This window comes from Macaca mulatta, chromosome 4, assembly GCF_049350105.2.
Source record: "Macaca mulatta isolate MMU2019108-1 chromosome 4, T2T-MMU8v2.0, whole genome shotgun sequence".
Classification (NCBI taxonomy): domain Eukaryota; kingdom Metazoa; phylum Chordata; class Mammalia; order Primates; family Cercopithecidae; genus Macaca; species Macaca mulatta.
The window spans coordinates 101,587,542-101,731,720 of NC_133409.1; the positions used below are offsets into that span (position 1 = coordinate 101,587,542).

Here is a 144,179-nt window from a genome sequence, read left to right on the forward strand (position 1 = left end):
CTCACTTTCTCCTGTGGATATGCAGTGCTACAAATGTCCCTCTAAACACTACTTTAGCTGTGTCCCAGAGATTCTGGTATATTGTGTCTTTGTTCTCATTGGTTTCAAAGAACTTCTTTATTTCTGCCTTCAAGTCGTTATTTACCCACTGGTCATTCAGGAGCAGGTTGTTCAGTTTCCATGAAGTTGTGGAGTTTTGAGTGAATTTCTTAATACTGAGTTCTAATTTGATTGCACTGTGGTTTTAAAACACTAATGGTCAAGCACTCAGCCACTACCAGGACCAAGTAACACACTAAAAACTTTTCAAATTGGCAAGTAGTTTCCAAGAGCAGAAAAAACGATCTTCTTCACTATCTACTGATCTGTCTTCTGACTATACAACTGAGGTTTGGGGAATGTTTAACACACCCTTATTTACCACGGGTATTGCTAGCTACTATCAGATTATCTGGGTCATGTGGACCAAGCTTCTAGCACACTTACACTACTATCTGGACCTGTTACAGACCATTCTATTGCTCTAGGTAACAACAAAGTCCAATAAATGGGTTAGTATAATACTCTCAAATGCAGTATATGCTGCTTTTAAAATCTACAAGAGCCCATGAAGCGCTATGCCTTTTTCTGGGTGGGAGGTTCCAATGTGTAGCAATTTGTTTTTCATCTTTATCTTTTATAATCATCTAAAACTTCGAAAATATGGCAGTAGTCTAAAATTTTGTAGGGTTCATATCCCACCCTCTGGTGTTCATGTGCCTAATTAGGGCATCTAGAATAATTGCCACTTCCTCCTTATCTAGTGCAATTATCATGATGCCATCAATATAGCAGACCATCATAATGTTATGAGATGACAAGCCAATTAAGTTTCCTACAGGCTACATTGTGATACAGAACAGCAGAGTTAATACAGCCATGGGGGAAATTGGGAATGTAAACTATTATCCTACGCAAGTGCATACCAACTGCTTTTGATGTTTTTTTCCAAAGGTGATTTAAAAGACAATATTTTCCAAATACACAGAGGTGCTAGTCTCTGCCATCCCCCCCATGAAGAGGTCTTGATTCTGATTTACTCACTTGGATGGTGGTGGCATGTTTTCAGAGACTCCCACTTAGTACGTCCTACCACAATGGCTCCACAGATCCTGGAACCAACGTAAGACTCCTTTCAGTTACATACTTGGAAATTTTATAAATTATTTATTTGTGGACTGGGGAAACAATCAAAGAGTGAGCCACAGACCCACTGAAACCTGTGTGAGACATATTTGGGCTGGGACTCTTCTACCTTTCCTCCATATGCCGTCATGCTAACTGGTAGGCCATGATAGCATTTCAAGTTCCCTGGCATCAGTATTAGCTCATACCTTTTATCCAACAATCCTTGAAAAGTCTAACTATTCTTATTTCCAGTTTTCATCTGGCTTCCAAACACTCCCACTCTAACTAGAGAACCATGGAAGCTTTTCTGGCTCTCTAAAACAGTTAGTATTAGGGTGAGTTCATACTCCTTATTCAACAGTCTTCAAAAAATCTAACTATAATTCTTTCCTCAGTGCAGTGTTACCCTAGTAAATGGTCATAGGTCCCTTTGTGGAAAGATAGGGAGAACGTTTATAATTATTCATGTGACAATGCAGGGTCCTTCCTTAAGGGCACTCACCCTGCCTTTTAACCAGTGAGATCTTGGTCTAAAAATTACATAAATCTAGAAGCTGGATGAAGGACATGAATTTTCCATTGTGATAGCTGATGCTCATATTCTTCTTATATTCTAATGGAGCAGATCATATGAAGATCTTTTGGTTGTTGTTGCACACACACACACACAAATTGCCCAGTCAGCTGTCCATGTACCTCATCTCTCAAACCATAATTTGTTAGCCATTGCCACAGATTCTTGCAGGTCAAGACAGTTGGACTGCTACTATAGATTTCTGCCCATTTCAGTAATTGCAACTATCTTGCCTCTGAGAGTTTAGTATTACCACATATACTTTTCATTGAGAAATCCCATAACTTTACTGATACTACGGAGACTAGTTTCAAGCAGCATCTCCTATTACTAACCCTGACCTAGGGAGAATAGACATCACCAAGATTTTCCGATTCTGATGTTCCCCTCACCAGCAAATTGTTTTCTGCCTTATTGAAGGGTATGTCCTCTGGGTCCTCTCAGCGAACAAAGTCGGGTGATAGATTCTAGATATGACCTAATGAATCCATGCTAACATTCCTATCTTCATGAGACTTATCAACTCTTCCTTAATACCAGCCAAAGCAATTTCAGCATTTCTGTATCGTTTTCCTATTTGCCATCATCACATGCAGACTTCAAGGAAACTTCTCAGAAGAATATTAAGACCAGCTCCAGATGTCCTTACTAGGACATTGAGCCCCAGTTCAGGAGTGAGTGCTCTCATGTCAATAAAATCTTCCCTATTCAGGCTTATTTTATTTCCCCCACCAGTAAACACCCTCAAAATTTACCCCTACATGTGTTTCCCTGGTTTCTTTTAGTACATATAATCTAGGACCTGCAATTCCTATAAACCACTTCTTCCTGGAGAAAGAATTATATTTCCCAGCTCAGGTGTTTTGAGACCTGACCCAAGCTACTGGCATGGGGACAATGAATGGTGACCGGACAGATCTTGAGGAGGACAAGCATCATCTTGTGAGTTTCCTTCTTCATATAAGGGTTTTTAGGCCTTTTCAAGATCTCCAGGCAAGAAGAGGATGTTCTGCTCTAGTAAGAAGAATGGGAGTGCTTCTACCGTTACTGAGGGTTCAGGGAAATCTGAGAGTTCGAGACTCCCAGACTTATCTACCCAAATGTCCATATTCCAAGTTCAGTGTTCCACTTTTTGCTAGCAGAGCCTTGACTCAGAAGACCCAGAATGATGGTTTTCAGTTGCATCCATGTCCCTACAAAGGACACAAACTCATCCTTTTTTATGGCTGCATAGTATTCCACAGTGTATACGTGCCACATTTTCTTAATCCAGTCTGTCACTAATGGACATTTGGGTTGATTCCAAGTCTTTGCTATTGTGAATAGTGCTGCAATGAATATACGTGTGCACGTGTCTTTATAGCAGCATGATTTATAATCCTTTGGGTATATACCCAGTAATGGGATGGCTGAGTCATATGATACTTCTAGTTCTAGATCCTTGAAGAATTACCATACTGTTTTCCATAATGGTTGAACTAGTTTACAATCCCACCAACAGTGTAAAAGTGTTCCTATTTCTCCACATCCTCTCCAGCACCTGTTGTTTCCTGACTTTTTAATGATTGCCATTCTAACTGGTGTAAGATGGTATCTCATTGTGGTTTTGATTTGCATTTCTCTGATGGCCAGTGATGATGAGCATTTTTTCATGTGTCTGTTGGCTGTACGCATGTCTTCTTTTGAGAAATGTCTGTTCATATCCCTTGCCCACTTTTTGATGCAGTTGTTTTTTTCTTGTAAATTTGTTTGAGTTCTTTGTAGGTTCTGGATATTAGCCCTTTGTCAGATGAGTAGATTGCAAAAATTTTCTCCCATTCTGTAGGTTACCTGTTCACTCTGATGGTAGTTTCTTTTGCTGTGCAGAAGCTCTTTAGTTTAATGAGATCCCATTTGTCAATTTTGGCCTTAGTTGCCATTGCTTTTGGTATTTTAGACATGAAGTCCTATCGCAAGAACAGAAAACCAAACACTGCATGTTCTCACTCATAGGTAGGAACTGAACAAAGAGATCACTTGGACTCGGGAAGGGGAACATCACACACTGAGGCCTATTATGGGGAGGGGGAAGGAGGGAGGGATGGCATTGGGAGTTATACCTGATGTAAATGACGAGTTGATGGGTGCTGACGAGTTGATGGGTGCAGCACACCAACATGGCACAAGTATACATATGTAACGAACCTGCATGTTATGCACATGCACCCTAGAACTTAAAGTATAGTAATAATAATAATAATAATGATAAAAGAAGACCCAGAAAGGTTGTGGCTTCAATTCCCTTTGCAGCTATGCCACTCTTATGATTTGATCTTGGGCATGACTTTCACCACATACTCTACAGCAGCTTCAGGAAAGGATGATTCCCTCAAATGCTGATATAGGCCCTTGACTTTTATAATGCACATTGATTTTGGCTGACATGAGCCGTTAATTGTCTTTATTTCAAGGCATTCAAAGCATTTAGTAAAATCCAGTCATTCTACAATATTAATAATTACCATTGCCATCATACTATATGAGTAACCCCTCACATTCCACCTGTACTTCTGCCTAACCAACCTCATGTGAGAATCTTAGCAATTGCATTCCACTGGTTATCACCACTCCATTTCTTTCAGCAGTGGGGTCTTCATTGCCATCTTACTGGCGAGTTCTTCAGTTCCCAAATCCTATGCTAATGGTCTGCTTTCTAGGGATAACTCTAACACTATCTGTCTTTCCCAGGGTTCCCCTGAAATGATAACATGAAACATAGACTTGAATGAAAGTAATTTATTTGGAAATGAGTTGTCAAGTAGTAGAAGTGATGAATAAGGACAGTGACAGAGAGAGAGAGAGAGAGAGAGAGAGAGAGAGAGAGAAAAAGCTAATATGAGAATGTATCATCAAACCATTGCTGTGAACAACTGGTTCCAAATCACAGCAGACGTTCTGAAAAGTCTTATGAAATGTGTATCAATACTGTCTACCCTAGGGTGAAAAGTAGAAGGCATTTATTCATCAGTGCCTCCCCGCATTGGTCAAGGGTGAGCCCACGGAGATTAAGTCCCTTACACTTCCAATGTGCAAGCTTTGAGTGCTGAATGGGTTCCCTCAAGCATCAGAGAAAACCCAGGGAGCAGAAAGCAAGAGGTTCACATGCAGGCTTAAGGCAGGCACACTTTTGACTTACATCTGTGAAGCTAGTCAAAGCCTGAGTGAAACTGGTCCCAGCAGCAGTGGCAAGAGTGAAAGATGAGGCCATGAACACGTGAATGTGACATATAAGACAGTCCAATGGAGCACACAGAAAAATAGAGTGTCGACCATCAAAATTGGAACTAATAAAGGACCATGGGTTAGAAAATGACTCTATATGGCCTATTTATGCTTAAGACTACAGATTGTGACTAGAAAAATACTTCTAGCTCAAAGACATTATGATCATTTTTCTTTATTAGAGTTTCTTAATGCAACAAAATAGTGATATTTGTAATCCAAAACAGGTAGCTCAGGAAATAATAAACACAACTTCAAACTTCTACCTTATTGACATATTTTAATAAACTAATTCTGTGTTGTAAGAGTTCCATTCAATAAATCAGTAATGTTCCACATAGCCCTGTCAGTAAAACTATTTGGAGGCAAACACACTCACTTTATGAATATTTATTTATAAATTAATACATGTATTACAATTAGTCCACAATATTAGTCAAACTTTAATTTATTAAGTTTAAGATAAAAATACATTGAAAATAAATTCTAATATTTTCTTCTTGTATCCAATCATCTCACCATCATCTAAGATATGTGAATACAAAAAATTTAATTTTAGACTAACATTATCACATAGACACAGCCTAATAATTTGTTAATAATCAGATGAGCTTAATCCATATTTTAGATATGCTAAAAATCACAATTTTGTATATATACTAAAACACATATTTATACTTAATTATTTCTCTAACTTGCTGGTGAATTCATATATGTATTACATTGATTATATATTAATAGACATGTAGAAATTATGTGATTATCTGGGTTACAGAATTATAGTCTAAAATAAGCAGTTCTAGACAGCACTCTGGAGCTTGGGGGAGGTCCCTTCAAGGCCAATAAAAAAGCATAGAAAGAGAGCTCAAAACCATCCTTCACCTGCCTCCCAACCATGGCAACTCTGCTTTTATTTGTTTTATACCCCCATTGTGCTTCTCACAAGATTTTCCTAGAAGAAGGGATTGTGAAACATATATATATATATATATATATATATATATATATATATATATATATATAAAACCTATAATCTTATTCTATCTAGTAACAGATTGACAGAAAGTTGGGGAAAATGGAATAGAGGTCATTTTGATTTTACCAATTTTATATGCACTCACTTGTATATGTGTGGCATGTGTGTGCATTCGTATGCAATCTTATCAATATGTAGCTTGCTATAACTGCTACTGTATCAGGACACAGAACGATCAAGATTTCTTGTGCTACCTCTTCATACCTGCCCTCACCCAGTGATAGTTCATTGTGGTTCTAATTTGCATTTTCCTAATGATGTGGAATATCTTTGTGATGTTGAGCATCTTTTCATGTGTTTATTCACCATTTTCATATACTTTTCTCATGTCCCCTTTGGTGAAATGTCCACTCGTGTCTTTTGTCCATTTTCTAATTGTGTATTTTGCTGATTTTACTATTTTACTAGTGTTTTTCATATGTTCTAGATAGCAGCCCTTTGTCAGATATGCAGTTTGCAAATATTTTATCCTAATCTTTAGTTTGTCTTTTCCTCCTCTTACAGGGTCTTTCATAGGCTGAGTTTTTCCTTGATTCATCAATTTTTGTGTTTTTGCATTTTGATAATAATTATAAAACCATGTTGTTAATTGTATTATTTAGAAGCATAGCCAAATTACTGACATCCTCAGTGGCCATTTACTGAATTATTAAAGAATTATTTTAAAAACGATTTCATTACCTAAATCACCATCCATGAGCTCATGATATAATTGTAAATGGGCAGCTCTGCATACTCTAGGGAAAGAGCATCTGCTTCTATTTTAGAAACACTTGAACACTTGTAAATATGACTGTAAAATTTCTCAATATTCTACTATGAATAATTATTATTCTTTTACTTGGGGAAAACTTATAACAACAGCTTAAACTTTGACTACTACATTTCATATATAAAACAATTAAGAAAAATATTAAGTAGTCAAAAGCAATCAGATGTGGACAAACGAGCAGAAGTCAACAATGACTTTGACAAACAAAGTAACAATGGCAATAACAAAAAAAAAATCATTAATTTTCTTATGACTAGAATGACATGATTCCTTCGGTGTCTTCCTCATTATCCACATACGTGAAGAGAATGCCCCCTTCTGAAAATTAGAGGTAAAGAAGCAAGCAACTGGAACTATTGTGTAACTGTATCTGATTCAGTTCCTCTCCTTAATCCACTCCCACAATGTGCTAAGTTTACATCCCATTACCATTGCAGGTCTTGGCTACAACCATACTGTCAATGTTGACTGAGTTCTCACACTGTACTGTTTGCTATGAGAAAAAGCAATATAAGGCTTGAGGTACAGTCTCCCCCTCTAGAACCTCAATAGAGAGCTGGATAAACACCAAATATAAATCAAATTTCATATCATTCTAGGAAACACAAAAAGAAACACATAACAATTGAGAAACCTGTAACAATTATGGAGAATATAAAAGTAGGAAACTGATGCTACCCAGAGTGATTTAACTACTAAAGCAACTATTTCACTGACATTTTAGATACATATTTATGATGAGAGCTGGTATTAAATGGTGTTTTAAATTATGGGTCATGAGGTCAATTCATTTTATAAAAATGAATACAATAGTTATATGGCACAGTGTAAACTCTCAATAAATATTAATCATTCTTTTAATGACTATTATTTCGAAAAATGTATAACAATGCAATTGAGTACCAAAAATTTAGTGACATTCCTACCACAATTCAGTATAACAAACTCTTGGATCCTATAAGCATAAGTGTTGTAGGTTTATGCATAGAGACAAAATGATTATTCACTCTTTAGACACAGTAACATACATCCTCCACTCCTTATACCAAAGCTTCAATTCTAACCTCAATAGGATTGAACTCTGTACCAGAGCTGCAAATAATTCTGCATGCCTTGGTGAGTGGGGGTGAGAGGAGGCTGTAGAAGAGAGTAGTGCCAACCATATCATACAAGTCCTTGTAGATATTTGGATTTTAGTCCAAGTACGGTGAGAAATCATTATAGGATTTTAAGCAATGGAGTAACCTGATTTACATTTTCAAATTATCACATTTTCTATTGTGTAGACAATGGGTTAGAAGAGGATAGGAGTTGAAATAGAGAAACTTGTTAGAAGGCTAGTGAGGCAGTTCAGACAAGAGGAAAAGATGCCTCTGTCATTAGTAATTAAGATGTAAAATGAACAGAATAGAGACACATTTTGGAGGTAGCACTGACAAGTCTTGATGAATAAAATATGGTAGAGAGGGAACTCCTAGATTTCTGTCTTGAATGAGTAGGTGTATGGAAGTACCATAAAGTGTGACAGAATAAGAGTCCAGAAATAACCCCTAAGAAATTCTAACATTAGCCAGGCACAGTGGCTCACGCCTGTAATCCCAACACTTTGGGAGGCCAGGGTGGGCAGATCAGGAGTTCAAGGCCAGCCTGACTAACATGGTGAAACCTCGTCTCTACTAAAAACACAAAATTAGCCAGGTGTGGTGGTGGGCACCTGTAATCTCAGTTACTCGGGAGGCTGAGGCAGGAGAATCACTTGAACTCAGGAGGTGGAGGTTGCAGTGAGCCGAGATCACACCATTGCACTCCAGTCTGGGTGACAGAGCAAGACTCCGTCTCAAAAAAAGAAAGAAAGAAAAGAAAGAATAAGAAAAAAAGAAAAAGAAGAAAAGCAAAGAAATTCTAACATTTAGAGGTCAGCTACGATAGATGGAGGCAGTGAAAATCCTTGACAGGAGGCTATAAATGTGAAAGAAAAACCAAGAAAGAGAGAAGGGACAAGTGTATCAAATAGTAACGGGAGATCAAATAAAATGCTGTCATATATGTACACTTACACATATAGAGACAGGATTCAAAGGTCTGACGAAAGGGAGCTAAAGTGGAAATAATTCCTCAGAAAAGATTGGCAAGTAAGGTAAGGACAGAGATCGTTTCAACCACTGGGAAATAATAGAACGAAGAGAGTGTGTCAAAAGTGATGTTTTAGGTGAGGATCTCAAGGCATGTTCAAATGCTGTTAGGAAAAATCCCACAGCCAGCCAGAGTCGAAGGATTATGCGGAAATGACCAGTGGAACAAGATCAGTGAGAAGAAGAATGTGTAAAGGCTCTAGATCATATGTGGGAAGATAAGTCTTTGATAGAAAGTGGCAGGAAGTCAACTTCTCAATAAATGCTAGCTTAAGATATTTTTATTATTCATATTTGCATCATAGTCCACAGCTCCTGGTTCGTACATATTTGGATTGCAAAAAAGAGTTGAAGAATAAACAGTTCTAGCTAAAGATGAGGTCCCGAACTAAGTCTACCATCAGCAAAATCTGCAGCTGTTGTAGATTTTACTTACACTATGCTAAATGCTGTCCTCTGAAACTCCAGCTAATGTTGTATGCTTTGAAAAAAGAAAATAAATAGAAAACAAAATCCAAGTCAGTATTTGTGAAATGCCAGTAAAGAATGGAGTTTTGAAAAGTAGGGGTAGCGGGAAGCCACAGAGAAGCTCTGAGGCCAGCTCTGAGCAATAACTTAGTAAGAATCTTGCTGGTTGGGTATTTTCGATTTCTTGTCCACTAGGTGGTGGAACAGAGTCCCCATCTAAATGACAGTTTTTTTCCTCACAGGTTTGTGTTTCTCTCACAACGCCTACACAGGTCTTTGCACGCCAAATAAATCCAAGAAATTCAATCTCTTCAAAATTGCCCCTTGGAAAAACAGAGCGCTCGAATGACAAGTATGGGGAAGGCTGGGAGGCGAAGATGCGGAGTGCGGAAACACAAGCACCAGTGGAGCCAAACTACGTTTCCCAGAAAGCCACGGGCTGGCCTACAACCACCGCGGCCCCCAATCCCGCTGGAAGCCTCCGTCTCGCTTCTACAGTAACCGGTTTGCCGCCGTCCTCTTTTCTAAGGAACGTAGAGAAAGCCAGTGAAGGAAAGGCATTTTACTGCAGCAGCGAAGGTTTAGCCACTAGAGTGTCTTTCTGAGCCTTGGTTATTCCAACCTTCGCTTGTAAAGGCATTGGGAAACCCACGGCCCACGTGACCAGCCCGGGTCATGTGACTCCAGAACCCGGCAGCTGAAGTTTGTTACCCTGACAACCGGCTGACCCGTACAGACCTTCCGGGAAAGCGCGGAATTGGGAGGCAGAGGTAGGTGGTAAGGTGTGAACGCTGGTTTCCCACCCAAATCGTCCTGGCCGAGGCCGTACTTCATACTCGACCGAAGGGCTTTAGTTTTCCGGGTCATTTCCCTTCTCCGCCTGGAGCCCACGGCCAATGCGTCTTTGTCTTCCCTCTAATTCCCGAACCCGCGCTTCCGGGGACGGGGTCGTAGCCAGGCTCGAGAAGCTTTTGGTGGAGTCTACCTCTAACCAAGCTATTCAGGCCAAGACCTTAACCGCACTTACCCTGAACTGATCGAAAGTGCTAATGAGGGGAAGAGGTGTTATTCTGCACAATGGGGAAGGTATTGTCTGGGTCTGCGAGCCCTCTTCCCCTCCCCCATCTCTACAAAAGAAAACTGGAATTTGAGCTGCTCTAGGGAGTTCAGGAGCTGGGGGTCGACCCACGGTTGGGTTCATTAGGTGTCTAGGGGAACGCTTTCCGTTGCAAATCACTGGATTCTGCTTGTGTTCCGCGCATAGTTTTTGTCGGTCTTCCCTAGCTTCAAAAGAAACATAGTACTGATTTGTGTACTCATTAACTCTAAGTATTCTGTAAGTATTTTGACTAAATTACTAATTCTTACTAAATTCTATTTGTGTATATTTTGAAACACCCCCGTATCTGGATACAGTCTGCTTTACGAAACTGTGCAGTCTGCTTTACGATATTACTACTATGGATTGGTAAAATAACCAGCCGAGTGATAAGGCAGCACAAACAGTTGTGTGCTTTGCAAGAAACAGTCCTTTGGATTTGCTAACTTACAGTTTTTAAGATTCCCTGTGAGGACCTGGTTTGTGTTTGAGAGGTACTAATTAACACATGTACACAAACATAGGTTTGGGAAATATAGTAGAGACCACTCTTTAACAATTGGATGTTAACAGATGAAAACATAATTCTGAACGTTGAGTACAAGACATCCTGTCAAAGCTGATTTTCCAAATCAGTTTGCTTAATGAATTAGGAATCTCTTGACCAGCTTACTGGGTTTAAGAAAAAAAAAAAAAAAAAAAAGTGCACATATACTGAATCATAACAAATGTCTGAAGTTTAAGTCTTACCGTGTTCATGATGTGATGGATTTCCTCAAAAGATGTTTATGTCTCTTGTCATTTAGTGTTTCCAATGTTTGAGATACTTTAGCATGTTTACTTTGGGAGGTCAAAATTGTTGACTATGGCTAACTATTCCCAAGAAGAGCTAGATGAAGAGTTTGAACAGTTTATGAAAGAGGTAAGTTTATATTTTTAAAAACTGTATTGTCAAATTTGTCTCAAAAGACTCATCCTTCAATTCTGTCACCTCGAAGATACAGTTAGTCCATCACCAAACTGTCAACTCCCATCATCCCTCTAGCTCTGTCCCTTTTCTGCCACTGCTAGTTCAGTGCCATCATCTCAACGGGGCTGTTGCAGCAGTTCCCAACTCATAGCCCAGCATTCCTTTCACCACACTGCAGCCAGACTGTGTTCCTCCCCAGTAAAAGACTCTTGTTGGTCTCCCATCACATGTAGAAAGAAAAACCAAACTCCTTACCATGGTTTTAAAGCCTTTCATGATTTCGCTCTTACCTGTCTCACTGCCTTCATATTCCTCTTTCATCCACTTTATTTTTCCACTGTGGCCTTTTTTCTCTCCCAGGCATTTCAAGCTCATTTCACCTTAGGAGCTTTGCACTTACTGTTCCCTCTGCCAATAATGCTCCTCCCTTACTCTTTACCTGGCTGGTGAAAATCTTAACTTAAATATCACCACTTCAGAGAGGCTTCCTCTGTTTATCCAGTAAAAGGTAACCAGAAAGTCACTTCTTAGTCTAGTATGTATTTAATTCTTTTTATAGCACTTAGCACATTAATTATTTTTCTTGTATGGGTCTGTTTTCTGCTTCCCATTATAAGAATGTATGGTCTGTAATGTGATGACTCTATGTTCATTGCTGTTACATATCAACATGTTCATTACTATATGTATAGTACCTAATAAATAATAACTATTTGAATGAGTACATTAAATTTTCATACCACGTTCTCTGTACAGTCATGCACCTCATAAAGATGTTTTGGTCAGCAACAGACCACATATACAACAATGGTTCCATAAGATTATAATGGAGCTGCCCTATAAAGGTGTACCTTAATTTTTTGTACCATATATTTACTGTAGCTTTTCTTTGTTTAGATACACAAATGCTTGCCATTGTGTTACAGTTGTCTGCAGCATTCGGTACAGTACATGCCGAACAGCTTTGTAGCCTAGGAGCAATAAGCTATGTACCATATAGCCTAGGTGTGGAGTAGGCTATACCATGGAGCCATCTAGGTTTGTGTAAATACACTCTATGATGCTCCTATGATGAAATCCCATTTCTCTGAACATATCCTCATAATTAAGCGATGCATAACTCTATTTATATAAATGGATGGGCCTTGTAGCACATTCAAGAGAGTCACATTTTAAGCTATTATACGTCATACATTCTTGTTAAAAAAAAAAAAGAGGGGGAGTTTAATGTGGTACAAAAAAACTTCACTTTCATTGTCTGTCTCATGGAAAAATAATGCCTTCTTTGTAGGATTGTTTTAAGGATTAAAAAAAGCATCTACCTATTGCCAAGATGTAATTAGGCACTTGGAATAAGTTTCATTTACCATTTGAAAAGTTGATTTTAATTTCAAATACAGACACATTTTGAAAATTAAATTTATAAGAATGATTTCTACTGTAAAAGATAGCAGAACAGGCCATTTAGAAGATATTTTTATTCTTCACTCATTTACCACCCTTCTAGCACACACATTCTCCAATACTCTCCTTCCCCCACCCTTCTGTCTCTGTCTCTCTCCCTCTTATATCCATCCTCAGTTGCATTATATCTTTTTTTTTTTTAACAATGAAAGTCATGATTTTAGAGTCATGCTAACTTTTCTCACTTTGATAAATTATTGTTCAGTTTATTCAAAGACAGTTTATATATCTCTATTTTTAGGAGAGTAGTGGTAACCAGCTTTTTAAAAACAGCTTTATTGAGACATAATTCACATACCATTTAATTTACCCATTTTAAATGTGCAGTTCTGTGGTTTCAGAGTTATGTAACCATCACCACAATCAATTGTAGGAATTTTTATCACCCCAGAAAGAAATCCCATAGCTGTTAGTAGTTACTCCATCTCCTCCTTCCCCCTTCCCTAGCCTTAGGCAACTACTAATCTGATTTCTGTCTCTAAATATTTACCTGTTACAGACATGTCGTAGAAATGGAATTATGTATTATAGGGCCCTTTGGGTCTGGCTTCTTGTACTTAGCATGATGTTTTCAAGGTTCATCCATGTCGTAGTATGTGTTAACACTTCATTTCTTTTTATAGCTAAGTAATATTTCATGGTGTAGATGTACCACATTTTGTTTTTCCACCTATCAGTTGAAGGACATCTGGGTTCTTTCCACTTTTTGGCAGTTACGAACAATGCTGCTATGAATGATCACGTACAAGTTTTTGTGTGGATGTGTTTTTGTTCCTCTTGTGTATATGCCAAAGAGTGAAATTGCAGTATCATATGATAGCTGTGTGTTTGCCCGACTATTTTCGAAAATGGCTGTGCTATTTTACATTTCCACTAGTAGTGTATTAGTTTATCAGAGTTCCAATTTCTTTTATTTTTGGAGTGGGGGACTGAGTCTTGCTCTCTTGCCCAGGCTGTAGTGCTGTGGTGCAATCTTGGCTGACTGCAACTTCTGCCTTTGGGCTCAAGCAATTTCCATGCCTCAGCCTCCTGAATTGCTGAGATTACAGGTGCCTGCCACCATGCCCAGCTAACTTTTGTGCTTTTAGTAGAGTTGGGGTTTCACCATGTGGGCCAGTCTGGTCCCGAACACCTGGCCTCAAGTGATCTGCCCACCTCGGCCTCTCAAAGTGCTGGGATTACAGGTGTGAGCCACTGCACCCAGCCCAGAGTTCCAGTTTCTCCATATCATTGCCAACAACTGTTATATCTGAGAATCAGCTTTTTTTTATTGTGTTTTATTTATTTAATTTTAATTTTAATTTATTTATTTATTATTTATTTTTTGAGACAGAGCCTTGCTCTGTCACCCAGGCTGGAGTGCAGTGGCACAGTCTTGGCTCACTGCAACCTCTGCCTCCCAGGTTCAAGTGATTATCCTGCCTCAACCTCCTGAGTAGCTGGGATTACAGGCACATGCCACCACGCCCAGCTAATTTTTCTATTTTTAGCAGAGATGTGGTTTCACCGTGTTGGTCAGGCTAGTCTCAAACTCCTGACCTTGTGATCTGCCCACCTCAGCCTCCCAAAGTGCTGGGATTATAGGTGTGAGCCACCGCACCCGGCCTGTTTTGTTTCATTTTTAATTAATCATATTGATAAAAAATAATTAATGAAAGTGCTGGGAAGCACTGTGGAGGGTTGTTCAAAGTAAGAACACTTATCATGTATTAGAAATCTTCATTTTTTTTTCTCTTCTTTGTCATGGCCCTACAAGGTCAGTGGTACCATGCCTGTGTTACAGATAAATAAACTGAAAAAATGGGAGGAGAGAGAAATGGAACACCTCAAGGTGATACTGAAGTTTAGAGAGAAAGTGAAAAGTGATACAGCTAATTTCAGAAATTCAGATGGGATAAGGAATATTTTTTCTTCCCTCTTCCTGTCTTCCTACCTGGTTGTTAGTGAAGACAGTAAGTTCTTCTTGAACGTTTTAAAATTGACATTCTTCAAGTCACTAAGGTAGAGTTTTTTGTTTGGCAAGTGGAAGTGTGTGTGTGTGGGGGGGGGGTGCACACACATGGGTGTGCCTGCTGTCATTTTAGAAGTTTAAAAGGTCTCTCAGATAACAATATTCTAGTTGGGGAACTACATAGTATAGTGGAAAGTGGACAGGAGTTAGTCAGACATAGGTTTAAATGTCACTTCGTAACACTAACAGTAGCAATTTGGGCAAGTTGCTTAACCTCTTAGAGCTTCAGTTTCACCATAAGTAAATTTCTGCAGGGTTGTTTAAAGATTAAGTGAGTTAACCTGAGTGTAGATCCTGACATAGAGCAGGCATGTAGTAAATGTTGATTTCTTTTCCAGAAAAAGTAATGTAGAATGAGATTGAAAAAGGATCAAGAGCAGAGTCCTGGAGAAGTCTCCTGTTAAATAAATAGGCAAAAAGGCAAAAGCTATTAAAATCAATGGGTGGGAGTAGCCACAGATCTGAAGAGTAACCCGGAGGAAGTGATGCTACTAAAGTCAAGGTAGAGAGTTTCAAGAAGTAAGAGTAAGAGTTGATCACCAGTAGCAAATTCCATGATGTGATCAGGGAGGATAACTGACAGTGCTACTTTATTCGTGGCATTTCGGAGTCCTTTGGTGCCTGGAGGAGAGCTGTTTTGGATGGGAACCAGATTATGAGTGGTTAAGTGAACTCAAGGAGTTAGTATGTCAAGGAAATGTGATAGGTAGAGTAAAATGGATATAGGGATAAGGAATTTTTTTGTTTTGTTTTATTTTTTTTTTCAAAGTTGAGTAAATATTCATTTTTCATTCCACAATTGTGCCTGGTACTGTGCTAGGCAATGGAGATGCAGTGCTGAGCAGGTGTATAATCAGAGGGAAGGGAGGGGAGTAGAGAGAGAAGGGAGTGAACATACAGAAATCAAATGGGATAACCAAGGAAGGAAGAACCTAGAGAAGTTCTGCTTAGAGTGGAGGAAAGGATTGTGTTGTCTGAGAGACGAAAGAAGTGCCTTCACAAGTCAGTTTAGTAGTGGAGTGAGGTGGGTGGTGTTTGAAGGTTTTTATCTCTCAGAGAAAAGGGTGACCAAGTTACTGGCTAGGTGGTGGTGGGTGGTATTGAGGTTAGAGCATAAGATTTAGGAGTGTAGTAAAATTTGGATTGGAAGAGTAGAAAAAAGCAAATAAGCGTTTATTAATCGCTGAAAAAATATGCTGATTTTTCTGGTCAATTTCATTCTCCTCTTTACACCCTGAAACTCAGTTCTTCCTTTTCTTGAAATTCTGTTTCTAGAGTGGTGCTATGCAGTTTTGTTCAGCCAGGTTTATTCTTAAACCCTAGAGAATATCCAGAAGACAGGATTGTATCCTCCTATTTTTTCTTTCCGGAAAAAAATTCTTGATCAAGTTTTATGTCTTTGTTGTTATTCTCCTGGTTTACTTGTTTAATTATGAAATTGATGCTCAGAGATGTATGTCTGATTTTTAAGTTATTTTGGCCAAATATGTTTGTGGCTATGAGCTTATACATTATTGGTGAGAATGTTGTTTATCTATGTGATAGCTGAACTGTGAGCGAACTAATAGAAACATGCTTAATGATGAATCTGAAATTCTTGAATTTACACTGTATTTTCAAATTCACTGTCTTATATCCAATTCAGCTTTCAGATGATTCTTTTGAAAATTCAGACAAAACAGCTAGACAATCTAAAAAAGAAATGAAGAAGAAAGATACAGTGCCTTGGTGGATAACTGAAGATGATTTTAAAGATGATGGTAAATGTTGCTGATTTTTAGTTTCAAATTATTTGACCACAAGGGGTCAGTCAAGACCTGTATTTTGTTACTTCACTATAAATAAAGAAAATAATACTAATAGTGTGGATTTTTGAAGTTTGAATTGATTTTCATATAACTAGTATTTTATTATTTATTATGTAATTGAGAATCTGTGTTATAACATTATCAGCTTATTTTACATGGAGATAATTTATATTTACTCAAATTAAGGTGACAATTCAGGTATATTATCATGTTTAATGATAAATTGATTTAATGTGATTTAATAAGATATTCTGGCAGTATATTAATGTCATTGCATTGGGAAGAGTTTAACAAACCTATAGACTTTGGTATCACAGTTTGTTAATGACAGTAGTAAAAAAAAATTACTGCTATATATATGTCTTATATATATGTCTCATATACATATATGTATGTCTCATATACATATGTATATGATATACCCAGGCTGAAGGGCAGTAACACAATCATAGCTCATTGTAACTTCAAATTCCTGGACTCAAGCAATCTTCCCACCTCAGCTTTCTGAGTAGCTAGAACTACAGGTACATGCCAACATGCCTGTCTAATTTTTTTGTATTTATTGTAGAGATAGGGTCTCTCACTCTGTTGCCCAGGCTGATCTCAAACTTGCCTCAAGCAGTCCTCCCACCTTGGCCTCCCAAAACGCTGGGATTACAAGCATGAGCCACCACACCTGGCCTGATAGGTTTACTATATATGATATTGCCATATCTGTCAACAACCCTGACTGCTTCTATTTCAGTACCTACATTCATACCATTTGTGGATCAGTGTTAAGCACAATTTTGTAAAATGATAGAATTTCTGGATCTCTAGGGAAAAAATTTACATATGGACTTTTTTTTCCCCCCATAAAAATTGAGCCTGAATTCATGTCATAATTAAGGCTCTGCATGATCTGTCTGGAACCCTGCCTTCTCGTGTGTTCTAGCCATACTAAATCATTCCTCATCTCCTGGAAAACACCATAGGCCTCCCTGCCTCTGTGCATTATCTCATGCTTCCTTGCCATTAGAATGCCTTTCCTCTCATCCTTCTTACCCAGTAAAGCCTAGCATCACCACTTTTTGCAGTCCTTCACCCTATCTTCTAGTTCTCTTGTCACAATTAGTTTCTCCTTCATTTTGATGTCAGAACACCATAGTAACACTTACACACTGGGTTGATAGTTGTAACCTATAGGACAAGTCCTGAGGTTGGGAGCTTTGTGAGGGTAGGAAGCACCTCTTTGTCCTTATATCCCCTGACCCTCAACATTAAGTGATAAATTTGTTTAATAAATGCATATTAAAGTAGATTTGACAGTCACTTCTCTGTTCTTTTTAATACTGTAGTTTAAAGAAATTCCTTATTGAAAAATTCAGTGTATTTTTTATAAATTCTTATGCAACATGCTGAACTTTGTAGTGAAGAATTATGTTTTAGAATCTCTCCCTGCTTTTAATGCTTGAAAAGGATATTATAAGATGAAGTACTGTTGGAATTGTTGACAGAGATTTGGGACATAAAGCCTTTTGTCTAGAAGATAATGAATCGGAGCAGATATATACAGCTTAATCCTACAGGAAAAGAATAGCTCCTAGACCAAAAATATTCACATGTAACCTGATTGATGGTATTAAAATTTTTTTAAATGTATCAAAAATAGATTTGATTAGTGAAAGAAGGAAAGAAGGATAGTCAAGAAGCAAACTTTGGCAATGTCAACTTAAACAGAGGGAGGTTTCCCTGCCCACGGGAATAACCTGGTCCCTGATTCAAGCAAATGTTTACTGAGTTCATATTGTGTTCTAAATACTAGGCATTAGTATAAAAAGCCAAGACATAATTCCTGTATCAAGAGTGTAGAACCTTCTGAGGGAGAATTCAACACCCCTCTTGAGAAGAGGAATGCATTACTAATCTTAAGACAGGTACCATTAAACATTAACAGTGAGCAACTTTTACATTATAATTTTGCCTGTTTCCCGGTTGCCATAGGAATAAAATGATCAACTTAGAAGGTGAAACTATCTCATCCTCTTGCTGATTGTATTCTTTATTGTAAATAACTAAACTGGATCTTTGTTTCTGTTACATTAATCTCTTGTGAGCTTGGTTAGTGTGAGCTATAACACCGAGTCCTGCTTTAGAGCCAGGGTGACACCCTGGACATGTTGCCACCACAGCACACCAACTTAGCATATACTTTTGCATTTGAAGCATCTGTGAATCTATCTCTTGATTTTTTACAACTTATGGAGGTTATTATTTGATCCAGTAAAACCATTATTTACAGAAAGGCATAAAATAAATTGATTCTTAGCCTTTTCCAAGAGGACACTAATTAGGAAATTGAAGTCAGAATTTGTGACTTCTTAATAAGGCTTCCTTCTAACCAAAAGTGATGTTTTTTTCTAATCTTAATATTTATAGCACACATTTTCAGTCATCTGGTTTTTGAAGAAAACAAAGAACAAAAGAATACTAAAAAGCAAAAAACAAAAACAAAACATTACTCATTATAATTATTTACCTTTTCCATATATCAGTTTTTTACAACAAATATATACTGTTAAAATAAGGAAATTTTGATACTATATAACTTTACCAGTTTTTTCTAGTGCTCTTGTAATACAGAGCAAGGCCGTGTGCCTGGCCTATGAGGACGAGCATGGTCCAACCATTGACTTCTTGCTCTGGGTTTATTTCCCCTTAGGCTTACCCTCAAATCTGAATCCGGCCTCACTGGCCTTCTGGCATCTGCAAATGTGACCTGCCCCTCCCATTGTCATGCTTCTGTACCTACTGTGTCCCCTGCCTGTACTGGTCTCCCTGGCCTAGTTCACCTAGTTATTTCCTGCTCTTTCTTCACATCTTAACAGAAATGTTACTTCCTCATGGAAATATTCTTGGATTTTCCTGTCTTGGTATACCCCCCCCAATTAATCTTACATAATTCCTTCAAAGCAGAGTTATAATTCACATTTAACTTTGCTCTATGAACAGTGCTGCTTCTCTGGTAACCTCCAATGGTTATTGTTTTCTTTACCACGTCTTTTGTTCCATTAGACTTGGAAAAGGAGTAGGTTATTGTTCATTGCTGTTTCTAGACTGTTCTCCTTCCAATCTCCTTATGAACCTTGCCATCAGGCCACCTACCTACTATGTTTCTTTGTTGCAGTTATCTACTGAACTCCGGGTTATTCCTCCTCATTCCTCAAAGATTTAAGCTGCTGTTTCACTGTGAGTCTCCAATTCTCTTGTCTAATTATTGGTGACTACATTAACAACATAGCTCTTGCCTCTAATAACCTGACTTCTGAGTTCCTTAAACTTCTTTACACCAAAAAATCTTGCCTACCACATCATAGCCACCTCCTCCCTCTAATAGCTTCTCATTTCACTTGTTATAAAAGCTGATGACCTTCATTCAAGCTACCACGCACGTCAGTTCTACACCCTGACTTTTTTGACCTCCCAACTTAGACTACCTTTCCCTTGCTTATGCCAATATCACTACATTGGGCCTCCTTTCTCTTCACACATGCCTAGGCATTTTCCTGCCTTAGAGACTTCACACTTCTTTCCTCCTCCTTAAACACTCTTCCCCCATGTATTCATATAGATTGGTCCCTCACCCCCACCAAGCCATAGCTCATGTGTTAACTTCTCAGTGAAGGCCTTCCTGACCATCCTTTTTAAAGTTGTAGTGCCCTCCATTCCTGCATTCTCTGTTCCTCTTTCTTGTTTTATTTTTCTTCTTGGCACTTAACTGTTTTCTAATGTACTATTTAATTGCAATGTACTTATTTTACTTGTTGCCTCCCTCAAATCACATGAATGAGCAGGGATTTTTGTCTTTTTTATTCACTGATAAAGCCCCAGCATTTAGAACAATGCCTGGTGTGTAGTAGGCACCCATGAATATTTGCTGTCGATTGTCTCCTCCTGTTAGATTTTAACCTTCATGATGGTAAAGGACTTCATTGTATAGCTGGCACTAACAATGTTCTAGGCACATAGTTTGTCAAAAAATTTGAATAAAGTAAATAATACTCAAACCTTTGCTACATAAACATAAGTTTTACTTTTTTACCCAGGATTCATAGAACATTTTTGAAACTTCTTATTATAAAAAAATTCAAACATATACGTAAGTGCCACATACTCCTGTGTACCCATTGCCTAGCTGCAACAGTTATTAACTCATGGCCAATCATTTTTCATCGATATTCTCTCTTATTTTCCACCTTCCAACACTCAGGATTATACTGAAACAAATCTCCAACAGCTTATCAGTTCTCTCCACATATATTTCAAAGTATCTCTGAAAATAAGTACTCTCTTTTTAAAATATAACCAAAAAATATTGTCTAAGAAATATCTATAATAATTTCTTAGTATCATCAAACATCTAATCAGTCATAAAACACTTTTAATATGCTTAATATATATTAGCCTTAGAGAAAATTTCAAATTCCTGAATGCTGTGAGAGACTATAATACCCTCCTGTCCCCAACAATATGCACATATCCTGGCGTGAGAACCTCTCCTGCAGTGAGCCACTGATGCCATTGTTTTAGAAATAATGACTTTGAAAGAGCTTTAACTATTTCCATCTATTTTTTGAAATGATATTTACACTAACGAAGGCTTCTGCCTAGCCTAGTAGGTTTTTAATTGTACCTACTTTGCCCTCTTGTATTTTGTTATACTGATTCATGCCGCCCACAGTCTATTTCCAATAGCGTTAAGAGTTCCGCAACAAAAACCCTCTGAGAAATGTAAAGAACAGAAGGAATGAGGCAGAAGATATTCCTTAAAGTGGGATGGTATACTGTATTAAGTACTTGGGCTTCAAAGTGATTAAAAAAAATTTTTGTCTTATGGTGCAACCCTTTGAAGTATTCTATTTGATATCATACAGTGCCACCAAATAGAATTATAATCTTTCTTTTGTGAGTGTTAGGTCTGATGGATTTTTATTTAATAGAGCAGATTTATTTTGTAGGTTCTGTGCATAAAATTAGCATAACATTATTATTGTGTTGTCATAGTGGTCAGAACAATTCTTTGAACATAAATGTTCATCTGTATTAAATTGTGTTCCTAGGACAGCTTGGAACAAATGTGAGCTATTTGAAAACAAAGAAGAATTCTCAACCTGTTATGGAAATAGAAGAGGAGTCTGCTGAAAAGATTCAATTTCTTAAGAGCAGTGGAACCTCTCTCTTAAGTACTGATAGCTTAGAAACAAATGGTAAGAAATGCAAGGGATATGAGTTGGTCAATTATTAATTGTTATGCTTATATTCAGAATTACAAAAGTTAACTATCTTGAAGCCTCCTTTACTGAAGCATATAGACAGATTTAATATCTTCCTAGAGGTTTAGAATTACCATTCTAGAGAAGCTTTAAACCTTACATATTATTAATATGAATTCGTATTTGATGAGTAAGAGAGTAAATATTTGTAAAATTTTTTAAATTTACTACATAATGTCAGTAAATGCATCATTCAAATCAATGTTTTCAAAATTCTGTATATTACTAAAATATATTTATGCTTTCCATTTAGAACTAGTAGTTTCTGAGCTCAACCATAGTATTCTCGGAGTGGGATTGGACACATTAGAAGAACAAGAGGAGAAAGAACAATTTTTTGCCAGGCTTGAGAAAGGCTTGACATCTTCCATTGATTATTCGAGATTAAATAAGGAATTGGATTCTAATGACTCTATACATTTTAAAGCTTTACATAGGTAAAGTACAGTGTAAACTGTTAATGATTTTTATGTTTTCTGTGTTTTCTGGAAGGCTGATATATGCATGATTTTAAATAGGTAAACATTATAACAGGCAAAATTAAATCTTATTTTTTAAATCTGTTATCTGTTCATTTTACAGTTAGGATTTTTCTTATGTGTGAATAGAATATGTTTCTTTGTATTTGGGAGCCCATGCTGCCTCCAAAGTCTGAAATTTCATGCTATGGAGACTAATAGTACATTGCCAAGAAGTCCTTACTAGGAAAGCAATTTATTAAGTCATTTTCCACAGATAAATAAGAGAGTCCAGGTTACTATTATAAACTCAGGAAAAAATACAACAGAAAGGCAGGTGGGAACCAAGGAGCAAAGACAAGTTTGATCTGTGTCTTAATCTTTGTATGGTTGACCCTGATGGTTATCAGGAAACCTCATTTATTCTAGGAATCCCACTAGTTCACTGAGTTGATCCTCTCTTTATTACACTAGACCATTGCCATTCTCAAGACCTTTGAAACCTGAGGTCTTCAATGCCCTTATTTAGTTATCCATGTAATTCTTAAAATTATGAATGGAAAGCAGATTACGATTTTATTTAGGATTTTGAGATCACAAAGGTATAATTGAGTTCAGGGTCGGGAGAATCATAATCTCTGATTATTGGAGTGCCTAGGCTCTGCAGGATGATTAGTTTTTTATAGACAGTGGATAAAGAAATGCATTTATCGTCATGAACTTTTCAGGGTCTGAGATTTTTACCCTACTTGGCAAGCTAACAAGCTAGTCTTCCAGTTTTATGATGTTGACAATAGACAGAAGATTCCTGGATCAGAATTAAAGAACAAAGGCAGTACCTGAGTGTCGCATTTGTTTGCATTGGTTCCCCATGCCCTATGAGTATGCTGAGGGCAAGGCAAAGGATCCATAACTGATGTATGCACACACAGTGGGCTATGTTACAGAAGAGGAACACTGAGCTTGGAAAAATGTATTACTTTTATAAAGTGGAGACAAGCCTGCTCTTTATTTGGTCGGAAATGTTACCGAAATGGCATGGTGAAAAATGATCAGCGTCTTGCACTCTTGGCATATTCAGCAAGAATGTACAGAGACATTCAGGGCCTATGGTCATTGCCTTTCCCAACGGTGTCAATACAGGTTAAGCATGCCGGGTTTGTGGGCCACAACTTTTTGCCACTTGCCTACATTTTTAAACTTTTTTCTTATTTCTTAACAGTATTCTTAACTATTGATATTTCTGCTCCAGAACAGGCCGGTCAAAGTACAGAATAGCATTGAACATGCAATATTAGGTGTTTGTAGCTCTCATCATTATTACATAGTCTTATAGTTTCTCTTACAATCTCACTAAAGAGGGTTGATAGACTGAAAAGGTAGAACTGATTCCTGGCTTCAGAGAAAGCAGTAAATGAACTAATACATCCAATATAATTAAATCATACTCAAGCTCCTTTGTTCCCTTGCTTAGGTTTTGTTTTAAGGCTCCGATTCAGCTTCCATTTCAGGATTAAATGGCTTATTAGCATGTAAGTGCTGACCTTAGCAATTTTTTTCTGGTTTTTGTATGGACTTCACTGGTTCTCATAGCTTGTGGTCAATTTCTAATCTTTAGTGTGGATCATAAGATAATATTTGGACATGTAAAATGCACATAGTAGTAAAATTGTGTATATTTAGGAAATAGGGCATCTTTTTCCTTTGTATTACTTTCAAGCTACAATTAATCATATGCTTCGAAGATGCTTTATTTTCAAAACATTTTCCTTAAAGCTCTCAAATTTTTAGCTTTTGATAGAACAAGAGGACTTGAGAGAGAACATGTATAATTTTAGGGATTTTTTTAAAAGGTATACAGAAAGAGTTGCATGAGAATATATTTTTAACATATAATGCTAAATTGAATAAATATTTTTTCCAGTAATCAAGCTAATGTAGAACTAACTGATGACGAACATGAGAATGAATCGAAACATGAAGAACTGGCAGGTAATTTCATTGGTTCTTAAATTTATAATATTTGAAAAGATAATAGCTTTTAATGAAGACATTGATAGGAAAAATAATTAAAAGGAAAATCATATTGTCTTAGAGCTTTGAATAGATAGAGTGGGTTTGCCTGTGTTATAAACTGAGCTGCTAAGAAATTGTTAAAAGTGAACTGCCTTGTTTGTTGAGAGTGGGCAGTGGACCACTTGGGAAGAAAGAAAAAAGGATTTTTGTGCCAGGATTGTGGGCATCTCTGAAGACATGGTAAGACCTGCAAAGCATGTTGATGGAGAGGTGTACCTTTTCCTGCTTTTTGACTTTTAATGCATGTGTGCTTTTATATTAAAATGTTTTTTTCGTAGACTGCATATAGCTGGTTTTAGCATTTTTGTTCAATCTGACAGTCTCTGCCTTTTAACTGATGTGTTTTTACCCTTTACAGGAATGTATTTATTGATATAGTTGTTTACTGTTTTACCATGTGTTTTCTTTTCATCTTTTTGTTTTTGTTGCTTTTGTCCTCCCTTCTATTGTATTATTTATAGTATTCCATTTTATTCTGCTTTTGGCTTTTTAGCTATAGTTCTTTGTTGTATTTTTTTTTCTTAGTTGCCCTATGAGTCAAAATATATGTCTTTACCTTATTACAGTCTACTTTCAAATAACATTATATCACTATATTTATATGAACTCTAACAACAATAAACTCTCCTCAACCATTTTGCTATTTTTGTCAACGTTTTTCTGCATGTCTTAAAAACACCGCATTATTATTTTAAAAAGCGCATTATTATTGTTGTTAAAGCAATCAATTATCATTTAAAAGTACTTTTAAGGAATATAAGAAATGGATATTTATGTTAAAATGTGTATTTATCCATATATTTACCATTCCCAGTGCTTTGTATTCCATTTTGCGTAGATTTGAATTTCTATCTCAAATTATTTTTCTTCATCACGAAGAGCCTCCTTTCACATTTCTTGTAGTGCAGGTTACTGCTAGGAACAAGTTCTCTCAGCTTTTGTTTATCTGAAAATATACTCTGCCTTTGTTTTTGAGGAATGCTTTTACTTGATATAGAATTTTATGTAGTGTTTTTTTTTTCCTTTGGGCGGTTTAATGATTTTATTCTATTGTCTTTTGACCTTATTTCTCATGAGAAGTTTCTGGTAATTCCTGTTATTGTTATTTTGTGTATATCATGTCTTTTTTCCCTCTATTTTCAAGGTTTTATCCTTGTTTTTTGGCAGTTTGACTATGGTGTGTCATGGTATGCTTTTCTTATATTTATTCTGTTCAGAGTTCGTTGAGCATCATTGATCTATGGATTTATAGTTTCCATCAAAATAAAAAATATTTTGGCCATGAATTCTTAAAATATTAATAATAATGCTGCTTTCCGCTTCCTGCCCTCTGACCCTTATTATGTTAGAGTGCTAAGCTTTGTTTTATGGGTCACTAAGACTGTTCCATTTTTTAAAACCTTTTTTTCTTTCTGTGCTTCACTGTTCACGATAGAACAGTTCCTTTGCTTCAAGTTACTGATCTTTTTCCTTTCTTTAATCTGCTATTAATCCCATCTTTTTTTTTTTTTTTTTTTTTTTTGAGACAAAATCTTGCTCTGTCACCCAGGCTGGAGAGCAGTGGTGCGATCTCGGTTCACTGTAAGCTCCGCCTCCCGGGTTCACACCATTCTCCTGCTTCAGCCTCCCGAGTAGCTGGGATACAGGTGCCCGCCACCACACGCAGCTAAATTTTTGTATTTTTAGTAGAGATGGGGTTTCACTGTGTTAACCGGGATGGTCTTGATCTTCTGACCTCGTGATCTGCCCGCCTTGGCCTCCCAAAGTGCTGGGATTACAGGCGTGAGCCACTACGCCTGGCCTAATCCCATCCTTTTTTTTTTCTTCACTCTAACAGTTCATTTTGGGTCTTTGTTTTAAAATTCTTTAGTATTTTTCTTCATTATGTTCATTTTTTTCAAGTCCTTAATATTAAGCATATTTTACAGATTTTAGTATTTGTTTGTTTCTGGGTCTCTTTTCTGTTGGCTATTTTTTCTTCTAGTTTCCTGACACTTTTTCCTGCCTCTTAGAAGTCTAGTAATTTTTTATTGGATATTGGGTATTGTGAATTTTATGTTATTCAGTGTTTGGATTTGATTTTCCTCTTTTAAAGAGTATTATTGAGCTTTGTCTGGTAAGTAGTTGATCCTACCACTTGATTTCTTTTCAAGGCTTTTCTTATGCTTTGTTAGCGGAAGTCTAGAGTAACTCTAGTAACCTCTAACCCTACTGCTAAAGCACATCCCTTTTGAGGCTTCTATTGGATGCCCCTAGTGATCAATGAGGACTCTCCACTTAAGCAGATTAGAGTTCAAAAGTCTCCCTGTCTTGTATGAACTCTGAGAATTGTCTAACTTACAGCATCCCACTTTTTCTTGGCTCATTTTATGCATTAACAGCTTAGTATTCAACAAAGATTCAAGGGCACCCTATGCAGATTTCTGGGGCTTTGTTTTTACTTAGGCACCTCCTCTCTTGATTACTGTCTTATATTTTCTAAATTGCCTCAGCCTTTCTGAACTTATCTGTCTCTCCTCTACTCAGTGAGACTGTCCTGATCTCCCGCCCCTGCTCAGTACTTCAGAATGTATGTGCCTTCAGGTAATTGTAGGGCTAGCTCCCTTCTTTTCTTAGAAATCACATTTTTTTTGCTGCCACTTTTCTAATATTTGAAAATAGTTGTTTTATATATTGTATTGTTTACAAAGAAAGTACAATCCCTTTAACTCCAACATGGCAGAGGAGAAAGTCCTCTAGATTGGCAAAAAAGTTAAAAATTTGCAGCTAAGTTTGCCAATAAAAGATGAAAAATGTCTTCCGAAAGGATCTTTTACATTGCATATGGTTTATCTGAACTTTAAGAACATTTTTATTTCTGAAAATAACATTTTTGAAGTTATAAGGATAGAGAATCATAGAAACCTAGTAACTTGAATATGTAACATCTTCCTGCGAAAAAGGTCAGAATGGTACAAGTGAATATTCTGATTGTTTTCTGAACAATGTGGAAGAGCCTAGATATTATCTCTGATGTTTCTCATATAAGAATCACCCTCTCAAATTAGTTTACTCTTTCATTTTTATGTAAACTTAATTTGCCATGATGTTTGTTCCTGAAATCTCTGACATGTGCTGTTTTTCTTTTCTTTGTTTCTTATCTCTCATTTCTGTGTCTACCAATGACACTTCCTTCTTACTTCAAATGTACTTTATTTCCGTTTCTGGGGAGGAAGTCAGTCATTTATGTGCTGGATGCTAGTATTTGCCTGTAGGCTGTTTAGTTACTACTTGAAAATAATAAAATACAGTTTTGAAGAATGCTTATTAGATTGGCACTTTTCCCAATCAGAAATAATACTTGGCTGTATAAACTTTTGATTTGGATTAAGTACAAAAGTAGCTATAGTAGGCTGGGTGTGGTGGCTCATGCCTGTGATCCCAGCACTTTGTGAGGCCAAGGCAGGTGGATCACCTGACTTCAGGAGTTTGAGACCAGCCTGGCCAACATGGTGAAACCCTGTCTCTACTAAAAACACAAAAAATTAGCTGGGCGTGATGGCAGGCACCTATAATCCCAGCTACTCAGGAGGCTGAGGCAGCAGAATCGCTTGGACCCGGGAGGCAGAGGTTGCAGTGAGCAGAGATCATGCCATCGCACTCCAGTCTGGGCAACAAGAGCAAAACTCCGTCTCAAAAAAAAAAAAAAGTAACTATAATAATGTTAACAGCAATAATTACCATAAACATTATAGCTAATCATCTCAGCAATCTTTTGAGAAAAGTCCTATTATCCCCAATTTACAGATGGAAAAAGTAAAGCAAACGGAGTTTGTGGCCTGCCAGTGGTTCTGCAGCTGAAAGTAGTGGAACCAGGAATTGAATCTAGGCCTTCTGGCTCCAGGTGATGCTCTTAAGCACTATGCCATACTGCCTGAACTGTTTCTAACACTTTCTTTACGCAGTCACACACACACACCACAGCACCTCCCATTGGTTCCCGAATCCTAAGCAGTTGTCCAAGTTCAATGTCATATTCTCCCATATCTCCTCTTTCCTCGTTCATCATCTTTTCTTAAGCAAGTCTAATCTCGCAGGTTACTTAAAATTCGGTGGTTCCCACCTAGACGACTAAAGTCTGGATCATCTTGTATTGGTCTCAGCACTTAGAAGTGTGCCTAATACAAAGTAATTACTTTTAACTGTCTTATGATTTTAACTATATGTCTACTGATACTTAAAAATCCCAAGCAGCATTCTTTCTCATGTGGAAGAGAAACAAAGGTGAACTTCTCAGCCTCAGAATACAGATACTGACATAGTTAACCAACTAACCTAGTTTATCTACCTAAGTTACAATATACATGCTGTTCCAAGCTCATATTTCTTACGAATTAAAATGTAGATGTTTCTGTAGCCATATCTCACTGGAAGCATCCCTGTTTCACTCCCAAACCCTCTCAAATTCATTTCTTAACTTCCAGTATTAATTACAAGTTGCCGTCTTCATCTTCATTCTAAGAAAAGAGTAAAAAACAGGCATTCCAGAGGTAGACTCTAGTACCTTATGTAGTCTTTTTCCCATCAGGCCATCCTGTTTCTCAATGTGATGTAGTTTTTTGAAATACAAATTAGATCATGTTTGTTTCTAAAATGACCAGTTCCACTCTGAAAAGGTGTTCCCTTTCATAGCCACAAATCTGAATTAATACTGTGAACAAGTTAAAAATTGAAGAAGAGATCCTGGTCAAATAATTCCTGTCCAACCTTGCCCGTAAGTAGACTGAATGCCTGAGTTAACATGGAGACACCTTTTCCTTCTCCACAAACTCATTGAGATATAATTTGGAGGCTTTAGATAAGAAGCACTCAGGATTGGGAAAACAGCAAAGGTCATATAAGGCCAGTAGTTACCTAAGGAAAGGGTCAGAGATCTTTCATAAGTACTAGTTAAGACTTACAGTAGAGATACCTGTAGAGACAAAAAAAAAAAAAATCAGTCAACCTAAGAAGCAAAATCCAACCTTTTAAAAAGTGGCAAGATTTCACAAAAGTCCTTCCTTTTATAAGTAAGTAGTCGGTCATGTTTGTCTTTTAAAAATAAATATTAAAGTCTTATTTTAAAGGTAATACAAGATCCTTTGGACAGCTCTAAAAGTTTTTATTTGGTTAATTATATAAAAGACTAAAAATATAAAACTCTAAGAACTATTTGAAAGTACCATAATGACATAAACCAAAGATAGTCTTATAAATTGAACGCTCATTAAATCTTTGCAAAAGAGAAAGTTCTTTTTTTTTTTTAATTGTACTTTAAGTTCTAGGGTACATGTGTGCAACGTGCAGGTTTGTTACATATGTGTACATGTGCCATGTTGGTGTGCTGTACCCATTAACTCGTCATTTACAATAGGTATTTCTCTTAATGCCATCCCTCCCACCTCTCCCACCATATGACAGGCCCCACTGTGTGATGTTCCCCACCCTGTGTCCAAGTGTTCTTTCTCGTTGTTCACTTCCCACCTGTGAGTGAGAACATGCAGTGTTTGGTTTTCTGTCCTTGCGATAGTTTGCTCAGAATGATGGTTTCCAGCTGCATCCATGTCCCTACAAAGGACACGAACTCATCCTTTTTTATGGCTGCATAGTGTTCCATGGTATATGTGTGCCACATTTTCTTAATCCAGTCTATCATTGATGGACATTTGGGTTGATTCCAAGTCTTTGCTATTATGAATGGTGCCAAAATAAACATACATGTGCATGTGTCTTTATGGTAGCATGATTTATAATCCTTTGAGTATATACCCAGTAATGGGATGGCTGGGTCAAATGGTATTTCTAGTTCTAGATCCTTGAGGAATTGCCACACTGTCTTCCACAATGGCTGAACTAGTTTATACTCCTACCAACAGTGTAAAAGTGTTCCTGTTTCTCCATATCCTCTCCAGCACCTGTTGTTTCCTAACTTTTTAATGATTGCCATTCTAACTAGTGTGAGATAGTATCTCATTGTGGTTTTGACTTGCATTTCTCTGATGACCATTGATGAGCATTTTTTCATGTGTCTGTTGGCTGCATAAATGTCTTCTTTTGAGAAGTGTCTGTTCATATCCTTTGCCCACTTTTTGGTGGGGTTGTTTGATTTTTTCTTATAAATTTGTTTAAGTTCTTTGTAGATTCTGGATATTAGCCCTTTGTCAGATGGGTAGATTGCAAACATTTTCTCCCATTCTGTAGGTTGCCTGTTCACTCTGATGGTAGTTTCTTTTGCTGTGCAGAAGCTCTTTAGTTTAATTAGATCCCATTTGTCAATTTTGACTTTTGTTGCCGTTGCTTTTGGTGTTTCAGACATGAAGTCCTTGCCCATGCCTATGTCCTGAATGGTATTACCTAGGTTTTCTTCTAGGGTTTTTATGGTATTAGGTCTAACATTTAAGTCTCTAATCCATCTTGAATTAATTTTCGTATAAGGAGTAAGGAAAGGATCCAGTTTCAGCTTTCTACTTATGGCTAGCCAATTTTCCCAGCACCATTTATTAAATAGGGAATCCTTTCCCCATTTCTTGTTTCTCTCAGGTTTGTCAAAGATCAGATGGCTGTAGATGTGTGGTATTATTTCTGAGGACTCAGTTCTGTTCCATTTGTCTATATCTCTGTTTTGGTACCAGTATCATGCTGTTTTGGTTACTGTAGCCTTGTAGTATAGTTTGAAGTCAGGTAGTGTGATGCCTCCAGCTTTGTTCTTTTGGCTTAGGATTGTCTTGGCAGTGCGGGCTCTTTTTTGGTTCTATATGAACTTTAAAACGGTTTTTTCCAATTCTGTGAAGAAAGTCATTGGTAGCTTGATGGGGATGGCATTGAATCTATAAATTACCTTGGGCAGTATGGCCATTTTCACAATATTGATTCTTCCTATCCATGAGCATGGTATGTTCTTCCATTTGTTTGTGTCCTGTTTTATTTACTGAGCAGTGGTTTGTAGTTCTCCTTGAAGAGGTCCTTTACATCCCTTGTAAGTTGGATTCCTAGGTATTTTATTCTCTTTGAAGCAATTGTGAATGGAAGTTCATTCCTGATTTGGCTCTCTGTTTGTCTGTTACTGGTGTATAAGAATGCTTGTGATTTTTGCACATTAATTTTGTATCCTGAGACTTGGCTGAAGTTTCTTATCAGCTGAAGGAGATTTGGGGCTGAGATGATGGAGTTTTCTAAATATACAATCATGTCATCTGCAAACAGGGACAATTTGACTTCTTCTTTTCCTATCTGAATACCCTTTATTTCTTTCTCTTGCCTGATTGCCCTAGCCAGAACTTCCAACACTATGTTGAATAGGAGTGGTGAAAGAGGGCATCTGTGTCTTGTGCCAGTTTTCAAAGGGAATGCTTCCAGTTTTGGCCCGTTCAGTATGATATTGGCTGTGGGTTTGTCATAAATAGCTCTTATTATTTTGAGATATGTTCCATCAATACTGAATTTATTGAGAGTTTTTAGCATGAAGGGCTGTTGAATTTTGTCAAAAGCCATTTCTACATCTATTGAGATAATCATGTGGTTTTTGTCTTTGGTTCTGTTTATATGCTGCATTACGTATATTGATTTGCGTATGTTGAACCAGCCTTGCATCCCAGGGATGAAGCCCACTTGATCATGGTGGATAAGCTTTTTGAAGTGCTGCTGGATTCAGTTTGCCAGTATTTTATTAAGGATTTTTGCATTGATGTTCATCAGGGATATTGGTCTAAAATTCTCTTTTTTTGTTGTTGTGTCTCTGCCAGGCTTTGGTATCAGGAAGATGCTGACCTCATAAAATGAGTCAGGGAGGATTCCCTCATTTTCTATTGATTGGAATAGTTTCAGAAGGAATGGTACCAGCTCGTCTTTTTACCTCTGGTAGGGTTCGGCTGTGAATCCGTCTGGTCCTGGACTTTTCTTGGTTGGTAGGCTACTAATTATTGCCTCAATTTCAGAGCCTGCTATTGGTCTATTCAGGGATTCACCTTCTTCCTGGTTTAGTCTTGGGAGGGTGTATGTGTCAAGGAGTTTATCCATTTCTTCTAGATTTTCTAGTTTATTTGCATAGAGGTGTTTATAGTATTCTCTGATGCTAGTTTGTATTTCTGTGCGATCGGTGGTGATATCCCCTTTATCATTTTTTTATTGCATCTATTTGATTCTTCTCTCCTCTTTATTATTCTTGCTAGCGGTCTATCAATTTTGTTGATCTTTTCAAAAAACCAGCTCTTGGATCCATTGATTTTTTTTTAAGGGTTTTTTGCGTCTCTTATCTCCTTTGGTTCTGCTCTGATCTTAGTTACTTCTTGCCTTCTGCTAGCTTTTGAACATGTTTGCTCTTGCTTCTCTAGTTCTTTTAATTGTGATGTTAGGGTGTCGATTTTGGATCTTTCCTACTTTCTCTTGTGGGCATTTAGTGCTATAAATTTCCATCTACACACTGCTTTAAATGTGTTCCAAAGATTCTGGTATGTTGTGTCTTTGTTCTCATTGGTTTCAGAGAACATCTTTATTTCTGCCTTCATTTCGTTTTTACCCAGTAGTCTTTCAGGAGCAGGTTGTTCAGTTTCCATGTAGTTGTGTGGTTTTGAGTGAGTTGCTTAATCCTGAGTTGTAATTTGATTGTACTATGGTCTGAGAGACAGTTTGTTATGATTTCTGTTCTTTTACATTTGCTGAGGAGTGCTTTATTTCCAACTATGTGATCAGTTTTGGAATAAGTGTGATGTGGTGCTGAGAAGAATGTATATTCTGTTTATTTGTGGTGGAGAGTTCTATAGATTCTCCAAAGGCATCTTTTTGTTAATATTTCAATAAACTGTTCTTATACAGACTTCTTCCTTTGGAAATCAACAGCCTTTTCCTGGAATTAGACTTTTTTGACAGTGTGGTCTTTGTACTTTTAATAATTATTTTCTTCAGAAAATTACAGTGATGATTTTGAAGATGAGTATGTTGGTGCACCGTTGACTACTAAAGATGAAGAGACGCCTTCCAAAGAGAATTCCAAATCAGAAAAAATAAGTGTACCCAAACAGGTATATATCAATTATATATTTAACAGTTTTGCAACTTTTTTCATCAACCTGGCTGCCTATTGCTATATGAAGAGCTCAAAAAATGGAGTTCTTCATAATCTTGCTCATTGTTGTAAACTCACAGGTCTCTTAACAGTTAAACATTTTCTTAATTCAAGATATCAAATTAATGTAAATCTTAATGAAAAAAATTATGACAATTGATGATTTTATGAGAGGTTTTTGGCCAGGCACAGTGGTTCATGCCTGTAATTTCAACACTTTGGGAGGCTGAGGCAGGAGGACTGTTTGAGCCCAGGAGCTCAAGGACAACCTGGACAGCATAGTGAGATCTCATCTCTCCAAAAACTAAATCCTTAAAAAATTAGCAAAGTATGGTGGCAAGTGCCTATAGTCCCAGCTACTTAGGAGACTGAGGTAGGAGGATCACTTGAGCCAGGGAGGTCAAGGCTGCAGTGACCTGTGATCATGTCACTGCACTCCAGCCTGGTTGATAAGTGAGACCCTATCTCAGACAAACAAAGACTTCTTTTGGCAAATAAGTTAAGCTTAAGTTAAGCTTTAGAAATTGAAAGCTTAATTAAAATTTCAAAACTAATTTTTAAACAAGTATATTAACATACTTTTTCTTTGGTATGACTTGCCTTTATGAAGTATAGTAAATGTTCCTCCCTGATATTTATGCTAGTTACGTCTGAAACTTACTTGGCTAAGATAAGGAACGACATGATTCCATTCATATTCAGTGGTGCTTCATTCTCTGATTCTCTCATTTCCCAGTTCTTACCAAGAATTGTTCAGGGCTGCTTCTTCATATTGCCTACCTTATAGAACTTATCTTTGAAGCTATCTAATAGTAGCTAGAACAATTAATATTGTTGTTTTGTTATTTGTTATTACTATTTATTTGGTCTGTGTCTGGGCACAGTCTCTTTGGTTCTGTGTGTTAGGACTAGATGTTTTAACGTGAATGAAATTGTAAACTCAAGATAAACACTTTTCAGGTATATATAAATCCTCTTATTTTTAAATTTACTTAGTATTTGGTCCTTGGGTGTCTACGTGTCACTCAGTTTTGAGGGAAAAATGAGATGACCTTAGAAATAATATCGAAATTAATGTGACTGATGAATATCCTTAGAAATTTAATAAGATTTATACTTGGAATATGACCATTACAATATTTTATTGAAAAATGAATAGGTCACCAGCCTGGCCAACATGGTGAAACCCCTTTTCTACTAAAAATATAAAAAATTAGCCGGGCATGGTTGGCATGCGCCTGAGGTCCCAGCTACTCGGGAGGCTGAGGCAGGAGAATTGCTTGAACCGTGGAGGCAGAGGTTGCATTGAGCCAAGATCGAGCCACTGCACTCCAGCCTGGGTGACAGAGCACGACCCTGTCTCCAAAAAAAAAAAAAAAAGAAAAAAGAAAAGATGAATAGGTACGTAGAAGGCATAATACCGTGGTATATTTAGAAGGTGTACCATATATATAAAAATGTATCAGCCTAACTGTGGAAGCTTCAGAGCACTGTCTGGGTAAGAATCAAAATAGGAAGGATTAAAGCTCTGTTATTGGAAGATCCCACAAACTGCCTACCCAAGTAGGAGGTAGAGGTGATATTAATAGGAAAACTTATTCTAAGGGAACCTCTAATATTGAAGAACTTCATCTGTCTTGCTGTTTGGTGGCCTGTCTTTCTGAAAGTTGTGTCTTTTGAAACATAGATGAAATAATGAGTACAAGGTATTTGGCCATTAATTTTGAACAATAAGTGAAAATAAACTGGTAATGTTATAATTGCAGAACTCTTGTGTGAAATAGCTCTGTTGTCTTGACATTCAAAAAAACTAGAGAATTCTTGAGCAAGGTAGATGAGCAAATGGAACTTAAATACTTTAAGCAAGAATTTGTAAGGTCTAAATTAGTTTTGGTAATTGCCAAGGTTCAGAAGAGAATTTTAGATGTTCCGTCAGAGCTAGTCTTGAAGAATTATTGATAAATGAGAGTGGTTGGTGAAAGAAGCCTAGAAAACACAGTTCCTGATCTTTTCAATGTGGAATACAAAGCCCTGGATTTCAGATTTTGCTGTTATTTGCATTGTGGTCATTTTACCTAATTTTGATTTCAAAACATGTCATCATTTTCCTTTTTTAATTTAGGAAGAAGAAAAAACTGGCATGCTAGCTAATGGTAAATATTATTTATATTCATCTTTTAGTTGGCAAAAAATTAGTCTGTTCAGAATTTCATCTAAGTAATTCTGAATGAGTCACTATCTGTGTTTGTTTTTAAATATTTCTAAGGAATTAAAGTTCCTAGCTTTTCTCAATAATGTGTTTCTTATGTCTATTTTGAATCCATTCTGTTATATTTAAGATTTTTTTTACTTTTCTTAATGCCCTTTGCCTTCCGTGTGTACATGTACACTAGGCTGTACATAAGCATAGATATGTATGTTGATGTTAGTCTACTATCTTCTACATCGGAAGAAAATCATATTTGTTATATACATACACACACATATAGATAAAACATGCTTGTTACATATATATATAAAAGATTATATGTTCTTTGTATATAAGCATTTATCTTTCTTTTTATATGCATTGCATATGTTTTTTTGTGTTTGAGAGACGGAGTCTCGCTCTGTCACCCAGGCTGGAGTGCAGTGGCGCAATCTCGGCTCACTGCAAACTCTGCCTCCCAGGGTCACGCCATTCTCCTGCCTCAGCCTCCCGAGTAGCTGGGACTACAGGTGCCCGCCACCACGCCCGGCTAATTTTTTGTATTTTTAGTAGAGACGGGGTTTCACCGTGTTAGCCAGGATGGTCTCAATCTCCTGACCTTGTGATCCGCCAGCCTTGGCCTCCCAAAGTGCTGGGATTATAGGCGTGAGCCACCGCACCCGGCCTGCATTGCATATGTTTAAAATAATTTTATTCGATCAGCAGAACCACTGAGTTTATCTACATTCCTTACATTTTTCTTTTATATTCTTTCAGTTGTGCTGCTTGATTCACTAGACTCTGTTGCAGAGGTCAATCTTGATGAACAAGATCAAATAACACCTAAGCCAAGGGGCCTACCAGAAATGACTGAGAATGAAATGACAGGAACAGGTAAAAATGTTTGGAAACCTGACTGTTCTCTAAATATGTAATGCTTCATGAATAATTGACTACATTTCTAAAGAAATGTATATGTAATAACCATATTGATAATGAAAACTTTAAATCTGACATTTTTCTACCATATGTAATAATTTAATTGAAATTTGCACAATGCAAGTAGGCCAAGTAAAGTGAGGTTTTAAATAAATATTTATTAATAAATGAATAAATGATGTTGATAAAAGTGTAGCACTGTAGGTGAACGTTAACTAATTTTCTATGCCTCTCCAGAGTATTCCGTTAAATCTGCCATGTGTGGGAGAAATGGGACTTTGGTCTTATTGTGCTTTTCCGTAGTTCTTTAGGAAAAATCTACACCCCATCCCCAAATTCTGAAATACCTGAGACCAACTAGACTTTCCTAAAGCTTATAAAGGTCTTCAAGATAATGCCTTTTCAAAATTTTTTAAAGCAGTGAAGTGCACATCTTCAATTGAAATCTTATGTAGAACTGTCTCATAAGTAAAAATGATATTTTATCAGGATAAATATTTAAACTTATATTTGTTACATTTGTTCATAAAATAGGTGAGGATAGTAATGGTCTTTTGGAATTTTTGAAATTAGAGACTATTGAGATTGTTACGGTCTCATATCACCATCAGCCTTCCAGTGTGTTTGTGTTTTTTGTTTTTGTTGATTGAATAGTATAAAAATACACTTGTTTTATCACATAAATAGCTGCAAGTGGGAACTTTTTAATCAGCTTGCTTTGCAGTCTATGGATACTGGTTAACTAAACCAGTTCAGACACTTGATAAAAAAGAGTAATGGAAATCACTAACCAACTCAGAAATCACTAACCATCATCAGCTTGCATTTCATTTTTTTTTTTTTTTTGCTTTTTACTTTTTAATTGATATATAATATACCTATAGAAAAGTTTGTGGTATCACAATAGTGCAACTCAATGAGTTTTGAAATACCGAGCACACCCATGTAATTGGCAACCAGATAAAAAACAAGAGGACTTTAACCACAATGTCCATCACATCTCTTATTTCTAGTCACTGTCTTTCCAAGAGTCACCACTATTTTGACTTGTTACATCTACTTTCATTTTAAAATATAAAGGTCAAAAAATTACAACTATAAGACATAATTTCCCCATCAAGACACATTACTCACTTGTTGCCCAACTGAGTATTCCACCATGATGTAAGCATGTGCTGAGTGCGTGTCCCCCAGTTTTACTGCTGTTGATTTAAGGAACCATGTCACATACGTGCTTTGATAGTCTGTCCCCTTGCACAGTTTTCAGTAGGCAGACATGAATTTTTTAAAAGGCCATCGTACAGCTACAGCTTTTCTGATTAACAGTATTTTATAGGAAATTCATGTACTCAGGATGACCAGAGAAACTTTATTCTGAGATGTGCATTGAAACAAGTAAAGAAGAAAGCAAAATTATTAAAAATATTATAATTACATAATGTCTTCAGATTACTACAGTTACATAAATGGTACATTTGAGTGTGCAGATTAGCTTCTATTATAATGTTTAAGTTTTAAAGCATGATTTAAAATGGAATTTCAATAATACATCTGTGAAACCCATGATTTTCTCTGAAAAACTGATAACAAAATCAGTTGCATACACAGTATGAAAACCAGTACTGTAGGTTTTAAGAAAAACTCAGAAATAAAATATGTATTTCTAAAAGTAAAAATTTTATTAAGATGATCTAAGCAGTTATATAAAGCTGTAGTTTTTTGGTCTTAATTCTTAAATATTCTTGACTCCAGGATAATTTGATTAGTCCGTTACTTGAACGTAGTAGAGCATGAACTTACTATCATGTAGATTTGGATTCATATTTTCAACCTTGCCAGTTACCAGCTATGTGACATTGGATAATGAGTACCTACCTCTAAGCATGTTTTCTCTTCTTTAAAATGAACCCTTATGATGGTCAACTGAGATGAAATATTGTCCATAGTACATTTTTAGGAGTCACTAAACAGTTACAACTTTGTTGTTGTTATTATCGTCATTATTTATGTCAACCCTGTGTTACTAATACATGCTGCAGTAGAGAACCTAGAGTTATACAGTATAAACACTTGTTGGCTGCGGGGTATTGAATTTCTGGTGTTTAAAATACATACTTTAAAGTCTTCAGCTAGGTGCATTGTTTCCTGCCTGTAATTCCAGCACTTTAGGAGGCTGAGGCAGGTGGATCACCTGAGGTCAGAAGATCGAGACCAGCCTGACCAACATGATGAAACCCGGTCTCTACTGAAAAATACAAAAAATTAGCCAGGTGTGGTGGCACGTGCCTGTAATCCCAGCTACTCGGAAGGCTGAGGCAGGAGAATCGCTTGAACCTGGGAGGTGGAGGTTGTAGTGAGCCAAGTTCATGCCATTGCACTCCAGGCTGGGCGATGGAGTGAGACTCCATCTCAAAAAATAAATAAATAAATAAAATAAAAGATATACTTGAAAGTCTTCATATGAGTATGTGAACTAGGTTTAACAACTGCAAAGTTCAGTGGGTTTTTTTTTGTTCTACCATATCACTTCATGTGTTAAGCAGCTAACTTTAACAACCATTGGTTAATTTTCAAACACTTCCTAACTTTAAACATTGTCAAAGATTCTCTTTTGTTAAAAATATTATTTCTGAAATTCTTTGTGCTTTGCTGTATCAAAGAGGTTAGTAAATATAGAACTTAAGGTTTCCTAACACCAGACTAGATCTAACCTTTCATTTACTTTCATTTGTCTCACAGGCAAGTACCATTTTGTGCTATGCCTCCATTACTGGAGTCATCACAGGATGACAGTGTTGCTCCATGAAATTAGACCCTTTCCTCTGCAAAATAGTATCTGGCACTTCTCAACTTTCTCTCTTATTTTTTTATTTTTTATTTGTTTATTTTTTTTGAAATAGAATCTTGCTCTGTTACCCAGGCTGGAGTGCAGTGGCGTGGTCTCTGCTCACTGTAATCTCCGCCTCCTGGGTGCAAGCGATTCTCCTGTCTCAGCCTCCCGAGTAGCTGGGATTACAGGTGCACCTCGCCACGCCTGGCTAATTTTTGTATTTTTTTAGTAGAGATGGGGTTTCACCATGTTGGCCAGGCTGGTCTTGAACTTTTGATCTCAAGTGATCCGCCTGCTTCAGCCTCCCAAAGTGCTGGGATTACAGGCGTGAGCCACCATGCCTAGCCTCAATTTTCTAAAGTTGAAATATATGAGAGCTTTTGACTTGTAATAATAATACATAAAATAACTACAGAGTCTTCTGTTTTCAATGTAAAAGGCAGATAAGGAACCCCTTTTCATGATATACTTGGAAAAAAGTTAACTTACATAACCATGAAATTATTTTTAAAATGACTTAGGTTAATAACTCAACTTAGAAAAGTACCATTTTCCTGCCATTTTTTGAGCAGCCTCTTCTACCTCTTTTTTTTTTTTTTTTTTTTTCATTTCTAACTTTTAGGTCATTTGTTTTTCTGCATGTTTGCTCTGTTGTTGCTTAAAAGCCTAGAACCTATTCTTTCTGACACCTCATACCTACTAAATTAGGTATGAGCATTTGACACTATTATGGTCTTTACCATTGAAGTAATTCCTTTTATGTATGCTCAGCAGATACTTGCTCAACCTGATATTTTTGTAGAGGAAAAAATGGCACCATGTGCTTTTCCTTTTTTCTTAAAATTAAGGATCTCTTTCATTCATGCTACAAGCAAGACCTTTTTCCTCACGTCCTCTTGAAAATCTCTGCCCTTCAACTGTTGGCTGTATCCCCTTCCGTTTTTAGTTTATTTAAGCAAACTTGTTATTTGGGTATACTTCATGTAGCCATGGGGACCTGAAGCACTAGCTAGAAAGACATCTCATTGTAAGGCATTCTTACACAATCTTGTATGTAGCACTTGGCTGTCTCTTTTGTTTAGAAGTTGTGTATATACACAACTTACATTATATATATAGGAAGATGAGACTATATATACTATTTTATTTTTAATAACTGGTTAATTAACCATGGGTATGAAGAGAAGAGATTAGTCACCTGTTTTTCTTTTTTCCTGTCTTCTGTGATTCATTATTTTCCTCTAATTTTGAAAATTCCACTCGTCAGTAATAAAAATTACAAAATGAGTAAGTACTCAAAACTGTGCAATCATTATTAACATTAAATTTTTTGAATTCTTTTTTCTAGAATTTGTCAGTTGGTGGAAAGAGAGGGTATATTAGTCCATTTTCATGCTGTTGATAAAGACATACCCAAGACTGGGTAATTTATACAGGAAAAAGGGTTTATTGTATTTACAGTTCCACATGGCTGGGGAAGCCTCGCAATCATGGCAGAAGGCAAGGAGGAGCAAGTCACATCTTACATGGATGGTGGCAGGCAAAGAGAGCTTGTGCAGGGAAGCTCCTGTTTTTAAAACCATCAGATCTCATGAGACTCATTCACTATCATGAGAACAGCACAGAAAAGACCCACCCCCATAATTCAATCACCTCCTACCAGGTCCCTCCCACGACACATGGGAATTGTGGGAGTTACAATTCAAGATGAGATTTGGGTGGGAACACAGCCAAACTATATCAGAAGGCTAATAGGGAAGGAAGAGTGAATGATGACATCAAGGTTTCTATTGTGACTGACTAAATAGTGATGTGATTAGGAAATACTGGTAGTAGAACAAGTTTTAGTAGGGAATATAATGAATTCAGTTGGGGAATATGTAGATGTGATATAGGACAATCTAGATGCCTGTTAAGTTGATATTCAGAAAAGAGTTATAAGGACGCAAGACATAGATTTTGGAGTCATAAGCATATGGGTAATAGTTGAAGCTAAAAGTCTTCATGAAATTAGCCAGGCCAAAAAACTAGTAAGTGAGGTGTTCAAAAGAAGAGGACTGAAGATGGAGCCCTGAAATGAACTATAGACCATAAGAGATGGAAAACTGCCGTCAAAATGGTGGTAATAACAAAAAGAAGAAGGCATGCAGAAGAAACAGTTACCAGGAAAAAAAACAATGTATGACTTCTCTGCCTTTTGGCTAAGATAAAGTGAAAAAGACAATGTCAGATGTCTCACATAGTTGAAGAGAACTAAAGACAAATGGAGTTGGTCATTAGGAAACTGCTTTTGATCATAACAGCTTTAGCAGGATGTTGGAATACATTGGATTTCAAAGTTAGAGGACTGAATTCATTGTGGTTGAAAAAGTGTAGATGACAGGATGCTTGGTGGTACAGAGAAGCAGAGAGAATGGTAATGGTAAAGGAGAGGTAGAATCCTTCAAAGGAATTTTTTAGTTTGGGAAACTTAAGAATAGTTTTATCCAATGCAGAGGGAGTTGATTAAGAATAGTAGTAGAAAGAGCAATGACTAGTGAAGGCAGATTTTATACTTACCACATCAGGACACGCCTCAACTTGCTCAAAGAGTTGTTGAGCCTGCTGTGAATCCATGCTGGTAGGCCATAGCTGCAAATTACCTAGTTGGTACTTAACCCTACTTTTGTATTCCTAACAGGTTAAGAAATGATATTAGTGTTTTATAGTTCTCATGTATTTGTGGTGTAATTATTTCTGGTGATTACGTTTATTTCAGCAGGTGTTTCCTATGGGCAAAGCAGTAGTGATGTTGAAGCCCTACATCAAGCTTATTGTCATATAGCCCATTCATTGGGAGATGAAGACAAACAAAAAATTGATAGTAATACAATGGAAGATACCAAGAGCTCAGTGAAAGGTCATTCTCAAGAAAATGAAGAGAATTCAAAAAACTTCTCTACTATGGAATCCGGTAAAAACTGATAGATGAATTTTTCAATTATTTGATATCCTTTCTAAAGAGTTTTTAGTGTAATATAATTAAAATACAATTTGCTGTAGTGATTGTTTCTCAGTCTCTGAGCTTAATTAAAGAGTTTTTTTCAGCCGGACGAGGTGGCTGACACCTGTAATCCCAACACTTTGGGAGGCCGAGGTGGGTGGATCATGAGGTCAAGAGATTGAGACCATCCTGGGCAACATGATAAAACCCCATCTCTACTAAAAATACAAAAATTAGCTGGACATGGTGGCGCACGCCTGTAGTCCCAGCTACTTGGGAGGCTGAGGCAGGAGAATAGCTTGAACCCAGGAGGCGAACGTTGTAGTGAGCCAAGATCGCACCAGTGTTCCTCCAGCCCTGGCAAGAGAGTGAGACTCTGCCTCAAAAAAAAAAAAAAAAGATTTTTTTCAAATGAAATACAGGAATCATTGGCTTAACTATAAAATTAGAGCCAAACACAAAACAAAAATTCAGTTTCTTTTTTTTTTTTTTTTTTTTTTTTGAGACGGAGTCTCGCTCTGTCGCCCAGGCTAGAGTGCAGTGGCACTGTCTTGGCTCACTGCAGCCTCCGCCACCTGGTTCAAGCAGTTCTCTTGCCTCAGCCTCCTGTGTAACTGGGATTACAGATACCTGCTGCTACGCCCAGCTAATTTTTGTATTTTTAGTAGAGATGGGGTTTCACCATGTTGATCAGGCTGGTCTCGAACTCCTGACCTCAGGTGATCCACCCGTCTTGGCCTCCCAAAGTGCTGGGATTACAGGTTTGAGCCACTGCGCCTGGCCTAGTTTCTTTTCCAATATGCCTTGATCAAATTAAGAAGTCACTTAAAGGGACATTTTTACTCTTTTGCCTATACATATACTAAAGTTGTATTTTGTTAGAGAACAGCATTTCAGGATCAACCAAATATGTACTGAGAGTGTGTTTGTGTATAAATATTTTTTGATAAATATATTTAATATTGATATTTGAGATATTTATTTGATATTTCATAAGAAAGGAAGTTTTCCTGGTATAAGGAAACTTAAGATGGAAAACCAGGCTTATTGCATGTACTGTTTTGTTAACTGTGTCAGAAAATATAATTTTGGTGCTATTACACATGTAAATTAAGCAACCTACATTACATTTTTTGTTTCTGCTCTTTTTTCCGCCTCTTAGATCTGCCCACAGTAGAGGAGCTGATGAAACCTATCAGAATAGATTCCTTTGGGGTCAGTGGTTTTGATTTACAACCTGTGAGGTATGAATTTTTTAATTTATTGTTTTGTCATTGGAAACTTTCATAGTCATTTGTTCTATGTAATCATTCCTAGTGAATGACTAATGACTAATATTAGCTTGAGTCTACCTGTGAGTCATTACTCTCTTCTTTTTATATTTTTCCTTACTCAAGTCATCAAAAATCTTGGGCTAAATGAAAAAATAAATAGACGCTATAAAAAAGTTGCTGCCACCAAATAGTCCTAAAGGTTTTCACTGAAAAATACAGACTCCTCAGCTTTAAATAGTGCTGGAACAGTTCATTCACGATGAGGGAGAAAGTGAATGTTATTCTGTTTATGAGTCATAGATTTGCTTCTTTATAAACCAGTTAGTTTTGACTTAGTCACAGACTGGCTGTCATCTCACAGGGTGAGTTTTGTAGCCACAAGAGAAATGATCCTCATTAAAATGCTTCAGGTCCAATACAGTTTAGTGGAAGTATGTGTAACCCACTGTCATTCTTCAACACGGAGTAACACGTCACAGTAACCTTATCATAGACAGCGTTACTTTTATGTAGCACTGAAATGTCATTTCCAATCTCCCACGCGATCCTCGTAACAAGTAGAGAAGGCGTCTTTATGCCCGTAATTCAAGAAATGAAACTGAGATGAACTCAATTTACTGGTAGGTGATAACAGCTAACATTTGTCACATTTACTTTGGGCAAATACTTTACATGTATTATTTCATTTAACCTTACCGCAACTCCATGGGTTATAGTCCATTATTATCCCTGTTTCATAGACAAGAAGACTGAAGCCTAAGAGGTTAAAATAAATAAAGCCATTGCCTAAGGCCATAGAGCTGTGGACCAGGAACACAGGGCATTCATGTGCCTAACCACTTATATTGTCAGGTCTTTGATCTCCATAAAATACTTCTGTGAAGTAGCCTGTCATTCATTCATGTTGTCATTTGTTCATTTGTGTCTTCAACAGACATGTTTTGAGCCCCCTGCCTATACTATATTCTCATGATGTAAATCCACATGTGGTGATTTCTTGGCCTTGTTTCTACATTTGTGCTAGTTGAGAAAAAAATGATGCAGTGAACCTTACACTAAAATTCATTCACTTCAGTGCTAAGTCTAGTAGTCTTCCATTGATCTATAGTGCTAATTAGTATTTTTAAAGGAGAGATTGTGCCCACTCATCATTGCTCTTTGGGGGTATGTTAGTGATAACTAAAGAGATTTTCTTACATGTCTTGTGTCTTTGTTGTTATAGGTAAAACAATTTCAATAATAGGAATTCTAAAATAGATTTTTACATTTGTGTTTAAAAGCTTAAAACATATACTTATATTAAAGGTATAACAGTAATCATATGTAATAGAAATGTCAGTAATATGATCTCTAGTACACATACTTAAAAATTTTTTAGTAAACTCTGGAGTAAATGACCCTAGCTACCATAACATAATCCTTGAAATCTTAGTAGGTTATCATCAAAAATGTATTTCTTGCTCATATCACTGTCCCTTGTGGGTCAGTGGGGCTGAATTGGGGCTCTGCTCCACACAGTCATTTAGGAACCCAGGCTACTTCTGTCATCAGCACATAGTTTTAAGATTTGTTATGACATCATCCAACCAGTCAGTAAGGAAAGAAAGAGAATGGTTTTACATCCTCTCTTTTAACTGTCTTAACACAGAAGTTTCATATGTTTCATATCACTTCAGCTCACATTCCATTGGTAGGAACCAGCACATCTAGCTAACTAGGTCCAAGGAGGCTGTGAAATGTGGTTTGTTTCTGTGCCAAGAAAGAAAAATGAATTTGGTCAGCATCTAGTCATTCTCTGCCAGGATATATCTTTCTAATAACAAAATATCAATTTCACTCTTCTTCATATCCAGACTCACTTATCCCCTTCCCCAAGCAGGCATCCCCAAGCCCCAATCAGGACTGTATGCATCTGAAAGACCAGGATTTCCAGGTGAAGCACAGTCCTCTCTGTCAGGTTTGAGTACAACTCCTCATTGTCTACCAATGGATGAATTAAAAAGACAGGGTTATATACTTCCTCGCCCCCATCCCAATATATAATGGTGGAACTGCAGTAGATATGCCCTTTCAGCAAGGAAAAGTATGAGGAAAATACAGTAATCAATGTTGCAACTTTGAGAACCACTGGAAAGAACTTGTAAAGGCCTCCTACCTTGGAAATAGGGATTTTCCTTGATTAGGTTATTATTCTATTAAGAAGGGGCTACCTTAAATCTATTATTCTATATAGCCCCTCATTCCATTCCTTGGAGGATTTGTCTTGTATTTTATCACCATTGGCTACAACTGAAGTGGATTTTAGGTTGAGGGGTATGCCCGTGTTGGGGGATACACTCCCTTTTCAATCCACTTCCTGCCTACAGGTAGCTTTACGTTTCCCAGTCACTGGCTTTTGGGTTTCTTGTTTTTTTTTTCTTTTGAACAGGGTTATGGTTTCTTTGACATTATATTCTTTCAGAAAGTTTAGTAACCTAGCAATCTCTTTGGTCCCAGTGAATTCCACGTGCCAGCGATGAAATTTAGAGTTCTTTGCTACCCAGAATCTATAAGGAACTTAAGCAAATTTATAAGCAAAAAGCAACCTCATTAAAAAGTAGGCTGGGCACGGTGGCTCACGCCTGTAATCTCAGCACTTTGGGAGGCTGAGGCAGGCGGATCATGAGGTCAAGAGATCGAGACCATCCTGGCCAACATGGTGAAACCTGATCTCTACTAAAAATACAAAAATTAGCTGGGCATGTGGCACGCACCTGTAGTCCCAGCTACTCAGGAGGCTGAGGCAGGAGAGTCGCTTGAACCCAGGAGGCAGAGGTTGCAGTGAGCCGAGATCACGCCACTGCACTCCAGCCTGGTGACAGAGCAAGACTCCATCTCAAAAAAAAAAAAAAAAATGTGGGCAAGAACATGAACAGACATTTTTCAAAAGGAGGCGTGCAGTCAACAAGCATTCGAAAAAATGTTCAACATCACTAATTATTAGAGAAATACAAATTAAAACCACAATGAGATGCCATCTCACGCCAGTCAGAATAGCTCTTATTAAAAAGTAAAAAACAAACAAAAGAAAAACCATGCTGGTTGCAGGGAAAAGGGAACATTTATACACTGCTGGTGGGAATGTAAATTAGTTCAGCCATTGTGGAAAGCAGTTTGGCGACTTCTCAAAGAACTTAAAGCAGAATTACTGTTCAACCAGCAATCTCATCATTGGATATGTACCAAGAGGAATGTAAATTGTCTACCATAAAGACATATGCATGCATATGTTCATTGCAGCACTGTTCACGACAGCAAAGACATGGAATCAACCTAAATGCCCATCAGTGATAGACTGGATAAAGAAAGTGTGATACATACACACCATAGAATACCATGCAGCCGTAAAAACGAATGAGATCACATCCTTTGCACCAACATGAATGGAGCTAGAGGCCGTTATCCTAAGCAAACTAATGCAGGAACAGAAAACAAAATACTTATGTTCTTACTTATCAATGGGAGCTAAACATTGAGTACATATGGACAGAGAGATGAGAGCAACAGACACTGGGGCCAACTTGAGAGGTTGGAAGGAGGGTGAAGATCGAAAAGCTACCTATTGGGTACTATGCTTATTACCTGGGTATGAAATAGTCTGAATACCAAATCCCCGTGGTCAATACCCGTATCCCTGAACCTGGAATAAAAGTTAAAAAAAAAAGTTCTTTGCTAGACAAAGGTTTTAAATCTGCTTTATTCTTTGATTCCTTGTCCCTCAAATTTTTTTCTCTGCCGTTTATTTGCAGTTCTCTGGATATTTGGGGAAACAATACCTTAAATGTGAAGATGACACTCTTTTTTTTTTTTTTGAGACGGAGTCTCACTCTGGATGACACTTAATATGATCTTTGCTAAGGGACTGGGTCACTCCTCACTCTTCAACCAAGAAGTCTCATGAAATCTTGCTTTTTCATAGTATTCTTCAAGGCTGAATCTTACAGCTTGAGTCTACAAAGAGAGAGAACCCATTTCTAGAGTTTCTAGATTCTTTCTATTCTCTCTAAATTCTGCTTATAAACCAGCTCATTCTGTGTTGAGCTCATCAGTTTTTTGGTAATATCTTGTCAAAAGAAGCTAATAGTAGCCAGCACTTAACTCCTTGTTCTTTCCCATCATTTCTCTTAGTTCTCCATGGTCGGCTGGCATGTGGTCTGCCTTACAAACTTTTGTAGATGACAATTTAGCAATGTTTTGCCACTGTAAAACATAGGCTGCCATCTCTCCAGACTCTAATTACCAGTTTCCTGCCACCCTAAACCTGACAACTAAGCCAGTAACAAATAAGTTGGGTTCTTGGCATCATAGCACTCACATTCTAAAGGGAAGAACTAGTAAATGGTCCCATCTAGATGGAAGTTGGCAAGGAAATATAGTTTAGTTGGTACCCAGCAAGAATGAGAAACAATTTTGATTAACATCTAGCCAGGTTCTGCTGCTATGAAGAAGGAAAGAACTATTATATTTTTGATGATTCCAGCTACTTTAGAAGCTTCTAAATGGTTACCGAGAAGTCAATCTACATTATATGAAAATGGTAGCCTCTTAAACTTTCTTTAATCTTATTTTATAAATTATAAAATTAAATGGCCTAATTGACACATGATTAAATATTTTAAGACTAACAGTTCCCATATTTTTGGAGTCCCTGTAGTTTGCCAATATTTAACTGTATTTAAAACATTTCCTTACGTTATATCTTCTAGATTTTTAACATCTAATTGAATTGTTACATTTAAGTGTTTTAAACCATAGTTGCCATATTTTTGGAGACCCTGTAGTTTGCCAATATTTAACCGCATTTAAAACATTTCCTTACGTTGTATCTTCTAGATTTTTAATATCTAATTGAATTGTTACATTTAAGTGTTTCAAACCACAGAAGTGATTTTCGTTTCAAAGCCTAGTGATTTTTCTGTTTTACATTAAAATTTGTCCTATACTGTGATTAAATATATGCTTTTTTAGTATTTATACTCTAAGCCTCCTTAACATAAATTATGATTATTTCTTTAGTTTCTTCTAGAAATGTTTAAAATGTTTTTCTTATTTCAAATGCCTGTCAACTTTATAAGAAATTGTAGATAAAAGATATATTACAGAAAGTTCACTTAGAAATTTATATTTTACTTTTCTTCTACAAAAGCAGTCTCAGTCTTGTTTGGTTTGGTCTCTCTCTAAAATAGATGTCAGCATCACCTTTATAATCCTTTGCATTATACTGCATTATAATTATTATCTGAAATTAAAAGCCATTACACTACGTGAGTGTACTATTAACCAAAATTATAAATAATGTATTTAACATCAGTAACTTAATATGAATAGTTAACAACTCATATATATAGTGTGTCTGCGTGTACACACACACGTGGTTATTACTGATATTTGAAGAGCTGTTACATAGGGTTCATTATCTGTGTCCTGTTTTGTTGTATAGCTCTGAGAAAGTGGCCGAAAGTAAAGAAACTGAATTTGTTAACTTTTTACCCCTGAAGACGAACCCAAATATTATGTCTCAAGACTCACAACATGTGAACCATTTTTTTGACAAAAACGATGAGAATGTGATTTTACAAAAGACCACAAATGAGAGTATGGAAAACAGCTGTCCACAAGTAACTGCCACAGAAGAACATGTTGATAAAATGTACCTTAATATTTTGAGGAAAAAAATATCTGTTAATTCTTCATCATTATCTCAGGATGACAAAATTAATAAAGTAAGTATTTGTAGTCTAAATTGATTTGAGATATTGAGAACCGAAGTTATGTAAAGTATGTAAGTACTATTGGTAGGTGTGTGCTTTTTAAACTAGTGGGATTGATTGTATACTAACCTCCATAGTAGATCTTGGATATTTGTGAGTAATATTTATTACAATGCTAGCCAATCCCCAAATTCAAAAATACCATCGTAACATTAGCTTGCTTTTAGAAGCCATTCTTTATACATTTTTTCCTTTTTTTGAATAAAATATAGTCCAGAATTTAAACAGTATAAGAAAAAGTTTATTCATCATTGTAGTGTGCACTGTTCAGTCTTTCCAGTCATTTGTATTTTTTAAGTTGTCATTTTATAGGAAAGCAATTAACACCTGTGAAGAAATTTGCATTTTGCTGATTCTTTTTCCTGTATTCTTGATCTCTTCTGCTTTATAGTTCCCATGATTCAGACATTCTACTTGTATTTTATAATTTTGAATTATGTTTTTAAGTCTTCTCCAGTTCTTTGTGGAATAAGGCAAGGTATTAATAACATTTTTAAAGCATCTTGAGAAATTCAGATAACAAATTAAATAAGATTTTATGTCATTTCAAAATATGTTCTTTCTGCTGTGTTCATTCAAGTAATTACACATCTTGGTTTCTGGCAAGCTAATTTTGCTTTATTATTTTGCTTTACTTTGTTTCAATGCTAACTTTGAAGGTCTGCTTCAAAATACTAAAATTCGGATGCATTAGACTTCAAGAACTTAACTATGGTAGTTTGCCTTTTACAAACTACATTATTTGATCATCACTATTGTTTTGCTATCCTTTAAATATTCATTTACAACGATAGTTAAAGTTTATTTAGGTACTGAAGAGCTTTTGCTTGTTGTGTACAGACTTACAGATCTCAACTTAGCTCTGAAGAAGAAGGGGCTGTAATGGGTAAACAGGTACCATACAAGAAGGCCAGAAGTGCACCTCCTTTACTTAAAAGGAAACCCCATCGTGGATTATATGCATCAGTTAGGAGCTCAGGCTATGGCAAACCCAGTTCACCACTCAAGATGTTTTCTACTCTTGAAAATAAAACTTCAGGGGACATTATAAAAAGCAAAAACTTGAGATCGATTTCCACCTCTAATCAACCTAGGAGAAAAGGTAATCATGTACTCTTTATTTAGTATATTGTTTTACTTTCTTTGCTTCCATGGAGGAGAATTAATCTTAAGGTACCACGTTCTATTTGTAAGATGCAATTTACAGGAGGCAGCAGGGCTTGACTCAGTGTGGTGGCAGTAGAGGTGATGAAAAGTGGTTAGATAAGGATATATTTAGGAGGTAGAACCAAAAATCTGAAAAATTGGTTTTGGATTGCTAAGATTTTTGGCTTCAGCAACTGGGAGAATGGAGTTACACTCAACTGGAATGGGGAAGGCTGTGACTGAGTAGATTTGAGAGTTGGGGAAAAACTGGGAGTTTAATTTTTGAGATGATAGTTTTGAGATGTCTATTCAACATGCAAGCAGAAGTGACAAGAAGGCAGACAGATATAAAAGTCGAGTTCAGGAGGGAAATATGGATTATAGATACCATTTGGGAGTTGTTGAAATCTGATTGACAATACCAAAAGAGTGAGCATAGATAGAGGGAAAGGAGCAAGCCAAGGCCTGAGGCCCCTGGTCTTGCTAACCTGAAGAAATCAGGCAGAAGAGGAGGAACCTGCAAAGGAAACAGAGTTAGGTTAGAAGAATCCTGAGAGCATGTGGAATCCTGAAAACAAGCAAGTGAAGAAAGTGTGTTGAGAAGGACTGCTCTGTCATTTACTGCTGAGCGATTAAGACAGGTGAGAACTGAGAACTGCTCTTTGGGTTTAGCAAGGAGGAGGTGATCAATAAAGTGTACAAGCAGTTTCCGTGGAGAGGTGGCTGTAAAAGGCAAATTAAATGGAGTAAGCGGAAATAGGAGTGGAATGGTGCTTCAAGTTGTAGACCACACTGCAGATAGTTGCTGTAAAAGGCAGCAAAATAATGGGCCAGTAGCCGAGATGGAAGATGAAACCAAGAACATTTTTGCTTTGCTTTGTTTTTATGAAATAAATGATTGGTTTTTTTGTATGATGTTAAGAAAGATTTGATAGAAAAATAATTGACAAAGTACAAGAGTGAGGGAAGAATTGCTGGAGCAATGTTTTTTAGTAGAGTAGCTGTAATGGGATCTGGTGCACAGTGGAAGAAGGGTTGGCATTAGACAGTAACATGGCTATTTCCTGCATTCTAGGAACTGTGGAGGCAGATAGGAAGGGAGAGTGTATGCTGGCAGGTGGTTAGATGTGCTGAGGAGAGAATGCTTTTTGTGATAGCTCCAGTTTTCTCTGAGAAATAGAAAGTATCATTAGATGAGCATGAGGCTTAGGCAAAGGTGTTTGAGAGGTTACAAGAGAAAAGAGAAGATATGAAGTAGCCATCTAGGAGAGTTAGACTGTCAGGAATCAAGACAGTCTAATTAAAGTTAGTGATCATGAATTTAAATTGAAATAACAATTAAGTTGTTATTTAACACGTTAAATAACCAACTTGTTTAACCAACTGTTAAATGAACTGTACTTGGTAAAACAGTTGGGTTTACCAAAAAATACATTTTTGGCAAGTGAAGCTGATGATGTATGTAAAAGTGATTAGAATGGTTGACCATGGAATTTAAATTGAGCAATGAAGGAAGAAAGGGCATCAAGGGAGTGTGACACAATGTGCAACAGGTACGATCCATCAACTGTGAGTCGTAGTAGGGTCAAAGGATTGTGGGAATCTGGGTACCAGAGAGTGTGAGGAGGGAAGACAGAGATGATAGTCATAGTAGGTGATTAGATGAGGGACTGAGATTGGGGAGTGGTTACATTATTGATAATTGTCTAGGAAAGACCTAAACTATGCCAATGGGAATGAGTAGCTGAGATGGAAAGAAGTTCAAGGAACCAAAAGCCAGGGAGTTGAAAGGATCACCTGTGAATATGTTGAAATTACCAAGAATGAAGACAGAGGTAATGTCACAGTGAGTGAAAAAGAAATGAGAGGAATCATGAGGAGGTTGCTAGATGAAGACTAATATTTTTATGAGTAAAGTGAAATAATATTCTTAAACTCATTTTTCATATTTTAAAATTTCATAGCATTTGTGACATCCAAAATAAAAATAAAACACATTATTAAAATTTATAGTAAATTTATAGTAAAGTATAATGATGGACCATAAATATTTTTATACTGAACTACTTTTTCTCACTAGACTGTCTATTAAGTATGTTGTTTTTAATCTCTGTTTTTTATTGAAGAATTTCCCAGAGCAGTTTTAGTTATATTCAGAGGAACTGTAATTCCTTTGGGATAGTGGTTACTTGTTAAAGGTTGAGTTCTCCAGGAAGCAGAGTTTGAGATGAGATTAGTGTTCAGAAAATATACAGAATGCAGTTAAAATTAAAGTCAACATTGGTTAGGATGAAGAAAAAGCCCAGCTACTAGAACTTAACCAAATTAAAGGTATCTTTTTTATGTAACAAAGAGTCCAGAGATAGGTAGTTCATGGCTGGTAAGTTGTGCGGGGAACCAGATCCCTTTTTCTTTCCTGATGCAAAATCCCTAGTATGTGACTTTTGTCTTAACTGTCACAATGGCCACTCCGCCTCTGGACCCTGTCCATGAGACAGGGTGAAAGGTAAAAGGTAGATGCCAGTCAAATCATCAACTTCCTAATCAGGAAAGTTTTTGCATCCATCTTAATGACCTTTGATCTTCTGGCCCTCAGTTGCATGGAGTTCAGGGGGTCGAGTATGTTTAACTATGTACATTGCTGCTCAGGACAGAATTAGATCTTTATTAATAGGAAGGAAGAGAAGGTTGGCAGTTAGCAGTACCAGCCATGTAGTTGTTTTCCGTGTTTAGTTTTGATTAATTTTCTTTGGCTGTAACTTGTGTTTTTATTTTTAGATTAATTTTTTTTTTTCGTGAAAGGACAAAAATTCTTATTGTCTTTTCTTACTAAGAATTAAAAATTCCTAGTATATGCTTATTGTTTAAAATTCAAAATTACAGAAAAGTAAAAGAAGAAAGCAATGATATAGCCAGAAACAACTGTTGTTATGGTGGGTTAGCAGATTCCATGCATCTCACTATGTATATACTTACATAATAGAAGGAAATGTGAATGAATGGATGGAAAGAGAGAGGCAGATGTGGATAAATGGACAAAATATTTTGTAAGAATGGGATTACACTTTACATGTTCTTTTAAAATAGGATATTAGATCTAGGTTTACTTATATCTATAAGAAGAAAAATAAATTTCATCCCAAGAAATTGTATATCGAAAATACAAGGAAAAGATTATGAAAAATCTTTAAGGAAAGAGATTATGAAAAACACTCAAAGGTTGTCATAACTGTAGTGTTGTTTCTTAACTTTTTCAATTTTAGACATTACCAATCGATTCCTTCCCTTCTGTGAAATATAAAGCATATTGTATCCCCAACTTACATACCTCCTATTCATTTTTATTTTTACTTAAGATATATTTAGTATATTCTCTACTACAACCTTAATTTCCCTCAGCTTTTGAATTTAATTCTTGGTTCTGATTATTAAAGAAACTGAATGCTTTTCTCTTGTCTCTTAGCCATAGTTTCTCTATTCTGGAATTATTTTGATTGGTTTCTTTTTTGACTGAATTTTCTTATGCATTGCTATTCCAAGAAGGTTTCTTGGGTTCCAAATTCCTCAGTGTTTTCATGTTTAAATTTCATATTCAAGCAAATTTTTTTCATGTGTAAAAGGAGCAAGTACTGCTCACGTGCAATTATTTAAAATAATTATTTGATACTTTAGTCCACTGAAAGAGAAGTCAAAATTAAGAATTCAAGAAGGGAGAATTCTGGCATAAAAGGACTGGCAGACTACAGCTATGAACAAGAACATGTGATAGGTTGAGTATTACGTATCCAAAATGCCTGGGACCAGAAGTGTTTCAAATTTCAGATTTCATTTGATTTTGGAATATTTGCATTATATTTACTAGTTAAGCATCTCCAATCTAAAAATCCAAAATCTTAAACGTTCCTGTAAGCATTTTTCTATGAGCATCATGTTGACACTCAAAAAATTTCAGATTTTAGAGCAGTTTGGATTTTGGATTTTCTGGTCTGGAACATTCCACCTGTACTAGCTGCCTTGTCCTGAGGAGAATCGTGCTAGCAGATCACACCCCGTTCATTTAATGAGCCTCCAGTGATTTGGAAGTTTTAAAAGCCTCCTCTTACAATGACTCAAAACAGTCTCTTCATGAACACTTTTAGAAATTTCTTCAGAAAACTTACATCAGCCTAATTAAATGTGATCATAACTCTATAAGGAAAACCTTCACATACCTGGAAAAATAATTGAAATGAAATCTTTTGGTGAGGGACTGTTGGTAATTTATTTTTTCTTTTGACTATTCTATATTTTCCAAATATTTAATAATAATGTAGAACATTTGTAATTAAAAAGTAAACTCTACATTTAAAAAGTTAGCATCTTGAATAAATTATTTTAAAAATTTAAATTTTGAAGTTCTTAATTTATCTCTAAAGCAATCAGATAGTGTTTATTAAACTCAGGGCCTGTAGTAGTTGAATATGGATCTTAGGATCCCTTCTAGGTATTGTTCTTAAACATTGTTTATTATTAACTGAATAATATATTAGCCTTAGAATGATTTCTTGTTTAAGAATTTACAGGTTACCTTAAAAGCTGAAAATTGGAACAGAATATATATTAATCACATTTTTTTCTAATTTTATATATAGAGAGAGAGAGCGAGTGAGCCAGGTTTTTATAATAGTGTTAATCTTTTAAAATCCTATTTAAATTAACAGTTATAAAATCCTCCTTGCAATTTATATTATTCCATTGATACGATATCATGATATATGTTGTTTATAAAAAATGTGCTCCGAAAGCACACTTAATCTGCACCAAAATGTTTCATAAAGTTATCAGCTGCTCCTTGGTCATTTAGAAATTTTGATTGATTATTGCTATGAACATTTAACAGAAGAATTTATTTAAAAGTAATAAACTCTGAAAGTTATTTCTATCTACATTCTCACATTTATTTAGCTCCATTTGTCAGTTGACATAGTCTTGGGTTAATTGGCCATCTGTGTCAAATTTAGTAGAACGTTGATTACGGAGTGGCAATTTTTCTGAATACAATCAGTTATAGTGAAACAGCTGTGTTATAGTGTAGTCCATCAGCCTATTTTGAGATCCTCATTTTAGTGTTTCCATTGTATTTTTAGTTATTGTACACAATTGATGAGTACACATTTAACTTTACATTTGTGGTGCATTTATACATTGCTTATAATATTTAGAAATCTTATCTGGAACAAAACTCATCAAGCCTGCAGCTTTGGATAAACCAGCTCCCAAAACTGAAAGTTGCCTGGTTACTCCTAAGAAGTCTGAAGATCCCACAGAAACTGATTCCTGTATTCAGTTTCAGACTGTAGGTATTAAATTCAAAATTAATAATCATAATGTTTTTATGTTCTAAAATTACATTAAAGCTAAATTATATTTAACAAAATATAATAAGGACTGAAATGTCTTTTCCTTCGAGTGATACTGTAATCACTCTTACTAAACAGTTAATTTTCTTATATAATAGAACATTGTTAACCATGTCCTTTTTATTCTTTTTTTAATTAACGGCCTGTGTTCAAATCCTATATATAAGTGTGCTGTAATGAAGTAATGCTTTTCTTGAAAGGATTCCTTAGGATACTGTGGTGAGAACAAGGAGGAGGAATTACTTATGTTTAAAAGAGTTCAGGAAGCAGAGGAAAAATGGAGGGGTGCACAAGCCCTAATTGAGCAAATTAAAGCCACATTCTCAGAAAAAGAGAAAGAACTAGAAAATAAGTTGGAAGAACTAAAGAAACAACAGGAAAAAGAACTCTTCAAATTGAATCAAGATAATTATATTCTTCAAGCCAAGGTACTAGACACATTGTTCTGGGTTTTTTTAATATTTATTTTTTTAAAAAAACCTATGTTCCCTGCTAAATACATTGTCATCCTTGTTTCCTAGAGATGTTTGACTTGATGTATTTGCTGTATAAAATATAGACATGGTTCGAAGAGTGATTCCGTACATGAGCGCCTAAATTTTGAACCCTTGGGGGAGAAAATTAAATTTAAATTGGCTCATTTTGATGGTTTTCTTCTATTAGCTGTCCTTTTTAAAGAGAATCAGTTCATTCTGACCTTCAAAGAAATCAAAGTTTGAGCAAAACTGCCAAAGAAGGTATAGACCCAGAGGATGACATTGTGTAGCATTTGTGAGTTATTAACGGCACCATCAGCACAAAAACAGCACTTTGCTGATTTAACTGTAGTTATGTCACATTCCAGTGTGTTCAATATTATAAAACAGTTTTCAATCTAAATAGGAGTTTTCTATTATTCTTTCTCACTTCTCACCTTATCATTTCCTTCCCCAAATAAAACAATTGCTGCAATTTCTCAAAGTTAAGCAGCTTTGAAGAAACAAACAAAAAAACAAGGTGGTTACATTTTGGAGAAGCAGCTGATCCTGTCACTGGAGAAAAATTGAAGCAAATCCAAAAGGAAATACAAGAACAAGAGACACTTCTTCAAGGATATCAACAGGTATGGCCATCCTTTAGCATATGGCAAATTTACTCTTCTTCATCTTTTAGTTATTAAAATAAGGCAGGTCATGCTCAGTGGCTTATGCCTGTAATCCCAGCACTTTGGGAGGATGAGGCGGGCAGATCACCTGAGGTCAGGAGTTTACCAGCCTGGCCAACATGGTGAAACCCCATCTCAACTAAAAATTTAAAAAAAATCAGTTAGGCATGGTGGTGCACACCTGTCATCCCAGCTACTTGGGAGGTTAAGGCAGGAGAATCACTTAAACCTAGGAGGCAGAGGTTGCAGTGAGCCGAGATCACGTCACTGTACTCCGGCCTAGGCAACAGAGTGAGACTCCATCTCAAAAAAAAAAAAAAAAAAAAAAAAGGCATATTGAAATATTTCTGTGCTTATTTAACAGATAATGGGAATTCTGGCAAATAGGAGGTAATAATTTGACTAGTCTATGTATTTCCCATGAGGAGAATTAAATGCTAAGAGCGTGGGTTCTGGATTGGAAAATACTGGTTTTGAGTCTTAGCTCTACCACCTGCTGTGTGCCTTGGGCATCACTTAATCTTTCTAATTTAGTTTCTTCATCTGTGAAGTGGAGATGATAATATATAGGATCCCCAACTTCCAGTGGTTTGACTTAACAAAGTTTTAACTTTTATGATGGGCTTATCAGGATGTAACCTCATCATAAGTTTTACTATTTTTTGACTTTACAGTGGGTTTATCAGGGTATTAAGTACATTTTCAACTTAGGACATTTTTTACTTACTTTTGGGCTTATTGGGATATAGCCATTTGTGGGGCAAGCAAGTTGAGGAGCATCTGTACACTCTTAGTGTGGCACACAGCAATCAATCAATGAAAGTTACCTGTTAGTATTTTTAATAGCCAGTTTCTTAAAAACTGCCCTATGTTTTCTTAGTTTCCTGTAATGCTCTTCAGGAGACAATATTGGCTGATTTTGCTATTATTTTCAGAAATATGAATCTGGAATTAATTGATAATGTCCTGAGGGTGAAAAATTTTGAATTTAATGTAAGAAGATCTGTGGGTCCTACAGAGGCAGATGTTTGCAATGTGTGATGACATCTTGGTGATGCTAGCCTAACAGTCAACCAGGACAGGTTTAGCATCTTTCTTCAGCATCTTTGTTCCCTGCCTCTCACTCCCTTTTTTCTTACTGCTCCCCTTTCTTGTCGCTCATTACATTCTTCTCTTTTGACAACTGTAACTTGAACCTTGAGCCTTAGTAACATGCATTATCACCCAGGGACATCATCGAAAGCATTGCCACATCAGTGATTACAATGTTTGCTGTAGCCGAATTGGAATGAATTGGCAGGACACACTGCCCTTGGTTACTGGGAACCATTCAAATTCTTCTGCCAGTTTGATCTTGCCATTAAAAAACAGAGGTTTTTAAGAAAATTTAACAGACCCATAAGTATGCCAACTAACCCATCCAACAGAGACAACACAAAATTTATGTGTCTAAATAGTAGAGGGGGATGTTCATTAATTCTGCATGTATTTAAGCACAGACTGTCTGCCCAGCACTATTCCAGACATGGTATAACAGTCTACAGTTTGCATTAGATACTCAAAAGCCCTTGGTTTGCATCTGATTTTTAATTTTAAACAGGTTAATAAGCCAGGGAGGGCATCAAAGTGCAGATTGGTACATTTTCTTCTCCCTCTGATCTCAACTGGTTAAGTCACTCTTCAGCTCTTTAGCTCAAGCCTTTTGGTGAACTGGATCTGTCCTCTGCTCTGCCTTGTCCTGACAACTTTCTGAAACACTGGTCTTTAACTCCCTGTTTATGGTCAATATCAGATACAAGCATGAACACCCATAGATACATCTGATTATCTCACCACTGGCAGCCAGACTTCCAGAATCTTCGTCCAGCAGTGATTCGATTTTTTTTTTTCTCTCTGTCTCTGGGGTCAGAAACAGAAAAGAACATAAAGGGTCTCACTGGGTCTTTCCACCTGGGTCCACATAGTCAGGATGTGGTGATTCCTTCAGCCACTCTCCCACTTAATTCCTGTGAAATGCAGTGCATTCAACTGACCTTAGGCCCTTTAGCTGTAGGAATTTTGGCAAATTAGTTTTTCAATGAGGCGTTTTAAACATTATGGAAAGAACTGTTTTTAGACAGCAAATTTCTTCTGTTATAATATAAAAAGTTTAAAAAAGATTTTACTATGCAAAAACTAAAGCAACTTAAAAGACCGTTTAAAGGATTAATCTATTATGAGCACGTATATTATGTTATATAAGTACTAATGACTTTTAACTAAAATGCAATATTCTGTTTTTAAAAAGGAAAATGAACGATTATATAATCAAGTAAAAGATCTCCAAGAACAAAACAAGAAAAATGAGGAGCGAATGTTTAAGGAAAACCAGAGTTTATTCAGTGAAGTAGCTTCCTTAAAGTAAGTCCTTTTGAACTTCTTAAAATCAAATATACTTAAACTATTTCTAAGCATTTTCTTATTATGTTAATAATACATTTATTTTTACTTAGATGGTAAATTTTTATTTTTATTTGTATTCTCGTTTCCAGTTTATATGTTTAATACTCAGTGGATTTTTCTTTTGGTGTTAGATGGCTAGCACATACTTGATAGTATTTTCAGCATATTCATATTTGAATTCATATGAATTTATGTTCATAAATGATTCAAACATCAGTTTCAGGAAATTGAATATACAGTATTCCTCTTGATCAGTCATTAAGAATGAGATAACCGTTTCCCGAGGAACCATGTGATTAATAATACTAAAAAAGAAAGGTCATCCAGTATCACTTATGATCTTCTTGGGTCAGGTTCCATAGAAGCAGAGCCTGAGATGGTGCAGGTCCTTGTGGAGATGATATACTGAAGGATAACTCTCAGGAGAAAGGAGCAAGGGAAGCGGAACGGTGAGGTGGGGGAGGGCAAATAGTGGTCTCAGCTGGAGACTGGCTTCATTCTCCTCCCACCAAGAAGCTGTGGAGAATAGATTGTACCAGAGTTGGTCCCTGCTTGAGGCAAGGGGGCAGCCTTAGTCACTGGCTGGAGTGTACCGTGGAAAGGAGTGGGGGCTGCCCTTTATGTCAGGGGGCAGGGGCTGCTGTTTAAAGGAGCACCTGCAAGTTGTTTTCAGCCAGCATTTATCATGGCAGGGTAATGGGGCACCAGCACCTACTTAGGAATCATATTTCAGACTGTAAGGTCTTTTGGACGTTACTGCTTCCAATTTTAACATATTAAGTGAAAAAGCCAAGCCCATGAACATGGACAAGCTAGGATACTCTCTTCTTTTAGAAAATGACCACTATTTGTGTGTCCTTTTATATAAACACCTAATCACTCAGAAAGGACTGTTATCAAAAGTTTCTTTGACCCATGAATATCATGAATGTTTACCAAATTTATTTATATACTTCTCCCCCTTTTTTGGTTATATAAACTAGGGCCTAAGAGGCAGGGCTGCTAATAATAGCTCATACTGATCTTTCACGCAAAATAGAAAAAGGCACACTTGGTAGCAGACAAAATATATATATTTATTGCCACTTTCTCCTGGTAAGTTGGTAAGTGTAACCCCAGGCCATGTGTGATAATCTGCACAGTGGTAATGCATGAATGCATTTACTTAAGCTTTTTTTCCCAGATGTTTCAGTAAAGTTATTTTAAAATATCTTATCTTGTACTACTTGGCTTCTAAAAGAAGATCTATCCCAGGATCCAAAACTGAAGCTCTAAATTAACTTTCAGAATGAAATAAATGGTTTCTTTAGTACATTAGGGTTAGATGATCTTATGTGGAATCCAAAACTCCTCCTATAATATCTCTGGAATAACAGGAAAATTGAATTTAAGGTCCACATATTAGGATGTGTTTTGTTTTGTTTGTTAGTTTCCATGTATGAGACTGGCGACTCTCAGAAAAGATTCTAGAACAATATGCCAAGGAGTGAGTGCATTAACAACCCCACAGAAAAATGCAGCACATCTTTGTGGACCATTAATTTTTTTCCTGTGAGAATTGGGAATTAATATTTTTATATTATAAATAAACCACTAATCTTAGGTTTCAGTTCTTTTAGAATAAATATAAGCATTTCCCTTAAAGTATATTTCTCTTTTAGTGTGGTAGTATTTTAATCTTTAGATTAAATGAAAATTTTACCTTCATTTATGCATATAGCTTCAATGTATGTTAGTTTTTAATTTTTAAGAATTGAATATTTTCTACTGAAAGGAGCACCTGGTAAGAAAGAAAAACAACTTTTTATTTTCAAAATAAATCAGAGAACAGATGCACAAAAGTCGTTTTCTGTCTCAAGTAGTTGAAGATTCAGAGCCCACAAGAAACCAGAATTTTACAGATCTGTTAGCAGAACTACGGATGGCACAGGTAAGTTGCATAAGGATTTTGACTATTAGGGATAATAAAGGTTTCTGTAAAAATCCCCATATGTATGAAAAAATCTGTAAATTTCATACCATTTAAAACTTAGGGAGAAATATCTTAAATTAGCGTATAGTATATGCGTGACCTTAGTATAGAGGAAACACTATAATACTGGTTTTAGATGTCATTGTCTTTATGATTCAGCCTCTCATCAGGCATTTGTCACATCTCATCAGGCCTGTTTATCATGGAGCCATTATCAGAGGCATGATTTTATTTAGGACATGTATACCTTATTTCAAACCAATTCCTTATTTGAAAGTGTGCAGCCTAAATAGTGTAATTTGGAGATAATTGTTTACCTTTAAAAGTTAGTAGCTTGCTGCCTGTCTTCTGAAGTAGACTGTGCACTTCTAGAGAGCAGAGACTGTATCTTACAAGTATTTATATCCCGCATACCTAACATAAAGTTGAAATGCAATGCTGTTCCATAACTTTTTTATGTTTATTAAATTGTACTATTAAAAATATGGCCTAGAGTTTTCTAAAGCAGTATTTATCAATAGGAAGAGTTTGGGAATTTAAGGCAGGGCAGAACTCTATTTTAAGCAGAAGTAATTCATGCACTGCATGATTTTTATCATCCCTGTCCCTAAGAACTATGTGCTTATAGCACCCACCAGTCATTGTAACAATTAAAACCACTCTGCCACATTTCCAAACATGGCCTGTGGAGGACAGTTACTTCTTCGCACTGCTCCCTTTGAGAATCATAGCACTAAACTAAAAAGCCCATTTCAGTGGGTCTCAAAAATAGCAAGCTAAAACAGCAATTAGTGTTACCATATTTTATGAAGGCTTAGGGGAACAAAGTAAGGTTTCAAGCATAGCGTTAGCATTAGTTCCAAAGGCTGTTGTTTTTACCTTTTAAAAGTCCTGTTTTGAACATATTTTAATGACAGAAAATTTGAAAACTCCCACTAACAACACCAAAATATACTGGAAAAAAATATAATAAATATCTTGTAAATGATTAACCATGCTCTCAAGAAAGTAAGGGAAATCATTAGAAGCCAAAAGTAAGGAGGGATAAAAAGATGGCAGTAAGTTTAGTAACCAAGAAGCCTGAGCTTTAACAGCAAATTGTAGATGGGATACCCTTAAAGGACCACATCTTTCACTAAAATAGTGGATTAGGAAAAAAGAAACTGAGATGTCAAGGAAGCTTTTCTGTCTTAATTTGGTCTCTGGGTAGGGAGAGGTAAAAAGTCTCCTCTGCACATACTTTAATGGTTGTTCAATATAAATGGTATCTCTTCTGCCCATTTGTGTTTAGTATTTGAATTGACACTACCTTGCAATGCTTAAACTAAAAAAAAACATAAACAGTAGTTCTAAGTCAGTGATAACCTCTAGTAGATTTAGAAGAAACAAATGCAAAACAATTCTTAGAGGTATACACTCTTTAACCCAGTCCACACAATATTCCCACAGATAAAATCCAACTGATGATGTGCTCACAATGCAAAATTACAAAACCTAGAGAAACAGCCCACCATCTGCAGGCATGAGATGCTTTACAGCAAGATCAGAACCCCAATAGAATGATTGAATAGAGGCAATAAAATAAATAGACTTAAAGTGCTTAAATATACAAAATAATTGAGAAAATATGACAAAAGAACAAAACAGGCCAGGCAAATTCAAAGGAACATTAAACAGAGCTGTGGGAATGAAATATGCCAGAAATTAAGAAAGTAGAATTAAATAGATGATCATAAACAACTAAGAAAAGCATTAAACTGAAAGACCAATTTAAGGGAACTTAGAGTGAAACAGAAAAATAGAGAAATGTAAAATATCAGAAATATTAAGAAATATGAGATGCCCTAATGCACATTTAAATGTTTTAATAGGTAATGGCTGAGGATTCTCTAGAAGTGGTAAAAGGTGAAGTCTCAAATTTAGGAAGCACAATAAGTCCCACTCAACATAAATGAGTAAAAATCCACATTTAGTCCCATCATGGTAAAGCTACCAAAGTCAGGGGAAGCCTAAAAGAAATCAGGAAAAAAAAAAAAAAGGTGTTAGTTTAGTTTAAAATAACAGTAAAAATTATTTGGGAATTTTTTTGTGCACATACTATAAGATAGAATGTAAACATACCTTTATTTTGATTTACGTTAGTATTCTTAAATAGTTTTAGAGTAAAAATTATTTATACTGGGATAAATCTACAAAATAATCTTGTCAAGTATATTTGTGTATAGTCTACTTTATACCTTAAAAATTAGTGCCAATTAGTATATTCTTAAAATGTCAGTTGGTTATAAAGTATAGGTGGAAATGTAATAAAAGGTAAGTTCCTGAGCCCTTTCCTTTTAGTATTCCAGGATTGGGAAGAGAATGGGGCTGACTACAACTCATTTATTCAGACAGCCTTTATTGAACGACTGCCATGCACCAGGCATTCATCCAAGCATTGAGAATATAGTAGGTAAATAAGACAGACACAGATCTTGCTCATCAGGAACATATGTTCTAGTGAAGAAGACAGACAGCAGATACACAAATAAATAATTACAGATAGAAGTGCTTTGAAGAAAATGAAAATAGAGAATAATGGGTGATGAGTTAGAGGTAAGGCGGCATTTAATAGTGTGGACAGGAAAGCTCTCTCTGAGAAAGAGATGTTTGAGTTGAGAGCTGAAGAAGAGGAACTGCCAACCAGGCAGATTCAGACTTCAAGCCAGAAGGAGGAGCAAATGCAAAAGCCCTGAGTTTGTTCCTTACCAGGAGCTAGAGGCCTTTGAAGCATAAGTGGATAAAGACAGGAGTGGCAGAGGCCTCTCTCAGTGTCTGCACGGTGAATTATGAGAGAGGAAAAGTACTTGTCAGCCAAAAGCCTCTGGCCCACAGATTTAACATGGGGCATACTCACTTTCTTGAAGGTGGGCATTTTCTCTCCCTGAAATATGCAAGCCTGGAGTGGACATCCATTGATTGAGCATGATTAAACTTCAGATGTTTATAGTTCTTTGAATTGTAAAATACTGTAATTCCATAAAGTAAACATTGATAGAGAACATTTCTAAATTGATTGAACTAATTAAGCAACAGGTTTTTGCAGAAAAAGCATTCAGCAGCTTTTAGATTAATTTTAGTTTCAGGGCTCTCCTGAAAGGACATCTACAGAAGATTAAACAAACGATGCAGTTAAATCTGCGATGCAACTAGGAACTAAGATTATACAATGCTTTACAAATGCTCTTATTTTCTTTCTAAGACTGATTTTTAAATTGTAAGAGTGTAAACCAGAGTTTGTAAGAACTTGTCATTTTGAAACTTAAATACCGAGTTGACTGCTGTTGAGTCCAGTAGTTTCGTAAGTTCAGTTTAGTCTACATTTATCTAATACGTGCCATGCACTTAGTACCATAAAGTAAACAAGTAGTACTAAATCAGCTTGGTCCCCATAGAGCCTTCAGCCTAATAAAGAGAAGAGGTTACATATAAATGAATCAGTGTCATAGGAAACAGTAATAAATGCCATGCTAGAGGTACAACTGAAGTTGTGGGAGGCAGAAGAGGGTACTATCAGGAATAGCTTAGCTTAATTTGAAGTGAGGTTTGAAAGATAAGTGTGATTTTTGTCAAGCAGAGGAATGGGGTACAACACTTTGAACTACTGAGAGTGGTATGGAATGTAGTCCATATTGAGAATTTCATTTTTATTTTTTGATGTCCCAAGCATTTTTTATGCATTTATGATACAAAGTTTGGCAAAATAAAATCCTACGTTTTATATGTCAGGTGGTGATGAGTGCTGTGAGAAAAAAATGAAACTGTGTGCCTGGGGGCCAGGATGGGGCTTGCTATTTTAGATAGGGTGGACAGGAAGGCCTTCTGAGGCTTCATGTGAGCAGAAATCCTGATGGAGTGAAGGAGGAAACTACCTGGCTATCTGGGTCCCAAACCACTACAAGCAGAAGAGACACTGCAGACCCTTTGAGGTAGGAGTGTTCAAAAAACAGCAAGGAGGTCTCTGGCTAGAATGGAATGGGCGGGGATGTATAGAAGAGGTGATCAGTCATGGGTAAAGCTGGGTTATATGACACTAAAGGTCATGGTAAAGACTTTGGGTTAACCCTGCAAGGGGCCAGCAGAGAGTTTTCTGGTTTTGTTTGTTTTTATTTTACTTTAAGTTCTGGGATACATGTGCTGAATGTGCAGGTTTGTTACATAGGAATACATGTGCCATGGTGGTTCGCTGCACCTATCAACCTATCTAGGTTTTAAGCCCTACTTGCATTAGGTATTTGTCCTAATTCTCTCCTCCCCTTGCCCCCCATTCCCCAACAGGCACCCTTGTATGATGTTCCCCTCCCTGTGTCCAGGTGTTGTCATTGTTCAACTCCCACTTATGAGTGAGAATATGCGGTGTTTGGTTTTCTCTTCCTGTCTTAGTTTGCTGAGAATTATGGTTTTCAGCTTCATCCATGTCCCTGTAAAGGACATGAACTCATTCTTTTTTATGGCTGCATAGTATTCCATGGTATATATGTGCCACATTTTCTTTATCCAGTCTATCATTATTGGGCATTTGGGTTGGTTCCAAGTCTTTGCTATTGTAAATAGTGCTGCAGTTAACATATGTGTGCATGTCTTTATAGTAGAATGATTTATAATCCTTTGGGTATATACCTAGTAATGGAATTGCTGAGTCAAATTGTATTTCTAGTTCTAGATCCTTGAGGAATCGCCACACTGTCTTCTACAATGGTCAAACTAATTTACACTCCCACTAACAGTGTAAAAGCATTCCTGTTTCTCCACATCCTTGCCAGCATCTGTTGTTTCCTGACTTTTTAATGATCATCATTCTAATGGCTTGAGATGGTATATCATTGTGGTTTTGATTTGCATTTCTCTAATGACCAGTGATGATGAGCTTTTTTTCATGTTTGTTGGCCGCATTAATGTCTTTTGAGAAGAGTCTGTCTATATCCTTCACCCACCCTTTGATGTTTTTTGGGTTTTTTTTTTTTTTTCTTGTAAATTAGTTTAAGTTCCTTGTAGATTCTGGATATTAGTCCTTTGTCAGATGGATACATTGCAAAAATTTTCTCCCATTCTGTAGGTTGCCTGTTCCCTCTGATGATAGTTTCTTTTGCTAAGCAAAAGCTCTTTAGGTTAATTAGATCCCATTTGTCATAGTGGCGGGCACCACCATGCCTGGCTAATTTTGTATTTTTAGTAGAGACGTGGTCTCACCATGTTGGCCAGACTGGTCTCGAACTCCTGACCTCAAGTGATCCGCCCACTTTGGCCTCCCAAAGTGCTGGGATTACAGGTGTTGAACCACCGCGCCTGGCCAACAGAGAGTTTTTGATGGAGAATGACATTAACTGACTGTTCAACAATTCGTGTGGTTGCTGTGAGAATAGACTGTAGGGGCCAGAGGTAGAAGAGGCATACTAATTAAGAGCTTATTACAGTAATCCAAGCAAGAGAATTAGTGGGTCATCAATATGGTTAGTATATGGAAGAAGTTAGAACAGTAGATTGAAAGGTCTTTAATGCTGTGTTGAGATGATTAGAACTGATTTTAATAGGCTATTGCACGCCATTAAAAATTCTGGGGTAGGGCAGGTGGTAACAACATCAGAGCTAAAATTTAGAGAAAATATTTTGCAACAATGTTCATGATGGATTGTGTGAAAGACTATACCACAATTTATTGTGGTTGTAAAATACTTGCTTTTATATTTCTTTGAATATCAAGAAAGAAAAAGACAGTTTATTGGAAGACATCAAAAGACTGAAACAAGACAAACAAGCTCTTGAAGTAGACTTGGAAAAAATGAAGAAAGAGAGGGACCAAGCCAAAGATCAGATTGTTTATGTCACAGGTAAAACACTGAGCTGAAACTGTGTACCTTTATAATCATAACTGTTCTAATGTTGATTGAATGGTATAATCAAAATGCTACTCCTTAAAGTATATTATAATTTTAGAAATATTTTTTAAAATTCATTATTAAAAGATGTGTGAATTTGATTGGGTTTAGTAGGCATAATTGCAAGACAAGAGAAAATCAAGAATTGTTTTGGATTCATGGCATGTATGTTTGGTTGTTCACAAATCTGTCATCCTAGCTAGACTGTGACCTTCCTGAGGGCAAGGCCTGTCTTCTTTTCCCTGGGTCTGGAACTTTGTAGGCTGTTAAGTATTTGCCAAGTGAATAAATAATAGCGCACTGGGTTTTATAAAGAACACATAGATGAATGTGGCATGGTGCCTACTACGTTACGAAAACCAAGGGGAGTAAGATAAGAATACGCATAATATAAGAAAAAGTTACAAACAAACATGATAGGAATTGGGAATCCAAATGAGGGTTCTGGGGCAGAGTGGCATTTGAGCTGGGCCTTGACAGGTAGTAAAATTTGAAAGTGAAGGGATGGAAAGAGGCTGCACAAGTATATTCCATAACTTAGAGTGGCAGAACACAGGGATAGAAACTTAGATCAGAGGAGCCCTTGTTTGCAAAAGATAGGATCTTTCCTCTGCAGTATTATGAACTTCAGTGTTAGATATGTGCAGAGAAATCCATTCTGACCTGTTTGTAAGAAAATGACATTTGCTTCCCTTATCTGTAAAATGTAGAGTAATAACAGTAATGGTATTATCCATTGTAAAAGTTTATTGTAGTAAATAACATAATAAATGGTAATAAGCACTCCTGAATGTCCTGTTACTTTTTAGTATAATTATAGACATTCTTCATTTTTAGTATTTCTTAAATCCAACATTTATTTTCCCATGGAAACAACTTTACTTTTATAATTTTTAAAAGGTCAGTGGAAAATAATTTATCAAAAATTTTCACTTTGCTGTAAGGTTGACGATTTGGATTATAAACAGTCTCTTATTTCTTTTGGTTAATAGATTAAGCTAGATACTATGTTGTATACATTACTTGTTTTATGCATCTTATTTTTTCATAATGCTGTCATTAGATGGGCATTGGTTTTCATTTAAAATCTTTTAATTTAGTTTATTTCCATATTTTGGAGAACAACAAGCAGGTTATTGAGTTATTTTATCTTATAGGTGAAAAATTATATGAAATAAAAATTTTAGAAGAAACACATAAACAAGAAATCAGTCGTCTGCAAAAAAGATTACAGTGGTATGCTGAAAATCAGGAACTTCTGGATAAAGATGCACTTCGGCTTAGAGAAGCAAATGAGGAAATTGAGAAACTCAGACTTGAGGTAATGGATCATTTCAGAATGTATTTCTTCTCTAGATGCATCCTGTTATCTGTAATATCAGTTCTATGTAACCTTTTGTCATTGCATCATTACTCTGAACTATTAATTAAGATCGCTGGTTTGCTTTTAGATATATAGTCTATTTTAAATTAGACTGAGAATAAATATAAGCTCCTTATCACAACCTGTCAGGCCTCCATGGGGTCCAAACCCTGCCTGCCTCTTCAGTGTCATCGGATACCACACTCCCCTGAGTCACTCTTCTCCAGCCACATCAGAGGTCATCTGATTCTTGAACATGCTGGACTCATTCCACTTGTTTTCTTGGCCTGGAATACTTTGGCCTGAGTTCTTTCTGTGTCTCACTCCTCCTCCTTGTTCCTGTTGGCTCAAATATCTACTTTCTAGAAAAGATGTTTCCTGACTCCCTTTCCTAATGTAGCTGCCAATCTCTCAACTTCTGGTTCTTTGTTCCTATCCCTTCACTCTGTTTTATTTTCTTCTTAGCCTTTACCACTCTGAAGGTTTTTCATTTTCCCTTTGATTTACTTTATTTATTAGCTTATCAACTCTCTCCCTCTACTAGAGCATAAGCATCTTGGGAGCAGGGACCTAGTTTCTCTCGTTTGCCATCCATATCTCCTGCCAGATCTAGGAAGTGCCTGGAACTTGGGAGGAGCTCAAGGAATTTGAGGCATTAATTCCCCAAATTTTGCTGAGGAATTGATAAATGAATGAGTACCTAATATTATGCTTCCTCCCACCCCCGGAACTTTTCTGTTACATTTAAATATGCTTCTTAGCATGTTATTTATTTATTGACAGATTGAGAAACTGAAAGCTGAATCTGGGAATCCATCTATTCAGCAGAAGATACGCTTAAAAGATAAAGCAGCAGATGCCAAAAAAATTCAGGATCTGGAGCGACAAGTATGTGTTCAGGGTAAATTTTCATGAGCATATTTTATGTATAGTGCATTTTGGTTTTCTCTTTTGTTTCAGGAGTTCCCATGAGATGGAGTCGACCTGGAAATTTTTGTTTTAAAGTATTTACATTAGTAAAAGTAATAACATCATTTTATGTACCTACAGCTTTATAATTACAGAATTTTTAGACTAATGTGCCTCATTTGTAAGATGGTAGACCTGCTCATAAAAGGTAATTTGGTACCGTAGCTCTGTTAGACATCTAGGAAGAAGGAAGTAGAATTTTGAAACTCTGGATATAGAGTTAGGATTTCTCTTCCTGACCATTGACAGCTGAGAGAGGAGTATAGGAGGGAGATCCCTGAGTTGGGAACATGCTGGTAATGCTTGGGAAATGTTACAAAACAGCCTATAAACAAAATATTCAGCTTCCCAAAGAGCTGGCCATTATCTTGAGCCCTTTCTTACTGTTCAGACTTAGAAATACTCATTTTGTGGTCAGCGTGGAAGACCTTTAGTCATAAAGTGAAGCTTATTAAAATAAAGATTTTTTTATTTAAGTATTTGTTTTAGGAGGTAGGATTATTTTTTCCTTCTGTTTTTAAAACACTGTAATATAGCATTTATATTCATAACTAAATATTTTAAAACAAAATATGAATTGCCAGCCTTGTTCATAAGGGAGCAATATTCTGTAGTCAAGTCATGGTACTTAAACATATAGGTATTATTCCATCATAAATCCAAAACTGTGAGGTCATTACTGGGCTGAATATTATCCCAGTTTTATGAGAAGAAGGAAAACTAAGCAAAGAATTAACTTTATTACTTTTACAAGACCTATTTTTATATTAAAAGGTATGACTGAGTAGATTGGATCAGGGTCAAGAAAGGATCAGCCAAACGTGGTATGAAGAACTAGAAATATCTGGCCAGGCCAGTGGCTCATGCCTATAATCCCAACACTTTGGAAGCCGAGGCGGGAGAATCGCTTGAAGCCGGGAGTTCAAGACCAGGCTGGCCAACATGGTGAAACGCCCTCTCTACTAAAAAATAGAAAAATTAGCCAGGCATAGTTTTAGCTGGGCATGGTGACACACACCTGTAATCCTAGCTACTTGGGAGGTTGAGGCAAGATAATTGCTTGAACCTGGGAGAAATAAGTTACAATAAGCCAAGATTGTACCATTGTACCTCAGCCTGGGTGATGGAGCGAGACTCCATCTCAAAAAAGAAAAAAAAGTAAATAAATAATTAATTTTAAAAAAAGAACTAGAAATATTCTGAAGTGAGTATAGTCTGGCATTGCTTGGATTTTCTTTAGTGCTAAAGATTTAGATTAGCCAATCTAAGAAGCCATCCAGAAGTGGGAGAGAAAAAACACCAAAGGAGCTACTTCTTTATTAGATGACTTATTTTAAGAGAAATTATGTAGAATTGATCCATATTGGTCAGACATACACTGCTTTATAAAAGTAACCTCCCTTTTTTATTAATGCTTTTATTAAACATTAGTTCATCATCTTACATTTTTCTAAAATAATTTTCTATGTAGTTGGATTGCTGCATGTACATTTCAGATCATGTTTATTTAGTTTCCATGAGCATTTCTATCCTGATATTTTAAACCTTAATACATATTTTTTAATCAAGGTATATCACAATATAGTTAGAATAATTATGGAGCAATATTCTTTTTTATTATTATTATTATACCTTAAGTTCTAGGGTACATGTGCACAACGTGCAGGTTTGTTACATATGTATACATGTGCCATGTTGGTGTGCTGCACCCATTACCTCATCATTTACATTAGGTATATCTCCTAATGCTATCCCTCCCCCCACCCCCTCCGCACAGTAGGCCCCAGCATGTGATGTTCCCCTTCCTGTGTCCAGGTGTTCTCATTGTTCAGTTCCCACCTATGAGTGAGAACATGCGGTGTTTGGTTTTCTGTTCTTGTGACAGTTTGCTGAGAATGATGGTTTCCAGCTGCATCCATGTCCCTACAAAGGACACGAACTCATCCTTTTTTATGGCTGCATAGTATTCTATGGTGTATACGTGCCACATTTTCTTAATCCAGTCTGTCACTGATGAACATTTGGGTTGATTCCAAGTCTTTGCTATTGTGAATAGTGCTGCAGTAAACATACATGTGCATGTGTCTTTATAGCAGCATGATTTATAATCCTTTGGGTATATCCCCAGTAATGGGATGGCTCGGTCAAATGGTATTTCTAGTTCTAGATCCTTGAGGAATCGCCACACTGTTTTCCACAATGGTTGAATTAGTTGACAGTCCCACCAACAGTGTAAAAGTGATCCTATTTCTCTACATCCTCTCCAGCACGTATTGTTTCCTGATTTTATAATGATTGCCATTCTAAGTGGTGTGAGATGGTATCTCATTGTGGTTTTGATTTGCATTTCTCTGATGGCGAGTGATGATGAGCATTTTTTCATGTGTCTGTTGGCTTTTGAGAAATGTCTGTTCATATCCTTTGCCCACTTTTTGATGGGGTTATTTGTTTTTTTTCTTGTAAATTTGTTTGAGATCTTTGTAAGTTCTGGATATTAGCCGTTTGTCAGATGAGAAATTGTCTCCCATTCTGTAGGTTGCCTATTCACTCTGACGGTAGTTTCTTTTGCTGTGCAGAAACTCTTTAATTTAATTAGATTTGTCAATTTTGGTTTTTGTTGCCATTGCTTTTCGTGTTTTAGACATGAAGTCCTTGCCCATGCCTATGTCCTGAATGTTATTACCTAGGTTTTCTTCTAGAGTTTTTATGGTTTTAGGTCTAACATTTAAGTCTCTAATCCATCTTGAATTAATTTTTGTATAAGGAATAAGGAAAGGATCCAGTTTCAGCTTTCTACTTATGGCTAGCCAATTTTCCCAGCACCATTTATTAAATAGGGAATCCTTTCCCCCTTTCTTGTTTTTGCCAGGTTTGTCCAAGATCAGATGGTTGTAGATGTGTGGTATTATTTCTGAGGACTCTGTTCTGTTCCATTGGTCTATATCTCTGTTTTGGCACCAGTACCATGCTGTTTTGGTTACTGTAGCCTTGTAGTATAGTTTGAAGTCAGGTAGCGTGATGTCTCCAGCTTTGTTCTTTTGGCTTAGGATTGTCTTGGCAATGCGGGGTCTTTTTTAGTTCCATATGAACTTTAAAGCAGTTTTTTCCAATTCTGTGAAGAAAGTCATTGGTAGCTTGATGGGGATGGCATTGAATCTATAAATTACCTTGGGCAGTATGGCCATTTTCATGATATTGATTCTTCCTATCCATGAGCATGGAGTGTTCTTCCATTTGTTTGTGTCCTCTTTTATTTCACTGAGCAGTGGTTTGTAGTTCTTCTTGAAGAGGTCCTTTACATCCCTTGTAAGTTGGATTCCTAGGTATTTTATTCTCTTTGAAGCTATTGTGAATGGGAATTCATTCATGGTTTGGCTCTCTGTTTGTCTGTTACTGGTGTATAAGATTGCTTGCGAGTTTTGCACATTGATTTTCTATCCTGGGACTTTGCTGAAGTTGCTTATCAGCTTAAGGAGATTTTGGACTGAGACGATGGAGTTTTCTAAATATACAATCATGTCATCTGCAAACAGGGACAATTTGACTTCTTCTTTTCCTAACTGAATACCCTTTATTTCTTCCTCTTGCCTGATTACCCTACCCAGAACTTCTAACACTATGTTGAATAGGAGTGGTGAGAGAGGGCATCCCTGTCTTGTGGCAGTTTTCAAAGGGAATGCTTCCAGTTTTTGCCCATTCAGTATGATATTGGCTGTGGGTTTGTCATAAATAGCTCTTATTATTTTGAGATACGTTCCATCAATACTGAATTTATTGAGAGTTTTTAGCATGAAGGGCTGTTGAATTTTGTCAAAGGCCTTTTCTGCATGTATGGAGATAATCATATGGTTTTTGTCTTTGGTTCTGTTTATATGCTGGATTACGTTTATTGATTTGCGTATGTTGAACCAGCCTTGCATCCCAGGGATGAAGCCCACTTGATCATGGTGGATAAGCTTTTTGATGTGCTGCTGGATTCTGTTTGCCAGCATTTTATTGAGGATTTTTGCATTGATGTTCATCAGGGATATTGGTCTAAAATTCTCTTTTTTTGTTGTGTCTCTGCCAGGCTTTGGTATCAGGATGATGTTGGCCTCATAAAATGAGTTAGGGAGGATTCCCTGTTTTTCTGTTGATTGGAATAGTTTCAGAAGGAATGGTACCAGCTTCTCCTTGTACCTCCGGTAGAGTGCGGCTGTGAATCCGTCTGGTCCTGCACTTTTTTTGGTTGGTAGGCTATTAATTATTGCCTCATTTTCAGAGCCTGCTATTGGTCTATTCAGGGATTCAGCTTCTTCCTGGCTTAGTCTTGGGAGAGTGTAAGTGTTCAGGAAATTATCCATTTCTTCTAGGTTTTCTAGTTTATTTGCGTAGAGGTGTTTATAGTATTCTCTGATGGTAGTTTGTATTTCTGTGGGGTCAGTGGTGATATCACCTTTATCATTTTTTATTGCATCTGTTTGATTCTTCTCTCTTTTCTTCTTTATTAGTCTTGCTAGCGGTCTATCAATTTTGTTGATCTTTTCAAAAAACCAGCTCCTGGATTCATTGATTTTTTTGGAGGGTTTTTTATGTCTCTATCTCCTTCAGTTCTGCTCTGATCTTAGTTACTTGCTTTCTGCTAGCTTTTGAATGTGTTTGCCCTTGCTTCTCTAGTTCTTTTAATTGTGATGTTAGGGTATCAATTTTAGATCTTTGCTGCTTTCTCTTGTGGGCATTTAGTGCTGTAAATTTCCCTCTGTGCGATGCTTTAAATGTGTCCCAGAGATTCTGGTATGTTGTATCTTTGTTCTCATTGGTTTGAAAGAACATCTTTATTTCTGCCTTCATTTCGTTATGTACCCAGTAGTCATTCAGGAGCAGGTTGTTCAGTTTCCATGTAGTTGAGTGGTTTTGATTGAGTTTCTTAGTCCTGAGTTCTAGTTTGACTTCACTGTGGTCTGAGAGACAGTTTGTTATAATTTCTGTTCTTGTACATTTGCTGAGGAGTGCTTTACTTCCAATTATGTGGTCAATTTTGGAATAAGTGTGATGTGGTGCTGAGAAGAATGTATATTCTGTTGATTTGGGGTGGAGAGTTCTATAGATGTCTATTAGGTCTGCTTGCTGCAGAGATGAGTTCAATTCCTGGATATCCTTGTTAACTTTCTGTCTCGTTGATCTGTCTAATGTTGACAGTGGAGTGTTGAAGTCTCCCATTATTATTGTATGGGAGTCTAAGTCTCTTTGTAAGTCTCTAAGGACTTGCTTTATGAATCTGGGTGTTCCTGTATTGGGTGCATATATATTTAGGATAGTTAGCTGTTCCTGTTGAATTGATTCCTTTACCATTATGTAATGGCCTTCTTTGTCCCTTTTGTTCTTTGATGGTTTAAAGTCTGTTTTATCAGAGACTAGTATTGCAACCCCCGCTTTTTTTTGTTCTCCATTTGCTTGGTAGATCTTCCTCCATCCCTTTATTTTGAGCCTATGTATGTCTCTGCGTGTGAGATGGGTCTCCTGAATACAGCAGACTGATGGGTCTTGACTCTTTATCCAGTTTGCCAGTCTGTGTCTTTTAATTGGAGCATTTAGTCCATTTACATTTAAGGTTAATATTGTTATGTGTGAACTTGATCCTGTCATTATGATACTAGCTGGTTATTCTGCTCATTAGTTGATGCAGTTTCTTCCTAGGATCGATGGTCTTTACATTTTGGCATGTTTTTGCGATGGCTGGTACCGGTTGTTCCTTTCCATGTTTAGTGCTTCCTTCAGGATCTCTTGTAGGGCCGGCCTGGTGGTGACAAAATCTCTAAGCATTTGCTTGTCTGTAAAGGATTTTATTTCTCCTTTACTTATGAAACTTAGTTTGGCTAGATATGAAATTCTGGGTTGAACATTCTTTTCTTTAAGAATGTTGAATATTGGCCCCCAGTCTCTTCTGGCTTGTAGAGTTTCTGCCAAGAGATCTGCTGTTAGTCTGATGGGCTTCCATTTGAGGGTAACCCGACCTTTCTCTCTGGCTGCCCTTAAGATTTTTTCCTTCATTTCAACTTTGGTGAATCTGGCAATTATGTGTCTTGGAGTTGCTCTTCTTGAGGAGTATCTTTGTGGCGTTCTCTGTATTTCCTGAATTTGAATGTCGGCCTGCCTTACTAGGTTGGGGAAGTTCTCCTGGATGATATCCTGAAGAGTGTTTTCCAACTTGGTTCCGTTTTCCCCGTCACTTTCAGGCACACCAATCAGACGTAGATGTGGTCTTTTCACATAATCCCCTATTTCTTGGAGGCTTTGTTCATTTCTTTTTACTCTTTTTTCCCTATACTTCTCTTCTCACGTCATTTCATTCATTTGATCTTCAATCACTGATACTCTTTCTTCCAGTTGATGGAGTCAGTTACTGAAGCTTGTGCATTTGTCACATAGTTCTCGTGTCATAGTTTTCATCTCTATGAGTTCTTTTACGGTCTTCTCTGCATTGATTATTCTAGTTATCCATTCATCCATTCTTTTTTCAAGGTTTTTAGTTTCTTTGTGCTGGGTACGTAGGTCCTCCTTTAGCTCTTAGAATTTTGATTGACTGAAGCCTTCTTCTCTAAACTCGTCAAAGTCATTCTCATCGAGCTTTGTTCCATTGCTGACAATGAGCTGCGTTCCTTTGGAGAGGGAGATGTGCTCTGATTTTTTGAATTTCCAGCTTTTCTGCACTGCTTTTTCCCCATCTTTGTGGTTTTATCTGCCTTTTGTCTTTGATGATGGTGACATACTGATGGGGTTGTGGGTGTCCTTTCTGTTTGTTAGTTTTCCTTCTAACAGTCAGGACCCTCAACTGCAGTCTTTTGGAGTTTGCTTGAGGTCCACTTCAGACCCTGTTTGCCTGGGTATCAGCAGTGGAGGCTGCAGAAGATAGAATATTGCTGAACAGCGAGTGTTGCTGTCTGATTCTTGCTCTGGAAGCTTTGTCTCAGAGGTATAGCCAGCCGTGTGATGTGTGGTGTTGGTCTGCACCTAGTGGGGGATGTCTCCCAGTTAGGCTACTTGGGTCAGGGACGCACTTGAGCAGGCAGTCTGTCCATTCTCAGATGTCAACCTCCGTGCTGGGAGAACCACTGCTCTCTTCCCAGCTGTCAGACAGGGACATTTACATCTGCAGAGGTTTCTGCTGCTTTTTGTTTAGCTATGCCCTGTCCCCAGAGGTGGAGTCTACAGAGGCAGGCAGGCCTCCTGGAGCTGCGGTGGGCTTCACCAAATTTGAGCTTCCCTATGGCTTTGTTTACCTACTTAAGCCTCAGCAATGGCAGGCACCCCTCCCCCAGCCTCGCTGCCGCCTTGCAGTTAGATCTCAGACTACTGTGCTAGCGTTGAGGGAGGCTCCGTGGGCGTGGGACCCTCTGGGCCAGGTGTAGGATATAATCTCCTGGTGTGCCATTTGCAAAGACCCTTGGTAAAGCGCCCTATTAGGGTGGGAGTTACCCGATTTTCCAGGTGTCGTGTGTCTCAGTTTCCTTTGGCTAGGAAAAGGAATTCGCTTACCCCTTGCACTTCCCAGGTGAGACGATGCCTCGCCCTACTTCAGCTCTTGCTGGTCAGGCTGCACTCTCTGACCAGCACTGACTGTCTGACATGCCCCAGTGAGATGAACCCGGTGCCTCAGTTGAAAATGCAGAATTCACCCATCTTCTGTGTTGCTCACTGTGGGAGCTGGAGGCTGGAGCTGTTCCTATTCGGCCATCTTGGGTGCCCCTCACAATATTCTTAAATAGACTAATTATAAATTATCTATTTTTAAATAGAATATAAGTCAAAATGGAGCTAATTAGATGTATATTGTAATGAAAATTTTAGATTGTGTTTGTACTTTTTTTTATTTAATGGAATATTTCATGGTTTAACTTTCAATGAGAGTTAAAAAAAGTTTACTTTGTATACCGGTCAAACTGGCATTTTTGACCAAAGAATAATACTGAAAAGCAAAATTAAAGAAAATACAAATAAAATCTCATTTTTCCCAAAAAAAAGTATATATTTCAAGATATCAAAATCAGATTGAAAATGTTTAAATTTTTAAATAAATACATTAATTTAAAATGTTAAATTTATAAAATCTAGTTCTCCTTTTAAGATATGTAGTGTTGGTATGTATACATGAATTTTCATATACCTACAACTAACTCAATTAACTAATATCAGAGGAAACAAAGCTTTGAATTTTTCAGGTGAAAGGAATTACTAGTATTCGTAGGTGGATATATCCCAATTTATGATATATCAATAAATGTGTAAGCGTTTTCACAAATGGATTTATATTAACTTTGCAAATCATATGCCCCTTAGATACCTAATATGAACAGGATTTTGAGCACCAGCAAACCATCTTACCTTAGGAGATGAAATCATCATAAAAGCCAACAATTACCAAGCTCTCACTATATGCTGCACACTCTAAGTGCTTACCAAGATGAAAGTCATTTGATCCTCAATTATATCAACCCTTTGAAATTGCTACTGTTACCATCCCCATCTTACCCAGGAGGCAAGAGAAATTTAAATTGAGGGATTAGTTGACACAGGGTCCTAAAGCTGGTGGCACAGTCTAACCCAAATATGCTCTTAACTGACACTAGACTGCCTCTCAGGTGCTATTTTGTTGCGTGCTCATAGGCTAGAAGACAGTTCAACAAAGAATTCAGTGTTTGTGTGTTTTGCAAAGATGTCTTCACCATAATAGGTTTTAAAAGCGTGTATATAGACAGGCACATATAATAAGCTGTCATTTCTGTGGACCCTAATGTGTTTCTTTCATTATATAATATGTCATTATTTTTTAGATTAAATGAAAAGTATCCAGTCCTTTATGAAGACTTCATTAAATGTTATCTAGTCCTCCTTGCTTTCCAATTAAAATAAATTATTTTAAAGTAGATTAAACTTTACTTGGACCAGGAGATTGGGGTGGAGTAGAGCTTTAGGCAGAGTCAGGGGCTTAGAAAGCTGAATGTTCATTGCAAAAAGTTTACACACTCATGTGCATGTAAGTAATTTTTCAATCAGTACAGTGTAGAAGCACTATCATATGAAGGAGTCTGGAAAAAAGAGAAGGGGAGAGCTTTGTGCACAAGAGGACTGGTTATTACTAATTGAAAGTCTGAAGACATACATATATATATATATATTTTTTTTTTTTTTTTGAGATAGTGTCTCACTCTTCACTCAGGCTGGAGTGCAGTGGCACGATCCTGGCTCACTGCAACCATCTGCCTCCTGGGTTCAAGCAGTTCTCCCACTTCAGCCTCCTGAGTAGCTGGGACCACAGGTGTGTACCACCATGCCCGGCTAATTTTTGTATTTTTTTAGTAGAGACAGGGTGTCACCCTGTTGGCCATGGCTGGTCTGGAACTCCTGACCTCAAGTGATCCACCTGCCTTGGCCTCCCAAAGTGCTGGGATTACAGGCATGAGCCATCATACCCAGCCCTGAAGATATATTTCTAATGAATGTAAGAGAATTTCTGTAAATAAACCAATAGGTAATTAGACAATATACTTTAAAATTTTTTATCAGATAATCTAGGGATGTAAAATTTGAAATTAATTTGTGCTTCTGTGCATTTGATTCAATCTGGAGATATGCTATAAGTATCTCTGAAATCTTGACAAGTGTAGCATAATCTAAGTTTATGCATTAAATTGCTTTATTTTACATATATTTGTGACCTTATATATGTTTCAAAATTTTTACTGTTTTATTTTTATAGATTTAGGGGGTAGAAGTGCAGATTTCTTACAGGCATATATTGCATAGTGGTGAAGTCTGGCCTTTTAGGGTAACCACTACCCAAATAATGAACGCTGTACCTGGTAGGTAATTTTTTAGCCCTCACTGCCTCCCACCCTGCCACCTTTTATAGTCTCCAGTGTCTGTTATTCCAGTCTGTATATACATATGTACTCATTGTTTAGCTCCCACTTATAAGTGAGAACATGTGGAGTTTTACTTTGTTTCTGAGTTATTTCACTTGGGATAATGGCCTCCAGTTCCATCCATGTTGCTTTAAAACATGCTTTTATTATCTTCTATGGATGAATAGTGTGTGTTTGTTTGTGTGTGTGTGTGTGTCTTTTTGATACAGTATATTTTCCTTTCAATCCTAGTAGTGGAATTGCTGGATGAAATGGTTCTCTTTTTAGGTCTCGAGAAATGTCCATACTGTTTTCCATAATGATTTTACTAATTTGTACTCCCACCGACAGTATACAAGTGTTCCCTTTTCTCCACATCCTCACTAACATCTGCTGTTTATTAACTTTCTAATAACCCTTATGACTGGTGTAAGATGGTACCTCAGTGTGGTTTTAATTTGCATTTATTCGGTGATTAGTGATGTTGAGCATTTTTTCATATTTTTTGGCCACTTGTATGTCTTTTGAAAAATGTGTGTTCATGTCCTTTGCCCACTTTTTAATGGGGTTATTTAAGTCCCATTTGTTTATTTTTGGTTTTGTTGCATTTGCTTTTGGGGAGTTGGACATAAATCCTTTCCTGGGCCAGTGTTCAGAAGAGTTTTTCTTAGAAATTTTTCTAGGATTTTTATAGTTTCAGGTCTTAGATCTTTAATGCATCTTGAGTTTATTTTTATATAAGGTGAGAAGTGTGAGTTCAGTTTCGTTCTTTTGCACATGACGGTCCATTTTTCCCAGCACTGTTTATTGAATAGGGTGTCCTTTCCCTAGTGTATATTTTTGTTGACTTTGTCCAAGATCAGTTGATTGTAGGCATGTGGCTTAATTTCTGGGTTCTCTATTCTGTTACATTGATCTATGTGTCTATTTTTATCAGTACCATGCTGTTTTGGCTGCTATAGCCTTGTAGTACAATTTGAAGTCAGGTAATGTGATACCTCCAACTTTGTTCTTTTTGCTTAGGACTGCTTTGGCTATTCGGCGTCTTTTTTGGTTCCATATGAATTATAGGGTTGGTTTTTCTAATTCTGTAAAAAGTGACTTTGGTAATTTGATAGGAATTGAATTGAATTTGTAGATAGCTTTGGACAGTATGGTCTTTTTAACTATACTGATCCTTCCAGTCTATGCACGTGGGATGTTTTTCCATTTGTTTGTGTCACGGTTTTCTTTATCAGTGTTTTGTAGTTCTCCTGGTACACATCCTTCACCTTCTTGCTTAAATGTATTCCTAGGTAGTTCTTGACTTGGTCCTCAGCGAGATTGTTATTGTTATATAGAAATGCTACTGATTTCTGTAGATTGTGTCCTGAAACTTTACTGAATTCATTTATTAAATCTAAGAGTTTTTTGGTGGAAAATATGTCTTAATAGGTTAAGGAAATGGAAGGGATTCTGAAGAGAAGATATCCCAATTCTTTACCTGCTTTAATATTGGCTGCATCAGCAGCTGGTGATACAGTGGATAAAAATACAGTAGAATTTATGGAGAAAAGGATAAAAAAACTAGAAGCTGATCTGGAGGGCAAAGATGAAGAAGCAAAGAAAAGCCTTCGTACCATGGAACAACAGTTTCAGAAAATGAAGGTAAGTGCTAAGTAGCCTCAGAGATAAATAAAGGTCAGAGATGGACAATGGGGGCTGGCATTTCTTAGGATCTCACTTTAACAAATAGCTATAAACATTCTTTCCCATGAAACCTTTACCACTGGTATCAATAGGTGCAAAAGAAACCAAGTCCATCCTATTTTGGTGTCCTCTTTCAGCAACTTTTCTTTTTATTTCTGACAGAATAATCAAACACAAGATAATCTTTACATCACCTCTCTCAATATTAGAATTAGTGGAAATTAAGTCATGAAAAAGCAGAATAAAACACACTTGATATGTATTCAGTACAAAAGGAAAAAAGAAATTACCATGTTTGAAAATATTTTCACTGAAATTTATCTAGAGAAGGGTAAGGGAATAAGACAGAAGTATGCACTTTAGGAACAGCGGGTAGGGGAGCATCTTCCAGAAATGTCTTACTTTCTGAGTTTTCCATTATTTTGTGAAACAGGAATGAATCAGAAAATACAAGTGCTAGAACAGACCAAGTATGAAACAGGACATATTTAATTTACTTTAAAAAAAATTTTGTAGACCAATAACAGTTATAGATTATTTTTAAAAATTTGTTGAGCACATGGTTTCTGTCAGGAATTCATGCTAGATACTTTCATAAATATCTCTGTTCATCTTGCATAATCCTTCCAAACACCTGTGAGGAGTAGATATTGTTAACACTATTTTGCAGATGAGGGAGCTGAGATGTTCTAGGAAGTTCATCTCAATTCTCCACAGATTTATATTTTGAGAAAAGCGACAAATGAAAGAACATTAGATTCCAGAAAAAGTAGAAGGTTGATAACCGGGAAATAATACAGTGGCCTGGTAATTAAGGTCACATCAAGGAGGTTGGGTTTCTTCCATTCCACCCACTTTTACACATAGATAGATAGACGGATGGATGGATGGATAGATGGATGGATGGATGGATGGATGGATGGATGGATGGATGGATGGATGGATGGATGGATGGATGGATGGTTGGTTGGATGGATGGATGGATGGATGGATGGATGGATGGATGGATGGATGGATGGATAGATAGATAGATAGATAGATAGATAGATAGATAGATAGATAGATAGATAGATAGATATAGACAGATAGATACAGATAGATACAGAGATATAGAGATACAGATCCCTGATAACATGCTGGTATCAATTACCAGCATGGAGTCTAGCAAACAATTAATGATTGTAATTATTATTAGTGTTCCACCAACCAAATAAGACTCTCAGGTATAAACTCCAACCCCCTACTCCACTTTTATATATCTAAATCGAAACACTCTGTTTCTTTTTGCAGCCGCCTGCCCCATCCCACTCCTGCCTTTGCTTACTATTTACCTCTTCCCCTTTTCATTTCTGATTCCCTGTATATACCAAGCATTCGACCAGCTTTGCATATGCTCTTCCTACTTCCAAAACATCCCTGACTCCACCTAACCCCAAATTAACACTCATCTCTCAAGACCGAACATAAATGTGCTGTCTCTGTGTAGTCTTCCCACCTTCTGTCAAGCCTCCAGACACTTAGGGCAGCCTCGCCTCCTCTGCACTGACTGCACTATGTTCACAGGCCCATTATTGCACTTATGGGACATTGTAGCTGCTGCCATGTTGCTCTCCTCACCAAGCTGTGAGCTATTTGAAAATAAGAACTGAGTCTTTTTGTTGCTAGAACCTGCATATTGCCTGGCATAAGGTCATAGCTCGGTAAATACCCATTGAATGAATGAGCAAACACTGCTGGTGCCTCTCTCCGTAGGAGAAATTATTTATTTCATTTGCTGAACACTAAACAAAATATTAAAGCTCCAGTATACAAATTCCAGGCCATTTTACTCTCTATGAAATTAATAAATTGATGTTAGAAAGTTGAAAATGTGCTGTTTCCCAAAGACTTCAGTGCCCCCAGTTGTTTTACTGTTTATCCTCAAAGAGTGTGCTGACAGTTTTTATGGAAAAGACTGCATAATAATAGGTTTTGTTGTAAGGTTTAAAATAAATTTTGCAGTGTGTAAGAAAATAGGTAAGTTAATATTTATGAAGCAACTTATCAATTATTAAATTACATAACATATGTCAAGAATACATAATGTTATGCCCTGAAAGAATAGGACTTCAATACCTTTGACTCACTCAAGAAACAGAATTGTAGACATCAGACTGTATAATGAGTACGTGAATAAAGGAGTAGGTAGAACCCAGTAGTGTGCAGGGCTTCAGCAACTAATGAAACGTTTAACAAGTGTTTGGGATTACATGGATTCTTTCCTTCAGATTCAGTATGAACAAAGACTAGAGCAGCAGGACCAGCTACTTGCCTGCAAATTGAATCAACATGACTCTCCGAGAATTAAAGCACTGGAGAAGGAACTTGATGACATTAAGGAAGCCCATCAGATCACTGTAAGAAACCTTGAAGCCGAAATAGACATTCTTAAACATCAGAATGCTGAATTAGACGTCAAGAAAAATGATAAAGATGATAAAGATTTTCAGTCTATAGAATTCCAGGTGGAACAGGCTCATGCGAAAGCTAAATTAGTAAGACTCAATGAAGAACTGGCTGCAAAAAAGAGAGAAATACAAGACCTTTCAAAAACTGTGGAGAGGCTTCAGAAAGAAAGAAGAATGATGCTATCAAATCAGAACTCTAAGGGCAGAGAGGAAATGTCTGCCAAAAGGGCAAAGAAAGATGTTTTGCACTCAAGTAAAGGGAATGCTAACTCCTTCTCTGGAACCCTGGACAGCAAGCTTTACCAACCACATACTTTCACTGATTCCCATGTTTCAGAAGTTTTACAAGAAAACTACAGATTAAAAAATGAGCTAGAGGGATTAATTTCAGAGAAGAATGAGCTGAAGGTGAAATCTGAAGCAGCAATCAATCAATTTGAAAACTCCATGAGAAGGTAAAATGTTAAATTGTAAATATTTGTAAAAATAAAAAGATAAAAATTGAAAAATTATAAGATATATTTCCTCCAGATAATTAGTTTGACCCAGAACTGAATTCATAAGTGAATATTAATAAATTATATTACATTGCTGAGCATATATCTGTTTCAGGATAGGGTCTTCTACCTGCTGGTGGCCCAAATTCTGATGTACCTGAACCTCTGTGTCAACCCAAATTGTGTCCTTGGGCTCGCCAGTCTTGCCTTTTGGCGTGTACCCATATGATATTAATAAGCTGACTCACTGGGCTCTTCTAGCAAAGGAATGTCATAGTTCATTATTGCTATAGGCAGATTGCTTTCAGAAAACAGTTATTGTTAAAGCTAGTTGGCAGTCTAAAAGGAAAAGGTCCTCTTTTCAAAAATCACTTTTCAAATTGACCTTGTGATCACATCCATTCATGCCTTAAGGAACTTTATACTCATCCATTTCCTTCTCACAATCTCCATTTGCTATCCACTGTCTCTTTCCTCTGAGTCTTTTGACATCCTCATATCTTTTTTTCACCTGATCAAATTCCAATCCCGTCTTTCAGTACCCGTTTTTCACAAGTAGTCTTTTATTTCTATCTCACTTCCTCTTAAATATGGCTTTCATCATCACCCCTTTTAAACCTGGTCTCAATAATGACCTTTCCCAGGCCAGTGGCATTTTCTCCATCCTCATTTTCTTCAACAGTGTTGACCACACTACTTCTCCTGAAATGCCTTCCTCCCTTAACCTCTGTGACTTGGGAGTTCTGACCAAAACTCCTTTTCTGTTTCTTTTTCTGAATTCTGACCCTTCTTCCTTCTCCATCCCCAAAAAATCTGGCTTTCTACCAGCATTGAGCTCTTGGTTTTCTGTTCATTCTCTGTTCTTTCTCCATTGCTAAACTTACCCATTCTTATGGTTTCTATGAACCATGACTTCTAGATTTACTTTTAAAGTTTGTTCTCTTTGCTGAGTTCAGATGTGAAACCTGGAACTATTTATTGGATTGCTTCTCTTGGAATCACCAATACCTCAAGTTTCCTTTTTTTAGCTGTAAATTAGTTCCTCTTCCCAAGCTCCCCTTCCCTGTCTATATTTATTTTAATTACCAGGCCAGCTTTATCTCTGTTATTTCTTGGGTATAAATGTTTCCCGTTTTCCATTCTTCCTTACTTTAATAAACCAGTGCTGCCATTATACAATTTTCCCACTCCAATCTTCCTTCTTTTTTTTAACCTTCCCCAGTCATCTTGCTTAAAAATCATTCATATTCTTTAAACACTCATACACCTGGGTCATTCTGCTCTCCAGTGACTCCCAACTTCCTTAAATATCAAGACTAAATTTCTCTGCCTGGCATCTCAAGTCTCATCACTATTCTAATACTACTGTACTTACCTAATCTGTCACATTTCCTCATGCCTTTTGCTCATTCTTGTTATAAGTACTACCTTCACATAACATTTCATGGAACTTCCCAGGAAATTGCCTTCTCCTGCCCCTAACTCCTACAAAACTTACTAATATGTACCAAGAAAGGATTAATCATACCCAGCCTTGTAGTTCCTTGAGAACTGCTGTAAGATTATGCTTCTTTGCATCCCCACAGCAGTGTGCTGTAGGAGCAGAAGGAGCATGGGAAACACCCAACAAATGCTTATTGACTGGCAGCTATGGCAGTGAGTGAGTCATGTTGTTACCATATGGCAGTCATATTGCTACCAAATGGAAACCTTGTTTCTTAAGTCCTGAATATTATGATAGTAGCATGAAACTGTTTAATAAGAACCACATTCTTTCCAGGAAAGAATTTTAAATTCAGGTTTTCCTATGAATTTTCCTGTACATCATATAAAATTTGTTAATATTGTCAATCTGTTTCTTAGATAAGTCTGGACCTGAGAAGTGAAGAATAAACTTTTCTAGCCCCATATTTCGACTTTTTACTATCATTCAGTTATATGTGCTTTAATTTAGGTTTTTATTCTTTTCCTAGGACCCTAATCACACTGTTTCCATGGAGAAATATTCATATGGTGAAATAAGCAATGGTTAAATTTGTCTGTAGTTGGGAAGCACCATATTAATATAGCAGTTTACTAAAATACATGCTTTAAGTTAAATCCTGTTATTTTCAAAGTCTTTCCAGTAAGAGAGAAAATGTTTATATGTAGAAAGTGTATCAAATCTTTATTTATAATTTTAACCATTTACTGAACTGCCTCTGAATAAATTTTATCACAGAGACAAATGAATAGTCTCTCACACTTATAGTCCAAATTACTTAATTGCATATTTCAAGCATAATATGTCCTGAGAATTACCATAAAGATTGTCTCATTCTCACAACATGCAACTAGCCCTGGAGTCTCATGCATGGATTGAAAATTGGTTAATGCTGCCTACAAGGCATTGAAGATTCTAAAGGGAACAGCTGTGATTTTCCAGTGAAGCATCTGGGCAAGAAATCTGAGTTTATCTTAAAAGATCAAATGTCAAGTGCTTTACTTTAAATTCAGACAGTTATTTTGGAACCCTAGATTCCCTCAGAAGGTATAGCCTCAGGTTGGGGATAAAGTGGAGATATATCACTATTTCCTCAAGTTTGCCCTTATAAAATTCAGTTAATAATAGCTCATGGATTGGTCCTAAGAACTCGTAGGCAGTAATGTATAAAGCACCTAACACGGTACAGTTAATATTGGTGCCCATTTTCCCTTTTCTTAATTTCCAGGTTTCTTACACTGTTTTTGTGCTAAGTCTGAATTAGAGGTTGAAGAGCCGCTTTTATGTGTGGTTTTCTTTCATTTGCCCTGTAGGGTCAAGGAAGATACTGCAGCATACATTGCATCCCTCAAAGCATCTCATCAGAGAGAAATAGAGAAACTCCTTTGCCAAAATGCAGTAGAAAATTCTTCTTCCAAAGTAACTGAACTAAATCGTAAAATAGCAACTCAAGAGGTAGATGACAAATCTGTTTTATCTTTTGACTTGAATAAATTTGTTTTGACTTTAATGAGATTAAAGTTAACATTGTTTTATTTGGAAATGTTTTAACTTTTTCATCTTGGTGATAGAAATGGGAAACTATTATTGGCCTGATTTCTTTTTTAAAGAAGAAAATATTATATATTTAATTTTTTTAAAGAAGATAATACTATGCATTTAATTTTTTACTTTAAAACTATACCATATAAATGTTTTTTATAGTTTTGTCCCTATACTTCTCAAATAAGTCTTTCTCTAAATTTGTTGTCACAGGTAGTGAGGTATATGTCTAACATGATTAGAACCGTAGTACTTGAACTTGGATGTTGAACTGAGTCTCTAAGTCCCAGCTGACAGTTATCCTTAGACATTCTTCCTGCCCCATGATCTTTTATTTATTGAACAAATGATTCAGATCAATAGACAATCAGGCACTGGAATAAAATAATGAACAGAGAGATACACAGCTCTCGCTCTGATGGAGCATAGTCTTCTAAGAATTATTAAAGGGAATGCTGCCAACTCATCAGCATTTCCTCAAATAAATGTGTGTTTCTTTTTGAATAATAGGTATATCTACTTAGAATATCTATGAGCCTATCTTCTGTACTGTTTGTCTCTTATAAAAATAGCGTTAAAATAGGACTTTTATCTACAATCTACTTTCAAATGGTATATCCAAGAAAATGAAAAGGTGGCAAATCAGCCACCTTTTGGGTTATCAAGTTGAAAAATATATGAATGTTTATTGTGTTCATCTTGTCTGTAGGTTTCAATTTTAAGAAGGAAGCTCAGGGAGAAAAACATCAAGAAAGAATTATCTCACCAAGTATAATTATTTAATACCATCTTAATTAAAAATAAATTCCTCAATTGGGGAAGTTTGAATATGGACTGGCTATTGATACTAAGAAATTACTATAAATTTTCATAGGTATAAAATGTTATGGTTTTGTGAGAAATGCCCTTATTCTAAAGAGATGTATGTTGAAGCATTTGAAGGTTTTGTTTGAGACAGTCTCTTTGTGTCACCCAGGCTGTCTTAGCTCACTGCAACCTCTGCCTCCTAGGTTCAAGCGATTCTCCTGGCTCAGCCTTCCAAGTAGCTGGAATTACAGGTGTGCACCACCATGCCTGGCTAATTTTTATATTTTTGGTAGAGATGGGGTTTCACCATGTTGGCCAGGGTGGTCTCAAACTTCTGACCTCAAGTGATCTGCCCACTTTGGCCTCCCAAAGTGACATTTGAAGTATTTAGGGGCAAAATGTAATGAAGTCTGTAACTGAACTTCAGATCACTGAGAAAAAAAAGGACTGTTTGACTACATTAATGAAAAATACTTAAAGTGCCTTTCGAAAGTAACAATCCATACAGCCTTACAGAGAACCTCTCTGGCCTTATCCTCCATAGGAATAGGGTGTCAGAAGGCAACTGTAAGCATTCTATCAAGTGATTTTGTAGTAAGGAATAGTCTGGGAGAGGTGGGAAAGGTAGTATTATGATGCCGTAGTGCCATAAATGTTATTTTCCCAGAGTTATAAAAGTAATATTGTAAAATTGAGTTAAAGAGAAGTCAGCATAGTCTGATCATTAAAAGTACAGCATTAGAGATAAGATAAATTTTTCACAATTTCTCTTAGTTTCTTAATGAAAGTATCTGTACATGTATTTCAGTTTACCTAAAAATATGAGACTGACATTATTTCACAGATATTATGAGGCTTGTGTTATATTTAATCAATAGTTCTTAAATAAAAACTATCACACTTAACTACAGAGTATAAAGATAGTGTTGTCTACCTTTTTCCAAATGTGTAGACTTTCTAGAGCTTTATTTTAAAAGGACTTTTTCTAGTCATGAAAAATGTTCATGTTTATTTTCCCCCCTTTTGTTGATATATAATGATTTAGATATTTATGGGATACATGTGAATGTTTGCTACATGCAAAGAATGTGTAATAATCAAGTCAGGGTAACTGGGATTTCTGTCACCTTGAGCATTCATTTTTATGTCTTGGTATCACTTCAAACCCTCTCTTCTAGTTACCTTGAAATACACATAATATTGTTGCTAAGTATAGTCACTCTGGTCTGCTATTAAACATTAGAACTTATTTCATCTATCTAACTGTTTGTTTGTACCCATAACCAACCTCTCTTCATCCTTCCCAACCCCCCACTCCCATCTCTGGTATCTATTGTTCTATTCTCTGTGTTCATGAGATCAAGTTTTTTAGCTCTCATATGTGAGTGAGAACATGCAGTATTTTTCTGTGCCTAGCTTACTTAACATAATGACCTTCAATTCCATCCATTTTGCTACATATGACATTATTTCCTTCTTATTTAAGGCTGAATTGTATTCCATTGGGTATATATGCCACATTTCTTTTCGTCTGTTGATGGGAACTTAGGTTGATTCCATATCTTTACTATTGTGAATAGTGCTGCAATAATACATGCAAGTGCCAGGTGTCCCTTTGATATACAAATTTCTTTTCCTTTGGATAGATACCCAGTAGTGGGATTGCTGGATAATACAGTAATTTTGGTTTTAGTTTTTTGAGAACTCTCTATAATTTTTTTCCATAGTAGTTGTACTAACTTACATTCCCACCAACAGTATATAAGTTTCCTTTTGTGAGTTGGCTTTCTTATATTTTTCAGATAGTGTTCAAGGAGGAGCTTTATTAACTCAGCACTTCTAACAATTTCCTAGGTACTTATAAGACATTTCCAAAGTCAAGTTAATGAGCTGCAGAGTAAACAAGAGTCTCTTGTAGTTTCTCAAGTTCGAGAAGAAATTCTACAGAAAGAGGTAAGAAATAGCCAAAATATTGGGCTAAAATAAGTTTCAAGTTCGCAAAGAAATTCTACAGAAAGAGGCAAGAAATAGCCAAAATATTGGGCTAAAATAAGTTTCTTAGGCATTTCAATCATACTCATATTTATAAATTTTTTACCTAAATGTACAAATAGACATAACCTGAAAGTATCACGTGTCAAGAAAATATTAGTAGCATGCTTATGTAAAATCTGCTTTCCCCAGATGAAGTTCAGATATTAAGTCACTAAGTTGTCTACGTTTTATTTGCTGTTGAGATTTTGTGGATAGTGGGGAAAATGGGATGGGAGATGTTTGGGTGTTCTGTTTGTTTTCTTCAGGAGACAATTGAATAGTGAAGGCCGTTTCTGTATTAAGTACTGTCAAGGAGGAAAAATAATTTTTTCCTCAACCTTCATGAGTTTTTAGTTGAGACAGACCCCATAACAAAAGACAGATTAATAAGAGAAAAACAAGTTTATTAACACGTGCAGGACACGATGCGGGAGAAACTGCAACACAAAGTAATTCAAAATGGTGGCTTAGGACTCTCCGAGTTGGTAGCTTTGAAGAGATTTGGATTAGAGATTGTGAGATCAGAGATTGGCAGAGGAAGAGAAAAACATCGATTGGAACAAGTGCAACTGAACAAATTTAAGTACATTGTCCCATATCAAATAATTGTCTTAGTGCTGAGAACAGGTCAATTCAATTAAGCAATTGTGTCTCATTTCAGGAGATATTGCAGGTGTGCTGTCATCAAAGTTAGGCCTCTATATGGTGATTTAATAAGAGGCATTTCTGTGGAAACAAAAGAAAAACAAAAGTTAATGGTAGGAGTAGTCTATATACTAATTTCTGAATCCTAAGAGCAGCTAGTCAAGAGTTCTAGATGTTGATCTCAAAGCATTTTTTACAGTTTGAGTATCTAGTTATAAAGTGTGTGGCCCATGCAGCAATTGGCATGAAAATTGTCCATATATGAGCTGTTGTGGTGATTTCTCTGCAGTTTATATCAAGTTATTCAGCTTCAGCTTATTAGGATTTTAGGAAAAGGGCAGTTAAATATTTAAGTGATTCCAAGCCAGGAGGGTAGGAGAAAAATTCGAAATACTAGTTTGGATAATTATTGACAGAAATCTAGACTAGATTACATGTAAATAATAAAACCCCAGAGATAAAGAACAAGGCTAGAATCTGATATCTACAAGGGTGTGTTACAGTTTTCTAATGAAGCACAGTATTTTTCTCTCTGCAGTCACCCTGATTTCTATCAGAGATAATCACAATAAGACCAATTTGTTGGCAAAAATAAGTCTAGTCTCATTAAACTTGGCTTGGTTATTTGCATAAAAAGTGCAGCAAGAATAGTGATTAATCATATAGGCTCTTTTATAAGTCCGTTTTGCTGGAACTTGTCATAAGGATTCTCAGATTGGCCCTTTATTAGCCTCTCCAGGCTAGGAATGCATGCCAAAGGCTTGTCTCAGATTTTTGCCTCCGATACCGATAGATCCAGGTAAATTCTTTTATTTTCTAGAGATCCCCCAAATATTCTGAGGCTCCTGGGCTTGCCAGGAAGTGACATTTCTTACTCATCTGTAAGGAAACCGTGTATATAAGGTACCAAGCCAGTTTTTTCCAAGGGACTTTATTGGCGTCAGAAAGTCAATGTATTTTTTTAAACTGTCTGATTATATCTGATTCGATGCACATTCTGAAATATGATATTCCAGTCAAAGCCTTGGTAATGTAACTGATGTTTCCAGTTGTGTTAAAGAGAACAGATTCTTACTGAACTTATGCAAATACTTACATAGCTATGAAAATAAGAATACTCAACTAATGGTTTCTGGAGAGAGAGAGGGAAAAGAGATAAATATTTCAATTCTGTTTACAAAAGTATAATTTACCAAATTGCTGTAAGCTATGGATAGCTTAAGAGAAAAACTTCTCTTGCAGAATATTAAAGAATCAGCAGTGTTTTAAACAAAGTCCCTAAAAAGAATTCTTCATCAGTTTATTTAGTCCCATGTAATTAATTCTTGTTCTGCTTGATGTTGGGTTAGCACTTCTATGAACCAATCATTCTTTTTATTAGAATTCTGAAAAATTAGTACCCGGCCAAATGGTATAATCTTGAAGTTATCAGAAACCTGTACTCGTCAGAGTCCTTTCCATGAATCTTTCTGAAGATAAAACATTTCGTATTTATAGTTGCTTACAAAAGCTCTTAGGAAAGTAACAGAGTAAAACAATTAACTCTCTGTGGATGACAAGACTTTAAACTTGCCATGGTTAAACATCTGATGAGAGTTCATTATAATGCACTTGATATGGAAATTTAGTTATTTTTGTGACAATACAACATTTTAAGATATTAACTAGAATTATTACTGATAACATCATACCAAGGCATACCAGATTTTTAGGAATTGTATACAACTTCTGGAACATTTGTTAATAACATATCCATACAAAAATAACTCAAAGAAGATTAAACATTGTCTTTGTCAGTGATTCCCATACAATTTATCATGTCAAATAAGCCTAATTCCTTTGAATTTATCTGGGAGAAAGAACAGATTCTTTTGAGATTTTCCAGGGCCCTCTGGAACATCCCAAAGCTAGTTTGAGGTCAAAAGAATTTAATATATAATTTGATTTGGGGAAGTTGTCAAAAATGTCAAGAAGTTTAAAACATTTGGTTAAATAGGATCACAGGTCATTATGAAACAATACTTAGTTATCCAAAGTAGATTCTAAAGGCAAATACAGAAAATCGCATAGTGAGAAGACTCAGTTTCCCTAAGTAATCAAAGAACTGATAGAGACCATAGGAAACACAGGAAGTTATTTTACTGAAACACAAAATCTTTGCTTTCTACGTAAATTAACTTAAAGGTAAAGAAAATCTTTTATAATCTCTTATCAAGAGCAGACCAGTGCTCCAAGAAAGCTTTGTTGTTTTAAAAGAGAAAACCAGTTTCTAGTTTTGTCCACTGTACTTCTGACATTAAGGCTTATTTTTAAAACCCTTATAATAAATACATTCTGTTTATCTTCTGCTCAGACACATAAGATATTCATGCATTCTAACTTTCTCTCTCCCTCTTCAAGCTTTCTATATTCATTCATTTTTTTGTTCTTCATTCTCCTTTTTCATTCTAAAACAGTCTGTCATTCTACTTTAGTACAGATTTAATTATTCTTTTTCCTTTAACAAAAACACATCTTCATTCCTCATAACTTTGCTTACCAAAACTACGTATTATTTTTCTTGTATATTTTGCATACAAAGTTGTTTCCCTAATCTTTAGTAGTGTTAAATATATGTATATTAGAACTTTTAATCCTTAGTAACATTAATTTCTTATGAAAACTACAAAGCAGCTATGACCTGTCATATACTAGCATTTTGTAGATTATCATTTCATGATTTCTAGAAGCATATTTTTATAGTTTTTTTTAATGTGACAATAAGAACAGGTGATTTGTTTCTCTGTAAAAATTAAGAAGCCAAGGTAGATAATCTTACATTCAGCAACATGAGTCTATGAAACATAAGTTAGTGTTTCAGTATATTTGGAAATGATCTAGATATTCAATGAATATTTATTATTTAACTTAGCAAAACCCCAAGGATGTAAGTTATACCGAAAAGATTTGGGTAACTAATTTTTTTCTACAAACATAAAACAATCATTATTGAAGACTATAAATTTTATCCCACTAATATTTACTTAATGTACTTGTTATTAACAATTATGCTTGGATTGCTCATGAAAATTCATGAGCCATTAAACAACTAGTCATCATCTTATTTTCCTGTTAACTATTTTTACAACACATGCATGTTAGGCAAGCAGCAAAGTTAAATACATGTTTTTCTTTTCCTGCTGTGCTTAATATACATGGAATAATGGATACTGTACTTCGACTTGCACGTTTGATTTGGGAATGAACTCCTAGGTCTTTAATTTTAAATATCTAGCAGAGATACTTTTTTGACTAGTAAACCCAGGTAGCATAAGGGTTGTATGTCTGCATTATACTTACTGTTGACAACTCTGAAGGCATGCCTATTTTTATTAAGTCAATAATGTTAAACTAATCATATACCAGAATTACCTGAGACACATGAACTTGAAAAGCATTTGGGTTAGTTTCTATATTTCTGAGAGTTTTTGGAATTCTTAATTTATGTAAGTGCTTCTTTTTCTTTAAGCCAATTAAATAGTGCTCTTTTATGAATTACTGTTGACAGTACCATCCAGAGGTAGAAAAAAATATGTATACATATATATACACACACACATAGATGTACGTAAACATAATGCAGAGATCATATAGATTTCATTTTACAGTTTTAGCCATGAGACAGGCACAATAATATAAAACTCACTAATTTTTTTTTATATAGAATGAAATTTAATAAATTTCTCTAGCATACACACTTCCCCAAACCACACAGCCCTCAGAGTATCATATAATGAGTTCCTTGTCACTTGCTGACCATTTGCTTTTGCAGTTATCACTTAACTGCCTTAATCGTGTACCTAGTGCAAGGGCACTTAGTCAAGAGGATGCAATCTAAAGTATATTTCACACTTCCACTCGCGATGGCAGGTGCTTAGGACATAGATGAATTCACCTAGTAAAAGGGTTGTCTTTTTTCTTTCTTTTTTTTTTTTTAATTATACTTTAAGTTCTAGGGTACATGAGCACAACGTGCAGGTTTGTTACATATATATATACATATGCCATGTTGGTGTGCTGCACCCATTAACTCATCATTTACATTAGGTATATCTCCTAATGCTATCCCTCCCCGCTACCCCCTCCCCACTATAGGACCCGGTGTGTGATGCTCCCCTTCCTGTGTCCAAGTGATCTCATTGTTCAGTTCCCACCTATGAGTGAGAACATGTGGTATTTGATTTTCTGTTCTTGTGATAGTTTGCTGAGAATGATGGTTTCCAGCTGCATCCATGTCCCTACAAAGGACACAAACTCATCCTTTTTTATGGCTGCATAGTATTCCATCATGTATATGTGCCACATTTTCTTAATCCAGTCTGTCACTGATGGACATTTGGGTTGATTCCAAGTCTTTGCTATTGTGAATAGTGCTGCAATAAACATACGTGTGCATGTGTCTTTATAGCAGCATGATTTATAATCCTTTGGGTATATACCCAGTAATGGGATGGCTGGATCAAATGGTATTTCTAGATCCTTGAGGAATCGCCATACTGTTTTCCACAATGGTTGAACTAGTTTACAATCCCACCAACAGTGTAAAAGTGTTCCTGTTTCTCTACATCTTCTCCAACACCTGTTGTTTCCTGACTTTTTAATGATGGCCATTCTAACTGGTGTGACATGGTATCTCATTGTGGTTTTGATTTGCATTTCTCTGATGGCAAGTGATGATGAGCATTTTTTCATGTGTTGGCTGTATGAATATCTTCTTTTGAGAAATGTCTGTTCATATCCTTTATCCACTTTTTGATAGGGTTGTTTTTTTCTTGTAAATTTGTTTGAGTTCTTTGTAAGTTCTGGATATTAGCCCTTTGTCAAATGAGTAGATTGCAAAAATTTTCTCCCATTCTGTAGGTTGCCTGTTCACTCTGATGGTAGTTTCTTTTGCTGTGCAGAAGCTCTTTAGTTTAATTAGATCCCATTTGTCAATTTTGGCTTTTCTTGCTGTTGCTTTTGGTGTTTTAGACATGAAGTCCTTGCCCATGCCTATGTCCTGAATGATGTTACCTAGGTTTTCTTCTAGCGTTTTTATAGTATTAGGTCTAACATTTAAGTCTCTAATCCATCTTGAATTAATTTTCGTATAAGGAATAAGGAAAGGATCCAGTTTCAGCTTTCTACAATGGCTAGTCAATTTTCCCAGCATCATTTATTAAATAGGGAATCCTTTCCCCATTTCTTGTTTTTCTCAGGTTTGTCAAAGATCAGATGGCTATAGATGTGTGGTATTATTTCTGAGGGCTCTGTTCTGTTCCATTGGTCTATATCTCTGTTTTGGTACCAGTACTGTGCTGTTTTGGTTACTGTAGCCTTGTAGTATAGTTTGAAGTCAGGTAGTGTGATGCCTCCAGCTTTGTTGTTTTGACTTAGGATTGTCTTGGCAATGCAGGGTGTTTTTTGGTTCCATGTGAACTTTAAAGTGGTTTTTTCCAATTCTGTGAAGAAAGTCATTGGTAGCTTGATGGGGATGGCATTGAATCTATAAATTACCTTGGGCAGTATGGCCATTTTCACGATATTGATTCTTCCTATCCATGAGCATGGTATGTTCTTCCATTTGTTTGTGTCTTCTTTTATTTCACTGAGCAGTGGTTTGTAGTTCTCCTTGAAGAGGTGGTTTACATCCCTCGTAAGTTGGATTCCTAGGTATTTTATTCTCTTTGAAGCAATTGTGAATGGAAGTTCATTCCTGATTTGGCTCTCTGTCTGTTACTGGTGTATAAGAATGTTAGTGATTTTTGCACATTGATTTTCTATCCTGAGTCTTTGCTGAAGTTGCTTATCAGCTTAAGGAGATTTCGGGCCGAGATGATGGAGTTTTCTAAATATACAATCATGTCATCTGCAAACAGGGACAATTTGACTTCTTTTCCTATCTGAATACCCTTTCTTTCTTTCTCTTGTCTGATTGCCCTAGCCAGAACTTCCAACACTATGTTGAATAGGAGTGGTGAAAGAGGGCATCCCTGTCTTGTGCCAGTTTTCAAAGGGAATGCTTCCAGTTTTTGCCCATTCAGTATGATATTGGCTGTGGGTTTGTCATAAATAGCTCTTATTACTTTGAGATATGTTCATTCAATACCGAATTTATTGAGAGTTTTTTAGCATCAAGGGCTGTTGAATTTTGTCAAAGGCCTTTTCTGCATGTATGGAGATAATCATATGGTTTTTGTCTTTGGTTCTGTTTATATGCTGGATTACGTTTATTGATTTGCGTATGTTGAACCAGCCTTGCATCCCAGGGATGAAGCTCACTTGATCATGGTGGATAAGCTTTTTGATGTGCTGCTGGATTCTGTTTGCCAGTATTTTATTGAGGATTTTTGCATCGGCGTTCGTCAGGGATATTGGTCTAAAATTCTCTTTTTTTGTTGTGTCTCTGCCAGGCCTTGGTATCAGGATGATGTTGGCCTCATAAAATGAGTTAGGGAGGATTCCCTGTTTTTCTGTTGATTGGAATAGTTTCAGAAGGAATGGTACCAGCTCTTCCTTGTACTTCTGGTAGAATGCGGCTGTGAATCCATCTGGTCCTGGACTTTTTTTGGTTGGTTGGTAGGCTATTAATTATTGCCTCATTTTCAGAGCCTGCTATTGGTCTATTCAGGGATTCAGCTTCTTCCTGGCTTAGTCTTGGGAGAGTGTAAGTGTCCAGGAAATTATCCATTTCTTCTAGATTTTCTAGTTTATTTGCATAGAGGTGTTTATAGTATTCTCTGATGGTAGTTTGTATTTCTGTGGGGTCGGTGGTGATATCCCCTTTATCATTTTTTATTGCATCTGTTTGATTCTTCTCTCTTTCTTCTTTATTAGTCTTGCTAGCGGTCTATCAATTTTGTTGATCTTTTCAAAAAACCAACTCCTGGATTCATTGATTTTTTTGGAGGATTTTTTGTGTCTCTATCTCCTTCAGTTCTGCTCTGATCTTAGTTATTTCTTGCCTTCTGCTAGCTTTTGAATATGTTTGCTCTTGCTTCTCTAGTTCTTTTAATTGTGATGTTAGGGCATCAATTTTAGATCTTTGCTGCTTTCTCTTGTGGGCATTTAGTGCTGTAAATTTCCCTCTGTGCGATGCTTTAAATGTGTCCCAGAGATTCTGGTATGTTGTATCTTTGTTCTCATTGGTTTGAAAGAACATCTTTATTTCTGCCTTCATTTCGTTATGTACCTAGTAGTCATTCAGGAGCAGGTTGTTCAGTTTCCATGTAGTTGAGCGGTTTTGATTGAGTTTCTTAGTCCTGAGTTCTAGTTTGACTTCACTGTGGTCTGAGAGACAGTTTGTTATAATTTCTGTTCTTGTACATTTGCTGAGGAGTGCTTTACTTCCAATTATGTGGTCAATTTTGGAGTAAGTGCGATGTGCTGAGAAGAATGTATATTCTGTTGATTTGGGGTGGAGAGTTCTATAGATGTCTATTAGGTCTGCTTGCTGCAGAGATGAGTTCAATTCCTGGATATCCTTGTTAACTTTCTGTCTCATTGATCTATCTGATGTTGACAGTGGAGTGTTGAAGTCTCCCATTATTTTTGTATGGGAGTCTAAGTCTCTTTGTAAGTCTCTAAGGACTTGCTTTATGAATCCGGGTGCTCCTGTATTGGGTGCATATATATTTAGGATAGTTAGCTCTTCCTGATGAATTGATCCCTTTGCCATTATGTAATGGCCTTCTTCGTCTCTTTTGATCTTTGATGGTTTTAAGTCTGTTTTATCAGAGACTAGAATTGCAACTCCTGCTTTTTTGTTGTTGTTTTCCATTTGCTTGGTAGATCTTCCTCCATGCCTTTATTTTGAGCCTATGTGTGTCTTCAACTTTGGTGAATATGACAATTATGTGTCTTGGAGTTGCTCTTCTCGAGGAGTATCTTTGTGGCATTCTCTGTATTTCCTGAATTTGAATGTTGGCCTGCCTTACTAGGCTGGGGAAGTTCTCCTGGATGATATCCTGCAGAGTGTTTTCCAACTTGGTTCCATTTTCCCTGTCATTTTCAGGCACACCAATAAGACGTATATTTGGTCTTTTCACATAATCCCATAATTCTTGGAGGCTTTATTCATTTCTTTTTACTCTTTTTTCTCCACATTTATCTTCTCGCTTCATTTCATTCATTTAATCTTCAATCACTGATACTCTTTCTTCCAGTTGATCAAGTCTTTACTAAAGCTTGTGCATTTGTCACGTAGTTCTCGTGTTATGGTTTTCATCTCTATCAGTTATTTTAAGGTCTTCTCTGCATTGATTATTCTAGTTATCCCTTCATTCATTCTTTTTTCAAGGTTTTTAGTTTCTTTGCACTGGTTACGTAGTTCCTCCTTTAGCTCTGAGAAGTTTGATTGACTGAAGCCTTCTTCTCTCAACTCGTCAAAGTCATTCTCCGTCCAGCTTTGTTCCGTTGCTGGTGATGAGCTGCGTTCCTTTGGAGGGGGAGATGCGCTCTGATTTTTTGAATTTCCAGCTTTTCTGCACTGCTTTTTCCCCATCTTTGTGGTTTTATCTGCCTTTTGTCTTTGATGATGGTGACGTACTGATGGGGTTTTGGTATGGGTGTCCTTTCTGTTTGTTTTCCTTCTGACAGTCAGTACCCTCAGCTGTAGGTCTGTTGGAGTTTGCTTGAGGTCCACTGCAGACTCTCTTTGCCTGGGTATCAGCAGTGGAGGCTGCTGAAGGTAGAGTATTGCTGAACAGCGAGTGTTGCTGTCTGATTCTCGCTCTGGAAGCTTCATCTCAGGGGTGTACGCCACCATGTAAGGTGTGAGGTGTCGGTCTGCACCTAGTGGAGGATGTCTCCCAGTTAGGCTACTCAGGGGTCAGGGACCCACTTGAGCAGGCAGTCTGTCTGTTGTCAGATCTCAACCTCCATGCTGGAAGATCCACTGCTCTCTTCAAAGCTATCAGACAGGGGTATTTACCTCTGCCGAGGTTTCTGCTGCTTTTTGTTTAGCTATGCCCTGTCCCCAGAGGTGGAGTCTACAGAGGCAGGCCAGCCTCCTTGATCTGTGGTGGGCTCCACCCATTTTGAGCTTCCCTATGGCTTTGTTTACCCACTTAAGCCTCAGCAATGGCAGGTGCCCCTCCCCCAGCCTTGCTGCTGCATTGCAGTTAGATCTCAGACTACTGTGCTAGCAATGAGGGAGGCTCTGTGGGCATGGGACCCTCCTGGCCAGGTGTGAGATATAGTCTCCTGGTGTGCCATTTACTAAGACCCTTGGTAAAGGGCAGTATTAGGGTGGGAATTACCCAATTTTCCAGGTGTTGTGTGTCTCGGTTTCCCTTGGCTAGGAAAAGGGATTCCCTTCCCCCTTGGGCTTCCCAGGTGAGGAGATGCCTCGCCCTGCATCAGCTCTTGCTGGTCGGGCTGCACCAGCTGACCAGCACTGATTGTCCAGCACTCCCCAGTGAGATGAACCCAGTACCTCAGTTGAAAATGCAGAAATCACCCATCTTCTGTGTCACTCATGCTGGGAGCTGGAGGCTGGAGCTGTTCCTATTCAGCCATCTAGGGCGTTCCCCAAAAACTCACTAATTTATAAAAGAATAGTTGAATGCAAATTGTATATTTGGCAGATAGAATAAATTAAGGTTACCTGTTTAGATGGCCAAACTTTTTACTAGTATTTCTGAGGAAGACTTAAAATTTTTCATTTGCCCTTTGTAGGTAATCTTATGGAGGGTATGGACTAAATTTGGGGTAAAGGAGTTTTTATAGTAGTGTGTTTAAAAAAACAAACTCTTCTCCCCCAGGGCCGCCTTTTTCTCTTTAGTCTCAAATGTATGTGGGGGTTGTTTTAGTTAACTCCTTGAATGTTTAAATTTCAAAGACATGGTAAGATTTACATCTCTGAGGGACTGAGAAAGGATGGAAGTTTTTCTCCAAGAAGGAGTTTTAGGACATATTTGTCTATTATGAAAGATCTGGGTTTTGTTTTTTTTTTTAAGTTTTTCTTTTCCTGGAGCACAGGACAGTCTTAAGGAATATTTTTGTAGTGGGGACCCAAAATATAGGAAGGCCTGGAGCTGATGGAGTTGATTATAGAGCCCTGGAAAGTAGGTGGAATGTAGGTACAGCAAAGCCAGCCTGGCTGCCAGTTCCCTGAGACAGTGTTCTGTTTACTTCCTGGTTGGTAGTATTTACACAAGTAACCTATACACCCCGGCCCTGTATATCAGTGGAGTACTTTCTGTAAATCTTTCAGAGGAAGACAAGTTAGTAGGCAGCTGGGCATTTAAAATATTTCCTGGGGAAGTTGGAGGAGTTTTAAGATTAAAAGAATTTGTTCAGAGGATGAGACTGGATTTTTTAGTCAGGGACCCAGAGATCGGAAGATCTTCTGGTAGATCAACGTCAGGCAGTTGGGAGTAAAGGAGACTATAGGTAGGTGAGAAGGAATCCATAGCAGGTGTGGATATTAACTTCGGTCTTAAGTCTAATCTGACTTTTGTTTATTTTTTTCTTTTTTAGACAAGACTTGATACTCTTTTACGCCTTCTTTTAAATTTTATCTTACCATAAGTACCAGTAAGACATTTGTTTAGAATGAATGCTCCCTTTAAAATTCAAAAAAAAATCATTTTTCGATATAAAACTCAAATTTTTAAAGGTATACCCATTTTAATGTGACTCTAGACCAGAGGTCCCCAACCCCTGGACCACAAACCAGTACCAGTCTGTGGCCTGTTAGGAACCTGGCCTCTCAGTAGGAGATGAGCAGGGTTCAAGTGAGCATTACTGCCTGGGCTCCACCTCCTGTCAGATCAGAAGCAGCATTAAATTCTCATAGAAGTGTGAACCCTGTTGTAAACTGCATATGCATGTGATCTAGGTTGTGGGCTCTTGAGAATCTAATGATAAATGTAAGAAGCTTGAATCATCCCAAAACCATCCTCCTTTTCGTGGAAGAACTGTCTGCCACAAAACCAGTCCTTGGTACCAAAAAGGCTGGGAACTGCTATTCTAGACCAATAAGCTTTTTTTATGGTTTAAAACAAGTCAGCCATGCAGGGTTACTCACGCCTGTAAATCCCAGCATTTGGGGAGACTGAAGTGAGAGGATCTCTCAAGGCCAGGAGTTTGACATCAGCCTGGGCAATATGGCAAGACACCATCTCTACAAAAAATATAAAAATTAGCTTGTGCAGTAACATGCGCCTGTAGTCCCAGCTACTCAAGAGGTTGAGGTGGGAGGATTGCTTAAGCCCAGGAGTTCAAGGCTTCAGTGAGCTGACTGTGCCATTGTACCCCAGCCTGGGTGTCAGAGCAAGACCCTGTCTTTACAAAAAAAAAAAAAAAAAAAAAAAACAACCAAGAAGCCTTTTGTAGCTTAACCATGGTTGCCGGGGGCTTCCTCAAAAAGTCTGCAAAAGATCAAATCTCCCTCAATATGCAAAGCTTCTCCTAAAGATAGCCTAAGAAAACAAAGACCTTCATTGCTCTGCAGACAGAATAGTTGTGTGAAAATGGTGTTTCAAGCCTCCCACAGAGAGAACTCCAGTCACAGACCTGCTAATCTGTGACACCACACAGGCATTACTGGGATAGGACTCTCCCAGTATGAACCAAGCAACAAAGTTTGAAACGCCAAAGGCTCCTTATGGACTGGCTTCTCTTATTCAGACAAACTCCCCTGAGCTGCATCAGACAAAGAGAACGCTGCTTGTCACTTGTGTCTTGGGTTCCCACCCTGTTCACCTGGCTGCCTGACACAAGCCAACACGCTTGTGCCCCCCCACCTGGCAGAGACCAGAGAGAGTGTTCTTAGTGGTCATAAAAGCCAAGCTCTCACGACATAAAACAAGATAAAAGGTGAACCTCATCCTTTAAGTTTGTCTAAACAGACACCAGTCTGGTGAGAACCGTGAGCACACCAGTCTGATGAGAACCATAAACTCATCAGCCTGAGAGGGTGGCTGGAACAACAGGCTTATATGACCTATGTCTGCGTTCTATACTGTGATTCTCCTCCTTACAACAAATGATGCAAAAGACAATAGAAAACAATGACCTTTTCAAGGAGGCTAAAGATAATAACGAATAGTCGCCAAAACCAAACCCACAAGAGTCACAAATTCAAAGAATTGTACAAATTTTTTTCCTCTACCAATCTGAATATGGAAAAGAAGGACCAGGAAAAATTTCAGCTTCCTTTCTTGTCTGCTATAGACAGATATCTGGGAGAGCTGAGTTTGATAAGAATTCTTACCTTTTACCAGCTTCTGCCAGTTTTGCTAGGATTTCATCTGAAGGTTCCAGAGTGGATGGGGTATCCCAGAAAGTCCCATCTGCATTGCCAAAAACTGTCAGGAAGGAAAAAAAAATTTTCTCAACCCATGTGAGTTCCTGTTGGGACAGACCACTGGAACAAAAGACAGATTAACAAGAGAAAAACAAGTTTATTAATGTATGCAGCACATATCACAGGAGAAACCTCAACAAAAAGTAACTCAAAACAATGGCTTAGAACTCTGGCTTACAAGCCATCTTTAACAAAGAACAATCAATTTGTAGATAAAGACAGGACATAGGAAAGCAGTTTTAGGCTACAAAGGTGGGAAACGGGGGGAATGTAAATATATGGTAGGAAACTCATGGAGTACTGCAGATTCCTCTGGTGCCATCTCTAGGCTGATAAGCATCTAGAGCCCTCTTCACTAAAGGAAAATTTATTTCCTACTTTTAGGCAGAACAGGAGGATAGAAAGCTTTTCTTCCATTTGCTGCTGCTTATTTCCTTTAGCTCAAAAATAATTTTTAAGTCAAAGAGGCATATTTTGAGATAACATATTCTGATTTCCTTCAGTACTACTACTGTTTGATTAATAAATAGGCCAGGCCACCGTGATAGAGTCATACTGGATCACCAGTAACAATGTCATTACAAAAATAAATCTTTCTGGAAACCTACCATTTTTATTACTCTAAGATCCATTTAATTCTAAAAAGTGTGAAAAGCCAGGAAAGCTGCACATCCTATTCATTGATGCATATATACCATTTATTGTTACTCAGGACTTAAGTCCCACAGGCAAAATATAGAGCCAATTGTATTATGAAAAGATCAATGTAAAAACACTCTACAATTATGCGAGTGTCAGTTTTTAAAATCCTGTTCTAGTTGAAAGGCTAGTTCAACATTGTGCATTCTTTTCAATATTTAAGATGTACATAAAACTTTAACATAAGCACTGAGTTTACAGAACCTCAGAACTGAAGTAAAGTTTTTAGGAAAAGCAATAAAAGAAAGTATATGTACTTATTGTGTGTTTGCAAGATAAAGAATGAAGTCAGTTTTAGCTTTGTTGTTAATTTAGAAATACAATGATAAGACAGTTCTTTAAGAATAGCTAAAATATTTGAAAATAGAAAAGCCACAGCCCATGATTTTTAAGCCTAATTACTAGAAAGCTAAGCACTCAGTGTCCTGAGTAAAGGTAATGACACCCTGCCTTTTAATTGGAATACCTACCTTTTAATATGGGGTTTATTTATAATGGCTGTATTATGTGTAATATTCTATAAAATAGCTGTTTTGACAAGACTAGTTTATTGCTACTGCTGATACCCTTCCGAGGACTCTCCCTGACATCCTGTGTATTATGAGGCATTTCCTCTCAGGCTGATGGAAATATGAACTATTCCCACCTCTGTGTGAGCTCCAGGAAATGCTCTGGCTTCAAAACTGCCTCCAGCAGTTTTGGCAATAAGCTGTTTGCCAAAGCAGTTTGGCAATAAGCTGGACAACTCTAGAGCTCACCTTATTTCTCTTCTCCCAGAAATCACAGTCTGTAGTGCTGTTTATCCAGTGTCTGAAAACAGTTGTTTCAAATATTTTGTGCTGTTTTCTAGTTGTTAAAAGGAGGAGTCTCCCCTTGTCTCCACATGGCCACAAGTGAAAGTGCACTATACATCACCACAGATGAAAACAAACTATACATTTTAAACCATCGGTGGACTTTTGATTGCTTATGTGTTTCTAACATTTTATAAGCCATGAGATAACTAATGATTTAGAAGTTTTCAGCATAAAGCAAATCCCTCAATGTCATTGGAGATAATTCCCACTTAGTATATTAATTCTAGAAATCTGAAAGGATGTCTCTAAACTCATTATGTTTCATGCCTTTGTCACCTAAAATATTGTCAAGCACATATTTTAAAATTATGTCTGCTGCAATGGGGTGAAAATCTTATTAAGCATCTAGCACCTCTTCGGTTGATGCTAACTCAGCCATGTGTTTTTCAAATCTTTGTTTTTTTTAAGACTCTAGAGTTAATCTTTTGTGTTTTAATATTCATCATAGATTTTTCAGTCTATTATTCCACTTCTAATTGACTGCAGAAATCTTCAGTTCATTTATTTCTTCACACCTTGCAGTTGTAGAGAAAGGACATGAATCTTTACTCATGATCCCTACAGATAACTAAGGATTGATGCTATTATTGCTTATTTTCATATTATTCCTATTAGGATATGCATTTTACTGATTATAGATTTTTTCATTTGTGGGATTTTATTTTGTTTTTTAATCTACATAAATATTTTATAAAAGATATAGAAAATATTTAAGACTTAACCTCTAATAAGACCCCAGGGACTACTGTGGCCAACTCATAAGAATTATCAAAATTCTTACTGTAATTTGTCCCAAATATTCTACAGCTAGCTGCTGTTGTTTTATGAACAGATAGTGGAATGATCATAGCATTTATAAGATCTGGGTTTAAATTCTTGACTCGCCATTATAAGGCTCATTAGCATGTTCAAGTAAACATTTAGAGTCACACAACAACCATAAGGCTGTACTTGGCATGCTGGATACAGGCCAGGAAACAGCAGGCTAGCAAGGCAGCATGAGGCATTTCTCTTCAGTGCAAGTCATTCTTACAGTGGTTCATATAGTTGTCCAGGAGCTGTCCGAGTGACAACACAGGTGCAAGGAAGTAAGACTCATACCACCTGCCAGGCATGAGTCTTATTCCCTTGCTAGCTTAGATGCCCCATGCTCCACAAGAATCGATATCTCTTATAGTAATTCTTGTGCGGTGGCTCCCACAAGGACATGCTCAGTGACAAGAGGCAGCATGCTCAGGAGAGCCCAAAACTGTCTTCCTATGAAGTATTTCAGTTCATACAAAGTCCCCCAAGCCTAGGTGCCTCGTGTGTGGCCGATGGCCATTCTTTATCAAGGGGAGAACAGACACAGAAAACTGAACCCAAGGTCAGTTTCTCATGCAAAAGAAAAAAGTTATCTTTACATAGCCACTTCTAGTGCCTTTAAACTCCCTCGGCCTCAGTTTATACAGCTGTCAAGTTAAATAAGACCTTCATAGCACTTTTTATTCATTTATTTAATAAATACTTAGTGAGCAGATGTCAGTCCCTATTATATGCTTCTTAAGGTATAGCAATGAAACATCTGAAGTCCTTGCTCTCAAGCAACATTCTAACCAGTGGGACAGAAAAATAATCAAACAGATACATATAGTCTGTGTCTCCTGCTAACTGCCTTTGCTTCAGAACTGTGACACATGCTGCTGTGGTTTGAATGTCCCTGCCAAAACTTAAGTTTACATTTAGTTGATGTTAAAGCAGGAATGGGTTAGTTATCACAAGAGTGGGCTCATGATCAAAGAATAAGTTCAGTGGTTCTCATTCCCTCTTGTCTCATCACCCGCCTGCCCTTCCATCGTGGGTTAGCACAGCAAAAGGCCCTTCCCAGATGCCAGTACCATGCATTTGGACTGTCCAGATGCCAGAACTGTGAGCCAAATAAATGTCTGTGGTATTTGGTTATACCAGCAGAAAATAGACTAAGACATGTGCCCACCTCTAAACCAATCACTGCCAAGAAAAACTGGACAGCTATAACTAATAAGTTGTTTTTGTCCAGTAGTTGTCCAGTAAACTGACAGTAAAACTGATCAGAATTTACCCCAGCATGACATGAACAATATCAAGGCCTTGTCAGCAAAGAAGGCAGGAATGGCTGCTTAAGACACAGTGCTCAGTATCTCCTTCAGTGCCAGCCTAGTTAGAATCTAAGCCCTCTAGATTAAGTAAGCACTCACAATTCCTCTAGCAAAGTGACCAGGAAAACTTATGCCAATAGTTACAAAGCACAAAGGTACATGACATGATTGAAAAGTACACAGACACAGTGTACCAGGCTCATTTTTTTTTCTTTTGAGACAGTCTTACTGTTGTCGCCCAGGCTGGAGTGCAGTGGCACAATCTCCTCTCACTGCAACCTCTGCCTCCCTTGTTCAAGTGATTCTTATGTCTCAGCCTCCCCGAGTAGCTGGGATTACAGGGTTGTGCCACCATACCCGGCTAATTTTTATATTTTTAGTAGAGATGGAGTTGTTTCACCATGTCAGCCAGGCTGGTCTGGAACCCCTGACCTCAAGTGATCCACCCACCTTGGCCTCCCAAAGTGCTGGAATTATAGGCGTGAGCCACCACGACCGGCCCAAGCTCGTTTAAAGTAATAAAAATAGTAGTAATTTTGTGGTTCAGTGTAAATTGAAATGTGTAATTTGTAAGATTATCTACTCACCAACAAGTAAGAGAACGAAGACAAATGTCTTCTCTGAGAAGCAGTCTCTGGGCTATGCACAGATTGTTTGAACTCTAGCACCTGAGCCAACTCCTGCCAGCAGTCAGTGATATCTGTCTTCTCTAGTAGGAAAGCATCTTCACTCACCTTTAAGTGACATCATCTGGGTGAAATCACCCTTTTTTACTTTAGCAAAGTAATAAACGATGAATAAGATAACAGAGTTTTATTCATTAAAGAATATATCTTTTATGCTTTTTATTGGTGCTATTTCTGTCCTTAGTTGAGCATGGATTCAATATGCAATGTGTTTTTATACTATTAATACATGATAATTAGTATTAGCAATTAGAAGGTATAAAACACTATAATCCCACTACCTAGTTATATTTTGCTCTATATCCTTCCAGATTTTTTTCTATTCATAAATATAGAGAAATACAAATATTGTGGATATGGTTCTCATGTGTGTACACATGCAAATACATGTTTGTTCATGTATATGTATGCATGCATATGATTTTCAAAGCATTTTTAATGTAATAGTGTGCGTGTGTATGTGTGCATAAAATCTTTTCATGACAGTATATTATCTTTATTGGCACTTCTGTTATACCATTTCAAAATAGAGGCATTATAATAGTAGTAATAATTATTTATCAAAAGTTTAATCTGTGGGGGGAGGCTGGCAAGATGGGCAAATAGGAACAGCTCTGTTCTACAGCTCTCAGTGAGATCAACACAGAAGGCAGGTGATTTCTACATTTCTTACTGAGGTACCTGGCTCATCTCATTGGGACTGGTTAGACAGTGGGTGCAAACCACAGAGGGTGAACCAAGGCAGGGTGGGGCATTGCCTCACCTGGCAAGTGCAAGGGGTCAGGGAACTCCCTCCCCTAGCCAAGGGAAGCCGTGAGGCACTGTGCCATGAGGAATGGTGCACTCCAGCCCAGATACTACACTTTTCCCACGGTCTTTGCAACCCACACACCAGAAGATTCACTTGGGTGCCTATGCCACCAAGGCCCTGGGTTTCAAGCACAAAACTGGGAGGCCATTTGGGCAGACACTGAGCTAGCTGCAGGAATTTTTTTTTTTTTTTTCATACCACAGTGGCACCTGGAATGCCAGCAAGACACTCTCCTGGAAAGGGGGTTGAAGCTGGGAAGCCACGTGGACTAGCTCAGCAGATCCCACCCCCACAGAGCCCAGCAAGCTAAGATCCACTGGCTTGAAATTCTCGCTGCCAGCATAACTGTCTGAAGTGACCTGGGACACTCAACCTTGGTGAGGGGAATGGTGTCCACCATTACTGAGGCTTGAGTAAGTGGTTTTCCCCTCACAGCATAAACAAAGCCTACAGGAAGTTCAAACTGGGCAGAGCCCACTGCAGCTTGGCAAAGCTGCTGTAGCCAGAATGCCTCTCTAGATTCCTCCTCTCTGGGCAGGGCATTGCTTAAAGAAAGGCAGCAGCCCCAGTCAGGGTCTTATAGAAAAAACCGCCATCTGAAATGCAAGATGGCTGAATAGGAACTTTTGCTCCAGTCTACAGCTCCCAGCGTGAGCAATGCAGAAGACGGGTGATTTCTGAATTTCCAACTGAGGTACTGGGTTCATCTCACTGGGGCTTGGTGGACAGTGGCTGCAGCCCAAGAAGTGTGAGCTGAAGCAGGGCAGGGCATCACCTCACCCAGGAAGCACAAGGGGCCGGGGAATTCCCTTTCCTAGCCAAGGGAAGCCGTGACAGACGGTACCTGGAAAATCAAGACACTCCCACCCTACTACTGCGTTTTTCCAACAGTCTTAGCAAACAGCACACCAGGACATTATATCCCGCACCTGGCTCGGAAGGTCCCACGCCCACAGAGCCTTGCTCACTGCTAGCACAGCAGTCTGAGATCGAACTGCAAGGCAGCAGCGAGGCTGTGGGAGGGGCATCTGCCATTGCTGAGGCTTGAGTAGGTAAACAGAGCTGCCGGGAAGCTTAAACTGGGTGAAGCCCACCACAGCTCAAGGAGGCCTGCCTGCCTCTGTAGACTCCACCTCTGGGGGCAGGGCATAGCTAAACAAAAGGCAGCAGAAACTTCTGCACACTTAAGTGTCCCTGTCTGACAGCTTTGAAGAGAGTAGTAGTTCTCCCAGCACGGAGTTTGAGATCTGAGAATGGACAGACTGACTCCTCAAGTGGATCCCCGACCCTCAAGTAGCCTAACTGGGAGACACCCCCCAGTAGGGTCCGACTGACACCTCTGAAATGAAGCTTCCACAGGAAGAATCAGGCAGCAACATTTGCTGTTCTGCAATATTTGCTGTTCTGCAGCCTCCGCTGGTGATACCCAGGCAAACAGGGTCTGGAGTGGACCTTCCAACAAACTCCAGCAGACCTACAGCTGAGGGTCCTGATTGTTAGAAGGAAAACTAACAAACATAAAGGACATACACACCAAAACCCCATCTCTAGGTCATCATCATCAAAGACCAAAGGTAGATAAAACCACAAAGATGGGGAGAAAACAGAGCAGAAAAGCTGAAAATTCCAAAAATCAGAGCACCTATTCTCCTCCAAAGGAACGCAGCTACTCACCAGCAATGGAACAAAGCTGGACGGAGAATAACTTTGACGAGTTGACAGAAGTAGGCCTCAGAAAATCAGTAATAACAAACTTCTCCAAGCTAAAGGAGGATGTTCGAACCCATCGCAAACAAGCTAAAAACCTTGAAAACAGAGTAGACGAATGGCTAAAATAAACAGCATAGAGAAGACCTTAAATGACCTGATGGAGCTGAAAACCATGGCATGAGAACTATGTGATGCATGCACAAGCTTCAGTAGCCAATTCGATCAAGTGGAAGAAAGGGTATCAGTGATTGAAGATCAAATGAATGAAATGAAGTGAGAAGAGAAGTTTAGAGAAAAAAAAGGAAAAAGTAATGAACAAAGTCTCCAAGAAATATGGGACTATGTGAAAAGACCAAATCTACATCTGACTGGTGTACCTGAAACTGACGGGGAGAATGGAACCAAGTTGGGAAACACTCTTCAGGATATTATCCAGGAGAACTTCCCCAACCTAGCAAGGCACACCAACATTCAAATTCAGGAAATACAGAGAATGCCAAAAAGATACTCCTCGAGAAGAACAGCTGCAAGACATGTAATTGTCAGATTATCCAAAGTTAAAATGAAGGAAAAAATGTTAAGGGCAACCGGAGAGAAAGGTCAGCTTCCCCACAAAGGGAAGCCCATCAGACTAACAGCAGATCTCTTGGCAGAAACTCTACAAGCCAGAAGAGACTGGGGGCCAATAGTCAACATTCTTAAAGAAAAGAATTTCAACCCAGAATTTCATATCCAGCCAAACTAAGCTTCATAAGTGAAGGAGAAATAAAATCCTTTACAGAGAAGCAAATGCTGAGAGATTTTTTCACCACCAGGCCTGCCTTACAAGAGCTCCTGAAGGAAGCACTAAACATGGAAAGGATCAACTGATACCAGCCACTGCAAAAACACACCAAATTGTGAAGACCATCAATGCCAGGAAGAAACTGCTCCAACGAACGAGCAAAATAACCAGCTAACATCACAATGACAGGGTCAAATTCACACATAACAATATTAACCTTAAATGTAAATGGGCTAAATGCTCCAGTTAAAAGACACAGACTGGCAAATTGGATCAAGTGTCAAGACCCATCAGTTTGCTGTATTCAGGAGACCCATCTCAGGTACAGAGACACACACATAGGCTCACAATAAAAGGATGGCAGAAGATCTACCAAGCTAATGGAAAACAAAACAAAAAAAAAAAAGCAGGGGTTGCAATCCTAGTCTCTGATAAAACAGACTTTAAACCAACAAAGATCAAAAGAGACAAGGCCATTACATAATGGTAAAGGGATTAATTCAAAAAGAAGAGCTAACCTAAATATATATGCACTCAATACAGGAGCACCCAGATTCATAGACCAAGTTCTTAGAGACCTACAAAGAGACTTAGACTCCCATACAATAATAATGGGAGACTTGAACACCCCACTGTCAACATTAGACAGATCAATGAGACAGAAAGTTGACAAGGATATTCAGGACTTGAACTCAGCTCTGCACCAAGCGGACCTAATAGACATCTACAGAACTCTCCACCCCAAATGAACAGAATTTTTCTCAGTACCACATCACACTTATTCTAAAATTGACCACATAATTGGAAGTAAAACATTCCTCAGCAAATGCAAAAGAATGGAAATCATAAGAGTCTCTCAGACCACAGTGCAATCAAATTGGAACTCAGGATTAAGAAACTCACTCAAAACCACAAACTACATGGAAACTGAACAACCTGCTCCTGAAGGACTATTGGGTAAATAATGAAATTAAGGCAGAAATAAATACGTTATTTGAAACCACTGAAAACAAAGACATGACGTACCAGAATCTCTGGGACACAGCTAAAGCAGTGTTTAGAGGGAAATTTATAGCACTAAATGCCCATGAGAGAAAGCAGGAAAGATCTAAAATCAACACCCTAACATCACAAAATAGAACTAGAGAAGCAAGAGCAAACAAATTCAAAAGCTAGCGGAAGACAAGAAATAACTAAGATCAGAGCAGAACTAAAGGAGATAGAGACACGAGAAACCTTTCAAAATCAGTGAATCCAGGAGCTGATTTTTTGAAAAGATCAACAAAATAGATATGACTGCTAGCACAAATTAATAGAGAAGAAAAGAGAAGAATAAAAGACACAAGAAAAAATGATAAAGGGGATATCACCACTGATCCCACAGAAATACAAACTACCATCAGAGAACACTATAAACACCTCTGTGCCAGTAAACTAGAAAATCTAGAAGAAGTGGAAAAATTCCTAGACACATAACACCCTCCCAAGTCTAAACCAGGAAGAAGTCGAATCCCTGAATAGGCCAATAACAAGTTCTGAAATTGAGGAAGTAATAGCCTACCAACCAAAACAAGTCCAGGACTGGGTGGATGCACAGCCGAATTCTACCAGAGGTACAAAGAGGAACTGGTACCAATCCTTCTGAAACTATTCCACACAATGGAAAAAGAGGGACTCCTCCCTAACTTATTTTATGAGGCCAGCATCATCCTGATACCAAAACCTGGCAGAAACACAACAAAATAAGAAAATTTCAGGCCAATATCCCTGATGAACATCAATGCAAAAATCTTCAATAAAATACTGGTAATCCGAATCCAGCAGCACATCAAAAAGCTTATCCACCATGATCAAGTCAGCTTCATCCCTGGGATGCAAGTGTGGTTCACCGTACGCAAATCAGTAAACATAATCCATCACATAAACAGAACCAAGGACAAAAATCACATGATTATCTCAATAGATGGCAGAAAAGGCCTTTGACAAAATTCAACAGCCCTTCATGCTAAAAATTCTCAACAAACTAGGTATTGATGGAACGTATTGCAAAATAATAACTATTTATGACAAACCCACAGCCAATATCATATTGAATGGGCAAAAACTGGAAGCATTCCCTTTGAAAACTGGCACAAGACAAGGATGCCCTCTCTCACCACTCCTATTCAACTTAGTATTGGAAGTTCTGGCCAGAACAATCAGGCAAGAAAAAATAAATAAATAAAGGGTATTCAAATAGGAAGAGAGGAAGTCAAAGTGTGTCTGTTTGTAGATGACACAATTGTATATTTAGAAAACCCCATCATCTCAGTCCAAAATCAATATGGGCAAAGACTTCATGACTAAAAAACCAAAAGCAGTGGCAACAAAAGCCAAAACTGACAAATGGGATCTTTAAACTAAACAGCTTCTGCACAGAAAAAGAAACTGTAATCAGAGTGAACAGGCACCCTACAGAATGGTAGAAAATTTTTGCAATCTGTCCATCTGACAAAGGGCTAATATCCAGAATCTATAAAGAACTTAAACAAATTTACAAGAAGAGAAGCAATCCCATCAAAAAGTGGGCAAAGGATATGAACAGACACTTTTCAAAAGAAGACATTTATGCAGTCAACAAACATATGAAAAGAAGCTCATCACTGGTCATTAGAGAAATGCAAATCAAAACCACAATGAGATACCATCTCAGGCCAGTTAGAATGGTGATCATTTAAAAGTCAAGAAAAACAGATGCTGGAGATGATGTGGAGAAATAGGAATGCTTTCACACTGTTGGTGGGAGTATAAATTAGTTCAACCATTGTGGGAGACAATGTGGCAATTCCTCAAGGATCTAGAACTAGAAATACCATTTGACTCAGCAATCCCATTACTGGCTATATACCCAAAGGATTATAAATCATGCTACTATTAAGACACATGCACACATATGTTTATTGTGGCACTGTTCACAATAGCAAAGACTTGGAACCAACCCAAATGCCCATCAGTGATAGACTGGATAAAGAAAATGTGGCACATACACACCATGGAATACTATGTAGTCATAAAAAAGAATGAGTTCATGTCCTTTGCAGGGACACGGATGAAGCTGGAAACCATCATTCTCAGCAAACTAAGGCAAGAACAGAAAACCAAACACAGCGTGTTCTCACTCATGAGTGGGAGTTGAACAATGAGAACACATGGACGTAGGGAGGGGAACATCACATGCAGGGGCCTGTTGGGAGGTTGGGGGTTAGGGGAGGGATAGCATTAGGAGAAATACCTAATGTAGGTGGCAAGTTGATGGGTGCAGCAAACCATCATGGCACATGTATACCTATGTAACAAACCTATGCAACATGTACTCCAGAACAAAGTATAATTTTTTTAAAAAGTTTAATGTGTACTAGAAACTGTACAAAGTGTTTTATATGCCTTATTTTATTTGATTCTTATCACAACCAAAAGAGTAGTTACTACTATTATTCCTATTTTAGATGAAGATACTGATGCTAAGGAAAGTGAAAAAGCTTGTCCAGGCTTACCAACCACCATATAGAAATGCCACCATTAGAACCTGTTGCCTGTGACTCTAGGTCTCAGGCTCTTATTAATCATTACTAATTTATTTCACAAATCCCTTATTGTTGGTATGCGGGTTGTTTCCAGTTTTTTTAATAATATGTACATAGCAGGAAGTATTTTTTTTCATATGTGTTTATTAAGTTATCTCTATAGGATAATTCATTAAAATAAAAGGATTTTTAAAATATATATACATATTCAGTTTTCATTATATTCTTAAAGGTTCTTTTAGGTACATGCAATTAAAAGGAAATTTTCTCTATTTTTCTAAAACCAGATTTCTAAGTTTATATGATTTACCAATGAATGTTTAATCATCGAAAAGTGAATGCACTAATTAATTCATGAATAATTGTTAAACATCTACCTCTCTGCCATGGGCAGCTCTAGGTGCTAGGAATAGTGAGGAGAACAAAGACAAAAATCTTTGCTCTTATGATGTTTACATTTTATGTGAGGAGTCAGACAGTAAACATATATAAGGTTTAATAAAAAATGAGACAACATCTGTAAAGCGCTTAGCCTAATGCCTAGCACATCATAATGTAATGACTGACTACTACTTACCCTTTAAGACTCAATTCAAGCACAGCTGCCTTAGGAATTCTCTGTGGCCCATCTTCTCTTCGAGTGAGGTGTTCTCACTTATCTCACTACTCATTGGCCATCTCTGTATCATAGCACACCATATTAGAGTTCTCATTCACTTGACTGCTTCATTCAGAAAACCGGAGCTTCCTAACTGGTGTACCAGGAACAGTTGTATCACAAGATAGTAACAGCTGGAAATGTTACTCAAAATCATTTTTCAACCATTAAAAAGGTTACAGGAATTGAAGTAATATTTGACCATTCTGTGTATGACTGTGCCTTTATCAGCTTTCTTAGGTTAGTCATCATTAGTTCTTTAAACAATCATTTTAGTAAACACTATTTTCACACATACAGTTTTTATGCCCAGCCAACACTCATCAGCACAGCATGTTCTGTGAGGCCTCTCCCTGAGCTCTCTGCAAACCATCCCAAGGATAGTCTGCATAGTTCTTTGTTCAGTGATGATACCATCAGGGATGCTCCACATTTAAAATAGATTGCCTCTGATTTAATTTGCTTGTATCTTTGCATGTTTTTCAACTAATGTAGGTAAGATACTGGGATTTTTTGGTATTATTGTTATTAGGTAATGGGTGTTTTCATAGAAAACAGGAGTGATTGTTAATTCTATCCATTTTCATTTGGTTTTTGTTGCCTTTTGATGTAAACAATTAGCAAGATCTGATTCTTGTTGGAATTTCTGTTCATGATTATATGGAATAAAGAAGATACAATTAATTGTTTTCCCAAGCTCAATATGAAGGCACTGCATTACAGTCTATGAGGGTGGTGTTTATGTCTTTAATCTCTGGATCCCCAGGTCCTAAGAGAGCAGCCAACACAGAAAGGGCTCAGTACTTCCTTGTCTCTGTTTTTATATGTATACATTTATTTGTGGAATGAACTACTACAAATTATAAAGTGATAGGGCCATAGAGAATTACAAATAGAATTATAGGGAGTTAACAGAAGAAAAATACATTTTCATTGAACTCTTTCTGTGCATGGGGCACTATACTGTGTTGAGTGCTTTAAATATACTTTTTTAAATTCTGAAAATAACTACCTTACTAACAAATACGTTGTAGTGAAACTTAATGCATTAAAGAACGTGCCAACTTCATTTTCAGCCCCTTTACCAGACTGCCATACTTGGGAGGTAGAAAATGGTCCATTCAGCTGGAACCTCTTAGACTGTGAGGTCAACTCAGAGCTAGGATGAGCCTTTACTTTCTGGATATAGAGAATGAGAGCTATTAATTACTCTAACAATCCAAGATGCCTCTTACTTATATAGAGAAATGTTATACAAATATTCTGATTTTCAAGATTACCTACTAAAAAATAATTAGTTCTTGTGATCATAGGTTTTCATTTGCTTCAATGTGCTTCAATGTCAATTTTAGGTTACAAAACTCTTAGAAGAATTGAGAGAAGCCAAAGAAAACCATACACCAGAGATGAAACATTTCGTGGGCTTAGAAAAGAAAATTAAGCAGATGGAAATGAGACATGCACAAAGAGAACTGGAACTTCAACAGGTAAAGTAAATCATTTTACATATTTATATAGGTCTTTACTTTTAAATGCCTTTACTTTGCTATAGTTTTGTCATCCCTAGCAAAAATTACCACTTAAAGTGTTTCCAGTGTATTTTGATCTTGTTAAAAATTTAATAAATTTATAACTTTTACGAGAAAAATGAGACTTTATATCTCAAGTGCTTGAAGATTGGTATCCTTATATCTGGAAAAAAAGCAAAACTTTGTATCATGTTCTTAATTATTGATGGGTTCCTAAAAACTTACACATCTTACCCTGGAACAAGGCATGGTGTTCCATATTCAAGTCATTTCAGCAAATGTTTATAAGAAATAAATTGTTTTAATATGATTATTTAAATTATATAGCTAGCACTAGTAATATTACTATACTTAATTACAAACAGATTAATTAAAATAGCAGATCTAAAGGCATGATGTGTTTTTAGGCACTTGCCTTGGTGCTGAAATTTTACTTGTTTGAACAGTATATAGTCTGCTTGGGCTGATGTAACAAAATACCATAAATTGGGTGGTTAAACAGGAGAAATTTATTTTCTCACAGTTCTGTAGGCCAGAAGTCCCAGATTGAGGTTTTGGTCGGTTAGGTTTCTGGTGAGGTCTCTCTTCCCAGCTTGCAGATAGCCGCCTTTTTTCTCATTCTAACATGATCTTTCCTCAGTGCCATGTGCGCGGAGGTGAGGAAGAGGGGTGAGACATCTCCTTGGTGTCTCTTCTGCTGAGAATCTCTTTGGTGTCTCTAGTGGTGAAAACACTAATTATTATCAAATCAAGTCCCCACCCTTATGATCTCACTTAGCATTCATTATTTCCTTACTCCACACACAGCCACATTAAGGGTTAAGACCTCAACATATGAATTTGAGGGGGACACAAACATTTAGTCCCTAACACAGTTGGGATGTATATACTCCTTGAAGACAGAAAATGCTGCATCTATGCAGAGCATTATAGTTTACCTGAGTTCCCCAAAGAAACCCCAGGTTTGCCTACTTTAAGATTGTTAAAGGTTCCTCACCCACCACTATGAACTATGACAGCAATGTGGAATTTTTGTATTTGCAGATAATACAGCAAACACACCAAGCAGTGGAAACTGAGCAAAACAAAGAAGTTGAAAAATGGAAAAGACTGGCACAGTTAAAGAATCGTGAGCTGGAGAAGTTCCGCATAGAACTAGACTCAATATTAGATGTTCTCCGAGAGCTGCACCGGCAAGGGGTGGTTGTGCCAGTTGCTTTTGCAGATGAAGTGAATGCACCAGAGTATTCCTAGAAACTCAGATTTCATAATGACCTTATTAAAAGGCCTAAAAAATGGATGGGATTGTGCCACTGCCAGGACAGCTTATGAAAAACAAGTGTTCCAGTATGTTTCCAGAAAGCAAACAACCAAAGCAACATTTAAAAATAAATTGCCTTTAACCAATAAAAACATATCATGGTGTATTTTACTAAAAATCATTAACCAGTCACATTTTAAGTGATTTATGGACAGGTTCCTTTATAGCCGAGAAGGTCTCACTTGTATGCTAGAAATAGAAAAGAAAATTGAACATACTGTGCCACATTTTTATTGATAATGTGGGATTTTTTTTAATTTTTATTTTAGATCCAGGGGATATATGTGCTTGTTGTAACATGGGTGTATTGAATAATGGTGAGAATTGGGCTTCTAGTGTACTCGTCACCTAAATATTAAACACTGTACCCAATAGGTAATTTTTCAACCCTTACTGCCCCTCACACTCTTTACCCTATTGGAGTCCCCAGTGTCTAATCTGCATCTTTATGTCTGTGTATACCCATTGTTTAGCTCCTACTTTTAAGTGAGAACATATGCAATATTTTATTTTTTACTTCCGATTTAGTTCACGTAGGATAATGGCCTCCAGCTCCATCCATGTTGCTGCAAATGACATGATTTCATTCTTTTTTATAGTTGCATAATACTCCATTTATATGTATCTCTCTATATATATATCTCTCTCACGTTTTCTTTATCCAGTCAATTGTTGGTAGATACTTAAGTTGGTTCCATTAATTTGCTGTTGTAAATATTGATGCAATAAACATACATGTGCAGATATCTTTTTTATATGATAATTTCTGTTCCTTTGGGTAGATTCCCAGTAATGAGATTGTTCTATTTTTACTTCTTTGAAAAATCTCTGCTATCCACAGAGGCTGAATTAATTTACATTCCCACCAAAAGAGTATTCATGTTCCTTTTTTTTTTTTTTTAATACTTTAAGTTCTAGGGTACATGTGCACAACGTGCAGGTTTGTTACATATGTATACATGTGCCATGTTGGTGTGCTGCATGCATTAACTTGTCATTTACATTAGGTATATCTCCTAATGCTATCCCTCCCCTCTCCCCCACCCCTCAACAGACCCCATTGTGTGATGTTCCCCTTCCTGTGTCCAAGTGTTCTCATTGTTCAGTTCCCACTTATGAGTGAGAACATGCAGTGTTTGGTTTTCTGTTCTTGGGATTCTCAGCAAACTATCGCATGTTCCCTTTTCTACACATTGACACCATTATCTGTTGTTTTACGACTTTTTAATAATAACCATTGTGACTGGTATAAGATGATATCTCAGAGTGGTTTTTGTATTTCTGTAATGGTTAGTGATGTTGACCATTTTTTCACGTGTTAGTTGGTCAGTTGTATTTCTTTTGATAAATGTCTGTTCACGTCCTTTGCCCAGTTTGTAATGGGATTGTTTCGGGTTTTTTCTTATTGTTTTAGTTCCTTCTAGATGGTGAATATTAATCCTATCTCAGGGAAATAATTTGCATATATTTTTCCCCCATTATGTAGGTTGTCTATTTAGTTGATTATTTTGCTGTGCAGAAGCCTTTAATTTTAATTCAGTTCCATTTATCTATTTTTGGTTTTGTTGCATTCGCTTTTAGGGTCTTCATTGTGAATTCTTTGCCAAGGCCAACATCCAGAAGAGTTTTTCCTAGGTTTTCTTCTAACATTTTAATAGTTTTAAGTCTTACATTTAGGTCTTTAATCCATCTTGCATTAATTTTTGTATATGATGAGAGGTAAGGGTCTAGTTTATTTCTTCTGCATATGGCAAATCAGTTTTCCCAGCACCATTTATTTATCTAGGTCCTTGAGGTTGAGGTACGATGTTAGGTTGTTAATTTGAGATCTTTCTGTCTTTTTATGTAGGCATTTATTCTATAAACTTTCCTCTTAACATTACTTTTGCTTTATCCCAAAAGGTTTTGGTATGTTATGTCTCTATTTTCATTTATTTCAAAGAATTTTTTTATTTCTGCCTTAATTTCATTGTTTACCCAGGAGTCATTTAGGAGCAAGTTGTTTAGTTTTCATGTCTTGTGCAGTTTTTGTTTGTTTTTGAGACGCAGTCTTGCTCTGTCACCCAGGCCAGAATGCTATGGTGCAATCTCGGCTCACTGCAACCTCCGCCTCCTGGGTTCAGGCAGTTCTCCTGTCTCAGTCTCCAAGTAGCTGGGATTACAGGCGCACGCCATCACACCTGGCTAATTTTTTGTATTTTTAGTAGAGATGGGGTTTCACCGTGTTGACCAGGCTGGTCTTGAACTCCTGACCTCAGGTGATCTGCCCGCCTCGGCCTCCCAAAATGCTGGGATTACAGGCGTGAGCCACCGCGCCTGGCCATGTTTGTGCAGTTTTGAGAGTTCCTTTTGGTATTGATTTCTAATTTCATTCCACCATGGTATAGGAAGATACCACACCATGGTATAGGAAAGCCCTCATCTCTTAAAAAATATTTCTTAATTAGCCAGGTGTAGTGACACGTGCCTATAGTCCCAGCTACTCAGGAGGCTGAGATAGGAGGACTGCTTGAGTCCAGGAATTCAAGGCTGCAGTGAGCTATGATTGCACCACTGCACTTCAGCCTGGAACAGAGCAAGACCCTGCCTGTAAAAAAAAAATTAAAAAATAAAAAGGTAAAAAGCAAGTGAAACGAATTTATATAATCTACCTAAATATTACCAGTATTGATATAAAAATTGAGTTTTTGCATTTTGTCATACTAAATCTTCAAAATACATTTTACAGTTACAGCATATCCCAGTTTGGACTAGCCATATTTCAAGTGCTCCATAACCATATGCCTAGAAGGTAGTAAAAGTATTACGGTTTGCTATTTTTTATGTAAAAGAAATTTTAAGCTATAAGTAATTTATTTTATTGAGTGTGTTTTGTGTATTTTTATTTGTGAGCCTATTAATGTATAGCTGCACCCATCCTTTCCTTTGTCCTTTTGACTGTCTGTGGGCCATTCATTCCAAATGCAAGCAGTGCCTGGTTCTGGAACACAGGGACGTGCAAACATCATGAAGGGGTGGCCTGCCCCTCCACACCTGTGGGCGTTTCTCGTTAGGTAGAACCAGAGACTTGAGAAAAGAAATGAGACACAGAGACAAAGTACAGAGAAAGAAAAAGTGGGCCCAGGGGACCGGCACTCAGCATAGAGAGGACCCACACTGGCACCCGGTCTCTGAGTTCCCTCAGTATTTACTGATCATTATCTTTACCATCTCAGAAAAAGGGAAGTGGCAGGATAATAGGATCATCGCAGGGAGAAGGTCAGCAATAAGACATATGAATAAAGATCTCTGTGACATGAATAAGTTTCAGGAAAAGTGCTGTGCCTTGATATGCATATGCAAATATCTCCATAAACCTTTTTAGTGCATAATGAGCAGCATTGCCACTAGCAAGTCCCACCTTCAGCCCTAAGGCAGTTTTCTCCTATCTCAGTAAATAGAACATACAATCGGGTTTTACACTGAGATGTTCCATTGCCCCGCGACGGGCAGGAGACGGATGCTTTTCTCTATCTCAACTGCCAGTGTGCCTTCTTTCCTCTTACACTAATCCTCAGCACAGACCCTTCACGGGTGTCAGGCTGGGGGAGGATCAGGTCTTTCCCTTCCTACGAGGCCATATTTCATACTATCAGGTGGGGAGAAACCTTGAACAATACCTAGCTTCCTAGGCAGAGGTCCCTGCGACCTTCCGCAGTACCCTGGGTACTTGAGATTAAGAGAATGGTGATGACTTTTAACAAGCATGCTGCCTTCAGGCACTTGTTTAACAAAGCACATCCTGTACAGCCCCAAGTTCGTTAAACCTTGAGTCACCACAGCACATGTCTCTTGCAAGGACAGGGTTGGGGTTAGGGTCACAGATTAACAGCATCTCAAATACAGAACAAAATGGAGTCTCTTATGTCTGCTTCTTTCTATATAGACACAGTAACAGTATGATCTCTCTTTCCCCCACACATCATATAATTACTTTCAGAAAAGGTATATCCAATTTTGATGACGATTCTATATTCTATTTTGGAATAAGCTATATACGTATATGGCAGGTCTTCGGATCTATATGTAAAGATCCATAAGTACTCTAAAAGTTATTAGTTAGAACTAAAAACCCAGCAGCCATATCCTATTCCTTAATCATTGCACTTAGGGGCCAGGATGAGGACACAGAAGATGGATACATCTGGCTGTTTTTATAAAGATTCAAGCTCCAGAAGTGATCTATCTTCTCCTAGTGTGATGGTTAATTTTAGATGTCACCTCCACTAGATTATGAGATATCCAGAGAGCTGCTAAAGCATTATTTCTGGCTATGTCTGTGAAGCTGTTGCTCAAGAGATTGGCATTTGAATCAGTAGACCGAGTAAGGAAGATCCATCCTCACACAGTGTGGACAGGCACCATCCAATGGTTGAGGGCCCATATAGAACAAAAAGGCAGAGGAAGGACAAATTTGCACCCTCTCTCTGGAGCTAAGACACCCTTCTTCTGATCTTGGACATCAGAACTGTAAGTTTTCTAGCCTTCAGACTCCAGGACTTAAACCAGTGTCCCCCAGGTTCTCAGGCTGTGTTGGACTTGGACAGCACTACACCACTGGCTTTCATTTCTCCAGCTTGCATGTTGCATATCATGGGACTTATGCCCCTCCATCATGTGTCAACCAACTCCCATGATAAATCTTGATCTACATCTCTAAAGAACCCTAATACAGATTTGTGGCACCAGGAGTTATTCTAGGGGAATAGAACTTTTAAGATGAGTTTCTTTAATTGGTTTTGGGGTTTCTAGAGTTTGCTTTCTAATCTGATTGGACTTCAAGTGCTAAGGAGTCTATTTCCAACAGTACAGGGAGCACTAATAGTCTATAGGATTAATGGGATGAACTGCTTATTGTGATACACAAAACATCTGGATTGAGTACTCCTGATCAACCACTTGTAAGAGGCATGTAATTTAGTGATTCTGTATATGACACTTTCAAACACTTGTGGAAAACTAAGGAATATAATTATGTCAGTTGCTTACCCCTAATGTTGCTGGACAAAGTAATTTTTAAACGGATGAGCTCAGAGATTTGAATTTCTGGCTCAGGCAATGCATAAATAATTTAATAGCTTCTAGTGTGCCCTGAGAGAGAATCTCATCTCCTAGAGCCACAAGGCTATAATTGCTGAAAATAAACACTAGACCTCATCTTGCACTTGGCTGAGTTACAACAAACTTCCAGCCTCACAAGGCATCTACTGTTAAAGTGAGAGTGTTAAATAATTGCACAACAACAAAAATTTAGGTGAAAGAAATTGAACAAAAACACAAATTGGGGAAGATATCCCATATTCATAAATTGGAAAAATACTGAAGTATCTAGACTACCCAATGTAATCTGCAGATTCAATGAAATTCCTATTAAAATTACAATAACATTTTTCACATAAATAGAAAAAAAAAAAAGTCCTAAAAGTTGTATGGAACCACAAAAAGATCTCAGTAACTAAAACAATTATAAGCAAAAAGAGCAAAGCTCAAGGCATACTGCCTGACATCAAAATATACTACAAAACCACAGTAATCAAAACAGCATAATATTATCACAAAAGCAGACACATTGACCAGTGAGACCGGATACAGTATCCAAAATTAAACCCACACTTTTACAAATAATTGATTTGTAATAAAGGTACCAAGAACACACAATAGAGAAAAATAATCTCTTTAATAAGTGGCATCTAGAACACTAGCTATCCGCATGCAGAAGAATGAAATTGGATCCTTATCTCACATTATATATAAAAATTAAATTGGGTTAAAAACTTAAATATATTTAAGACCTGAAACTAAAAATCCAGCCCTAGGAAGAGGGCTGAATTCAGGGTTCTGAGCAGTGTCAGTCTGCAGACCCACTCCCACAGCATCTCACAAGATAAGACTCACTGCCTTGGAATTCCAACCAGCCACTTGGCAACAGGGTGGAGCCTGCCTGTGGAGGTCCCAAAGGAAGGGGCAGGCTAAGATGTTAGCTGTATGGTCGACTCAGCCCTTCCAGCCTGCAAGCTTTAGAGAGTCCAGACAGTCTGAGGAAGGGTTCCCCCAGTGCAGCACAACTGCATTGCCAGAATGTGGTCAGACTGCTTCTTTAAGGAGGACTCTGATCTGTTCCTCTTCATGGGGCGGGACCTCCCAGCCAGGGCCTCCAGCCACCCTCATCTGCGGGTATTCTAGAAAGAGCTCTGATCTCTCCCTGGGATGGAGTGCCCTGGGGGAAGGGTGGGATGCCACCTTTGGTGTTTGGACAACTGGGCTGTTCAGCCTACAGGCTTTGGAGAGTCCTAGCAAACCGGGGCAGAGGTGGTTTCCCAGCACAGCATGGCTGTTTTGTGGAGGCATGGCCAGAATGCTTCTTTAAACAGGATCCAGATCCATTTTTCCTCACTGGACCAATCCTCCCAGCTGGGGCCTCCAGCCATCCCCACCCATGTTCTACAGCCTTCAGAGTTCTAATTTCTCCCTGGGATGAATGAAATGCCCAGGTGTAGAAGGCTGGCTGCCACCTTTGCTATTTAGGTGTCTCAGTCAGTCTAGCCTCCAGGCATTGGAGAGCCCAAATCAATTGGGGGATCTAGGGATCCCCAGCACAGCACAACTGCTCTACCAAATGCAGCTAGACTGCTTATTTAAGAAGGTCCCTGATCCTGTTCCTCACAACTGGGTGAGATCTCCCAACAGGGTTCTCCAACCACTTCCTACAGGTGCATTCAGCCCAACAACAGATTGGTATTCCCCTGAAAGGAAGCTTCCAGAGGAGGGGGCAGGCTGCCATCTTTGCTGTTTCACAGCCTTCACCGGTGATACCTCCAGGTACTGGAAAAACCAAGATGACTAGGATCTGGAGCAGACCCCCAGCAAACTGCAGCAGCCCTGCTGGAGAGTGGCCAAACTGTTAAAAACAAACAAAAACACCACCACACACACACCCCCAACCCCACATCCAAAGGTCAGCAACCTCAAAGAATGAAGACAGATAAGCCCCCAAACATGAGAACCAGAAAGAAATTCAATCTTTGAATAGAACAACAACACATTTTGAAATTGAGATAGTAATAAATAGCTTACCAACCAAAAAAAACCCCAGGACCATATGAATTCTACCAGAGGTACAAAGAAGAGATGGTACCATTCTGACTGAAACTATTCAGAGAAAAAATCAAAAAGGAGAGACTCCTCCCTAACTCATTCTATGAAGCTGGTATCGTCTTGATACCAAAACCCAGCAGATATAAAATAAAAAAAGGAAACTTCAGGCTGGGCATGGTGGCTTACACCTGTAATCCCAGTACTTTGGGAGGCCAAGGTGGATGGATCACTTGTGCTCAGGAATTCAAGACTAGCCTGGCCAATATGGTGAAAATTTGTCTCTACTAAAAATTAGCTGGGTGTGGTGGTGCTCTCCTGTAATACCAGCTACTTGGGAAGTTGAGACAAGGGAATCACTTGAACCCAGGTGTCAGAGGTTGCAGTGAGCTGAGATCACACCAGTATACTCCAGGCTGGGCAACAGAGCAAGACTCTGTCTCATGGAAAAAAAAAAAAAAAAAAAAAAAAAAAAAAAAAAAAAAAGGAGAGAGAGAGAAAGAAAAAGAAAGGAAAGAAAACTGCAAGCCAATATCCTTGATGAACATTGATGCAAAAATTCTCAACAAAATACTGGCAAACTGAATTCAGCAGTACATCAAAAAGCTTATCCACCACAATCAAGTAGGCTACATCCCCAGGATGCAAGGCTGGTTCAACATACACAAGTCAATAAATGTGATTCATCACATAAGAAAACTAAATACAAAAATCACATGATTATTTCAATAGATGCAGAAAAGTCCTTCCATAAAATTTAACATTGCTTCATGTCAAAAACTCAAAAACCTAGGTATTGAAGGACTATACCTCAAAATAATAAGAGCCATAAATGACAAACCCAAAGTTGATATCATACTGAATGAGTAAAAGCTGGAAACTTTCCCCTTGAAAATCAGCATAAGACGAGTGTATTAGTCTGTTCTCACACTGCTGATGAAGACATACCTGAGACTGCGCAATTTATGAAGAAACTTAAGTTTAATAGATTCACAATTCTATGTGGCTGGGGAGGCCTCACAATCATGGCAGAAGGTGAAAGGCATATCTTGCATGGCAGCAGGCAAGACAGAATGAGAGTCAAGCAAAGGGGATTTCCCCTTATAAAACCATCAGATCTCATGAGGCTTACTCACTATCACGACAACAGCACTGGAAAGTGTCACCCTTGTGATGCAATTACCTCCCACAACAAATGGGAATTGTGGGAGCTACAATTCAAGATGAGATTTGGGTGGGGACACACCCAAACCATATCAACAAGGATACCCTCTCTCACCACTCCTATTCAACATAGTATTGGAACTTCTGGCCAGGGCAATCAGGCAAGAGAAAGAAATAAAGCGTATTTAAATAGGAAGAAAGGAAGTCAAACTCTTTTTGTTTGCAGATGACATGATTTTATATCTAGAAAAGTCCATCAAAATGGCCAAATGGGAACAGCTCTGGTCTGCAGCTCCCAGCAAGATCGATGCAGAAGGTGGGTGATCTCTGCATTTCCAACTGAGGCACCTGGTTCATCTCATTGGGACTGCTTGGACAGTGGGTGCAGCTCATGGAGGGCAAGCTGAAGCAGGGTGGGGCTTTGCCTCACCTGGGAAGCATAAAGGGTCAAGGAATTCTCTCTCTCCCCTACTCAAGGGAAGCTGTGAAGGACTGTGACATGAGGAACAGTGAACTCTGGCCCAGATGCTGTGCTTTTTCCATGGTCTTCATGATCTGCAGACCAGGAGATTCCCTGCAGTGCCTATACCACCCGGGTCCTGGGTTTCCAGCATAAAACTGGGCAGCCATTTGGGCAGACACTGAGCTAGCTGCAGTTTTGTTTTTGTTTTTGTTTTTTTCCTCCATACTCCAGTGGTACCTGGAACACCAGTGAAACAGAACTGTTCACTCCCCTACAAAGGCAGCTGAAGCTAGGGAGCTAAGTGGTCTGGCTTGGCAGGTCCCGCCCCCACAGAGCCCAGCAGGCTAAGTTCCACTGGCTTGAAATTCTCACTGCCAGCACAGCAGTCTGAGGTCAACCTGGGATGCTCAAGCTTGGTGGGTGAAGGGGCAACCACCATTGCTGAGACTTAAGTAGGAGGTTTTACCCTCACAGTGTAAACAAAGCCACTGAGAAGTTCGAACTGGGCGAAGCCCACTGCAGCTCAGCAAGGCCACTGTGGCCAGAATGCCTTTCTAGATTCCTCCTCTGAGCAGGTTATCTCTGAAAAAAAGGCAGTAGCCCAGTCAGGGGCTTATAGATAAATCCCCCCATCTGCCTAGGACAGAGTGCCTGGGAGAAGGGGCAGTTATGGGTGCAGCTTCAGCAGACTTAAATGTCCCTCCCTGACAGCTCTGAAGAGAGCAGCTAATCTCCCAGCACAGTGTTCAAGCTCTGCTAACAGGCACACTGCCTCCTCAAGGGGATTCCTGACCCCCGTTTATCCTGACTGGGAGAAACGTCCCAGCAGGGGTTGACAGACACCTCATACAGGAGAGCTCTGGCTGGCATCTGGTGGGTGCCCCTCTGGGATGAAGCTTCCAGAGGAAAGAACAGGCAGCAATCTTTGCTGTTCTGCAGCTTCTGCTGGTGATACCCAGGAAAACATGGTCTGCAGTGGACCTCCAACAAACTCCAGCAGACCTGTAGCAGAGAGGCCTAACTGTTAGAAGGAAAACAAACAAACAGAGAGGAATGGTATCAACATCAACAAAAAGGACGTCCATGCAGAGACCCCATCTGAAGGTCACCAACATCAAAGAGCAAAGGTAGATAAATCCATAAAGATGGAGAAAAATCACCACAAAAAGGCTGAAAATTCTAAAAACCAGAATGCCTCGTCTCCAAAGGATCGCAACTCCTCACCAGCAAAGGGACAAAACTGGATGGAGAATGAGTTTGACAAATTGACAGAAGTAGGCTTCAGAAGGTGGGTAATAACAAACTCCTCCGAGCTAAAGGAGCATGTTCTAACCCAATACAAGGAAGCTAAGAACCTTGAAAAAAGGTTAGAGGAGTTGCTAACTAGAATAACCAGTTTAGAGAAGAATATAAATAACCTGATGGAGGTTATAATATAAATAACACAACATGAGAACTTCATGAAGCATACAAAAATATCAATAACCAAATCGATCAAGTGGAAGAAAGGATATCAGAGATTGAAGATTAACTTAATGAAATAAAGTTTCAAAACAAGATTAGAGAAAAAAGAATGAAAAGGAATGAACAAAGTCTCCAAGAAATATGGGACTATGTGAAAAGACCAAATGTACATTTGATTGGTGTACCTGAAAGTGAGGGGGAGAATGGAACCAAGTTGGAAAACACTCTTTGGGATATTATCCAGGAGCACTTTCCCAACCTAGCAAGACAGGGCAACATTCAAATTCAGGAAATACCGCAAAGATACTACTCAAGAAGAGCAACACCAAGACACATAATTGTCAGATTCAGCAAGATTGAAATGAAGGAAAAATGTTAAAGGCAGCCAGAGAGAAAGATCAGCTTACCCACAAAGGGAGGCCCATTAGACTAACAGATCTCTCAGCAGAAACCCTACAAGCAAGAAGAGGCTGGGGGCCAATATTCAACATTCTTAAATAATTTTCAACCTAGAATTTCATATCCAGCCAAACTAAGCTTCATAAGTGAAAGAGAAATAAAATTCTTTACAGACAAGCAAATGCTGAGAGATTTTGTCACCACCAGACCTGCCTTACTAGAGCTCCTGAAGGAAGCACTGAACTTGGAAAGGAACAACTGGTACCAGCCACTGCAGAAACATAACAACTTGTAAAGACCATCGACACTATGAAGAAACTGCATCAACTAATGGGCAAAATAACCAGCTAGGATCATAATGACAGGATCAAATTCACACGTAAAAATATTAACCTTAAATGTAAATGTCCTAAATGCCCCAATTAAAAGACACAGACTGAAAAATTGGATAGAGTCAAGACCCATCAGTGTGCTGTATTCAGGAGATCCATCTCACATACAGAGACACACAATAGCTCAAAATAAAGGGATGGAGGAAGATTTACCATGCAAATGGAAAGCAAAATAAGCAGAGGTTGCAATCCTAGTCTCTGATAAAACAGACTTTAAACAAACAAGGATCAAAGAGACAAAGAAGGGCATTACATAAGGGTTAAAGGGATCAATGCAACAAGAGCTAACTATCCTAAATATATATGCACCCAATACAAGAGCACCCAGATTCATAAAGCAAGTTCTGAGAGACCTACAAAAAGACTTAGACTCCCACACAATAATAATGGGAGACTTTACCCCACTGTCAATATTAGACAGATCAAGGAGACAGAAAATTAACAAGGACATTCAGGAGTTGAACTCAGCTCTGGACTAAGAGGACCTAATAGACATCCACAGAACTCTCCACCCCAAATCAACAGAATATGCATTCTTCTTGGCACCACATTGCACTTATTCTAAAATTGACCACATAATTGGAAGTAAAATACTCCTCAGCGAATGCAAAAAATGAAAATCATAAACAGTCTCTCAGACCACAGTGCAATGAAATTAGAACTTAGGATTAAGAAACTCACTCAAAACCACACAACTACATGGAAACTGAACAACTGCTCCTGAATGACTACTGGGTAAATAACGAAACTATGGCAGAAATAAAGATGTTCTTTGAAACCAATCAAAGACACAATGTACACAATTTCTGGGACACATTTAAAGCAGTGTGTAGAGGGAAATTTAGCGGTAAATGCCCACAGGAGAAAGCAGGAAAGATATAAAATCAACACCCTAACATCACAAAAGAACTAGAGAAGCAAGAGCAAACAAATTCAAAAGCTAGCAGAAGGCAAGAAATAACTAAGATCAGGTCAGAACTGAAGCAGACAGAGACACAAAAAAATCCTTCAAAAAAAATCAGTGAATCCAGGAGCTGGTTTTTTGAAAAGATTGACAAAATAGTTAGACTGCTAGCCAGACTAATAAAGAAAAGAGAGAAGAATCAAATAGATGTAATAAAAAATGATAAAGGGGATATCACCATTGATTCCACAGAAATACAAACTACCATCAAAGAATACTATAAACACCCCTATGCAAATTAACTAGAAAAATCAAGAAAAATGGACAAATTCCTGAACACATACAACCTCCCAAGTCTAAACCAGGAAGAAGTCGAATCTCTGAATAGACGAATAACAAGTTCTGAAATTGAGGGAATAATTAATAGCCTACCAACCAAAAGAAGCCCAGGACCAGATGGATTCACAGCCTAATTCTACCAGAGGTACGAACAGGAGCTGGTACCAATCCTTATGACACTATTACAAACAATAGAAAAAGGGTGACTCCTCAGGGATATTGGTCTAAAATTCTCTTTTTTTGTTGTGTCTCTGCCAGGCTTTGGTATCAGGATGATGTTGGCCTCATAAAATGAGTTAGGGAGGATTCCCTCTTTTTCTATTGATTGGAATAGTTTCAGAAGGAATGGTACCAGCTCCTCCTTGTACCTCTGGTAGAATTCAGCTGTGAATCCATCTGGTCCTGGACTTTTTTTTGTTGGTAAGCTATTAATTATTGCCTCAATTTCAGAGCCTGCTATTGGTCTATTCAGGGGTTCAACTTCTTCCTGGTTTAGTCTTGGAAGAGTGTAAGTGTCCAGGAAATTATCCATTTCTTCTAGATTTTCTAGTTTATTTGCATAGAGGTGTTTATAGTATTCTCTGATGGTAGTTTGTATTTCTGTGGGGTCGGTGGTGATATCCCCTTTATCATTTTTTATTGCATCTATTTGATTCTTCTCTCTTTTCTTCTTTATTAGTCTTGCTAGCGGTCTGTCAATTTTGTTGATCTTTTCAAAAAACCAGCTCCTGGATTCATTGATTTTTTGGAGGGTTTTTTGTGTCTCTATCTCCTTCAGTTCTGCGCTGATCTTAGTTATTTCTTGCCTTCTGCTAGCTTTTGAATGCGTTTGCTCTTGCTTCTCTAGTTCTTTTAATTGTGATGTTAGAGTGTCAATTTTAGATCTTTCCTGCTTTCTCTTGTGGGCATTTAGTGCTATAAATTTCCCTCTGTGCGATGCTTTAAATGTGTCCCAGAGATTCTGGTATGTTGTATCTTTGTTCTCATTGGTTTGAAAGAACATCTTTCTTCCTGCCTTCATTTCGTTATGTACCCAGTAGTCATTCAGGAGCAGGTTGTTCAGTTTCCATGTAGTTGAGTGGTTTTGATTGAGTTTCTTAGTCCTGAGTTCTAGTTTGATTGCACTGTGGTCTGAGAGACAGTTTGTTATAATTTCTGTTCTTGTACATTTGCTAAGGAGTGCTTTACTTCCAATTATGTGGTCAATTTTGGAATAAGTGCTATGTGGTGCTGAGAAGAATGTATATTCTGTTGATTTGGGGTGGAGAGTTCTATAGATGTCTATTAGGTCTGCTTGCTGCAGAGATGAGTTCAATTCCTGGATATCCTTGTTAACTTTCTGTCTCGTTGATCTGTTTAATGTTGACATGGATGCAAAAATCCTCAATAAAATACTGGCAAACCGGATTCAGCAGCACATCAAAAAGCTTATCCACCATGATCAAGTGGACTTCATCCCTGGGATGCAAGGCTGGTTCAACATTCGCAAATCAATAAACATAATCCAGCATATAAACAGAACCAAAGACAAGAACCACATGATTATCTCAATAGATGCAGAAAAGGCTTTTGACAAAATTCAACAGCCCTTCATGCTAAAAACGCTCAATAAATTCGGTATTGATGGAACGTACCTCAAAATCATAAGAGCTATTTATGACAAACCCACAGCCAATATCATACTGAATGGGCAAAAACTGGAAAAATTCCCTTTGAAAACTGGCACAAGACAGGGATGTCCTCTCTCACCACTCCTATTCAACATAGTGTTGGAAGTTCTGGTTAGGGCAATCAGGCAAGAGAAAGAAATCAAGGGTATTCAGTTAGGAAAAGAAGAAGTCAAATTGTCCCTCTTTGCAGATGACATGATTGTATATTTAGAAAATCCCATTGTCTCAGCCCCAAATCTCCTTCAGCTGATAAGAAACTTCAGCAAAGTCTCAGGATACAAAATTAATGTGCAAAAATCACAAGCATTCTTATACACCAGTAACAGACAAACAGAGAGCCAAATCAGGAATGAACTCCCATTCACAATTGCTTCAAAGAGAATAAAATACCTAGGAATCCAACTTACAAGGGATGTAAAGGACCTCTTCAAGGAGAACTACAAACCACTGCTCAGTGAAATCAAAGAGGACACAAACAAATGGAAGAACATACCATGCTCATGGATAGGAAGAAGCAATATCGTGAAAATGGCCATACTGCCCAAGGTAATTTATAGATTCAATGCCATCCCCATCAAGCTACCAATGACTTTCTTCACAGAATTGGAAAAAACTGCTTTAAAGTTCATATGGAACCAAAAAAGAGCCCACATCTCCAAGACAATCCTAAGTCAAAAGAACAAAGCTGGCGGCATCATGCTACCTCACTTCAAACTATACTACAAGGCTACAGTAACCAAAACAGCACGGTACTGGTACCAAAACAGAGATATAGACCAATGGAACAGAACAGAGGCCTCAGAAATAATACCACACATCTACAGCCATCTGATTTTTGACAAACCTGAGAGAAACAAGAAATGGGGAAAGGATTCCCTATTTAATAAATGGTGCTGGGAAAATTGGCTAGCCATAAGTAGAAAGCTGAAACTGGATCCTTTCCTTACTCCTTATATGAAAATTAATTCAAGATGAATTAGAGACTTAAATGTTAGACCTAATACCATAAAAACCCTAGAGGAAAACCTAGGTAGTACCATTCAGGACATAGGCATGGGCAAGGACTTCATGTCTAAAACACCAAAAGCAATGGCAGCAAAAGCCAAAATTGACAAATGGGATCTCATTAAACTAAAGAGCTTCTGCACAGTAAAAGAAACTACCATCAGAGTGAACAGGCAACCTACAGAATGGGAGAAAATTTTTGCAATCTACTCATCTGACAAAGGGCTAATATCCAGAATCTACAAAGAACTCAAACAAATTTACAAGAAAAAAACAAACAACCCCATTAAAAAGTGGGCAAAGGATATGAACAGACATTTCTCAAAAGAAGACATTCATACAGCCAACAGACACATGAAAAAATGCTCATCATCACTGGCCATCAGAGAAATGCAAATCAAAACCACAATGAGATACCATGTCACACCAGTTAGAATGGCCATCATTAAAAAGTCAGGAAACAACAGGTGCTGGAGAGGATGTAGAGAAATAGGAACACTTTTACACTGTTGGTGGGATTGTAAACTAGTTCAACCATTATGGAAAACAGTATATCGATTCCTCAAGGATCTAGAACTAGATGTACCATATGACCCAGCCATCCCATTACTGGGTATATACCCAAAGGATTATAAATCATGCTGCTATAAAGACACATGCACACGTATGTTTATTGCGGCACTATTCACAATAGCAACGACTTGGAATCAACCCAAATGTCCATCAGTGACAGACTGGATTAAGAAAATGTGGCACATATACACCATGGAATACTATGCAGCCATAAAAAAGGATGAGTTTGTGTCCTTTGTAGGGACATGGATGCTGCTGGAAACCATCATTCTTAGCAAACTATCACCAGAACAGAAAACCAAACACCGCATGTTCTCACTCATAGTTGGGAATGGAACAATGAGATAACTTGGACTCGGGAAGGGGAACATCACACACCGGGGCCTATCATGGGGAAGGGGGAGGGGGGAGGGGGGAGGGATTGCATTGGGAGTTATACCTGATGTAAATGATGAGTTGATGGGTGCTGACGAGTTGATGGGTGCAGCACAGCAACATGGCACAAGTATACATATGTAACAAACCTTCACGTTATGCACATGTACCCTAGAACTTAAAGTATAATAATAATAATAAATAATAATAATAATAATAAAAAAGAAAAAGGGGGACTCCTCCCTAACTCATTTTATTAGGCCAGCATCACACTGATACCAAAACCTGGCAGAAACACAACAAAAAAAAGAAAATTTCAGGCCAGTATCTATGATAACATTGATGCAAAAATCCTCAATAAAATATTGACAAACCAAATCCAGCAGCACATCAAAAAGCTTATCCACCATGATCAAGTCGGCTTCATCTCTGGGATGCAAGGCTGATTCAACATATGAAAATCAATAAATGTAATCCATCACATAAACAGAACCAAAGACAAAAACCACATGATTATTTCAATAGATACAGAAAAGGCCTTTGACAAAATTCAACAGCCCTTCATGCTAAAAACTCTCAATAAACTAAGTATTGATGGAACGTATCTCAAAATAATAAGAGGTATTTATGACATACCCACAGTCAATATCATACTGAAAGAGCAAAAACTGGAAGCATTCCCTTTGAAAACTGGCACAAGACAAGGATGCCCTCTCTCACCACTCCTATTCAACGTAGTATTAGAAGTTCGGGCCAGGGCAATCAGGCAAGAGAAAGAAATAAAGCGTATTCAAACAGAAAAAGAAGAAGTCAAATTGTCTCTTTTTGCAGATGACATGATTGTATATTTAGAAAACCCCACTGTCTCAGCTCAAAATCTCCTTAAGCTGATAAGCAACTTCAGCAAAGTCTCAGGATACAAAATCAATGTGCAAAATCACAAGCATTCCTATCCACCAACAACAGACAGAGAGCCAAATCATGAGTGAACTCCCATTCACAATTGCTACAAAGAGAATAAAATAACTAGGAATAAAACTTACAAGGGATCTGAAGGACTGCTTCAAGGAGAACTACAAACCACCACTCAAGAAAATAAGAGAGGACATAAACAAATGGAAAAACGTTCCATGCTCATGGATGGGAAGAAATCAATGTTGTGAAAATGATCATACGACCCAAAGTAATTTATAGATTCAATGCTCTTCCCATCAAGCTACCACTGACTTTCTTCACAGAATTGAGGGAAAAAAACTACTTTTATTTTCATATGGAACCAAAAAAGAGCTCGTATAGCCAAGACAATCCTAAGCAAAAACTACAAAGCTGAAGGCATCATGCTATCTGGCTGCAACCTATACTAACTACAAGGCTACAGTAACCAAAACAGCATAGTACTGGTACCAAAAGAGATATATAGACCAATGGAACAAAACAGAGGCCTGAGAAATAACACTGCACATCTACAACCATCTGATCTTTGACAAAATTGACAAAAACAAGCAATGGGGAAAGGATTCCCTATTTAATAAATGGTGTTGGGCAAACAGGCTAGCCATATGCAGAAAATTGAAACTGAACCCCTTCCTTACACCTTATACAAAAATTAACTCAAGATGGATTAGACTCAAACATAAGACCTAAAACCATAAAAATCCCTAGAAGAGAACCTAGGCAATACCATTCAGGACATAGGCATGGGCAAAGACTTCATGACTAAAACACCAAAAACAATGGCAACAAAAGTCAAAATTGACAAATGGGATCTAATTAAAGAACTTCTGCACAGCAAAAGAAACTATCATCAGAGTGAACAGGCAACCTACAGAATGGGAGAAAATTTTTGCAATCTATCCATCTCACAAAGGGCTAATATCCAGAATCTACAAAGAACTTAAATTTACAAGAAAAAAATAACCCCATCAAAAAGTGGGTGAAAGATATGAACAGACACTCCTCAAAAGAAAACATTTATGCAGCCAACAAACATATGAAATAAAGCTCATCATCACTGGTCATTAGAGAAATGCAAAGCACAACCACAATAAGATACCGTCACATGCCAGTTAGAATGGTGATCATTGAAAAGTCAGGAAACAACAGATGCTGGAGAGGATGTGGAGAAATAGGAACGCTTTTACATTATTGGTGGAAGTGTAAATTAGTTCAACCATTGTGGAAGACATTGTGGCAATTCCACAAGGATCTAGAACCAGAAATACCATTTTACCCAGCAATCCCGTTACTGGGTATATAACCAAAGGATTATAAATCATGTTACTATAAAGATACATGCACATGTATGTTTATTGCAGCACTATTAACCATAGCAAAGACTTGGAACGAATCCAAATGCCCATCAGTGTTAGACTGGATAAAGAAAATGTGGCACATATACACCATGGAATACTATACAGTCATAAAAAAGGATGAGTTCATGTCCTTTGCAGGGACATGGATGAAGCTGGAAACCATCATTCTCAGCAAACTAATGCAAAAACAGAAAAACAAACACTGCATGTTCTCACTCATAAGTGGGAGTTGAAGAATGAGAACACATGGACACAGGGAGGGGAACATCACACACCAAGACCTGTTGGGGGGTGTGGGGGGGCTGGGGAGGGATAGCATTAAGAGAAATAGCTAATGTAGATGACAGGTTGATGGGTGCAGCAAACCATTATGGCACGTGTAGACCTATGTAACAAAACTGCACGTTCTGCACATGTACCCCAGAACTTAAAGTACAATAATAATAATAAAGAAGTGGAGTGTTTAAAAAAGAAAAGAAAAGAAACCCCCCTCATCTCAGCCCAAAAACTTCTTAAGCTAATAAGCAACTTCAGCAAAGTCTCGGTACACAAAACCGATGTGCAAAAATTGCTATCCTTCCTATACACCAACAACAGGCAAACAGAGAGCTAAACCTCAAATGAACTTTCATTCACAACTCACAAAAAGAATGAATACCTAGGAATAGCTAACAAGGGAATGAATGACCTCTTGAAGGAAAACTATAAACCACTGCTCAAAGAAATCCGAGAAAGACACAAACAAATAGAAACACATTCCATGCTCATGGATAGGAGGAATCAACAGCATGCATATGACCATATGGTCATATGCCCAAAAGCAATTTATAGATTCAGTGCTATTCCCACTAAACTACCATTGACATTCTTCACAGAATTAGAAAACACTATTTTAAAATGCATATGGAATCAAAAAGAACCCAAAAAGCCAAGACAATCCTAAGCAAAAAGAACAAAGCTGGAGGCATCACACTACCTGATTTCAAACTATACTACAAGGATACAGCAACCAAAACAGCATGGTATTGGTACAAGAACAGACACATACATCAATGGTACAGAAGAGTCCAGAAATAGGACCACACACCTACAACCATCTGATCTTCAACAAACTTGACAAAAACAAGCAAGGGGAAAAGGATTCCTTATTTAATAAATAGTACAGGGAGAACTGGCTAGCCATATGCAGAAAATTGAAACTGAACCCCTTCCTTACACCATATATAAAATCAACTCAAGATGAATTAAAGACTTAAATGTAAATCCCCAAACTATAAAAACCCAGTAGGAAAACCTAGGCATTACCATTTATGACATAAACATGGTCAAAGATCTGATGACGAAGATGCCAATAGCAATTGCAACAGAAACAAAATTTGACAAATGGGATCTAATTAAAGAGCTTCTGCCTAGCAAAATAAACTATCCACAGAGTAACCGGACAACCTATGGAATGGGAGAAGACTTTTGGCAATTAGTGGATCTGACAAAGGTCTAATATCCAGCAGCTATAAGGAACTTACATTTAGAAAAAAATAAACAACCACATTGAAAAGTAGACAAAGGACATGAACAGACACTTCTCGAAAGAAGACATAAATGTGGCCAGCACACATACAAAAAAAACTCAACATCACTGATCATTAGAGAAAGGCATATCAAAACCACAATGAGATACCATCTCACACCAGTTAGAATGGTTACTATTATAAAGTCAAAAAACAACAGATGCTGGCAAGGTTGTGGAGAAAAAGGAATACTTTTATACTGCTGATGGGAGTTTAAATTAGTTCAACCAATGTGGCAATTTCTCAAAGACCTAGAGGCAGAAATACCATTTGACCCAGCAGTCCCATTACTGGGCATATACCCAAAGGAATGTAAATGGCTCTATTATAAAGACACATGCATACATATATTAAATATATATTTAGCCAACTTGTCATCATATCCCCACAGGACCTCCAAGTACAATTGACAGTGGGGAAAGGGCATAATAATTAAGACTAAATGCTGTGTATACATTCCAGAGTCTTGATGGCCTGGCAAGACATGTACCAACAAATCAAAGCTATGTCTGACCCCACATTGTTGCTAGATCAATGGTTAATATTGTGGCTTGGTTTATTCTTGAAGAATGACAGCAGATTGTTATACTTGAACCAAGTAGTGACTCTAATTTCAGCTACTGTATCAGATGTGGTTTTATTTCTTGAGCAAATTAACACATCTCTTGGGAGCTGTATGCAGCTATTAATCTGGCAAATGCCTTTTTCTTCACACCTGTCCATAAAACCAACCATAAACAGTTTGCTTTCTGCTGGTAAGGCCAGCAATACACCTTCACTATCCTACTTCAGGGTATATCAACCCTCCAGCACTGTGTCACAAATTGGTTCACAAGGGTCTTGATTGCCTTTCCTTTTCACAGGGTATCACACTGTTCCATTTCATTTATCATGTTATGCTGATTGGATCCAATGAGGAAGAAGTAGCAGCTACTCTAGACTTATTAGGAGATTTGTATGTGAGAGGGTAGGAAATAAAATCAACTAAAATTCTGGGTCCTTCTACCTCACTGAAATTTCCAGGGGTCCAGTGGTGTGGGGAATAGTAAGATATTACTTCTAAGGTAAAATATATTCTTACTTCTGGCCCCTCCTATAACCAAGAAGGAGGCACAATGCCTAGTGGACCGAGTTGGATTTTGGAGGCAGCATATTACTCATTTGGGTGTGTTACTCTGTCTCATGTACAAAGTGACCCAAAAAGCTACCAGTTTTGAGTAGGGTGCAGAATAGGAGAAGGCTCTCCAACAGGTCTAGGTTGTTGTACAGGCTACTCTGCCATTTGGGCTATATGATCCAGCAGATCCAATGGTGCTTGAGGTCTCAGTGGAAAACAAGGATGCGGTTTGGAGTCTTTGGAAGTACCCTATATGTGAATTGAAGCTCAAGCCTTTATGATTTTACTGCAAGGCCCTACCATTATCCATAGATAGCTCTCCTTTTGAGAAACAACTCTTCACGTGCTACTGGGCCTTAGTAGAAACTGAACCCTTGACCATAAGCCACAAAGTTACCATGAAAACTAAGCTGTCTATCATGAACTGCATGTTATCTGACCCACTGAACTGTAAAAATTGGGCATGAACAGCAGCACTCCTTCATCAAATGGAAGTGGTATATAAGTGATCAGCCCTGAGCAGGTTCTGAAGGCATAAGTATGTTACATGAAGAGGTGGCCCAAATGCCCATGGTTCCCAGTCCTGTTACATTGTCTTCTTTCTCCCAGCCTGCATCTATGGCCTCACAGGGGAGTACCCTACAATCAGTTGACAAAGGAAGAGAAACTCAGGCATGGTTTACAGATAATTCTGTAATATGCAGCCAGAGATCGAGGATATGCATAGGCTCAACAACATGGACCTTCATTCACCAAAGCCTTCCTTTCTATGACCACTGCTGAGTGCCCAATATGCCAGCAGCAGAGACCAACACTGAGTCCTCAATATGGCACCATCCTCAGGAGTTATCAATCAGCTACCTGGTGGCAGGTTAATTACACTGGATCATTTCCATCATGGAAGGGGCAGCATTTTGTCCTTAGTAGAATAGACACTTAGTTTGGAAATGGATTTGTCTTTCCTACATATAATGCTTCTGCCAAAACCACCAACTACTGACTTGTAGAATGCCTTATCCATAGTCATGGTATTCCACACAGCACTGCTACTGACCAAGAAAATCATTTCACAAGCCAAAGAAGTATGTCAGTGGGCTAATGTTCATAGAATTCACTGGTCTTGCCATGTTCTTCAACATCCTGAAGCAACTGGCTTGATAGAATGGTGGGATGGTCATTTGAAGATACAGTTACAGTGACAGCTAAGTGACAGTATCTTGCAGGGCTGGGGCAAGGTTCTCAAGAAGGGTATAGATGTTCTGAATCAGTGATAGTTTCTCTTATTGGCAAAATTTATAGGTCTAGGAATCCAAGGGTAGAAATGGGAATGGCACCACTCCACATTACCCTTAGTGACCCACTAGCAAAATTTTTACTTTCTGTTCCTGTGACTTTATGCTCCGTTGACTTAGAGGTCTTAGTTCCAGAGGGCAGGATACTTCCACCAGGAGATACAACAATGATTTCATTGACCTGAAGGTTAAGATTGCAATTCAGCTACTTTGGGCTCCTCATGCCTCTGAGTCAACAGACCAAGAAGGAAGTTATGGTATTGCCTAGGTTGACTGATCCACACTGCCAAGGGGAAATTGGACTACTACTCCAAAATGGAGGTAGGGAACAGTACCTCTGGAATACAGAAGATCCCTTAGGATGTCTCTTAGTACTACAATGCTGATATGGTTTTGCTGTGTCCCCACCCAAATCTCATCTTGAATTCCCACATGTTATGGGAGGGACCCAGTGGGATGTAAGTGAATCATGGGGGCAAGTCTTTCCCATGCTGTTCTCATGATAGTGAATAAGTTTCATGAGATCTGATGATTTTGAAAAGAATTCCGCTGTATAAGCTCTCTCTCTCTGCGTGCTGCCATCCATGTAAGATGTGACTTGCTCCTCCTTGCCTTCTGCCATGATTGTGAGGCTTCCCCAGCCACATGGAACTGTAAGTCCAATTAAACCTTTTGTAAATTGCCCGGTCTCAGGCATGTCTTTATCAGCAGCATGAAAATAGACTAATACAGTAAATTAGTACCCGTAGAGTGGGGCACTGCCGAAAAGATACCAAAAATGTGGAAGCTACTTTAGAACTGGGTAACAAGCAGAGGTTGGAACAGTTTGGAGGACTCAGAAAGAGACAGGAAAATGTGGGAAAGCTTGGGACTTCCTAGAGACTTGTTGAATGGCTTTGACCAAAATTCTGATAATGATATGGACAATGAAATCCAGGCTGAGGTGGTCTCACATGGAGATGAACTTGTTGGGAACTGGAGCAAAGGTGACTCTTGTTACGTTTTAGCAAAAAGACTGGTGGCATTTTGCCCCTGCCCTAGAGACTGGTGGAACTTTGAACTTGAGAGAGATGATTTAGGGTATCTGATGGAAGAAATTTCTAAGCAGCAAAGCATTCAAGAGGTGACTTGGGTACTGTTAAAGTTATTCAATTTTAAAAGGGAAACAGAGCATAAAAGTTCTAAAAATGTGCAGCCTAACAATGCGATAGAAAAGAAAATCTCATTTTCTGAGGAGAAATTCAAGCCAGCTGCAGAGATTTGCATAATTAATGAGGAGCCAAATATTTATCCCCAAGATAATGGGGAAAATGTCTCCAGAGAGTGTTAGAGGTCTTCATGACAGCCCCTTCCATCCCAGGCCCAGAGGCCTAGGAGGAAAAACCAGGGTTCCCATGCTGTGTGCAGCCTAGGGATTTGGTGCCCTGCATTCCAGCCACTCCAGCCATGGCAGAAAGTGGCCGATGTACAGCTCAGGATGTGACTTCAGAGGTTGTAAGCCCCAAGCCTTGGCACAGCTACCCAAATAATGCAAATTGGGGGAAATCCTTTTCTTTCCCACCTATTCCTACTTTATAAGATTGTTGGAAGGATTAAGTTTGTTGAAGTACAGTATTAATTGGAGGGGAAATCTATAGGAGAAGGGGCATCAGGTTTCCTTAGTAGAATAAAATGAGTTGTAAATTCAAGTCAAACAAAAATGGAATAGACTATAGAGGAGCAGACCAAACAAATGGAGAGGGTAATTATACAAGTTGTGCATTCTTGGAGCACAAAAATGAAGTCAAGAACACATCAGGAGCCTGACCAACTGTATTTAGTCTCAGTAAAGCATATCCTGCACTTAAACCCCTTCTGGTCATGCTACCAATGGTTCCTATCTAACGGTATTCCTATTACAATAACAAAACCCTTATGCAGATACAGAGGACAAAGAGTAGAAATAGAGCTACACAAGGTTTATGAAACTTCTTGGAGAAAATTCTGGAATGGTTTTCTGAAAAGGATTTGTGAGGTACACACAAATGAATTCATGAAGGAAAGAATTTGAGTTATTTATAAAGGGTGAAATTGAGCCTGCTTACCGGAGAAAACTGGGTGCAATAAAGCATCTTGGTCTTTCACTGGTGAGCTCTGGGCTGTCAGGGTAAGGAATCATACCTTTGCAACCTCATGACTTCTTACCTATTTTGCTCATTATCAGGAATGAGTGAATGAAGCCATAGCAAAAAAGGACAGGTGCTCACTCCCCTTGTTTGGGATCAGAGCCTTCACAGCAGCCCCGCCTCACACACAAAGTAGGGGCTCAGGAAATCAATCACTTTTGTCGTTCCTTGATCTCCTTCCACAAATAAAGCACTCCTTCCCTTCAAATCCCCAGAGATTTTTGTAATATAATGGCACAAATACCACTACTAGTGGGATAACAAGATAACATTGGATCTACGTTTCTACCCTTCCTCTCCCCTTGCTCCTGAATGCCAACATCTGTTTCCAATCTCTTCCAGAATCTGTCCCCATTAAACTCAGCTGCCTACTCGCTATGTTTCATCATCTCTATTCAGCCAGTTTTAAACTTTGAAGCATCCTTTACTTATCTTCTCCAAGATGGAGTCATCAAACTTGTAGACACTTTCTTCAAAATAATGCACATATTTGTCTGTCTACATTTTCATAGCTACCACCATTACTGAAGCCCTGTCAGCATTTTACTTCTTGATTTTTCCATTAGGAGCTTAACTGATGCCTCTACTCCAATGCTGCCCTCACTCCAAATAGTCTACAACAGCATTGACAGGTAGTTATTCCTAAAAAATTGCTTGACACATTCCACCTGCCCACTTCACACTTTTTTTTTTTTTTAAGTTGTAAACATTAGAATCCTTGCCCTAATCACCGAGGTCCTCCTCGCTCTGATCCCAGTCTTCCTATCCACACTCCATAACAGACCTCTAATGTCTTACATAAATCCTCTCTATTAGTTTTCTATTGCTGTTGTAACAAGTTATAGCAAACCCAATGACTTAAAACAACACAAGTTTATCGTCTTACAGTTCTGTAGGTCAAATGTCCAACACAGATCTTGTTGGGCTAAAATCAAGGTATCAGCAAGACTGCTCTTTTCTGAATTCTCTAGAAAAGAATCTATTTTCTTGCCTTTTCCAGCTTGTGGAAACCACTCACATTCCTTGGCTTGTGCCTGCCTTCCTCCATCTTCATGGCCAGCAACTTTACATCTCTCTGAGCGTTCTTCCGTGGTCACATCTCCCTCCAGCTCTAACTCAGCTTCTCTGATTTTATGCCCCACTCATGTGATTAGATTGGGCCCACCTGGATAATGCAGGCTCATTTTCCAGACTCATCTCAAGGTCCTTAATCTGCAAAGGCCCTTTTGCCAAACACATAACATATTCACAAGCAGACATAGGAGGGTGAGTGGTGGGTAGCATTATTTTGTCTACAACACTCCCCTTCCTTCAAACCGCTCTATGAATTTTCTAACCATGCCACTCTACTACCACCTTTGCTATGACTTCCTTCCATTTGACCATCTCCTACCACTTTATTTTTTCACCACACCAGGTTTTTCTGATCACATCCTTCTCTCGGTGGAATATATATCCAAGATCTAATGTCTTATTATTATTCTCCTTGTATACATGCACACACACTGACATGCACACATCCCCAGTGTGTTTAGCTCTTTATTTCCCTGGGATATTCCAGAGCAATTAATTCTACGACGATGAAGATGATGATGATAATGACACAGGCCTTTGATGGACTTTAAGGGAGAATCATTGCAAAGCTTCCATAGAAATAGGCTTAAAGGCAAATGACTGCTATAGTATTTAATGGA

At 37.7% G+C, this 144,179-nt stretch overlaps 1 protein-coding gene and 1 long non-coding RNA gene across 7 annotated transcripts; one reads left to right on the top strand and one right to left on the bottom strand.

The window, feature by feature from the left end:
• The first annotated feature begins 10,131 nt into the window (after nt 1-10,131).
• CEP162 (centrosomal protein 162) lies at nt 10,132-118,896 on the top strand. Of its 6 annotated transcripts, none has more exons than XM_077999688.1 (27): nt 10,132-10,180; nt 11,316-11,431; nt 16,600-16,714; nt 21,862-22,008; nt 22,328-22,511; nt 24,457-24,524; nt 33,528-33,643; nt 35,810-35,840; nt 36,653-36,769; nt 42,403-42,597; nt 43,790-43,871; nt 49,381-49,663; nt 50,552-50,813; nt 56,059-56,192; nt 56,457-56,684; nt 57,218-57,358; nt 59,688-59,800; nt 61,667-61,772; nt 67,555-67,681; nt 68,887-69,050; nt 69,876-69,980; nt 81,377-81,589; nt 83,899-84,533; nt 87,372-87,513; nt 90,262-90,360; nt 116,655-116,789; nt 117,876-118,896. In XM_077999688.1, exons 2-27 carry the CDS (start codon nt 11,375-11,377, stop codon nt 118,083-118,085), a joined length of 4,209 nt encoding a protein of 1,402 aa, XP_077855814.1. In that variant the 5' UTR covers nt 10,132-10,180; nt 11,316-11,374; the 3' UTR covers nt 118,086-118,896. The 6 variants fall into 6 exon arrangements, with proteins under 6 accessions (XP_077855814.1, XP_077855815.1, XP_077855816.1 ...); XM_077999689.1 differs by having other exon boundaries at nt 42,406-42,597; XM_077999690.1 differs by lacking the exon at nt 90,262-90,360.
• Nucleotides 90,831-103,443, bottom strand: LOC144340322 (uncharacterized). Its single transcript, XR_013416305.1, has 3 exons — nt 103,325-103,443; nt 102,137-102,232; nt 90,831-91,167 (listed from the first exon to the last, which is right to left on the bottom strand). It is a non-coding gene; the product is annotated as an uncharacterized LOC144340322 (long non-coding RNA).
• Nucleotides 118,897-144,179: the final 25,283 nt, after the last annotated feature.

What these genes read in the sequence shown, in the direction of transcription:
- CEP162 (XM_077999688.1), top strand. Translation starts at nt 11,375, where the DNA reads ATGGCTAACTATTCCCAAGAAGAGCTAGATGAAGAGTTTGAACAGTTT. An exon ending in CAGAACTACGGATGGCACAG is followed by an intron (nt 61,773 to 67,554) that starts GTAAGTTGCATA and finishes TTGAATATCAAG; the next exon opens with AAAGAAAAAGACAGTTTATT. An exon ending in GTAAAATAGCAACTCAAGAG is followed by an intron (nt 87,514 to 90,261) that starts GTAGATGACAAA and finishes ACAATTTCCTAG; the next exon opens with GTACTTATAAGACATTTCCA.